Source organism: Agelaius phoeniceus, chromosome 19 (assembly GCF_051311805.1).
Source record: "Agelaius phoeniceus isolate bAgePho1 chromosome 19, bAgePho1.hap1, whole genome shotgun sequence".
Lineage (NCBI taxonomy): Eukaryota > Metazoa > Chordata > Aves > Passeriformes > Icteridae > Agelaius > Agelaius phoeniceus.
In genome coordinates this window covers 941,114-1,081,857 of record NC_135283.1, presented here as the reverse complement: position 1 = coordinate 1,081,857, position 140,744 = coordinate 941,114, and the positions used below count along the sequence as shown (strand labels likewise).

General features: G+C 52.1%; 3 protein-coding genes across 8 annotated transcripts; 1 reads left to right on the top strand and 2 right to left on the bottom strand.

The window, feature by feature from the left end:
* Positions 1-12,713: 12,713 nt before the first annotated feature.
* Positions 12,714-13,652, bottom strand: RNF222 (ring finger protein 222). Its single transcript, XM_054645370.2, has 2 exons — positions 13,372-13,652; positions 12,714-13,212 (listed from the first exon to the last, which is right to left on the bottom strand). The coding sequence occupies exons 1-2, from the start codon at positions 13,636-13,638 to the stop codon at positions 12,820-12,822; spliced, it is 660 nt and encodes a 219-aa protein (XP_054501345.2). The 5' UTR covers positions 13,639-13,652; the 3' UTR covers positions 12,714-12,819.
* Positions 13,653-21,860: 8,208 nt separating this feature from the next.
* On the top strand, positions 21,861-48,489 carry NDEL1 (nudE neurodevelopment protein 1 like 1). 3 transcript variants are annotated; one of them, XM_054644985.2, is made up of 9 exons: positions 21,861-22,017; positions 32,864-32,961; positions 34,328-34,481; positions 36,049-36,197; positions 37,622-37,758; positions 39,767-39,940; positions 40,631-40,722; positions 42,631-42,782; positions 47,073-48,489. In XM_054644985.2, exons 2-9 carry the CDS (start codon positions 32,876-32,878, stop codon positions 47,158-47,160), a joined length of 1,032 nt encoding a protein of 343 aa, XP_054500960.1. In that variant the 5' UTR covers positions 21,861-22,017; positions 32,864-32,875; the 3' UTR covers positions 47,161-48,489. The 3 variants fall into 3 exon arrangements, with proteins under 3 accessions (XP_054500960.1, XP_054500962.1, XP_054500959.1); XM_054644987.2 differs by lacking the exon at positions 21,861-22,017 and adding an exon at positions 27,185-27,207; XM_054644984.2 differs by lacking the exon at positions 21,861-22,017 and adding an exon at positions 27,883-28,007.
* A 967-nt stretch (positions 48,490-49,456) lies between these two features.
* MYH10 (myosin heavy chain 10) lies at positions 49,457-140,229 on the bottom strand. 4 transcript variants are annotated; one of them, XM_077188324.1, is made up of 43 exons: positions 140,121-140,229; positions 137,188-137,565; positions 125,624-125,780; positions 109,824-109,851; positions 98,258-98,360; positions 93,825-93,854; positions 90,217-90,309; positions 87,616-87,679; positions 85,570-85,668; positions 84,175-84,318; positions 83,768-83,863; positions 79,712-79,830; positions 78,827-78,979; positions 78,252-78,425; positions 76,805-76,978; positions 75,945-76,059; positions 74,845-74,907; positions 72,346-72,539; positions 71,421-71,542; positions 70,975-71,044; positions 70,717-70,877; positions 70,059-70,167; positions 69,842-69,973; positions 68,958-69,164; positions 67,865-68,002; positions 67,288-67,411; positions 64,482-64,653; positions 63,530-63,742; positions 63,285-63,429; positions 62,100-62,306; positions 60,324-60,428; positions 59,201-59,353; positions 58,650-58,898; positions 57,923-58,135; positions 56,836-57,048; positions 55,712-55,873; positions 54,968-55,096; positions 54,203-54,291; positions 53,782-53,905; positions 53,118-53,326; positions 52,174-52,282; positions 51,406-51,578; positions 49,457-50,963 (listed from the first exon to the last, which is right to left on the bottom strand). In XM_077188324.1, exons 2-43 carry the CDS (start codon positions 137,530-137,532, stop codon positions 50,819-50,821), a joined length of 6,024 nt encoding a protein of 2,007 aa, XP_077044439.1. In that variant the 5' UTR covers positions 137,533-137,565; positions 140,121-140,229; the 3' UTR covers positions 49,457-50,818. The 4 variants fall into 4 exon arrangements, with proteins under 4 accessions (XP_077044439.1, XP_077044440.1, XP_054501065.1 ...); XM_077188325.1 differs by lacking the exon at positions 93,825-93,854; XM_054645090.2 differs by lacking the exon at positions 74,845-74,907 and having other exon boundaries at positions 140,121-140,228.
* Between the last annotated feature and the right edge of the window lie 515 nt (positions 140,230-140,744).

The window sequence follows — 140,744 nt, the reverse complement described above, 5'->3', positions numbered from 1 at the left end:
GCTTTGTGCTCCAGGGGGACAAGGAGCACGAGCCACCCCTCACACCCTGGGGACAAGGGGCACAAGATACCCCTGGCCACACACCCTGGGGACAAGGATACACAAGCCACACACCTTGGGGACAAGGAGCACCAGCCATCCTGGCCACATACCTTGGGAACAAGGAACATGAGATACCCCTGGCCACACACCCTGGGGGACAAGGAGCATGAACCACCCTGGTCACACACCCTGGGGACAAGGGACACGAGATGCCCCTGGCCACACACCCTGGGGACAAGGGGCATGAGATACCCCTGGCCACACACCTTGGGGACAAGGATACACAAGCCACACACCCTTGGGGACAAGGAACATGAGCCAGCCTTGGCCTCACACCCTGAGGGACAAGGAGCACGAGCCACCCCTCGCTTTACACCCTGGGGACAAGGAACATGAGATACACCTGGCCACACACCCTGGGGACAAGGATACACAAGGTACCCCTGGCCACACACCCTTGGGGACAAGGGGCATGAGATACCCCTGGCCACACACCCTGGGGACAAGGATACACAAGCCACACACCCTTGGGGACAAGGAGCAGGAGCCAGCCCTGGCCACACACCCTGGGCAAACAGGGAGGGCCAGAAGGAAAATCCAGGCTGTGCCTGAGCACCAGAACCTCAGTGTGAGGTGTGAGGAGCACAGCCAGCTGCTCCTGTGTGCCCCCATCACACCCTGAGTGCTGCCAGGAGGCCTTTCCCACCAGGGAATGTCACCAGCAGTGCAACTCCAAGTGAAAGCTGTGTCACCAAGGCCCTGCTGTGACGTGCTGCAGGAGCCCGGTGACAAATGCTGAGCACACAGAAATGGGTACAAGGTACCAGGCCTGAACATTGGCTCTGAGATTAAGCCTTGTTAATCTCAGCCTTGGCTGGAACATGCCTGGCTGGTTTGGCTGCCACCCAAGGGGCAGAAAGGTCAGGTCCTGCCTGGTCCTGCAGCATGGGGAGCACAGAGCATCAGCACAGCCTGGGAACCTCAGAGGGCTCTGTTTGAGCATCAGAACGGCCTGGGAACATCAGAGGGCTCTGTCTGAGCATCAGCACAGCCTGGGAACCTCAGAGGGCTCTGTTTGAGCATCAGCACAAACTGGGAACCTCAGAGGGCTCTGTTTGAGCATCAGCACAGCCTGGGAACCTCAGAGGGCTCTGTTTGAGCATCAGCACAGCCTGGGAACCTCAGAGGGCTCTGTTTGAGCATCAGCACAGCCTGGGAACCTCAGAGGGCTCTGTTTGAGCATCAGCACAGCCTGGGAACCTCAGAGGGCTCTGTTTGAGCATCAGCACAGCCTGGGAACCTCAGAGGGCTCTGTTTGAGCATCAGCACAGCCTGGGAACCTCAGAGGGCTCTGTTTGAGCATCAGAACGGCCTGGGAACCTCAGGGGGCTCTGTTTGAGCATCAGCACAGCCTGGGAACCTCAGGGGGCTCTGTTTGAGCATCAGAACGGCCTGGGAACCTCAGGGGGCTCTGTTTGAGCATCAGCACAGCCTGGGAACCTCAGAGGGCTCTGTTTGAGCATCAGCACAGCCTGGGAACCTCAGGGGGCTCCCCTTGGGCTGAGCTGGGAGCAGCAGCACCAAAGCTTGGGGGAGCTGGAGATGTGTGAGTGATGGACAGCACTGCAGGGATGGTGTCCTCCTTCCTGCCAGCACCCCAGGGATGTTCTCCTGTGAAATCAGGGAAATCAGGGAAATCAGAGAAATCAATCAGTGAAACAAGGGAAATCAGTGAAAGCGGTGAAATCAGGGAAATCAGAGAAATCAGGGAAATCAGTGAAACAAGGGAAATAAGGGAAATCAGTGAAATAAGGAGCAGCCCCACAGTGCTTGGAGTTGCTGGTGGCAAAGGAGGTGACAGCAGGAGGATGCCCCAGCCAGAGCCAGCTGTGCCCCCACAGCCAAGGAGGATGGGTGTGAGCAGAGATTGAGGCAGAGAGGAGGCAGAGATGGGGACACATCCCCACTGCCACCAGGGTGGGTGTCAGAGCACACCCTCACCATCAGCATCTGAGCCAGGCCAGTGCCAGGCAGGGACAGCTCCAGTGCCACATCCCAGCTGTGACCCACAACAGGGACAGTTCCAGTGCCATGGCCCAGCTGTGACCCACAACAGGGACAGTTCCAGTGCCATGGCCCAGCTGTGACCCACACAGGGACAGTTCCAGTGCCATGGCCCAGCTGTGACCCACACAGGGACAGTTCCAGTGCCACATCCCAGCTGTGACCCACAACAGGGACAGCTCCAGTGCCACATCCCAGCTGTGACCCACACAGGGACAGTTCCAGTGCCATGGCCCAGCTGTGACCCACAACAGGGACAGTTCCAGTGCCACATCCCAGCTGTGACCCACACAGGGACAGTTCCAGTGCCACAGCCCAGCTGTGACCCACAACAGGGACAGTTCCAGTGCCACATCCCAGCTGTGACCCACACAGGGACAGTTCCAGTGCTGTGTCCCAGCTGTGACCCACAACAGGGACAGTTCCAGTGCTGTGTCCCAGCTGTGACCCACACAGGGACAGTTCCAGTGCTGTGTCCCAGCTGTGACCCACACAGGGACAGTTCCAGTGCCACATCCCAGCTGTGACCCACAACAGGGACAGTTCCAGTGCTGTGTCCCAGCTGTGACCCACAACAGGGACAGTTCCAGTGCCACATCCCAGCTGTGACCCACAACAGGGACAGTTCCAGTGCCATGGCCCAGCTGTGACCCACAACAGGGACAGTTCCAGTGCCACATCCCAGCTGTGACCCACAACAGGGACAGTTCCAGTGCCACATCCCAGCTGTGACCCACACAGGGACAGTTCCAGTGCCACATCCCAGCTGTGACCCACAACAGGGACAGTTCCAGTGCCATGGCCCAGCTGTGACCCACAACAGGGACAGTTCCAGTGCCATGGCCCAGCTGTGACCCACAACAGGGACAGTTCCAGTGCCACATCCCAGCTGTGACCCACAACAGGGACAGTTCCAGTGCTGTGTCCCAGCTGTGACCCACAACAGGGACAGTTCCAGTGCCACATCCCAGCTGTGACCCACAACAGGGACAGTTCCAGTGCCATGGCCCAGCTGTGACCCACAACAGGGACAGTTCCAGTGCCACATCCCAGCTGTGACCCACAACAGGGACAGTTCCAGTGCCACATCCCAGCTGTGACCCACACAGGGACAGTTCCAGTGCCACGGCCCAGCTGTGACCCACAACAGGGACAGTTCCAGTGCCACATCCCAGCTGTGACCCACAACAGGGACAGTTCCAGTGCTGTGTCCCAGCTGTGACCCACAACAGGGACAGTTCCAGTGCCACATCCCAGCTGTGACCCACACAGGGACAGTTCCAGTGCCACATCCCAGCTGTGACCCACACAGGGACAGTTCCAGTGCCATGGCCCAGCTGTGACCCACAACAGGGACAGCTCCAGTGCCACATCCCAGCTGTGACCCACAACAGGGACAGTTCCAGTGCCACATCCCAGCTGTGACCCACACAGGGACAGCTCCAGTGCCACATCCCAGCTGTGACCCACAACAGGGACAGTTCCAGTGCCACATCCCAGCTGTGACCCACAACAGGGACAGTTCCAGTGCCACAGCCCAGCTGTGACCCACAACAGGGACAGCTCCAGTGCTGTGTCCCAGCTGTGACCCACACAGGGACAGCTCCAGTGCCACATCCCAGCTGTGACCCACAACAGGGACAGTTCCAATGCCACATCCCAGCTGTGCCCCACAACAGGGACAGTTCCAATGCCACATCCCAGCTGTGACCCACACAGGGACAGTTCCAGTGCTGTGTCCCAGCTGTGACCCACAACAGGGACAGTTCCAGTGCTGTGTCCCAGCTGTGACCCACAACAGGGACAGTTCCAGTGCCACATCCCAGCTGTGACCCACACAGGGACAGTTCCAGTGCCACATCCCAGCTGTGACCCACAACAGGGACAGTTCCAGTGCCACATCCCAGCTGTGACCCACACAGGGACAGTTCCAGTGCTGTGTCCCAGCTGTGACCCACAACAGGGACAGTTCCAATGCCATGGCCCAGCTGTGACCCACAACAGGGACAGTTCCAGTGCCACATCCCAGCTGTGACCCACACAGGGACAGTTCCAGTGCTGTGTCCCAGCTGTGACCCACAACAGGGACAGTTCCAATGCCACATCCCAGCTGTGACCCACACAGGGACAGTTCCAGTGCCACATCCCAGCTGTGACCCACACAGGGACAGTTCCAGTGCTGTGTCCCAGCTGTGACCCACACAGGGACAGTTCCAATGCCACATCCCAGCTGTGACCCACACAGGGACAGTTCCAATGCCACATCCCAGCTGTGACCCACAACAGGGACAGTTCCAGTGCCATGGCCCAGCTGTGACCCACAACAGGGACAGTTCCAGTGCCACATCCCAGCTGTGACCCACACAGGGACAGCTCCAGTGCTGTGTCCCAGCTGTGACCCACAACAGGGACAGTTCCAGTGCCACATCCCAGCTGTGACACACACAGGGACAGTTCCAGTGCCACATCCCAGCTGTGACCCACAACAGGGACAGTTCCAGTGCCACATCCCAGCTGTGACCCACACAGGGACAGTTCCAGTGCCATGGCCCAGCTGTGACCCACAACAGGGACAGTTCCAGTGCCATGGCCCAGCTGTGACCCACAACAGGGACATTACCTTAAACAGTCCCCTAGAAAGGCTCCCACAGCCAGTGAGATTCTTTCTATAATTTTCTTATTTTTCCCTTGGTTTCCCCTCTTGCTGGCAGTGCCCATGGGGCTCAGAGCCAGGTTTTGCTGGGGTGGGGCTGCCCTGTGGCTGTCCCTGTTCCACAGCCCAGGATGCCCAGCCAGGAGCTCAGCTTTGCCCCCAGCAGCTCCCAGGGTGTTTTTCCACCCTGTGCCCTTGGCACTGGGTCCTTCAGCCATTTCCTTGATGTGCCTGGGGATAAGAACCCGGGACAAGCCTCAGTGGGATCCTGCAGCTGCACAGGAGGAAGGGCAGCAGGAGCCCACACCCTCCTTTATTTGCTCAGGGGTTTTTGATTGCTGGTGCAGCCTGTAAATCCCAGCTCAGGGCTCTGTCACCATCCCAGCTCTGTCCCCTGCTGTGACAAAGGGACAGGCAGGACCTGGTTATCGCCAGCTGGGGTCTGTGTACAAACCATGAACAGGACAGGACTGCTGGGAACGTGCCTTGAGCTGTTGGATTTTCCAGCATCAGCCTCATTCCATGGCTATGACAATGGGAAGATGCCAGCAGCTCACATCCCAGGCAGCAGACACAGAACTCAATGTCACAACTCACTTGATGAGTTTTGTGACCATTCACACAAAGCAAAAGCACATTGACAGTAGTTCCATCCAACCACTGTAAGCACAGGTACCTTTGGTTAAACAATGCTTGCTTATTTCAAATACAATCCCTGCTTGTGAGCCTTCAAACACAATGCACAGAGCTCCATTACTGAGCTTAGAACTCCCTAATATCTCACTGGATAAACTTTTCTGCAGCTGAGGGAGTTATTCTAGACAAATGTTAATACACAGACCATTGTTCTATTTGTCCTTTTCTACTTTTTACATGATTTGTCTGCTGCCCAATCTCATGGCTGCTGCTGAGCTCCAATCCCAGTTCTGCTGTCTCTGAGGCTGCCTTTTGCAGCTTTCCCAACCCCTCTGATTTATGGATTCCCACTCTGGTGGCTTCAGCATCCCTCATGCACAGGCAGGAGCAACCAGCCAGGCCCAGAGGAAAAAAGGGAAAACCTCTCATCTGTGTGTGTGCCCATGTGAGATTCCTGCTGCCCCTGTCCCACCCAGCACCCCCAGGGCAGCAGCTCTGATGGTCCCCAGTGCCCTTCCCTCCCCAGGGACACAGCCCCTTCCCTCCCCTGCTGTCCCAGGTGCCTGAGGCTGGGGCAGAGCCCCCTCCTGACAGCCCCAGGGGTGGGTGAGCCCCCCATGCTCCCTGTCCCCCTGTGTGGGCAGCACTGAGAGCACTGGCCCGGCCCCAGGGCGATATTGACTCAAGGGCTTCTCTTCCCCTCTGGGTTTTTGTGGTTTTGGGCTGTTGGCTGCAGCCTGGGGGCTGTTCCAGATCCTTGGGCTTGGCACAGCCCCGTGGCCCTGGCACAGAGCCCGGGTGGGCACTGGGAACCAGCAGCTCCCTCTGCTCCCTGACCAGTCCGTGCCCCCCAGTCACAGCAGTGGCACCCAAAGCCCTGCAGCGCTTCCTGTGCTGATGCTGCAGCCCCAAAATGCTGGGGGGGGGCTCCAGGAGTCCCCTCCTGTGGCCTGGACCTGCTCTCAGCTCTCTGGGCTCCTTCCCCCTCTGCCCCTGCTGGGGATCCCCCCCTGGGCACCAGGACAGGCACCAGGGGCAGCACCAGCAGTGCCAGGGTTTGCCCATGGGTCTGGAACTTCCAGGGAGGGAAAATGGTCCTGTTGGGCCCAAATGTCACCAGCCTCACTCACAGCTGGGGCTGGGCTGGTCCTGAGTATCCCTGGGCATCCCTTGGCACCCCAGAGCCTGCTGGGGCCTGGCTGGGCTCTGTCTGCTGGGACAGGGAGCCCTGAGTCCCAGAAGTTTGATTCCACACCTCTTTATCGAGGAGAACTTCAATTTCTTAGCTATTGCCAGGGTGTTTTAAAAGCATTCACATCTCTCCTCACTCTGTGTATAGGGAGAGAGGAAAGGACAGCAGAGGATGCCAGGAGGGAGCAGAGGAAGAGGAGCAGCCCCACACAAGGACTCTGCTGTGCCACTCTGGCACAGCCAGCACAGAAGGAGCTGTGTCACTCTGCTGGGCTGGGGACACTGGCACAGCCACTCAGGACAGAGCCTGAGGGATGGACAGAGCCTGAGGGATGGACATTGTCTGAAAGATGGACACAGTCTGAAAGATGGACATTCTCTGGAGGATGGACACCCCCTGAGGGATGAACAGACCCTGGAGGATGGACACTGGACAGCCCCTGAGGGATGGACACTCTCTGAAGGATGGACATTGTCTGAAAGATGAACACCCCCTGGAGGATGGACATTTCCCAAAGGATGGACACCCCCTGAGGGATGGACACCCCCTGAGGGATGAACAGACCCTGGAGGATGGACAGACCCTGGAGGATGGACACCCCCTGAGGATGATCAGCCCTTCTGCCCCCTCTCCCATCAGCCTGCACTCACCCCCTGCCCGCTGCTGGCCCGGCCTGGTGGCAGCAGAGCCTCTTTCCCTGTCCTGAGCAGGGTCACAGAGCCACAGGGATGGGCTGACAGCTCTGCCACCCTTCCTGCAGGGCTGGCATGGCCCAGCAGGGCTCCCAGCTGCACACACGGCCCCAGTGCCAGGCTGGGACCTGCTCTGGGCGGTGATGGGAGAGCCAGACAGCAAAACCAGCGGGACAGAGGATTCCCTGAGCAAAATGCAGCTCTGGAGGGGCCAGGTCTGCTCACCCAGGGTCCCAGGCACCCTCCAAGGGAACACTCAGAGACCTCAGTGCTGAGAGCTGCTGGAGCTGAGCAGAGCTGCCAGGCCAGGAGAGCATTCAGAGCCTCAGCTGCCAGCCCAGGGGTGGCTCAGCACGGGAATGCCCCATGGCCTCTCCCTTTATTTGAATAAAGCCAAAAAGGACTCCTCTGTCTCCTTTTTGCACATAAACCTCTGATGTTTGTGGATTGATTTTCCTAACTTGGGCAAACAGGGCTGCCCCTGCTGCCCCCAGAGCTGCCTTTGCCCAGGGGGTTCAGAGGGACCCCCCTGACCTGGCAGGGGACCCCAAACCCCTCCTGCTGCCCCCTCAGCCGCCGTGGGGTGGGGGACGAGCAGGATCTGCACATCCTGGAGGAACAGGTTCTGCCAGCCCCTCCTGTGTGTCCCCCACCCCGAGCAGGGGGTGCCCGGTCCCAGCCCCGGCCCCGGCTGGTTCCAGCCCAGCCCAGGCACAGGGATGGGCTCCAAGCTGGGATTTAACCCTTCCCAGCCCTGGCTGAGGGGCACAGCTCAGCTTTGTCCCCTGCCAACAGTCACAGGGACAGAAATCAGCCCCTCACCAGGGGACAGCTCCAGCCCCACCCCTGTACCCGTAATCCCTCATTTTGGGATGCCCAGCACAGACCAGCCCATCCCCATCCCATCCCCATCCCATCCCATCCCATCCAATCCATCCCATCCCATCCCATTCCCATCCCCATCCCATCCCATCCCATCCCCATCCCATCCCCATCCCATCCCATCCATCCCATCCCATCCCATCCCATCCCATCCCCATTCCCATCCCCATCCCCATCCCATCCCATCCCATCCCATCCCCATCCCATCCCATCCCATCCCATCCCATCCCCATCCCATCCCATCCCATCCATCCCATCCCATCCCATCCCATCCCATCCCCATTCCCATCCCATCCCATTCCCATCCCATTCCATGCCCATCCCATCCCCATCCCTTCCCCATCCCATCCCATCCCATCCCATCCCATCCCCATCCCATCCCATCCCATCCCATCCCATCCCCATCCCATCCCATCCCCATCCCCATCCCATCCCATCCCATCCCCATCCCCATCCCATCCCCATCCCATCCCATCCCATCCCATCCCCATCCCCATCCCATCCCCATCCCATCCCATCCCATCCCATCCCATCCCCATCCCCATCCCATCCCATCCCATCCCATCCCCATCCCCATCCCATCCCCATCCCATCCCCATCCCATCCCATCCCATCCCATCCCCATCCCATCCCATTCCCATCCCATCCCATCCCCAGCTGACTCTGCAGGGCAGAGCAGGAGCTCACAGGAGTTCAATAATTGATCAATAATAGTTCAATAATTGATGTCCAGGCCTGGCTGATGGATCTGGGGCTCTCTGGGGCTGCTCCCTAATGGAGCTGCAGCCCTGCCTGCCCAGCGAGCACTCCTGGGCTGCTCAATTCCCACTCCTGCCATCAAAGTGCCACCTCCTGCTGCTAATGATGCATGACACAGCCTTGGCTGGGGCTGGGAGCTGCTGCCACCCTGCAGAGCTGGGCTGGGGCAGGCCAGGGCAGTGGCACACGCTGGCACCTGCCAGGAGGGTGATGGAGCAGCCACAGCCCAGCTGGGACCAGCCCGGGAGGAGCAGGGCACAGCTGGGGCACAGCTGGGGCTAAATAGAGCCCAGCTGTGGGCAGAGGGGGCCAGGAGGTGGCAGGGGACACCTGGGGATGTCCCAGCCCCAGCCCAGGGTGCAGGCTGTGCTCTCTGCCTGCAGGGAGTGTCCCTGGCCCTGCAGCCGGTGCCATGAGCTGGGATCTGCGTGCACAGCCCTGGCTCCCTCCCCACAGCCCCATTAGGCAATAATCGATGATAATTGACAGGCAATCATTGCCCTAATGGGCTCTGCGGGTCACCTGGCCATGCACACACTGCTGGTGGCCTTGGGTGACCCCTGGCTGCTGTGCCCAGCCTGGACACTGGGCAGGGCCAGGGCTCCAGTGTCACCTGTGAGACAGGGGTGGCACAGCCAGGGGCAGGGCTTGGCCAGCTCAGCACCGAGGGGACATTTGGGGTGCAGCAGCAGTGACACAGGGGCACAGGGGGGCAGCCAGGGCAGCCAGGATGTGGCCAGGAAGCTGCAGCAGCTCCAGGTGACACGCCAGGCAGAGCTGGGTGTGGGGAGCCTGGGCCAGGGCTGCACAGGAGCAGGGATCAGGCAGATGTGAGGATGAAATGTTCCCCTGGCAGGGTGGGCAGCCCTGGCACAGGTGCCCAGAGCAGCTGGGGCTGCCCCTGGATCCCTGGCAGTGCCCCAGGCCAGGTTGGAGCACCTGGGACAGTGGGAGGTGTCCCAGGGGTGGCACTGGGTGGGTTTCAGGGTCCCTGGGTCCCAGGGCCTGGCTCTGCTCCAGCAGCACTGCAGCAGGGCAGCCTTTGCAGCTGCACAGGAGCATCTGGAGCAGCTCCCCACATCCAGGAGGACTCCAAACAGCAGGGACATCCCTGGGGAGCACTGGGACACAAGGCCTGGGCTGGGGACAGCGAGGACATGGGGACAGCGAGGATGTGGGGACAGTGAGGACATGGGGACAGCGAGGACATGGGGACAGTGAGGACGTGGGGACAGCGAGGACATGGGGACAGTGAGGATATGGGGACAGTGAGGACATGGGAACAACAAGGACATGGAGACAGCAAGGATGTGGGGACAGCAAGGACGTGAGGACAGTGAGGACATGGGGACAGAGAGAACACAGGGGCATGAGGACACAGGGACAGTGAGAACACAGGGACATGAGGACACAGGGACAGTGGCCCTGGGCACCAGGCAGCACTGTCAGCTCAGGAGCTGCCAGGGGCACAGGAGGTGCCACCCCTGCATGTCTGGCCCAGCATTTCCCGGGATGTCCCCAGCTCCTGTCCCTGCCCGCCACCCCTGGCCAAGCAGTGCCACCCTGTGGCAAACACCCTCCTGTCCTCCCTGGGTGTCCCCTGTGCCTGGCACAGCACCAGACACCCCCAGCCCCTCCCAGTGCCCCACTGCAGCTCTCCCCATCCCCGCTGCCCTCCCAAACATCTCCAGGGCTCTGTGCCATCAGGGAGTGCCCTGTGCCACCCTGTGCCACCTCCCACACGGGGGCTGCTGCCCTGGCACCTGCACTGATTGCCCAGACACGATTAATGACAGGGTTTGTGTTAAATAACGAGGCAGGCACACGTCAGGACCAGGTCACCATTTCTTATGAAACAGCATTTCCATCATTTCCATTCCAGCGCGGTGTCTCAGGCACTGCTCCCACGGGGCCGGGGCCAGGGCACCCCAGGTTTGGGTGGGGACACTGGGACAGGGCTGGGGCAGTGCAGGAACCTCCTGGGGAGCAGGGGGCCAGCAGGGCAGTGTCCCCAGCTGTGACCCCAGGGCTGGCAGGGGACGCCATCAGCTCCCCTGCCCCACAGTGCTCTCCCACCCCAGCCCCTCCTTGTCCTGATTCGTTACCCTGAAAGCCCTGTCTGGTCCCAAAGACATCCTGCTGGCACTGCTGGCACTGCTGGCACTGCTGGCACTGCTGGCACTGCTGGCACTGCTGGCTGTGGTTGTCACTCCCTCAGGAGCATGGGAACCCTGGGCCAGCCCTGTGCCCTGCTGCCACCTCCCGTGGGGGACAGGCAGGGACGTCCTGCTCACGTTGGGGGGACAGTGAGGGATGTCTTGCTCACTTTGGGATGTCCTGCTCGCATTGGGGTGACAGTGAGGGACAGTCTGCTCACTTTGGGGTGACAGTGAGGGAATCATGCTCCCATTGCGGGGACAGTGAGGGAATCCTGCTCACATTGGGGGGAGAGTGAGGGACATCCTGCTCACTTTGGGGGATAGTGAGGGACATCCTGCTCCCATTGGGGGGACAGTGAGGGACATCCCGCTCACATTGAGGTGACAGTGAGGAAATCCTGCCCACCCTGGGGTGCCCATGAAGTCACCCACATTCCCGGGTGACAGAGTGAGAGCAGCACCCACGGGGCCAGGGACTGGGTCAGGAGGACAAAGGTGACGAAGGCGCAGACTGGGCTGGGGACAAGTGCCATGAGTGGCCCCAGCCCCAGCAGGGGTGTCCAGCAATGCCCTTCTCCCTCCCCTGAGAGCAGCCTCAGAGCTTCCCAAACGCAGCTGTGCCCCCCTGCTGCCCTCCCTGGGCTGGGGGCTGGCACTGGGGTCCCCTCAGGTGGCACCAGTCCCAAAGAGGGCAAAGCCAGGAGGATTTTGGGGCTGAGCAGTGCCCAGCCTGTCTGGCACGGGTGAAAATGAGCCCCTGGCTGTCAGACCTCAGGAGTGGGGTACAGGGACAAGGAAATGTCACTGTGCCACGGGGCTCTAGCAAGGAGAGCAGGGTGAGACCCCAAATCTGCCCCCTTGTGATGGCCAGAACTTGGGCTTGCCCCCAGCCCCTGTCCCTGGTGCCCCTGGCAGGAGGGGAGCTGTGCCAACGGGAGTATGGGCACACCCTGGGGAGCTCAGAGAGAGAGGGCACGGCTGGCACTGCCTGTGGGGCCAGCTGGGCCCCCCTCCCAGCCCATGGCCCTGCAGGGAGGCTGAGAGGGGAAGGGGAGCCCAGCAGGGCCAGCATTGCCCTCTCCATCCTCTGGTTTCACTGCCCTCATGCCCAGCAGCTGCAGGCTCTGGTTTCTCCATCCCATGGTGTTCCTTTCTCCAGGAGCTTTCAGAGAGGGGCTCCATCCCAGGCTTTCTCCAGGAGCTTTCAGCGAGGGGCTCCATCCTGGGCTTTCTCCAGGAGCTTTCAGAGAGGGGCTCCATCCCACGGTGTTCCTTCCTCCAGGAGCTTTCAGTGAGGGGCTCCACCCCAGGCTTTCTCCAGGAGCTTTCAGAGAGGGGCTCCATCCTGGGCTTTATCCAGGAGCTTTCAGTGAGGGGCTCCATCCTGAGCTTTCTCCAGGAGCTTTCAGCGAGGTGCTCCATCCCACGGTGTTCCTTTCTCCAGGAGGTTTCAGAGAGGGGCTCCATCCTGGGATCTCTCCAGGAGCTTTCAGAGAGGGGCTCCATCCCACGGTGCTCCTTCCTCCAGGAGTTTTCAGAGAGGGGCTCCATCCTGGGCCTTCTCCAGGAAGTTTCAGAGAGGGGCTCCATCCCACGGCGTTCCTTCCTCCAGGAGCTTTCAGAGAGGGGCTCCATCCCACGGTGTTCCTTTATCCAGGAGCTTTCAGAGAGGGGCTGTGTCTCGGCTCCATCTCGGCTGTGTCCCCGCACCAGTGACACTGCCCCGGTGTCCCGGCCGTGCTACAAGTCCCTCCTGACCAGCAGCAGCCAGGGCAGCACGGCGGCCAGCATGGCCACGGTCAGCACCAGCATCACGGCCAGGGCCATGGGGGACTGGCAGCACTGCAGCCCCAGCGCCAGGCTGGACGAGCCCGAGCCCGAGCCCGAGCCCGAGCCTGCGCTGGCCGCGTCCCCCCCGGAGCTGCCGGGCAGCCCCGAGGCGCAGCGCTGGGCGGCCAGCAGGGGCATGCCGTGATCGCTGATGACAAAGATGTGAGCCTCCCGTGCCAGCCCCGCTCCGGGGGCAACCCGCCCCAGGCTCTGCTCCGGCAGCACGAAGTGGCTGGGGACCACCAGCGTGTTGGGGGGCTCGCTCTTGGCCAGCTGGGACAGGGAGGATGGGGACAGGGACACCTCCAGGGTGTTGGGGGGCTCACTCTTGGCCAGCTGTGCCAGGGACACCTCCAGCGTGTGGCTGGGCTCGCTCCTGGCCAGCTGTGCCAGGGAGGATGGGGACAGGGGCACCTCCAGGGTGTTGGTGGCCTCGCTCCTGGCCAGCTGTGCCAGGGGCACCTGCAGCACGCGGGGGTCGGTGGCCCTGGGCAGCCACAGAACCTTCTTCCTGCTGAGGAAGGTGACGAAGCGGCACACGGGGCACACGATGCTGCTCTGGACGTGCCCGCCCAGCTTGGCCGACAGCAGGCACTTCACCAGGCAGTCGTGGCAGAAGGTGTGGCCGCAGCTGAGCCGGCGGTGCGTGGCCTCCAGGGGCTGGAACCGCTCGTAGCACACGGGGCACTCGGCCGGGGCAGCCTCATTGCTGGGGAGGGGCTCGGACATCCCTGCTGTGCTGGCCGAGGAGGGGCACAAGGGGTTAATCAGGCTCAGGTGGCAGCGATCAGCACTGTCCATGTCTTCAGCTCTGCTCCTCCCTGCCCTCCAGGCACTGCCCACCCTGCCAGGGCACAATTCACAATTCCCAATCTCCCATCCAGCCTTGCCAGGGCACAATTCCTCATTCCCAAGATCCCATCCAGCCCTGCCAGGGAACAATTCCCAATTCCCAAGATCACACCCAGCCCTGCCCCGGGTCAGTCTGAAGCCATTCCCTGGGTCCTGTCTCCAGCCCTTGGCAATTCCTCATGGGGTGGGATGGGTGCCCACCATGGCCTGGCCCCTCTCAGGTGGGATGGGTGCCCACCATGGCCTGGGATGTGTGCCCACCATGGCCTGGCCACTCTCAGCACGGTTCAGCCCCTGGGCAGGGATGGAGGGAGGATCCCAGCCCCAGAGCCCTGCAGGGCAAAAATCCCTGGCTGAGCCCCTGCACAGAGCCCTGCCTGCTGAATGCCTGGGGCAGAAATTGCAGACATAGACTGTGCCACTCCAGACTCACACTGTGCCATCCCAGACTCACACTGTGTCACCTGTGCCTCTGTGCTCAGCTGCTGGGAGCTGGGAATTCCCATCCCAGGCTGGAACCTGCCAAGGACAGGGAGCTGCTCCCATCCCAGAGACCTCCAAGGGGCCTGGGGATGCCTGGAGCAGCCAGACTGGTGGAGCAGGGAGGTGACACGGCCAGGGAGGTGACACGGCCAGGGCAGGCAGCAGACACACACACCGGGCTCCTTCCAGGCTGCTGGGGGATGGCCCAGGCTGGTGGCCAGGCCATGGTGGTGGCCAGGCCATGGTGGCCAGGCCATGGTGGTGACCAGGCCGTGCTGGTGGCCAGGCCATGGTGGCCAGGCTGTGCTCGTGGCCAGGCCATGCTGGTGACCAGGCCATGGTGGTGACCAGGCCATGGTGGTGACCAGGCCGTGCTGGTGACCAGGCCATGCTGGTGACCAGGCCATGGTGGTGACCAGGCCATGGTGGCCAGGCCATGGTGGTCAGGCTGTGCTCGTGGCCAGGCCATGGTGGTGACCAGGCCATGGTGGTGACCAGGCCATGGTGGCCAGGCCATGGTGGTGGCCAGGCTGTGCTGGTGACCAGGCCGTGCTGGTGGCCAGGCCATGGTGGTGACCAGGCCATGGTGGTGGCCAGGCTGTGCTCGTGGCCAGGCCATGGTGGTGGCCAGGCCATGGTGGTGGCCAGGCCACGGTGGCCAGGCCATGGGCACGCTCAGGCTGGAGCTGGGTGCAGCCAGCCTGTGCCAGGGTTAGTCAGAGAGGAGGGAGGCAGAGCCAGCCCAGCCCAGCCCAGCCCCAGAGCAGTGTGGGGCGTTGCCATGGGGTTGAAGCCCTGCCCTGACTCTCCCCGGGCACAAAGGGAGAGGGCACAGAGGAGAAGGGAGAGGGGACAGCTCCCTCAGCCCTCAGAGCAGCTCAGGGGCCTGACCTTCCTCAAGCTGCAGGTGTTTCCAGCCCTGGTGGCATTTCCAGCCCCCGCCCAGGCCGCTCCCCTGTTCTCACACCCGGCTGTGCCATGGCCACCCTCCCAGCCGGTCTGGGGTTCTGCCAGCCCTGGCCAGGCTGCCCTGCTCCTGCAGGGCTGTCACCCACGGCCACAGGGACAGCAGGACCCCCCCCTCCTGGCACGGAACAGAGCCAGGCTCCTGCCCTGGCTCAGGAGGGATCTGGGACGGCTGCTCCCCTCCCTCCCTCCCTCACCCCGTGCCCCTAAATCCCCCCCTTACCTGCTGTGGGGCCCCAGGGCAGCGGCCCCTCCATGCACGGCTGTGCCCAGGCACGGGGCTGGCCCGGGACAGCTCCGGGACACCTTGGGGACACCCCTGGGACACCGGGTGCCGGCTGCGTCTGAGGAGGGCGCGTTGTGCAAAGGCTGGAGCGGGGACAGGGCAGGGACGAGCTGGGACAGGGAGGGACAAGCAGGGACAGGGAGGGACAAGCAGGGGCAGCTCCCGCGGAGTGAATGCGGAGGAACCCGTTCGCCTTTAAAGGGCTCCGCTGGCCCGCTTGGCCCGGGAGTGGGCGAGGAGCCGGCGTCAGGCGCGGGGGCAGGGACAGGGACAGGGACAGGGACATGGACAGGAGGCACGGTCCTGCCATCCCCGTGTGATGCTGCGGGGACGGGGACAGGGACAGGGACAGGGACAGGACAGGAGGCACGGTCCTGCCGTTCCCGTGTGATGCTGCGGGGTCAGGGACAGGGACAGGGACAGGGACAGGAGGCACGGTCCTGCCGTCCCCGTGTGATGCTGCGGGGACAGGGACAGGGACAGGGACAGGGACAGGGACAGGGACAGGAGGCACGGTCCTGCCGTCCCCGTGTGATGCTGCGGGGACGGCGACAGGGACAGGGACAGGGACAGGGACAGGACAGGAGGCACGGTCCTGCCGTCCCCGTGTGATGCTGTGGGGACAGGGACAGGGACAGGGACAGGACAGGAGGCACGGTCCTGCCGTTCCCGTGTGATGCTGCGGGGTCAGGGACAGGGACAGGGACAGGGACAGGAGGCACGGTCCTGCCGTCCCCGTGTGATGCTGCGGGGACAGGGACAGGGACAGGGACAGGGACAGGGACAGGAGGCACGGTTCTGCCGTCCCCGTGTGATGCTGTGGGGACAGGGACAGGGACAGGGACAGGACAGGAGGCATGGTCCTGCCGTCCCCGTGTGATGCTGTGGGGACAGGGACAGGGACAGGGACAGGACAGGAGGCACGGTTCTGCCGTCCCCGTGTGATGCTGCGGGGTCAGGAACAGGGACAAGGACAGGGACAGGGACAGGGACAGGGACAGGACAGGAGGCACGGTCCTGCCGTCCCCGTGTGATGCTGCGGGGTCAGCCCAAGGAATCCGGCACTGAAGGGGTGCCGGGAGCCTCTGGGGCTGCAGCGCGGGCTGAGCTGCACATCCTGCACATCCTGCACATCCTGCAGCGGCTCCTGCACCGGGGCTGGGCTCTCACCCCGCTGCCCATCCCTCACCCTGCCCTCATCCATCTCCCCCCACGCTTGCTTTGCTTGAATTAGAGCGGGAAAATCATCGTTTTCTTTCTTTCTGCAGTGTCCATTCTGCTCCTCAGGCACCTGGCAGGATGGACCCCATCACGAGGAGACCACTTGAGCCAAGGCAGGCTAAAATGCACAAGGGCAGCTCCTCGTTCGGGCTCTCCTCGCTGGTTTCTGCGGTGCCCAGGAGATGGTGCTCTCGGCTGTGCTTTGGCACCAGGAGCGCACGCCGGCAGCACCGAGGGCAGGCCGGGGTGCCAGGGTGAGGGGGGACAGTGCCCACCAGCCGGGAGCTGCCCCTTCCCCCCGGGAGCAGGGGATCTGCTCTTCCCCTGCCATTCCATGGGGTGAATGCTTGTCCCACACAAGGAACAGCTGGGAGTGACCCCAACCCTGTGACCCCAACCCTGTGTCCCCAAACCCTCTGACCCCAACCCTGTGACCCCAACCCTGTGACATCAAACCTGTGACCCCAACCCTGTGACCCCAAACCCTGTGACCCCAACCCTGTGACACCAAACCTGTGACCCCAAACGCTGTGACCCCAAACACTGTGACACCAAACCCTGTGACCTCAAACACTGTGACCCCAAACCTGTGACCCCAACCCTGTGACCCCAACCCTGTGACCCCAAACCTGTGACCTCAAACACTGTGACCCCAACACTGTGACCCCAAACCTGTGACCCCAAACCCTGTGACCCCAAACCTGTGACCCCAACCCTGTGACCCCAACCCTGTGACCCCAACACTGTGACCCCAACCCTGTGACACCAAACCTGTGACCCCAACCCTGTGACCCCAACCCTGTGACCCCAAACCCTGTGACCTCAAACCCCGTGACCTTAAACCTGTGACCCCAACCCTGTGACACCAAACCTGTGACCCCAACCCTGTGACCCCAACCCTGTGACCCCAAACCTGTGACCCCAACCCTGTGACACCAAACCTGTGACCCCAAACCTGTGACCCCAAACCCTGTGACCCCAAACCCTGTGACCCCAAACCCTGTGACCTTAAACCCTGTGACCTTAAACCTGTGACCCCAAACCTGTGACCCCAAACCTGTGACACCAAACCTGTGACCTCAAACACTGTGACCCCAAACCCTCTGACCCCAACCCTGTGACACCAAACCTGTGACCCCAACTCTGTGACCTCAAACCCTGTAACCTAAACCCTGTGCCCCCAAATCCTTCTCTGGTCTCTGCTCCCCCACCAGAGGCTGCAGAGGGACCGGGGTGGTGGCACAGCCCTGCCCTGGCCCTGCCTCCCTGCTGGTGCCACCAAACCCCCGGGAATGACCCCGAGCCTTATTCTGACACCAAATGGGGGGGATTTGATCCATCCCCCTCGTGCAGAGCCACTCAGCCCCCGCTCCCGTGCCTGGGAGAGCAGCTCCAGGGGCTCCTTCACCACTTACTGCCCCCCAAAGGTGCTGTGTTCCCCCCCCAAAGGTGCTGTGTTTCCCCCCAAAGGTGTTGCGTTCCCTCCCCAAAGGTGCTGTGTTCCCTGTTCCCCCCCCAAAGGTGTTGTTTTCTCTCCCCAAAGGTGCTGTGTTCCCTCCCCAAAGGTGTTGTGTTCCCTCCCCAAAGGTGTTGTTTCCCCCCCCAAAGCTGCTGTGTTCCCTCCCCAAAGGTGCTGTGTTCCCTCCCCAAAGGTGCTGTGTTCCCCCCCAAAGGTGTTGTTTTCCCTCCCCAAAGGTGTTGTTTTCCCCCCCAAAGGTGTTGTTTTCCCTCCCCAAAGGTGTTGTTTTCCCCCACCACCACGGGCTGTGGCGAGGGTATCAGATTTACTCACCCCCCGCTCATTCCCCACCCGTTTTGCTGCAGTCCGTGTGTCTGTCCGGCCGCCCCGGGAGGGTTCGGGGGTCAGCAGGAGCCGCTTTGTGCTGTCGCTAATGCTGAGTGACTGCTCCTTTGTGCTGCCGCGTGGGAACAGCCCCGCGCACAATGCGGGACAGCGGGGCCGCCCCGCCGCAAACACCCCCCGAAACCGCGCTTAACCAGGCGGGCACCCCTGGGAAAAACAGCCCCCAGCGCCCGGCCTTTGTCACCAACCGGCTGGGAAAGGTGGCTTTGGTGGCACTGCTGGCATCCCTGCCTGCTGCCGGGAGAGGAGGCACCGGGAGCACAGCGTGGGGTTAAAGGATCAGAGGAGAGGAGAGAAGAGAAAAGAGAAGAGAAGAGAAGAGAAGAGAAGAGAAGAGAAGAGAAGAGAAGAGAAGAGAAGAGAAGAGAAGAGAAGAGAAGAGAAGAGAAGAGAAGAGAAGAGAAGAGAAGAGAAGAGAAGAGAGAAGAGAGAAGAGAGAAGAGAGAAGAGAGAAAAGAGAGAAGAGAGAAGAGAGAAGAGAGAAGAGAGAAGAGAGAAGAGAGAAGAGAGAAGAGAGAAGAGAGAAGAGAGAAGAGAGAAGAGAGAAGAGAGAAGAGAAGAGAAGAGAAGAGAAGAGAAGAGAAGAGAAGAGAAGAGAAGAGAAGAGAAGAGAAACCAGGGCTGTGCTGCTCCGTGGGTCGGGGGCAGGTTAATTCCTTGGGGAATTAATTTAGGATTGAATGGACGCAGCCTTGGCTGTTCTGTAAAGGAGAGCCCCTCGTTCTCAGAGCTCATTTCCAGCTGCCTCCCAAGCCAGGATTTGTGTTCTGATTGCAGATCCAGCATGGGGCATGATCCAGCAGAGCGAGGCACCCCAAACCTCCTGGTGTGGGGCAGCACTGACCCCTTGTTCCCACGGACAAACAGCCAGGGGTGCAGACAGATGTGCAGACAGAGCCCTCTGACCCCCAGAGCTCCCCAGTGCAACCTCAGCTTGGCTCATTCCCCCTCAGGGACACTTCTGTCCCCTCAGAGGGGCTGCTCTGCCATTAAAGAGTGAGGAAAAGGCTGCACCAGGACCATGTGGGACACTCCATGCAGGACATTTCCTGCTGCCTTCTGCAGTGCTCAGGATCCTGGGAAAGGAGATATTCTCCCAGATGGGCCTCCAGATTCTGCACAGCCACCTCCATGTCCCTCCCTGCCCTCCAGAGAGGGTGACAGCGAGCCAAGGGCACGGTCAGAGGGAGGGAGAAGGTGACAGCTGGGTGGGTTGGTCCAGGCTGTGGCAGCACCAGCATCATCTGGGAGCAGAGGGCACAGGGAAGGTGTCCTGGGAACAAGGCTGGGAGCAGAGGGCACAGGGAGGGTGTCCTGGGAACAAGGCTGGGAGCAGAGGACACAGGGAAGGTGTCCTGGGAACAAGGCTGGGAGCAGAGAGCACAGGGAAGGTGTCCTGGGAACAAGGCTGGGAGCAGAGGGCACAGGGAAGGTGTCCTGGGAACAAGGCTGGGAGCAGAGGGCACAGGGAAGGTGTCCTGGGAACAAGGCTGTGCTCCCAGCAGGGATGAGGTGGCTCAAGGGCGGTTTGTCACCAAGGGAGGTTTGTCACTGCTCCCAGGACGCTGTGGCTTGCCCTGCCTCTGATTCAGGTGTCTCGGGGCCGTGCAGTGCTGCACGTCCTGCCCGCTGCTCTGACGTGGCTCAGCAGCATCTGTGGCCTTGTGCAGCACCCAGGTGACACCGGGTGACCCAGAAAGGCCCGTGCAGGGCTCAGGGGACGGCAAGGCTGGCTGGACACCCGGCTGGGGACAGGTGTGTGCCCTTCATCCTCGGGCTGTCTGCAGCAATCCATGGGAAATGCAGCACGGATAACCCCATGCACGGATGGGTGGGAGGTGGTTCTGGGGACAGAGGTGGCCGTGGTGGCATTGCGCCCAGCGGCTGTCCCAGGTGCGGTACACCTGTCCCAGGTGTCCTTCTGCCGAGGGAAGCACAGGGGCATCCCGGCTGCCCCGCCCGCCGCTAATGACAGCCCGCACGCTAATTACAGGGCAGGAAATGAAACACGAAGCCAGCCGGAGTATCGGGGCAGTGCCGGGGAGCTGCGGGGCACGGCCCGCCCGGGAGCCCTGCGGAGGAACCCGAGCAGCCCGGGGACTGCGGGGACAGCGGTGGGGCAGCCCCCGGAGGGACACGCTGTGCCCAGAAAACGGGAAGGAGGAAGGCACGATGGACAGGGACGGCCGTGGAGGCTGTCAGCTCTCCTGGGCTCAGCTCGGGGCCAGCGGGGGAGCTGGGGAAGCTCCAAAAACCTCAGAGTTCCCTGCTCCGGGGACAGACTCCGCGTGCGGGGGGTGAGGCAGCGGGCGCGGGGTGCGGAGGAAGGAGGAGGAGCTGCCCCTGCCCGCCCCAGAGATCCCCGGAGGGAGGGAGGTCCTGGGATCGCGAGGGATGGATGCCCTGAACCCCGAGGGATGGATGTGCTGAACCCCGAGGGATGGATGTCCTGAACCCCGAGGGATGGATGTCCTGAACCCCGAGGGATGGATGTGCTGAACCCCGCGGGAAGGATGTCCTGAACCCCGAGGGATGGATGTGCTGAACCCCGAGGGATGGATGTCCTGAACCCCGAGGGATGGATGTCCTGAGCCCCGAGGGATGGATGTCCTGAACCCCGAGGGATGGATGTGCTGAACACTGAGGGATGGATGTCCTGAGCCCCGAGGGGTGGATGTGCTGAACCCCGAGGGATGGATGTCCTGAACCCCGAGGGATGGATGTCCTGAGCCCCGAGGGGTGGATGTCCTGAACCCCGAGGGATGGATGTCCTGAACCCCGAAGGATGGATGTGCTGAACACTGAGGGATGGATGTGCTGAACCCCGAGGCAAGGACGATGTCCATGCCCGTGCCTGGGTGAGCCCCTGCGGGGTCACCGGAGCAGAGCGGCGGAGGACGGGCAGGGGGCAGCTCGCGAAGGCCGCAAAGGGAGGAGAGCGGGACCGCCTCATCCCGGGAACTGTCGGTGGGACGGGGGCGAGCGGGGCGGGGCAGGGCGGATCCTCTCGCCGTGCTTGACGGGGGCAGGGGGCGAACGGGACGAGAACCAGCGGCGGCACCGGCACCGGGGGCGGGCACCGGGGAGCGACACCGGGGAGCGACACCGGGGACCGGCACCGGGGGCTGGCCCTAGGGAGCGACACCGGGGACCGGCGCGGGGAATGGCACCAGGGGCCGCCACCGGGAACCGGCACCGGGGAGCGACACAGGGGAGCGACACCGGAAGCGACACCGGAAGCGGCACCGGGAACCGGCACCGGGGAGCGGCACCGCCCAGGCCACGCCCCCGCCACCCCGGCCCCGCCCCTCATGTGACGACAGCGCCCCCGCCCCCGCCGGCTCTTGCATCACGCGCCGGCCTCGCCCCCCAGTCCCCGGATGAGGCGGCCCCGGCGGGCGCGCGCGGCGGCGGCTGTGACAGGGGATGCGCTCCGGTGAGCGGCGGGGCCGGGCCCGGCCCGGGGCTCCCCGGGCGGCCCCAGCGAGCGGGGCCCGGCGCGGCGGGCGGGGGGCGCGGGGCGGGCGGGGAGGGGGCCGGGGGTGCTGCGGGCCCCGCTCCGCGCCGCGATTGGCTGGAAATTGACAACGGGGCAGGGCCCGCCCTCGGGCCGCGCCATTGGCTGCGGGCGCGGCGGCGCCGCCTCCCATTGGCCGCGGGCGGTGTCAGTCACGGCGCGGCCCCGCTCGGCCGCCGCCCTGGCCGGTCCCCGGTCCCTCCGCCGGGAGCGGCGCCGGCCCGGCCGCGCCGGGGCTCGGGGCTCGGAGCTGCCCCGGGCCCTGCCCGCCGGGGCTCGGAGCTGTCCCGGGCCCTGCCCGCCGCTCGGCCGGCCTCGGCGCCCCGCCTGGGCGTTTTCCCGTCACCGGCAGCGAGCTGGACGCGTGGTTTGCGTCTATTCTCGTAAAATCCCCGATCGATCATGTGCCCAGGGCGCAGCGTCTTTTTCAGGAAGAAATTCCTCCCGGAATTGGTGCTGGGATGCTGGAGGGGAAGGGAGGAGGTGATGGAGTCATCCCCGCGGGGGTGCTGAGGACAGGCCGGGGGAGCTCAGTGCCGCCTGGCTGACATGGGTGTTTGTCCGTCGTTCCGTCCGTCATTCCGCCAGGGTTTCTCTGCGGGGTTGGTATCCTCCCCGAGAGCCCCGTGTGCTGTGCCTGAACGTGCCCTCCCGGGTGATGAGCGTGACCCGAATTGCAGCAGACGGGCTGGAAGGATGCGCTGGGAGGAGAGCAGCGACATCCCCGAGCCAGCCCTGCTCTCCCAGCGGCACAGAGCCGAGCTATCCCAGCGGCACAGAGCCCCGTGCTCCCACCGGCACAGAGCCCTGCTCTCCCACTCACATCCCTGTCCTTCCTGAGGGATGCTGAGCTCTGCTCCCACCGGCACATCCCTGTCCTGCTGTCCCTGGCACGTCCCTGTCCTTCCCAGGGATCAGATCTCTGTTCTCCCCCTGGCACATCCCTGTCCTTCCCCGGGATCAGATCTCTGTTCTCCCCCTGGCACATCCCTGTCCTTCCCCGGGATCAGATCTCTGTTCTCCCCCTGGCACATCCCTGTCCTTCCCAGGGATCAGATCTTTGTTCCCCCGGCACATCCCTGTCCTTCCCGGGGAGCAGAGCTGAGCCATCCCCCTGGCACATCCCTGTCCCCAGGGGGAGCAGAGCAGGGCTGAGCTCTCCCACCCACAGCCAGCTCTGCGCTGGGAGTGACTCAGGGCTTCTCTCTTCCCCCTGCCTTGACTTGCTCACAAGTGCAGGGGTTTGGCTGCCTGTGGCATTTGTTGCCTGAGAGGTGGTTAAATACTAGAAACTGCTGTAGAAGATAATACTGGATACTTCAGATACTTTTCTTTCTTCCTTTACATTTTTTTCCAATCCCCCCTCAATAAACAATGCCTTGTTGAGGAAGGAACTGTTCCTGCTGAGGGCTGGTGGCCTTTCCAAGGTCAGTGTTTTGTTAGAGATATCAGTAACTCTAAGAGGAAGAAGCTGTCCCATGGCAGAAAAGAGTCTGGGAAGATTTTAGGTATTTTGGAAGGGGCTGCCCAGGAAGGTGGTGGTTCATGGAGCTCCTGGATGTGGCACTCGCTGCTCTGGTCTGGCTGACAAGGTGGTGATTAGTCAGAGGTTGACTTGATGATCTCAGAGGTCTTTTCCAACCTCAATGATTCTGTGCTTCTATATTTCTTTATTGAAATGTCAGTTTGGTGTGTTTGCAGTGTGGCTGCACAGACAGGCTGGGTGATGGTGCCAGTTAACTGTGGCTGCACAGGATGTGGCAGAGTGGGTAAAGAGTGTGGGTCTGGGATTAATAGTGTTAGATCTGCTCTGGAGGAGATCCCCTGTCCTGTTTCCTGGCTGGGCTGTGCATTTCTGTACTGTTGTAGCTGTGGAGTCAGAGTCCTGGTGAGAAGGTTTAATAATTTAATTAAACTTGTCATTGGGAGTCCCAGAAGTGAAGGAAGAGGCAGTGTTTGAGTCAGTGTTTGTCAGCCTTCCTCCCTCTTCAGGGGAAAGCCCTCCCTTTTTCCCCCTGACTCTTTAGAGTTTGCCGATACGTAAGATAATTCCACATTTGGTGGAGAAGGACAGAGAAGAGAAAGGAAAATAAGAAAGTGGAGAGAAAGCACGAGACTGATGATGTCTGTGACCTTGGTGTCACAGGGAATCTTGTCTCTGCTGCTGGCAGCAGGCTGCCAAGAAGTACAGGAACAAAGCACAGTTAATGCCCTCAGCCCATTACATTGGTTTTTTTGAGGTGCCAGGAAAGTCAGACTGCAGAAAGGAAATGGTATTTTTGCAGCCCTTGATGTTTGTGACACCACAAACATCATCAAGATAAACTGGGGAGTGTGTTCACAAGCTGCCTGCCCTGCTGGGCTGCCCTGACCCCAGGCAAAGCCAGACCCATCACAGCAGATTTTTCATGATGTGCTCGTGTCCCTCCAGGGCTCTTCTGTCCCCATGGCTCAGTGGAAGGTTGTGCTGGTTCCTTCTCCTGATCAACACAGGGTTTGGGGGGATACTTTTAATATTCTGTTTAATATTCTGTTTATTATTCTGTTCAGAGTCCCTCTCTGCTGGGGGCTGCTCTGGGATCCATTCTGGGGGGTATTTTTCAAATCCATTTTACCCCCCAGCACCGGTAGAACTTCAGAGCTGTAAAAGCAACAGAATTCATTTTGGCAGAAATCCTGCTGAGTGTTTTTCCCTTGGAATTTCTGCTGGTCACTGTGTGGTGTCCAGAACCATGTCACCCTCTGGCCACTGCCTTCCAAGGAGGTGTTGTCATTGTGGTTTGGATTGCTGGGGTAGCAGGGAGGCCCAGGGGACCTGGAGCTGTCCCTGGTGCAGGCTGTGTGTGCCACAGCCTCCCAGTAAAGCCATTGCTGCTGCCTGGGATGATGCCCTGGTGTTCCTCAGGGCCTGAACTGAAAGCAGCAGAGCAGTGAGGGTGGAGGTGGCTGGGTGGGCTCAGAGGGCTCCAGGTGCCAGCTGCCAGCCTGCTGTGGGTGAGTGTCAGGGTCTCTCACTGCTCACAGTGACCCCAAGAATGTTAAAAGTCTCTTTTCCCAGCCTGGCACTTGAAGAAGGAGTCAGGGCTCTTCATTTCTCAGTCTCAAGGTTGTTTATTGTTTCTTATCTATAAAATTCTTTCTCCTGCCCTGCCCAGGCCCATGCAGGAGGACAGACAGAGGCACTGTGCCTGCCCCTGGGCAGTGTTATGTCTTTATTCTAAAAACTACCTGTACAATATTTACAATTACTTCCCAATACCCATCACCTATGTTAGACAGTGAGCTTCTACTCTAAACCAATCCAAAAGTGCCACCATCACAGCAGAAGATGGAGGCCAAGAAGAAGAAGGAGAAAGGCTGGACATGCCCAGATCCCTCCATCTTGCCCCCCTGAACCCCCATTCTAAAAACCCCAAAATCTACTTTTCCACCCTGTGATAAATTCACTATCATTCTATTTAATTTGTCATGGCTTGCAGATCTTCATCCAAGGTTGGTAATTTGCTGCATGGGTCATAATCAAACCCCCAGGTGTTCTGGGCTCCGTGCCAGGGTCTCTGAGCCCCCTGGCAGGGTCCTGGCCATCCTGGACAGCCACAGGGATGTGCTGGGTCCTGACAGGTGAGGGTCAGAGCAGCTCCTGCTGCCCACCACACCTCACCAGCCTGCCCAGGAGGGAGCAGAGGCTGGGGCAGGGACAAGCAAATCCCTTTCACAAGGCTGAATTTCCTTCTCAGTTTGCTGTTTGCTCCTGTCTGTGTGGATTCATCCCTCTGGAGTTCCTGGGTACAGAGCTGGGAGCAAATTGTCCCCGTGCTCAGGCCAGGGTGTTCTGGGACAGGGACATCTCCAGGAGCCTTTCCTTCACCTCTGCAGGTACTGGGCCTGCAGCAGCAGCACCAAACTCTCCTTTTTTAGTCACTTCAGTGAGGTTACTTGGGAAGGAGCAGAGGTCAAATGTCTGAAACTTCCTGTGTTTGTGAAAGCAATAAATGTTTTTAAATAGAAAATTCTGATACTTTTGGTATTTGTAGGTTGATTTCTGAGAAGAGGCTCTTTGCATCAGTGCCTTTCTTCTGGTTTCAAGGCCTCTAACCCAGTGCTGGCTCACTCTTCAAGGGTTTTCCTGTGACTGGATATCAAATATTCACCAGACAGATGAGTCCTGGCCATGTGGTGCAGAGCAGACATGTTATATTTGATTAATGAGGCTTGTTGAGATAACAAGGCTCTGCTGTGTGGTGCTTGCTTTATCTTAAAGGCTTTTCTGAATTTGGCACCAAGTTCTGCAGGTAGGGTTGGTTATCTCCTGCCTCCTGTGCTGCCCAAATTGGAAATGCAGGATTTATTATTGCAGCAGAGCGAGGAGCGTTGTGCTGACGCTGTGCTCGCTGACTTTCTTCTCTTGCTGACAGCTCCCGTGCTGCTGTTGTAAGAGGGAAGGAGGCATTTGTTGTGGTTCACTCGAGAACATTCAGTTCAGAAATAGAACTGCAGGGGAAGGTTCACTTCCCAGAGGTTCAGTTTCATCCCAGCCGGGGATGCAGGCACACATCCAGGCACGGATGGAAATCCGCCGGCTCCTGTTCCAGCAGGGGCAGAACAAGCCCAAATTGATTGGTGAAATCTGATCTGTGCCTTCTGCTTGTTTGTTTTCCATCCTGGAATAAGACAGTGCACGTTTGCCCTGAGTTTTGGCTGAAGGGCTCTGGTTACCTTGCTGTGAGTCTTGGTTGGGTTTGTGGGGAGGAAGTTGAGAACTTCAGGAGCTGGAGGTTACCTGTTGGTCCTCATGGTTTGAGAAGGTGAAGAATGATGCAAACGAGATTTCTCCTGCTTTTCTGCCCATGAATCAGCAAAAAGGAGGGAGAGGAAGGAGAGCTGGCTGTGGACAGTCCTTGCTGCTGTGTGCATGGCAGCTCTGGATGGTGCCAGCCCTCGGTGACAGCGTCATTGCCTCGGAGAGGGGGGACTGGCAGCCAGCAGGCACTTGGACACTCTGTGATAGCCAGGGTGGGTTGTTATCTCCAGAGCTGAAGGCCACATGTGAGCTTGGCAGAACTTCTTGATCAAGTCCTGTTTGAGCTGGTTGCTTGTTCAATTCCAAAGGTCGGTGGACATTTGTGATGCCTTGAAGGGAGGGGGGATCAGCCAAGCGTGGCTGGGGGACTTCAGCCCTGTGGTTGGTCCTGTTTGAGTGGCCTTGCTTTGCTCCTGCCTAAATTTTCATGTTTGGCGTCTGAAAATCTTGGGCAAAGGGGGTTGCGAGGAAGAAAGCAGAGAAATATGAAGAAAAACAACCTGTTCATTTGTTCAAGATCAAATAATATTCATTCTCTTTATAGGGCAGTATTTATTTGATGATCTCAGAGGTCTTTTCCGACCTCAATGATTCTGTGCTTCTATATTTCTTTATTTAAATGTCAGTTTGGTGTGTTTGCAGTGTGGCTGCACAGACAGGCTGGGTGATGGTGCCAGTTAACTGTGGCTGCACAGGATGTGGCAGAGTGGGTAAAGAGTGTGGGTCTGGGATTATAATAGTGGTATATCTGCTCTGGAGGAGATCCCCTGTCCTGTTTCCTGGCTGGGCTGTGCATTTCTGTACTGTTGTAGATGTGGAGGGTTTAAATGGGAGGGTGTGAGGCAATTAAAAGCAGGAAGAATTCATTCTGCAGCCGCTTGGGATGCTGCAGGTACATCCGGGGTGAATTGCAGTGCTCAAAGTCATCCCTGCCGTGACGTGCGAGGGACTGGGTGACTTTGAGAGCAGGGAGGAGTGGATTCCCCTCTGCGGGAAGGGGTGGGTCCCAGCTGAGAGTCGTGTTGGATTTCAGGCTGAGTGTTTTGGTCTTGGATTTCACCCCAAGCTTGGCTGCAGTCACATGGAGAGCCTGGGGAGCTTGCTTAAGGTACTGTGTTACACTTCAAGCTGTGTTTGTGCTTTCATGCCTTAGCTGGAAGGTGGCTCCAGAGACGTTTGAATGCAAGATTGCTTAAATTACTTGGAAAATCCTGTCTGCATCTTAGTTTGGGTATTTTTGGTGCATTCTTGAGCCTCTGGCTCTCGTGATATCTGCAGGATACTGCTCCTCTCATTTTAAGGATGCTTTCGAGGTGGGAAAACAGATTTGTCCTGGACAAACACCTCTGGGTTTAGCCAAGTTCTTAACCTCCAGACTGTGTTTTTTTAGACCCATTGCAGCGGGGAGAAGTTCTTTCCTTTTCTCCGTGGAGAGTTGCTGGGTCCTGCTGACTTTGTCGGGGGGGTTTGAGAGGAGCCCCCATGGTTTGAAGGTAGTTCTTGTCTGGGAGCAGCTTTGGAGCTGGAGCTGTGCCCACGGAGCTGTGTCTTCCCAGGGCACTGTGTGAATGCTAAGCTGTGTTGGAATGAATTTGAGGGGGCAGCAGCATAAGCCTGCTCTCATTTTCCCTGGAAGACGCTGCTGCATTGTCTTGTCTGCTCCCTGAAAGCCTCAGTGTTGTTTGTCAAAGGCTGGATTCTGCAAGTGCCACGTATGCAAAGAAGCCTTGAATAGGAAGGACTGGCCGTGCTGGTTCTCAGCTCCTGACAGAATTCCCAGGGCCAGGACAACAGGCAGCGGGCTGAGGCAAAGCAGTTTTTGTTAAACTCTTGGTATTCCGTGGGCATCCGCTCTCCCACACATGGGATCTGTGGAGCTGTCTGGCTGTGCTCTGATAACTCCTGGGATTTGCTCTCTGCTTGCACAATCCATCTTTTTGTGGATGCTGCTGAGGGAATGGGCAGAGGTTGGCAGAGTGAAGGATTTTCCCATGGCCACCACGTGTGTGCTGGGAGCAGGTCTGGAAGCGTCAGCATCCCCCAGCTCCCAGGTTGGTATTTTGGCTGTGAGGCACCGTGTTTGCAGGGTGGCTGTGTGCTTTAATCCCTTTGTCCTGCCCCTCATGGGAATACAAAAAGCAGGATAAAATAGAAATAAAATAGTAAAGAATATGAAAAGCAGGATAAAATAGAAATAAAATAATAAAGAACACAAAAAGCAGGATAAAATAGAAATAAAATAATAAAGAATATGAAAATCGGGATAAAATAGAAATAAAATAATAAAGGACACGAAAAGCGGGATAAAATAGAAATAAAATAATAAAGAGCATGAAAAGCGGGATAAAATAGAAATAAAATAATAAAGAGCACAAAAAGCGGGATAAAATAGAAATAAAATAATAAAGAATACGAAAAGCGGGATAAAATAGAAATAAAATAATAAAGAATACGAAAAGCGGGATAAAATAGAAATAAAATAATAAAGAACACGAAAAGCGGGATAAAATAGAAATAAAATAATAAAGAACACGAAAAGCGGGATAAAATAGAAATAAAATAATAAAGAACACGAAAAGCGGGATAAAATAGAAATAAAATAATAAAGAACACGAAAAGCGGGATAAAATAGAAATAAAATAATAAAGAATACGAAAAGCGGGATAAAATAGAAATAAAATAATAAAGAACACGAAAAGCGGGATAAAATAGAAATAAAATAATAAAGAACACGAAAAGCGGGATAAAATAGAAATAAAATAATAAAGAATATGAAAAGCGGGATAAAATAGAAATAAAATAATAAAGAACACGAAAAGTGGGATAAAATAGAAATAAAATAATAAAGAACATGAAAAGCGGGATAAAACAGAAATAAAATAATAAAGAACACAAAAAGCGGGATAAAATAGAAATAATAAAGAAGACAAAAAGCAGGATGTGGGTGCTGGAGCTCAGCAGTGCACGCTGGCATTGGCACCTGCAGCAGGGATTCATGCAGAGCAGTCAGCAGATCCCAAATCCCTGCTGGTGGCATTAGGGGTGGTGAGACACGGAGCAGGGGCAGTCAGGAGCCACCCCCCCCTCCCCAAGGAGGATGAGAGAGCTGGGGAAGATCTGGCAGGGTTGGGAAGGGAGAATTCCTGCCCGGAATTCCTGAGGCAGCGCTGGGCTCAATCTCCTCCCTCCAGTGTGTGGAAGGAGAAGGTGCTGGACAAGGAGTGGGGGGCAGACACCTCCTGTCCTTGGGAGCCCCAGGCAGCCCCTCCTGGTCTTGCTGTGCCTGCAGGGATCCCTCTGATGCTGATTTCCAAGGGTGTGCCCCATGTGAGCAGACGGGAAGGAGTCTTGTGCCTTATCTCAGCTACTTCTAGGAAATGATGTAAGACACTTCCTTGCACAAGCTTTTTTCTAGCCACATCCTGAATTTCACTGACAGCCTGCTTGGCTGCTCACCTTTTGAGCCCAGCTCCTCCTGAGCTGTGGGAGCTGAGCCCGTGTTGTGCTTTACCTGGTTTATTCTGCGGTGAATGTGCTCCCTGCTGCTCTGAGCCCCTCTGGCTTAGAGCCGGTCAGGGAAATGTGGAGGGGTTTGTGAAAGGGTTGGATCAGTGTTGACAAATGCTAGGGACAGCAGCCAGCAGTGACCTGTCCTGGCAGTGGGAACCTCTGCCCAGGAGCTGCTGGGCACCCCTGAGCTGTGCCAGGAGCTGCTGGGCACCCCTGAGCTGTGCCAGGTGTCTGCTCCCACTGCCCAGGCAGTGCTGGGCACCCCTGAGCTGTGCCAGGTGTCTGCTCCCACTGCCCAGGAGCTGCTGGGCACCCCTGAGCTGTGCCAGGAGCTGCTGGGCACCCCTGAGCTATGCCAGGTGTCTGCTCCCACTGCCCAGGCAATGCTGGGCACCCCTGAGCTGTGCCAGGAGCTGCTGGGCACCCCTGAGCTGTGCCAGGTGTCTGCTCTGTGCTCCCACCGTGGAACTGCAGCAGTTGGGGCAGGAATACTGAACTCCACATCCACAGCTTCTGCACAGGGCTCGGGATCTGTCCCTGTGGAGTGACTGAGCTGCCTTGGTAACGGCTGATGCAAGCGCTCCCAAAGAAAATCCAGTCTGAAATTTGTGATGGGAATGGCTCCACAGGTACTTCTCATTTCCTCAGTGCAGGAGGGGAAACCCCATCCCTTCTCCTGAGCCATGACATGTTTGCTTGTGCAGCAAAGCTGTGCAGTTAAATAAACCCAGTGTGAGGCTGGAGGTGGTTTTGAGGTGCTTGGCACTCTGTGGATCAGTTTGCTCTTGGCTGGTGGCAGCTGCAGGCTCAGCTGGAGAGCCAGTGTGCCACTTCTACCTGGCTGTGCTTGGCCTGGCTGCCCTCTGATGAAAGCAGGGGATTGTTCTGGCCCACTTTGAGGCGTCAGAAATGTGGGTCACTGAGATACAGAGCACATTAGTGTGACTATTTTAGCCTGAGGGGACAGGCTTGGCTGGGAAGCGATGGCTGTTAGAGTCAGGACTTTTAGGTCAGCTCTCCTGATCAATGGAATTGGTGCAGGCGTTGTTCACAGCCTCTGCCTGCAGCTTGGCTTCACCCCGTTCTTTTTCAGGGTGGTGAGGATTTGAGGCTTGGCTTTTTGAGGAGAAAAAAATGAAAAAATGCCCTAAAGAGCTGTGGGATTGCTTGGGGAGGGCTCAGCAATGGTGCATCTCCTGGCTGGGGTCCGAGCATTCTCCTGGTCCTGCTCTGCATTTTACCTCCTCCATCACCCCTGAGACCTGGTGTGTGCTGAGGCCTCTGATGTGTCCCCTAGACCATAGAAAACCATAAAAACCCCACCAAAGGTATGTTGGGGTGTGTTTCCTGTGCTGGCTGATAGCCTGGGGAGATCCAGGAAAGCAGGATCCTCATGGAGAGGGGACCTCCAGTGCCTTGGTGTGGGAGACTTCTCTGAACACTCCTCTGTGACATGACCATGTCATTTCTGGGACAGGCTGATCTTCCTTGGGGCTGGCTGAGGCAGCAGGACCACGTGGATAATTCCTGTTACCTGCACGTGACACAAGTGGAAATCAGCCAGGACTTGCTGCAGGAGGAATAAGTTGAGTTTTGATGTGCACACAGAGCTGTTTGTGCTTACCTCCCTTGGACTGCTCATCCTCCTTCCCTGCTCACCTTGCAGCTCTAAAAGCAGCCTCAGTGCAGTCACTGTGTGGTGGCAGGAGGCAAAATCTCTTCAGAACATTTAATGGAGTGAAGTGGAAAGTGATAGAGCTGTAAATTTGAGTGTGTGAGCAGCTGTGGGCCTGAGAGGGCTTGTGGTGTGGGAATGTTTCATCACTCAGGGTCACTAATTGTGGTGATGTTCACAGGGGTTTTAGGATGAGGGAAGAGATGAGGATCTGACTCCATGTTTCACAAGGCTGATTTATTATTTTATGATATATATTATATTAAAACTATACTAAAAGAATAGAAGAAAGGATTTCATCAGAAGGCTGGCTAAGAATAGAAAAAGAAATGATACCAAAGGCTTGTGACTGAGACAGTTTGGACAGCTGGACTGTGATTTGGCCATTAATTAGAAACAACCACATGAGACCAATCCCAGATGTACTTGTTGTATTTTATAGCAGCAGATAACCATTGGTTACATGTTGGCTTTGAGGTCTCTCAGCTTCTCAGGAGAAAAAATCCTAAGGAAAGGATTTTCCATAAAAGATGTCTGTGACATCGTGGCAGCTACAAAATACCACCAGACCTCCTGCTCTCATTCCAGGCTGCTCCAGGAGCCCTTGCAGAGGCTGGCAAAGTCCTGGGGCTCCCTGGGGCAGCTCTGAGTGCTGGGTGAGCCCTGGCAGGCACTCCTGGCACCTGGCTCTGGGTGCCAGTCCTGGTGCCTGGAAAGCCCAGGACTGAGCAGAGGTTTTGGGTTTGAACTGAGTGTATCCCTGTGTTTGTGTCCTGCAGGTCGTGTTGATCATGGACAGTGAAGAAATCCCTACTTTTTCGAGTCCAAAGGAGGAAACTGCCTATTGGAAAGAGCTTTCCTTGAAGTACAAGCAAAGGTATTGTGGATTTGCAAGCTGAATGTGGTTCTTAATGACCAGGATTTGGATCTTAATGATGGCTGTTAAATCTGTTCCTCTGCAAGGCCACACCAAGATGGTTATTAGATACTTCAGAGAAAACCTGTGAGAAGAGAATTCTCTGGAAAGGATTTCCAGCTTTAAAATTTCCATCTCTGTGGGAGCTGAGTGTTTCTTGCCCAGTGTCACCATGCCAAGAACTGCAGGCTATGTTTTGAGCATGTTTGAGCAAGAGCAGAGCCTTTTCATGATCATGTGCACCTTGGTGTAATTAAAGTGCTGCCTTGAGTGGGATCCTGATGTTTTATCACAAGAAGGCGCCTTTAGGCTTGCCTTGTATCGTTCCAGCTCCCTCAAGCTTCTTGTAGTGGAGTTACTGGTATGAAAGGTGCCTGATTTGATGTCTGCTGCATTTTATCCAAGTGTTCCATACTCCTGGTCCTGCCTGTGCCCGTGGTTTGCATCATTTCCAGGGCTTTGGCACCCAAAGTGCCAGGAGAAGCTGCAGCTGCTCTCTGGGGGGTGGGCTGAGGTTTATTTGGAGTTAAATCCCTCTCAAACCCAAAGAGCCCAAGCTCCAAGTGGGGTTTCTTGTTTGGTTTGGGGTTTTTTGGGAGGGACACGTTGGGAATGTGGAGGGGCCTGTCCGTGTGGAGAGCCCTGAGCTGTTCTTGTGGGTCAGGAATTCCATCTGAGGCACCACTGGATGTGGGTCAGGAATTCCATCTGAGGCACCACTGGATGTGTTGTTGCCCAAAGCCTCGGTGGTTTCCTCTGCTGCTTGCTCAGGGCTCAGCTATTACGTGTGCTAAAGATGCAAATTTAATAAGCCAAGTATGTGGGGTGGCTACTTCTGGTATTTAATAACTCACAGTGGAATGAGGTAGGCATGTCCTGCCTTCCTGACTCTGCATGATTTTTACTAACTTGAATTTTCCAGCTGGTGCAGAGATGCAGAAACTGTTGTTCTCTCTTCAGCTGCTGACCAAAATCTGGTTAAATGTTTGCTTAATTCATTGTCTGTTCCATGAAGTCTGCCAGCAGTGAAAGCTAATGGAGCACAAAGTGCTTCTCAGGCTCCCTTGAATCCTGTAAATAGCTTTGATTCCACACAGGCATTCCAGGTGGCTGCTGGGTTTGATGTAAGAGAATTAATTTCCCTCAATCGCTTAGCTTAATGCAATTTCTCTATTTTCCCGTTTTTCTTTTTCCCCTTAGAGGCCTGTGGATGACACTTGAGTGCTTTAAAACTCGTGGTTTTCAGCTTTTCCTTTGAGAAGAGCTGCAGTTTTGTTGTAGCTTGGGAGATGCTGGCTCTCCCACTGATGCAGTGCTCTCCTTGCAGCTTCCAGGAGGCTCGTGAAGAGCTGGCTGAGTTCCAGGAGGGAAGCAGGGAATTAGAAGCTGAGTTAGAGGCACAGCTCGTGCAAGCTGAGCAGAGGAACAGAGACTTGCAAGCAGATAACCAAAGACTGAAATATGAAGTGGAAACATTAAAGGTAGGTTTGCTCTGTGGTTGTGCTGCTTTTCCTCTCAGCTCATCTTGGAGCTCTTCTTGGATTGTCTGGGCTGCTTTTGGGCACTGAATATCCAAATGAAAAAGGAGTTGTCTGGTTAAGATCCACACTGAAGCATGGCATGTACCCCAAATAAGGCCAGGGACATTTCTGGCAGAATTTTTCTCGTTCACGTCACGAAACTTGGTCCTGGAGTTTGTGCTGCTTTGAATTCCCCAGGCTGTGCCAAGGAGGAGCTTTATTTGTTCCACAGGGAGCAGCAGCATAGCAACAGGGCACAGCACAGGGGCTTGGTCAGGCCTTTCCTTGCACACCAGTCTTGGTGCCCTCAGGGCCTCCCTGGTTTCATGAGACCCCAAAGAAAGCAGAAATGGGGTGATTTGTGCCCATTTTCAGGGAGCCTCCACGTCCATTCACAGCCTTACCTGTGGAGCCAGGAATTGCTGAAGGACCTGCATGTGCACAGGGGGGCTCTCAGTTGATGCCTCTGTGCTAACACGTTCTTGCCTCCTTGAAATCTTGAAAAAGCATCCTTTTGGGCAGTCTTGGCTCATTTAGTGAAGGCAGAGGTTAGAAATTCACTCAGTGGAAGGAGGGTTTAAGGGATTGCCTGGTGTCTCCAGTCCCAGCTGTACTTGCAGTGTCAGGCTGTGTTCTAGGAGCTCAGGAGTTTCTCCGTTGGCTCTCAGAGGGTTTTTGGCAGTGAATTCCTCACAGAGGATGAGTCTGTGGGCCTGGAGGCTTTGTGACAGATCTCAGTGGCCCATTTTTGACAATGGACACATCAGAAGAATTTCTGCAGTGGGGGTGGTGCTGGCAGGGCAGGGGCACAGAGGGGAGCCTGGCAGGGCACAGAGGGGAGGCTGGCAGGGCACAGAGGGCACACAGAGGAGCCTGGCAGGGCACAGAGGGCACACAGAGGAGAGGCTGGCAGGGCACACAGGGGAGGCTGGCAGGGCACAGAGGGCACACAGAGGAGCCTGGCAGGGCACAGAGGGGAGGCTGGCAGGGCACACAGGGGAGGCTGGCAGAGCACAGAGGGCACACACAGGGGAGCCTGGCAGGGCACAGAGGGCACACACAGGGGAGGCTGGCAGGGCACAGAGGGCACACAGAGGAGAGGCTGGCAGGGCACAGAGGGCACACAGAGGAGAGGCTGGCAGGGCACAGAGGGCACACACAGGGGAGGCTGGCAGGGCACACAGGGCACACACAGGGGAGGCTGGCAGGGCACACAGGGCACACAGAGGAGAGGCTGGCAGGGCACTTGGATTTCTCGCTGCCCTCCTGGAGCAGCTGTCAGGTCAGTGCAGGCTGAGGGGAGCAGATGCAGGGCTGCAGCCCCAAGAGGCAGCTGTGCCATTCTGCACTGGGGCCAGCTCTGAGGCTCACAGCCTGCTCCCTTTCCCTCTCCAGTTTCTGCTCTGAATTACCAGTACTCCCAAACCAGCATTCTGCACACAGAGTGACTCTTTTTTTGTCCCCTTTTCGTGCTGATGGCTTGGCCAGTGCCAGCAGCTGATGTTTATCTCCCTGCCCTTTGTTTCAGGAGAAACTGGAGCACCAGTATGCCCAGAGTTACAAGCAGGTGTCGTTGTTGGAGGATGACCTGAGCCAGACCAGGGCCATCAAAGACCAGCTGCACAAATATGTGAGGGAGCTGGAGCAGGCCAACGATGACCTGGAACGTGCCAAGAGGTGAAGGCTGCAAACCCCCTCTTCCCTTCAAGTTTGCACCACAAAGATCTTTTCTTTGCTACTCAGCTCGAGCATTTCATTGCTCCTTAAAGGGAAAACAACAAAAAAACCCCAAACACCCTCAAGATTTTGGATTCCTTGAGCAGTGCAGTTGCCCCTCAGCAGCAGCTGGTTCCTGCAGCAGGAGGGGCAGAACCAGTGCCCAGAGCCAGCCAGGCCCCTGCACTGCCCCTGGTATTTGTGGTGCTGCTGCCTCAGAGCCCCTTTGAAGTCAGAGTCTCCTGCTTTCCATAGTCCTGTTCAATCAGCCAGGCCAGAGCAGTGTCCTGGTGCCTTCAGAGCAGCTGGAGGGAGCAGCCCTGCCCTTCCCAAGTGCTGGAATGAGCAGGCTGCTGCTGGCAACACCCGGTTTGGGAGGAGGTCATGCTTCCCTTCTGCTGAGTGGGAATGCTGCCATGGATTCAGGGAGAGCAGCAATGAGCCTCTGGCCATCTGGAGAAAAGGTCTGAGAGCTGAGCCCTGTTTGCACAAGGCTCTTTAAGCTCATGACTGACTTTTGGCACTGGTTTTGGGAGGAATTGTGTCTGAGGTAATGTCCCAGTGCTCTGCTGCCCACCTGGCTGGGCTGTGCCTGTGCAGAGCCCTGAGAGCACAGCCCCACCTGAGCTGGGCTGGGGCAATGTTCCTCACCCAGGGTCACCAGATGTTGAATCTGCAGGCAACCATGACATGGGAAGAGATGAGAATCTCAACTTCATGTTTCAGAAGGCTGAAATATTATATTATATTATATTATATTATATTATATTATATTATATTATATTATATTTATTATATTATATTATATTTATTATATCGATATATTAAAACTAAACTAAAAGAATAGGTGAAAGGATTTCATCAGAAGACTTGAAAGGAATAGAAAGGAATGGAATGAATAATAAATTCTTGTGACTGCTCACAGCCTCGACACTGGTGGCTGTCATTGGTCATCAAGTAAAAGCAATTTCACATGCTGGGTGAAAAATTCTCCAAATCACATTCCAAAGCAGCAAAAGATGGAGAAGCTGAAGCTTCCCAGCCTCTCAGGAGAAAAGATCCTAATGAAAGGATGTTTCATAAAATATGTCTGTGACACTGGAGCACTGATTAATGCTCAGCTTTGGAACATGGCTGGGGGAGAAAGGAGCTCTGGGCTGGCTCCTTCCCACATCCTTGGTACCTCTCTGAGAGCCAGATGCTATCGTGTTCTTCTCATCCTTTTCTCCTGCTCCTTTGATGACTCCTTTCTCAGAAGCATTTGCATGGCTTTCAGATGCTTCCCTTGAACACAGCCCTGCTAACATTTTCCTTCTGTTATGCTTCTGAATAAGCTTTTATGCTGGCTGAGCTGAAGAACCTAATATTCTGGATTTTGTTTCTAGGGCAACAATAGTTTCATTGGAGGACTTTGAACAAAGGCTGAACCAAGCTATTGAGAGAAATGCATTTTTAGAAAGTGAACTGGATGACAAGGAGTCATTGCTGGTCTCTGTGCAGAGATTAAAGGATGAAGCAAGAGGTATGGCTGGTCTGGTTGGTTCTGGCTCCTGGTGCAGGGCTGGGTTGCTAAAGAGATGTGCAGCAAGCAGAGCTCATGTTTCTAGAAAGCCTCACATGATGAGACTTGAACTGCATGCTTCAGGTTTTACTGACAGTGTGTTCTTTGTACGTCCAGTGTAGCCAAAAAGGAAAATATCCTCATTTAGGGCAGAATTAATAATTGGTGAATTCAGGATTTTTAACACAAAAATACTCTGTTCCACAGACATAAGAGAATTGAGGAAGCTGCTTCAGAAGTTCCTCTTGCTGTGGGTTTACAGGAAGGGAGAGCACAGGAAATGACAGGGAAACACAGGATAAATGATCAAGTAACTCTTAAAAGAAGTCTCCTATGTTCCTTCTAAGCAAATTGCCTTGAATATATTATTTAAGATGTTCTGGTAAAGGCTGTGCTCAGACCTGTGGGAGATGTTTGGGATGGTGTCCTGGGATAAGAGCAGGAATTGGGGATTCCCCAGTGGATTTCACATTGAGGATGCTGGGGAAGCATTTTTACTGGTGCTGTAAACTGATTTCTCTAACAGTGGAGGTTTCTGCTCATAAGCCAGCCAATGATGGCTTTAGAGGTTGGTGGTTTGCAGCTTTGTTCCCTAAATGAAGCTTTCTAAAATATTTCCTCATTTAAGGCCTGGAGCTGCCTGACAACAGGCTGGGATTTTTGGTTGCTGTTCTCCTTTTGAACCTTTTTGAAGCAAATCCGTGCCCTGGAAATCAGGAGCTTTATTGGAAGCACAGGGATTTTGAAATAAATGTGAAGAAAGAAATTTTCTGAGGAACTGTATGGATTGTAATGTGAGATTAGGGCAATAAAACTGGAAAAATCAGCAAAACCCAGGAGACTGTTTTCTAGAACACTGGAACAATCAGCAAAACAGACATCTTGTTTCTTAGATGAGTCATTTGGACATTTTTAGCATTTTGAGTTATTCCCCCTGGCAGCAAGCAGGAACAGTAGCCTCTAAAAGAACTGGTTCTGTCCAACTCCAGTGTGACATTTCTGACTGAACAGCCTCAGGTCCTTTTCTGGGAGCCCAGACAGATCCTCACTTCAGCTCTGCTGTTTTACCTAAAATCAGCTCTAAGTATTTGTTACAGCCTAAAAGCTGTGATGTGCAGGTGATTTTGCTTTTGTACCAGATTGAGGCAAGGAATAGGAGATGTGTGAAAATGAAGCAGCTCTGCCCAAAAAGGAACAACTCACTTGGAATGTTTGTTTGCATCTTTCTGAGGATTTGAGAGATCCATTGCTGGGCTGTGCTGGGTGTCCCTGGTGGCAAAAAGCTGTGGAAAGGGAGGGGATAAGCTGCAGTCTGGGGAGGAGGTGAGAGTAAAGCCAGGCTTTTCTAAGGCCCAGTCTTTTCCCTGGCCTTTGGACTGCTCTGTTACTTGTCAGGGCATCAAGAAATTGGATGCAACCCTTGGATTATTAACTGGGAGGAGAATGTAGGGAATGGGAAGCACAGGAACAGGTCACTGCTCTGTTCTCCCAAGCTGGGCTTGAGCAGGAGCTGGGCTCAGCAGCAGCAGCAGCAGCAGCTCCTCTTTGTGTCCAGCTGCACTTTTGGGAACGTGGAGCTCACACTGCAAAGGGGGAGAAATCCTGATGTAAATCAGCTGCCCCCATGCCAGGGACAGGAGCTGTGTGGGGCAGGCAGGGCTGTTTGCTCTGGGATGATGGGGAGGCACAACGGGACAATGGAGTGGGATGATGGGGTGGGATAATGAGGTGGGATAATGGGGTGGGATAATGGGGTGGGATGATGGGATGGGACAATGGGATGGGACAATGGGACAGGGCTGCTCTGAGGGGTGTCCCCACTCCTGGAGGAAGCAGCAGCAGGCACTAACCCAGGATTGGTGGGAATTTGCTGCTGCTGCCCCTCCCAAACGAACAGCGAGAGTGTTTGTGAGAGAATCAATCACTGATGTGGGATTTTGCGGGGTTTTTTCCTTCTCTCGACCCTCAGACCTGCGGCAGGAGCTGGCTGTGAGGGAAAGGCAGCAGGAGGTGACACGGAAATCAGCACCCAGCTCCCCCACTCTGGACTGTGAGAAGATGGACTCAGCTGTCCAGGCCTCTCTCTCCTTGCCAGCCACACCTGTTGGAAAAGGATCAGAAAATAGTTTTCCCTCCCCAAAAGGTAGCATGCATAGCAATGGGGTCTGCCCTTAAGGAACCAGAGGTGGGTGGGGTGTGGGTCTCACACCCTCGCAGGTGTGTGTTTGATCCCAGGGCAGCAGCAGTGCATTTCAGGAGTAAATAGCCTGGCAGAGGACAGGGAAGCTTGGGCACTGCCTCTGGGGGCAGGCAGGGTTTGCACCCTGCACTGGGGCCCTGCAGACATTTGGGAATGCAGGGGAGTGCAGGGACTGATAATTCTGCTCCATGTGCAGCAGCAGTGGTGGGTGAGCAGGCTCAGGAATGTGGAGTCTCTGTCACCACAGTGACTTCTCAGGGGTCCTGTTTCCTGTGTGGGGCAGTGGGATCCCAACCCCTTTCCCATCTGGAGGCTCTGGGCAGTCCCAGGGATTAACAGTGGGTGTTTCAGAGGCAGCTCTGGCTGCTGGGATGGATTGCAGTCAGTAGCCTTGCAGATGGAGAGGGCATGAACTCTGCTGGGGGGGCTGATGGCAGCCAGGGCAGGAATTAAGCCTTATCATCCTCACTGCCTGGTGATCCTGCAGTTACTGTGGGTAATTGTATGAAATGTCTGCAGCAAGACTGTAGATATGTTTGGGGTTTGTTTTTAATGTAGAAGCTGATTTATTTAAATTTTTGAAAAGCCTGGGCTGTGGAGGAGTGAAGTAATGAGAGGTGTCTGTGTTTGCAGCTATACCAAATGGGTTTGGAACCAGCCCACTCACTCCTTCAGCTCGAATATCTGCACTCAACATCGTGGGAGATCTGCTACGCAAAGTGGGGGTGAGTGCTGAGCTCTGCCTCTGCCTGGGGCTCCTGTCCCTGTGCTCCCTCACAGCACAGCCTGGGCCCTGCTGGGTACCTCTGGAGCAGCCAACTCATCCATTCACTGCTTAGGAGTTGGCAATGCTTTATTTTTTAAAATTATTTCGATTTTTAAAGCCTGATCCTATGGTTCTGAATCCAGTTTGGAGTGACAAAATTCATATTTGGAATAAAAAAATTTTCAAGTGCTGGGTTAGACACTGCCAGCTTGTTCTTACCTTAACTGGGCCTGCAGCTTCCTCTGCCTGGGCTGCAGAGCTGGAGCTCAGGCCCTGGGTGAGCAGGAGCTGGGATCTCCCTGCCAGGGTGGGACAGCTCCTCTCCCATGGAGATCTGCCACAGACACTGAAAGAAAAACCAGCCTGGAAACCTTTGGTAAGAAAGCGAGAAAATAAATGAGGAGAAAGCCAAATGCTCCCATCTGTGCCTGGTGGGGAAGTGAAATGCATGAGCCTTTAAAGGGATTACACTGTCAGCAGAGAAGAACTGCTCTAAACATCTGCTGCAGTGCTGCTCGGGAGCCAGGCTCTCCCCCTGGAAGCAGAAATCACTTTTGAGCTGCCAGGAGCTGCTCTGAGCTGTGGAGCTCAGGGCAGCTGTGGCTGGCTCTGCCCTGTGCCCTGGAGCCAGGCTGGGCTGCAGACAGCTCACACGGTTGTTTCAGCAGGCTTGGACATGAAAAACGCCCTGGCAGCTCCCCTGGGAGCTCAGGGCTGGTTTGAAAGGGCAGCAGGACAGCTGGGGTTAGCAGTGACACGTTTCACAGGGGATCATTGTGAGCAAGAGTCTGCCGGGGATTTGGGGAGCTTAGTGCCAATCCCTGTGATTACTCTGCCAGGACAGGAAATGCCAAATAAGCAAACTGCTCTCCCAGCCTGCCTGAGCCATGCTGGGACAGGGCTCTGGAGCACTCTGGGGCTGCTCACTCATTTGGGGCTGTGCCCCATCCCAGGCTTTGCACTCCTGTCTCTGCAGGAGCTTTCCCCTCTGCTTCCCTGCCTGCAGCTGAGACAGGGCTCAGGTCCCTGCCTGTGGCCAGGGGACAATCTGTGACACCCAGAGTTAGGTTAAATAAACTTCCAGGCATTCCTAGGAGTGTGCACAGGGCTCACTCACCTGTGCAGAGCAGCAGCAAACCCCACATTTGGGGAGATGGATTTCAGGCCCCAGTGCAGGAATTTGCAATGTTCTGAAGGCTGTAATGAGTGAGGGCTGTGTGTTACACCACGTGGATCTGCAGGATAAGGTTCAGCCTCTGATGGGGGCAGAAAGGGCAGGTGATGCTCTGGACTAAAGGACAGATTCAGGATGTTGCTCCTCCTTCCAGGAGTCACTGGCACTTTACATGGGGGGTGAAAAAAACCTCACCAGGCCTGTTTGGAAGGGTGGTAGTGAAACTTTACAAATTGACTTTATTTTGCAAGCCAAGATTAAGAAAGACATTCCAGGAGGCATTGTCCTGGTGAAAAAAAAAACCAAATTTCCATGTGCCCAGTCCCTCTCAAAGCTTGAGGATTCTGCTTTAGACTCTCAGTGCTCTGATCAGCTCGAGGCAGCTGCTGAGGCAAGAAGTTTGGGTAACTTCTGCTAGGATTTGGCTTCCTTATCTTGGGTAATTATTTCAGAGTTCATCTGTTCTCAAATCTGAGCCCTCGCGGAGCTGAGTAATGTCTGGCAGTCTGCATCAGCATCTGTGTGTTTCCTTTGTGGTGGGGTGACGAGGAAATGACAGCTTTGTTCCCATTTTATTGCCAAGGGTGATCACACCGGAGTCCTGATCGTGGCAGCCTGGGGCTCATGAGCAGCAAAAGGCTCCCTCTTCGTGGTGTCACTTCTTTAACACTGTTCTTTCCTCCCCTTTCACAGGCCTTAGAATCCAAATTAGCTGCTTGCAGGAACTTTGCAAAGGACCAGGCATCACGGAAATCCTACATTTCAGGGAACGTCAGCAGCGCCGTGCTGAGCAGCAACGGCACCAAGTACCCACACCCAGGGCACACGTCCTTCTTTGACAAGGGGTGAGTGAGTCAGGCCCTGCTGTGCCCTCAGGGAGCCCTCTGGGGCCCTGCTCATGGCCCCTGCTCAGCCCCCACAGCTCTGCTCTAGGGGGAGCAGCTCGTGGAGCGAGGGCTGCAGGGATTTCTGCGAAGCGGGGAGAAAAGCAGGTGTGGGGTGGCAGTGCCAGTCCTGCCCCATCTCCTGGTGCCTGTGCCAACCCCAGGCTGTGGGGAATGGACCCTCTGAGGGCATCTGCCCCATCTCCTGGTGCCTGTGCCACCCCAGGCAGTGAGCAATGAGTGCCAATGAGCCCTGTGAGGGCATCTGCCCCATCTCCTGGTGCCTGTACCAACCCCAGGCACTGAGCAATGAGTGCCAATGAGCCCTGTGAGGGAATCTGCCCCATCTCCTGGTGCCTGTGCCACCCCAGGCACTGAGCAATGAGTGCCAGTGAGCCCTGTGAGGGTGTCTCAGGGGCAGAGGAGGGGGTGCCCAAGCTGCAGGCCTGCTCTGGGGAGGGGCACAAGCACAGCTGGAGATTCCCCCCAGAGCTGAGGGCAGGCAGGGACGTTCCCTGGAAGGAGGGAGGGAGTCCTGGTGCTCACACCCCCTCCAGGAGGGGAGGATGAACCATTGGTGCTGGAGTTTGGCTCCTCCTGGCTGTGGGCCAGCCTCGGAGCTGGGATTGCTGGCCTGGGAAGCAGGGCTCGGTGTGTGCCGTGCTCAGAGCTCCCTCTGGGATGCTGGCAGTGCTGCTGCAGGAGGGAGTCCCCAGTTCCTCACTGCTCAGGGCAACAGAGGTGGAAAGCATGGAGTTCTCCAGTGGTGCTGAGGGCAAACAGCCTCCATGCTCCCTGCATGTTAAACCTCAGTGCAGTTCAGTGCTGGTACTCAGCACTTCCTCAATCCTGCGTTTATTTTAGAGAATGAAACCCGCTGGCTCCAACGTGGAAGTGCCAGAGCAGCCAGCTGAGCTCCCCACATCCCTCCTCAGTGGGGCTGGGAGGGGAGCAGGGCCTGGGAGCTTCTGCAGCACTGCAGGGGTTTGGAAAGGAAGGATTGAGAGCCTTGAACTCCGGTGCAGATCGGCCTCTGGGGCTGTGTGTGCTGCAGGGCTGGGCTGTGCCTCCCCAGCAGTGCCCCTGCAGGGAGCAGGAGGTGCAGGGCAGGGCTTCTGGCAGCTCTGGCAGGCAGCAGGGCTGTGCTGAGGTGTGCTGGGACAATAAGCTGAGTCTCTCTGCCGTGGGGGTCACTTTTAATCGTGCAGATTGTCATCAGGCTGCTTGGCAGGGCTGGGGAAGCCTGGAGGGAAATGCTGAGGGTGGGAGTGGACAGGACCAGGGCTGAGGTGTTCATGTGCTTATCTGTGAGTGGCCAGAGGTGCTGCACAGCCCCCCTGTCCTGTCCTTGTCCCCTCAGCCCCTGGGCTCTCCCAGGCTGTCCCCTGAGCCACTCTGGGCCCAGCAGGGGCTGGCAGTGCCCGTGCTGAGCTCCAGGGCTGCTGGAAAGCCTGGCTGGGCCCTGGCAGCTGCACTGGGGGAGCAGCCCTGACCCAGGTGTGAGTGTGACCCTGCTCCAGGTGTGAGTGTAACCCTGCTCCAGGTGTGAGTGTGACCCTGACCAGGTGTGAGTGTGACCCTGACCAGGTGTGACCCTGCTCCAGGTGTGAGTGTGACCCTGACCAGGTGTGAGTGTAACCCTGCCCCAGCTGTGAGTGTGACCCTGCTCCAGGTGTGAGTGTAACCCTGCTCCAGGTGTGAGTGTAACTCTGACCCAGGTGTAACCCTGACCCAGGTGTAACCCTGCTCCAGCTGTGAGTGCTCCAGCTGTGAGTGCTCCAGCTGTGAGTGCTCCAGCTGTGAGTGCATCCCTGCTCCAGCTGTGAGTGCAGCCCTGCCCACTCTGCAGTCACTGCCCCAGGAGCAGCTGGTGCTGGGTTGGGCACAGGTAACTCAGCCACACCATTACAGCTCTGTTTGCTTTCCTCCTCTGCTATTTCATTGAAATATTTGAGGTGCCTCCAGCTCTTGTCAAGGCCCTGCTTTAGGGGAGGCCTGGAGCACAGCAGGGCTTGCCCCAGAGCTTGGCTGCAGACCTGGGGGACTCAGGGCTACCTGCTTGTTAAAAACTCAGCAGTGTCTGGTGTAAGATCAGTTTCCTGCAGATTTGTCCCTTCAGGAGCATGCAGGTTCTGTCCAGATGCCAGGAAATGGCAGAACAGCACCTGAGGATGGTCCTCAGGGTGAATACTTGTATTTAGCTGTTGCAATTATTGTTAATTGGTTGTTAATGTCAGTCCAGTTTTGTCCAGGAAACAGAACTGCTCTGGGCTCTGCAGGCCCTGGACAGCCAGCCTGAGGTGCTTGTTCCCCTCCTGCAGCCCTGCCTGCCCCTGTGCTCACAGCTGATGCTCACTCTTGGCTGGTTTTGTGAATCCCTCGGGCTTTGTTTTAAGGAAGGAGCTGAAGTTCAGTGTGAGAAGTGCCTGTGCTCACAGCCAGCAGTCAGAGGTGCCTGCACTGGTACCCCCAGCCCTGACCAGAACACCAGGCTGGGAAATGTGGGTTTTCCCAGTCCCTGACCCATTGAGAGGTTTCCTGGGAGAGGGGAGCTGTGTGTGTGCTGTGCTGCCCCTGCAGAGCAGCCTCACTGTGCAGAGCTCACTCAGCAGAGCTTTGCTGAGCCTTGCTTGGGCGCCTCTGCTTGGCCCCAGCTGCTGTGTGCTCAGCAATGTCATTTTTGTGTGCATAAACTGTCCCTTTCTCTCCACTAGGCGTGAGAAGGTCATGTTCCCCACCTTGGTCATGGGTAAATGAATTCATTTGCACTGATTGGCTGCATGTGGTGTAACCTGGGGCTTGGGGCAGGGCTGGGCCTCTGCTAACTGCACGAGGGAGTTGGTAGTGCCACACTAATGGGCCCTGATCAGAGCCTGAGTGCAATTGCTCTTTCTCCTGACTTGAAGTAAACCTCTCTGCTGCTGTGACCTGTTGCAAACATAAGCCTGAGTGCTGCTTGCTTGGTTTAATTCTGTTTAATACTTTCAATAAGTGCATGTTTCTGATGGCACTGGTCACAGCAGGGGCGCAGGGCAAGCGTGGTTTATGGATGGAGCTCACGTGGAAGGTTTGGGATTTTCCTTCAGCATTTTGTGGCTCTTGACCTGCTGATGTGCAGTGGTGTGGCTGTGGCTGGCAGGAAAGCAAACAAGGGCCCAGGGCGATGGCCAGGGCGGGAGCAGGGAGGGGACAGTGTGGCTGGGGACAGCAGCAGTGTCCCTGCTCAGTGGCACTGTCCCTGCCCAGCACAGTGGGGCAGCTGCAGGTGCCCAGGTGTGCTTTGGCAGCTCCATTTCCCCTCAGGCCAGGCTGGTCAGCTCCAGGAAAATCTTCCAGCCAGGATTTGTTGGATACTGAGAGCTGAGGAGCCTTGGGCATGAGGTGCTAAGTACAAAATACAGCTTGAGATGCAGATTAATGAGTCCAAATTAGTAATCAGGGCAGAGAGGGGTTGGACATGGACACCAAGCCCATGGCACTGCAGGGACAGGCAGCCAGAGACACAAACATCCCTGAGGAACCAGTGCAGGGCCAGGAGCTCCCAGGAGATGTGGAGAAGCTGCTGGACCCCCAGGCTGCTGTCCCACACCCTGGGGAGGCAGGAGCTGCACAGCTCCAGGGGGATGCTGGGGCAGGGAGCCTCTGCAGCCTGGGGTGCAGCACTGGGAGCCTCCTCTGCAGCCCAGTGGGGATGGAGGGGCACAGAGCCAGCTTTGCTGGGCTGGGACACTGCTGGCAGTGTGAGAGTGTGAGTGAGAGTGTGTGTGTGTGTGTGTGTGAGTGTGTGTGTGAGACTCTGTGTGTGTGTGTGTGTGTGAGTGTCCCCTCCCGGGCACAGGGACATGGGGCTGGGACACTGCTGATTGTGTTTATGTGTGTTTATGTGTGTGTGTGTGTGTGTGTGTGTGTGTGAGTGTCCCCTTCTGTCCACAGGGACACATGTGCCCTGGCTCTGGGCACAGGGACACGGCTCTAACACGGTGTGCCAGGCCAGGGACAGGTGGGGCTGCCCTGAGGGCTGCCCTGACCCTGCCCAGCCCCTGGTGAGCCCAGCAGGCTCAGGCTCTGTGGCCACTCGTCCCTGGCACAGTCACCTCAGCCAGGCCGTGCCAGCTCCAGCGCTGGCACGGGCACCAGGCCGGGCCCATCCTGCCCTGCTGGCAGGGATGGAGGAGGGAAGGAGGGAGGAGCAGGGTCCCTGCGGGCCTGTCCTGGCTGCTGCTCCCCTAACGGGCTGTCTCTTGTCCCCAGGGCCGTGAATGGCTTTGACCAAGGGCCCCCCGGCCTGGGGGGCTCCCGCCCGTCCTCGGCGCCGGGAATGCTCCCCCTGAGCGTATGAGCCCCCGGGGCTTGGACTTGGATGCTTTTCTCAGCCCACCTCGAGAAGAACTGCTCCTGATTCCTCCCCATTGCCACCCCATTGCTGGAACATGGCCCTGAGAGGAGAGCCCGAGCCCTCCATGTCCTGTCAATACAGTTTGTTTTCTGCTCTCGCTGTAGTGGACGTTCTGTGCCCCGGCCCCACCAGCTGCCACCTCTGCTGTGCTTGGGGACACCGAGTCCTGCTGTGCTTGGGGACACCGAGTCCTGCTCTGTCTGGGGGCCAGGCCCAGCTCGCCCCCTTGGCTTTCCCTCTCCTCTCACTTAGGTCTGACAGAGCCTTGTCCCCTCCTCTGCCAGGCTCCCCTGCCCTGTGCCCTGCCAGGCCCTGCAGCTGCTGCTCTCAGACCTCGTGGAAGTGCCCTGGGGTGCCAGTGGTGGCCCTGGGCCCGTTGGCACTCGGGATCAGCCCCAGGCGCTGTCTCAGGAGCAGCTGCACCCGGGGCAGTCAGAGCAGGGCTGGGTGAGCAGCTCCAGCCTGGCCAGGCCGGCTCCATGCCCAGGCTCTGTGCTCATCCCAGCCCTCCCTCCAGCTGGGCCTGGCACGGCTGGGCTGTTCTCCCTGGAGCAGGGGGGGCAGTGCCAGGGGCTGTGCCCTCAGGAGTGCCCAGGGCTGCCCCACAGCTGCCTGGCCCTGCTGGCCTCCGTCCCTCACCCATGGGAGTTTAGGGAGCTGCTGTTCCCCTGGCCCCAGGAGCCCCTGCCATCACCCCGTGCTGTAGGACTGGACTGTGCAGCCTCACCTGCGGGCTGCTCTGACGCTTTGGGGCCACTGAACCTTGTGGGTCTTTCAGGCAACACATTTGTGTGGTTTCTCTGTCCATGTGCCTCAGAGTCAGTGGATTTTTATTCTGATCCAGCAAATGGAGCCAGGGTTGGAGCTGAGGGTTCAGCAGTCGTCGGTCAGGGGCTCTGCAGCTCCCAGGTGGTTGAGTTACAGATGCTGAGAAAAAAAACCCCACTGGCCCAGCAGTGGAGGTGGGATTGTCCCTTTGCCATTAGGGTTTGTATGGTCCTTCCTTCCTGTGCATCCTCTGCTGCATTTGACTGTTTACATTTGTTTTATTGTACATAGATTTGTAAACATAATACCTTTGCCTGAGGTCTTTGTACATAACTTGGGCTTTGTAGCTTTATTTATTCAGCCTCTCTCTGGCATGTTTCCATAGGATGTACCGTTCCACCCTGGTGCCACTGACATGATGTGGTTTCAAAAGAATGAAAACAAATGAGAGTAATCTTCCAAAAATAAAGTTCTTTTAATGTGGAATCAGTGGATTTTGCAGAACCAGCGGCTGTGGCTCTTACTTTGTCCAGCAGGGTTCTCTGCCAGCCCTGGGGAGGGGGGGCAGCGTTCAGGCAGTGCCACATAATCCCACACCCCTTCCCTTGGGATTGGTGCCCAGTTTGGGCACTGCTGGGGCCATCCCAGCCTCTGCTGCTGGGTACGTGCTGGAAGCCTCCAGCTGAGCCTTCCGGGGGATTTTTACTTCCTTAGAGCAGCTGGAAGGAGTTTCCTGTGCACAGGAGCCGGGCTGGGGCCCTTCCCAGGCTGCTCCATCCCTCCCTTCCCGGGCTGCTCCATCCCTCCCTTCCCGGGCTGCTACATCCCCTCCCAGGCTGCTCCATCCTTTCCAAGGTTGCTCCATCCCTTCCCCTTCCCGGTTTTCTCCATCCCACTGTCCATCCCCGGGGCTGTGCCCCTGTCCTGGGGGCCCTGCCCTACCCCGGGCTGCCCATCCCATTCCTCTGGAGCTCCTGCCAGAGCCTCAGCCCCAGCCCAGCGGGGTCACCCTCCCCATGGCCACCCCCTCTCCCTCCTCCCCTCCCATCCGTCCCACCCTGGTCCCAGACCCAGCCAAAACCTCCCACCCTGGCCTCCAGCTCCTGCAGCTCCCAGGCCTTTCCTGCCCAGCTCCAAGGCAGGTTCTGCACCCCAAGACCCCAAAATATGGGATGTAACTGCTCAGGAGCAGGCAGGAGCCCAGAGCCTGTGCCACAGCTCAGAGTTTGTTTGTGCTCCAGCTGGGCCCTGCCAGTGGCATTCAAAGGCAAAGGCTCAGCTCGGACCAAGCCCTTGATGCTGTATTTAGGTCAAAATAAAAGGAAAAAAAAAAAAAAAACAACAAAAAAAAAGCAAGCAAACAAAAGAGGAAGAAGGGAAAAGGCAGCTTCCAGTCATATCTCGTTTATTAAGGTCTATGCCAGCCTCGGGAGAGCTCTTCCAGTAAGTAAACAGAGCAGGCGGCCGCATCTATAATGAATAAATTTATTGTCTTACAAAAATCATTGTCTAGAAATATGGGTATACAAGAAAACAAGATATTTGCAGTCAGACGCCTGGTGGTCAACAGCCAGTTTGATTAAAAATATCCAAACACACACAACAAAACCTTTGCGACAGATGTTAAAGCTTTTAACCAAAAAGGGAAATCCATGGGTTTTGAGCATGTGGCAGAAGAAGTTTCCTAGTTAACACTGATTCATTGTCACTAATATCAATAATACCACTTGGACTAGAGAGGTACATGATATGAAGCACAGTCAAAATTAATACATTAAATCATTGTTATATAGGCAAATTATATATGTAACGTTGTCTTAGTACTGTAGTGTCTAAGGCACTTTCTGTAATGTCAGTTTTCAGCTATTTAAACAAAAAGAACGCTAACTACTCACTGTAATACTGCTCAAAATAAAAAAAAACAACAACAAAACAACAACAAAAAAAAAAAAAAAAAAAGGATTCACATCCACTGGCATGTTAACTGTAGGCAGGCAACATCCATCCATCCAGGGCGGGAGCCCCGGCCCCACAGGACCCGGGGCCTCCCAGGGCCTGGCTCGGCCTCACATTAATAAATTAGTTGTGCCTGTGCTGTGTGTTTATTTCCCACTGGTGTTCACATTGTCCCAGCCCGGGCGGCTGCGGGGCTCTGGGCTGTGCGGGGACGGGACCCACCTCGGTGTGCCTGGACTGCATGGACACGAACGGATGGAGCTGAGAACACTTCAAATGGGATTGCAGGATAAAAACGGACACTACTCACTCATCCCTACACTTCCCTCTAACACTTCCCAAGGCCGTTTTTCACAGTTCACTCAGGGGTCGTGTGCGGATCACAACAATTGGGAGAAAAGAAAGAAACGGGAGCGGTTTGGTCTTCACTGATCCGAGAGGCTGCGGCCAGCCCGGAGCCTGAAGGATGCTGCTGGACACAAGGCATGCACAGCCACGGCAAGGGGTCTGTCCTGGCCCCCCACCCGCTGGGAATGACGCTTCTGGATTGATAAAAAAAAGTTTCATCCTTCACATGATGCTTTATAAAATGGCTTTACAATGAGTATCTGGAAAAGAGATGCACTGAACAGAGACGATCCCGGTTGTTTACTATATATAAAAAAAGCAGTTGTACCTATATCTGAAGCAGGGTACAGTGTGGTGAGGCTGGAGAGCCTTAAGACATGGTTGACCTATGATAAGGAACCTTGTAGCACATGCCGAGGGTCGTAAGGCAGCTTTCCGGCCACAAGGCAGTTCCGAGGGCAGGGCAGGGCGCTCCTGCGGGGCGCTCCTGCGGGGCTGGAAAGGTCTCTGCATGCAGGCGGGGCCGGGGCTACTCGGCGGGGGCTGGCGGAGCCTCGTTCACGTCGCTGCCTTTGCTCTCGGCGTCGTCGTCCGACAGCTCCAGCGAGGCGCCCTCGATGTGCAGCTGCCGCCGGCCCGAGCGGCTCGAGGAGAAGGTGATGGGTCCCCCCCTCCTGCGAACGGAGAGCAGCGCTGGGAGAGGCTCCTGCAGCGCCCGGGCCCGCCCAGGAGCACGGCAGGGGCTGGGCTGGGCTGGGGGCATCTCAAAGCTCAGCCCATCCCACCCCTGCCAAGGCAGGGACACCTTCCCCTGTCCCAGGGACACCTCCCACTGTCCCAGGCCGCTCCAGGTTCTGTCCAGCCTGGCCTTGGGCAGTGCCAGGGATGCAGGGGCAGCCCCAGCTGCTCTGGGCACCCTGTGCCAGGGAAGGACTCCTTCCCGATATCCCATCCATCCCTGCAGCTGTCAGGAGTATCCCCATGGAATATCCTTGTTCTCATCGCCAGGCTCCCATTTGAGCCATCCCCTAACCCCAGCAGCTCCCCAGCTGGATGTGCCCCGGGGTCTCTGTGGGCTCAGGTCAATCCCAGTCCCAGGGTTCCAGGGGCACTGACCTTAGCCTGTTTTTGAGGGTGCTGACCTCCCTGCTCAGCCCCTCGTTGGCCTCCGTGGCATCGTCCAGCTCGCGCTGCAGCTTGCGCCGCGAGGCGTTGGCGCGCGTGGCCTCCTCCTCTGCCTCCTCCAGCTGCCGCTTCAGCTGCTTCATCCTGGCATTGGCCTTCTCCATCTGCAACCAAACCAGCACTCGGGGTCACCCCGGAGCTGCAGCCGGACTGGGGATGGAGCACAGGCCTCACTGGGGATGGAGCACAGCCCTCACTGGGGATGGAGCACAGCCCTGACTGGGGATGCAGCACAGCCCTCACTGGGGATGGAGCACAGCCCTCACTGGGGATGGAGCACAGCCCTCACTGGGGATGCAGCACAGCCCTCACTGGGGATGGAGCACAGCCCTCACTGGGGATGCAGCACAGCCCTCACTGGGGACGCAGCACAGCCCTCACTGGGGATCCAGCACAGCCCTCACTGGGGATGGAGCACAGCCCTGACTGGGGATGGAGCACAGCCCTGACTGGGGATGGAGCACAGCCCTCACTGGGGATGCAGCACAGCCCTCACTGGGGATGCAGCACAGCCTCGTGCAGGCTCCATCCTGGACCCTGGAACACCACAGAGCCTGGGAGAGCCCGTCCCAGCAGAGCTCACACACACACACACACACACTCCCTGCTGGTTTAATCACTCCTCTAATTCCCTGTCCATTAGAGTTCCTCTTCACCAGCCCTTCCCACCCCAGGAGGTTTCACTGAGCCCCCACCCACCTGCTCCTTGTACTGGTCCGCGTGGCGCCGCTCGTCCTCCACCTGCATGAACACCTCCTTCAGCTTCTTCTCCGTGCGCCTCACCAGCTTGTTGGCAGCTGCCCTTTCCCTGCAACAGCCCAAAACCAGCGCTGGTGCCACTGCCCAAGGGCTGGGAGCACCTGATCTGCCCCCCTAAAGTGTAACTGGTACAGAGCTCTGAACATGCCAGACACAGCAATGCAACTGCTGCATGTGCTGAGGCTGGCTGGGATGCAGGGATGAAGGGATGCAGGGATGCAGGAATGTAGGGATGCAAGGATGAAGGGATACAGGGATGCAAGGATGAAAGGATGCAGGGATACAAGGATAGAGGGATAAAGGGATGCAGCTCTCAGAGCACAAAGCCTTAGCCCTGGGGCAATGTGAGCATGGCACAAAGAGGACTCAGAGGGTGCCTTCACAAGGAGATTGGACAGAGCAGCTTTAAAGTTGCTGTTTAAGCACTAACACAATCCTGCTGCAGAGCCCAGAGCACAGAAAGGACAGAGGTGGTGGTAGGACAAGCCCCACCTGCAAACGGGGAGGAACCAGCTAAAGAAGTGAATTTTAAGAATAGGATTGCAAAGATAGATGGATAATTCACTGCAGAAGGACTTCTGGAGAGCACAGGATGTCCCACATAAGCTGTTCCTCTAACCAAGCACCCAGGGAACATTTCACCTTGTCCCAGGAAACTCCTGCAGCTCCTTGTGGCTCTGGGACATCAACACCTTACAGAGTTCATGCAGCTGGCAGGAAGCAAATCCATTCGGGAACTCCCAGCCCCAGTTACTCTACAGCTGCCTTGTTAAAGTTTATCCCCTGAACAGGAGTCTCCAGACATTACACCCAAGGCCCTTCAGAAACATCCATGGAACTTCAGCCATTCAACCCACACAGGCAACCAGGTCTTTTCCCCTTACTTGGCTTCCTGCTCGAGCTGTTCTTCAAGCTGTGCAATCTTGGCTTCTAGAGTAGAAATTGTTGCCTTGAATTTGGACTTGACAGAGCCCTCCAGCTCCTGCAGCTTGGCCTTGAGCTCCTTGTTCTGCCTCTCCAGCTGCTGCCGCGCGTTCTCGCTCTTCTGGGCCGCGCTGCGCTCGCCGGCCAGCTCCGAGTTGAGCGTGTCCACCTGCAGGGAGGTGCCACAGACACATTCTCTGAAAATCCTTCCCTTAAGATTTTGTCTCCTGAGAAGCCGAGAGGCCTCAAAACCAAAATGTACCCAATGGTTATCTGCTGCTGTGGAATGCAACAGGTGCATCTGGGATTGGGCTCATGTGGTTGTTTCTAATTAATGGCCAATCACAGCCCAGCTGGCTCAGACTCTCTGTCCGAGACACAAGCTTTTGTTTTCTTTCTTTCCTTTTTCTATTCTTAGCCAGCCTTCTGATGAAATCCTTTCTTCTACTCTTTTAGTATAGTTTTAATATAATATATATCACAAAACAATAAATCAGCCTTGTGAAACATGGAGTCAGATCCTCATCTCTTCCCTCATCCTACAACCCCTGTGAACACGGTCACAGGGAGGGCCAGGGGTCACTCTGTGCACGTCACAGCCAGCAGCAGCTGCCCTGGGCTCACCTGCAGCGTGGTCTTTCGGAAGCGCTCGTTGAGCAGCTCCATGTTGCTCTGCTCCTCCTCCAGCTCCTCCTCCAGCTGGGCAATCCGAGCCTCCAGCCGCCGCTTCTCGTCCAGCAGGGCTGACCTGCACAGGGGAAGGGGTCAGGGGTGTCCAGAGCCAGCAGAGCTCCTGGAGAGGTCACTTAGCATCAGGGCATCTCCTGAGCTGGAAGGGACCCACAGGGATCCAGCTCCTGTCCCTGCACAGACGCCCCAACGCTCCCACCCTGGCAGCACAAACGCTCCTGGAGCTCTGGCAGCCTCGGGGCCGTTCTCTGGGGAGCCTGGGCAGTGCCCGGCACCCTCTGGGGGAGGGACCTTTCCCTGAGCTCCATCCTGGCCCAGCTCAGGCCCTTCCCTGCCCCAGCCCAGCCTGACTCACTTCCCAGAGGCGCTGTTGGCGATCTCGTCCGCCAGCTCGTCGCGCTCCTGCTCCGCGTGCCGCCGCGCGCGCTCCGACGCCGCAAACTCCTGCCGGGGGGAAAGAGTCAGGGCAGCCCCAGGAGCCCCCCAGCCTCTGGGACACAGCCTCCAACAGCCCCTGGGAGATGCTGTGACCTGGGATATCCCCGGGGTTTGATGGATGAGGCAGCAGGACTCGTCAGGTGGATGCTCCCTCACTGCCCTGCGACTGCAGGGCACTTACTTCTCCCTGCCCCTGAAATGTTCCCCACCCAAAGCAAAGGGAAAAAAATCTGTGAAGATCAGTAACTCCCAAACCCTCAGCAACAGGAGAAACCACTGTGCCCCATGCTCTCATAGACACAGTCAGTGTAAAGTAGGTGCTAAATTAAGCAAATGTTTTAGGTTCTCACAGAGTTCTCAGCATGAAGACAAGAAGAGAATAAAAATTAAAAAGCTTCAGCACAACAGCACACACAGCACTGAACCTCAGATTATACATCTGCTTTAAGTGGGAGAAACACTCAGGCATTTCTTAAGGACAATGAAATGCTCTGCAAGTGCCACGCTGAGGTCTGAAGGCCACCCAAGTCCACCTGGAGAAGCTCCAGGCAGTGCCAGGTTATCTGTGACGGCTCCAAGGGAAGTGTGGTGAGTCTGGGCAACTGCTGCAAGCCTTGCCCTGCAGCTGAAGCAGACAGGAGAGGCACAGGGACAAGAAAAATCTCTTGGATTTCCACCTCACCTCTTGGAGCTGGAGTATTTCTGCTTCAAGACTTTTGAGCTTCTTCTCACTCTCTTTGGACTGGGCAAAGATCTCATCCCTGGATGCTCGGGCCTCCTCCAGCTCCCGCTGGTAGTCCTTCATCTGAGCCTGCAGGTGGAGAGCAGGGTGAGGCACAGCCAGGCTGCACCAGGACAATCACAAGATCCATTCCAGCTCTGGGCATTTCAGCCTCTAAGAGATAAGGCTGTTCTCCCAAAGTGGCTTCATTCCACTGAAAGGCATTTCCAGTTCTTCTGTATTCTAAAATTTCATTCTCTCATCTTTCCACCCCTCAATGCCTGGTCAGAAATGTCACATTCCAAGACTTCAAGCAGTCCACTGAATTATAGAGTGGAATCTTAGAATGACCTGAGCTGGAAGGGCCCTTAATTATCATCAAGTGCCACCCTTGCCATGGCAGGGACACCTTCCAGTAGCTCAGGTTGCTCCAAGCCCTGTCCAGCCTGGCCTTGGGCACTGCCAGGGATGTGGAAGGTGGTTTTGTGGCAGGGGAGTGTGGAACAAGATTAGCTTCAGGGTCTTTTCCAACCCAAACCATCCTGTGATTCTATAAAGGGATGAGTTTTGCCTAGAGGATAAATCCAGGTTGGGCACTCTCAGACCCATCAGTGGAGTCTGATTCTCCTCCTGGCCTCAGCTGCAGCTGCACTGAATGGCAGCAGCCCCTGGGCAGCCCCCAGCTCCCTGAGCAGCTGTGCCTACCTGGAGCTTCCTGAGCTGTTTGATGGCTTCATCCCGAGCCTTGTTTGCAGCCTCAATCTGCCCCTCCAGGTCCTTCAGGTCCATCTCCAGTTTCTTCTTGGCTGCCACGGCCAGGGCGCGCTGCTTGCGCTCGTCCTCCAGCTCTGCCTCCAGCTCCCGCACCTGGCACGGGGACAGCGCCAGCATCAGCACCAGACAGGGCCAGGCTGGCACCCTGGGCACCCAGGGGAGGGCACAGGGCAAGGCAGGTCCCCAATGGATCAGAGATCTGTGCACTGAGCACAAGGGAAATCCCAGGAAGGGACCCAGCTTCTGGAGCGGTTCCATCTCAGCCTCCTGCCCACCCCTGCCATCCACCCCAGGGATGGCTCCAGGGCAGATGGAGCTAACTCTGATGGAAAATAAGAAATAGAATCACCTCATTGTCCCCAGACAACAACGAAGCCATTCCCTTTGAACAGCCTGTTACTGGCACTTATACACCAACAACTTCTCTTCCCAAAATAAAACCAAACAAGAGTGTGTGAGCAGCCAGGCACCACGGGCTGAGCCAAACCTATGCAAAAGCAAACTGAGCCAGAAATGCCACAGGTGCCACAGGTTACCAGCATGAAACAATATTCTGTTCTGAAGCAAATCTCCCTCCCAGTGCAAGGGCAGGAGCTCTTGTCCAGTTCAGATAACAGCAACTTTGTCCCCTAAAGGCATTTCTTGAGGCTCTTCTGATTTCTGTGTTCCCAGAATTCTCAAGTCTGGAAACTTGGAAGCTCTGCCATGATTTGCATTTAGGAAACTGTTAAAAATCTATCTCAGCATCCGTGGATTTGTTCCTGGACATCAAATAGGATGGGCTTGAAAATGCAGCTGAGGTATCCCTGTCCTGGGAACACACTCAGGCAGCAACAACCAAACTCCTGGAGTGGCTTTGGAGGCCACCAGCACCACCTGAGCCTGCCTGGGGACAGTGGGCACTTTATGGTTTGTAAAAATGCTGTGGTTTGGGGTTTCCACTGGATGGAGTCTTTAAGCAAAGGGGTTTATTTTTCTGGAAGCACAGAGGCCCAGAATTGTGCTCAAAGCCCTTCCTCCCCTCCTGCCTACAACACAGAGTAAAACACACGTACTTGTTTCACCAGCATCCTCTTCTTCTCCTCGTTCTGCTCATCTCTGGCTTGCAGATCTCTGTCAAACTGGGCCTTCATGGCCTGCATGTTCACCTCCAGACGGAGCTTGGCATCTTCTGTGGCCTGCAGTTCATCCTCCAGCTCCTCCAGCTGAGTCCTCATCTCCTCCACCTGCTGCTCCAGGGTTCTCTTGGACTTCTCCAGCTCGTGGACCTGCAGCACAAACTCAGCTCAGAGCTCCCCCAGCAGCAGCTCAGAGCAGGGAGGGCAGGGGCTGCCCCTGGGCCCTTTGCCTCAGCTGGGAGCAGAGGGGAGGACACTGAGGGGGCACAGCTCTGCTCTGCCTTTGGTCCAACATGTCCTGCAACTCAGCTTGACCAAAGGCAACAGAAATCCCCATTATCCCACACAATAAATACACCCAGCAACGCAAAAATGGGGAGTGGCTGCCCTGATCTGTCACAGCTGCCACACAAAACCAGCTCTGGCTGATGGCAGTTCCAGCCCACTGACCCAAAAGTACAAAACTGGTATCTGGGGTCTCCATGAGGGTGAGAATGCAGCTTTTGAAGATGTTTACAATTATGTGGGCATTAATTCCTCCTGCATTCTGGGTGAGCTGCAGAAAGCTCTGCTCTGGTGCACAGCCATGGAGCCATGATACTTTATGAAAACTCCTTTTGCCAGGATTTTTCCTCCTGAGAAGCTGAGAGGCCTCAGGAACAAAATGTAACCAATGGTTATCTGCTGCTGTGGAATGCAACAGGTGCATCTGGGCTCATGTGGTTGTTTCTAATTAATGGCCAATCACAGCCCAGCTGGCTCAGACTCTCTGGTCAGTCACAAGATTTTATTATCATTCTTTTCCTTTCCTTTCAAGCCTTCTGATGAAATCCTTTCTTCTATTCTTTTAGTATAGTTGTAATATAATGTATATATCATAAAATAATAAATCAGCCTTGTGAAACATGGAGTCAAGACTCTCCCCTCTTCCTTTGTCCTGGGACCCCTGTGAACAGCAGCACACAGCCCCTTCTCCAGCAGGGAGATTTCCCTGCTATTCCACAGCCTGTGGAGCCATACTCACATTTTTGCCCACATCATCTTTGGAGCTCATCAAGTCTTCCATATCTGCACGCAGCTGCTTGTTCTGCCTCTCAAATTCCTCCTTGGCTTCCAGGGCCTCCTCCAGGGCCCTGGCCAGGGACAGGGCCTTGGTTTCCTTCTCCCTGGCCTCTGCCTCAGCACGGTCCCGCTCCTCTGCATACCTGGCAGAAATGTTCTTTTCTTCTGCCAGCATCTGGACATGAGAAACAATGAATCCATCTCCTGAGCTCCACAGCCAGGTCCTCCCTGCCCCAGGTGTTTTACCCAGGAAGAGGTTCATGCCCTGAGTTTAACTGGCCCTCAGGAGCTGAGATCAAAGTGCCAGTAAGGGAACAGCTACAGCTGCTCTGGGATGAGAGGAGGAAAGCAAGCCACTCATCAAGACTCCAGTTTCATACCATTCCCATCTATCAGATCCTTTTTTAGTCTACCTTGAGGGATTGCAATAAAACTCTAAAGGTTTTGTTCCAGCCTAATTCTCTTTTCCTACATGAAGAGCTGATCACTTGCTCTAGCAAGCCTCAGGGATGGCATTTGGCTCACAGAACTGGGGGTGACAGGCTGCTCCTAGCAAAGGCCAGCTGCTCACAGATTTACCAATAACCAAGCACAGCAGCCAGGCCCTCCTTCCCACAGGGCTCAGCAGCAATAACGAGGTGCCATTGAAAAACCCTGAAAGCCAGGCAGGTGGCAGGAGGCTGCAGTACCTGATCAAACTTCTTCTGCTTCTTCTCCAGGTTGGAGACGATCTGGCGCTGGTGGTCCAGGTCCACCATGAGGTCATCCAGCTCCTGCTGCAGGCGGTTCTTGGTCTTCTCCAGCTTGTCATAGGCCAGAGCCTTCTCCTCCAGGCGCTGGCTCAGGGACTCCATGTCCTTCAGCAGCTTCTTCTTGGTCTCCTCCAGCCCCTCAATGGTTCCCAAGTCATCATCCACCTTCTTCTTGGCCTCGGCCAACTGGAATTCAACAAGAGCGAGTGGAGTCCCTCAGAGCATCCCCAGAGGGAGCACAGGGGCAGAGTGCAGCAGCAGGAGCAGCTCCTGCAAGCTAAGGGAACACAAACCTGGCAGTTCCCAGGCTCTCAGAGGCCCCAGCCCTGCCCATCACAGGTCAGGGCACACAGAATAATTACTGCAGTGGGAACCTGGCTCCAAAATCTGCTCCAGCACCGTGGAAGTGCCAGGATGTGTCCCCCAAAGCTCTGGGACACAGCTTGGGACAGCTCCTCACACAGGGGCTGCCACTCCCAGCAGCCTACCTGGGCCTGCAGGGCCAGCATCTGCTTCTCCAGGTTCTTCCTGGCCTCCTCCTCCTCCTCCTGCTGCTCCTGCAGGTTGTTCTTCTCCTCCTCCAGCTGCCTGATCCTGCTGCTGAGGTTGAGCTTCTGGCGGGTCTCCTCCTGGAGCAGCTCCTGGGACACAGCAGGGGCAGGGCTGAGTGTGCTCCCAAACCCCCACAGGGGGACCCCCAGGTTTAGCTTCCCTCAGATTTGGGGACAGGGACATGCTTTATGAAGGCATCTGTTGTTTGGGTTCTCAAAAGGCCACTGACCATTCATTTTGGGCACACTTAAACCTTCACAAAGCAGATTTCTGGTCAGGGAACCCCTGCCAGAGTCTGTTCCAGAAATTAGGGGATGATACTTTCCCATCTTTCAAGGGACTAGCCCAGAAGTCACCTCCAAAATGTATTTTTTCTTTTTTCAGATAAGCACAGAGCACCTATTAAAAACCACCTGGGAAGAACATGGAGCAATGAATCCTGCAATGGCAGCATGCTTCCAGGTTTTCTGCATTGTTTAAATATAAAGGTCACCTTAAAGGTGGCAACTTCTGTCATAACAAAGTAATGGAAGGGGTAACCCACATCCTGCTCCCTAGAAACCCCTCCAGTTGTGGTTAACATTATCCAGTTAAGTGGCCACCATTAGAATTTAATACAGGCAAGGTAAAATATATTGAAGTGATGAATATCTGCAGAAAGCTGCATTTTCTTAATTAAGAACCAAAACATGACAGTTTGAACTTGAGCTGTAAGAATTTGAAGCTGTCAGCAGAAGACTGTTGTTCCTCATATATCCCAAGGATATGGACATTAAATTCTGCCTGGAAAGGGTTTTTTATTTGATTCTTATCTCCCTCAGAGACAAAGACATAAACCAGAACCACCAACTCTCAGGAAGTGAAGCTCAGATAATGAAAACTTGGTTCCCCACGTGGCTGAGCCATCCCAATCCATCCCATTTCCCTGGGCTGAACAGGAAATTCAGCTTCTGCCCAGGGGACTTCCCAAAGCATGAATGAAAATGTGTTTTCTGTCAGCAGCAGCACCTCCCTGAGGAGCAGAGCTCCACGGCCAGCCCAGCTCTGCTGCACACACACCTGTGTATCCTGGAGCTGGGATTCCAGGCTGGCTGCATCCTTGGCAAACTTGATCCCTTTCTTCTCTGCCTCCTCCAGCAGACTGGAGACATTGTCCAGCTCATTCTGCAAGGCAAGCAGCACAGAGGTGAGGGCTCAGCCCAAACCCCACTGGGAGCACAGCACAGAACCCCAGCAAACTCCAGGCACAGAGCCCAACAGAGGGAGGCACAAAGCTCAAACCACTGAGGTCTGGCCACAGAAAAGGAAACTGAATGTCAGTCCTGAAGTGCAGTACCAAAACCAGAGCCAGGCTATTGAGCTCTGATATTCAGCACTTTGCTCTGAGCCCTGCATTCACACTTTCATGCCATTTTTAATTCCAGGACCAGATATTTCATGCAAGCATTAATTCAGGGATCATCAGGGTGGCAGCTGGGTCTGAAGCATCACTGCAAGAGAAAAGGGCACTGCCAGGTGCCAGCTTGTTATTTTGGGCTTTCATATACCCTGAGAGACAGCCTGAAAGCTTCCCCCAGAGAGCTGGGCCATTCCCTGCTCCCCTGCATTTACCTGAAGCCCTCATTGCTGGGCTCAGAGTCAGCCATGGCTGCATTTTGCCTCTTTGCTCCATTTCCCACAAGAATGGGGCTGTGCTTGCACCCCCTCCCTGCCAGGCTCCCAGCCTGGAGCACCAAACCCGAGGCCAACACCAAGTTTTGGTCATCCCTATGGAAAAGCTGAGCCCAAGCTGCTCAGTTCCCAGCCAAGGCAAACCCTCCAAGGCCACTGCAACTCTCACACAGCCCAGGATTGATGTCACACAGCTCAGAAATGATGTCACACAGCCCAGGACTGATGTCACACAGACCAGGACTGATGTCACACAGACCAGGATTGATGTCACACTGCCCAGGATTGATGTCACACAGACCAGGACTGATGTCACACAGACCAGGACTGATGTGTCACTGCCCAGGATTGATGTCACACAGCTCAGGACTGATGTCACACTGTTCAGGACTGATGTCACACAGACCAGGACTGATGTCACATAGTTCAGGACTGATGTCACATAGACCAGGATTGATGTCACACAGCCCAGTATTGATGTCACACAGCCCAGGACTGATGTCACACAGACCAGGACTGATGTCACACAGACCAGGACTGATGTCACACAGTTCAGGACTGATGTCACACAGCCCAGGATTGATGTCACACAGCTCAGAAATGATGTCACACAGACCAGGACTGATGTCACACAGCTCAGGACTGATGTCACACAGCTCAGGACTGATGTCACACTGTTCAGGACTGATGTCACACAGCCCAGGATTGATGTCACATAGACCAGGACTGATGTCACACTGCCCAGGACTGATGTCACACTGCCCAGGACTGATGTCACACAGTTCAGGACTGATGTCACACAGACCAGGACTGATGTCACATAGACCAGGACTGATGTCACACAGCTCAGGACTGATGTCACACTGTTCAGGACTGATGTCACACTGCCCAGGACTGATGTCACACAGTTCAGGACTGATGTCACACTGCCCAGGACTGATGTCACATAGACCAGGACTGATGTCACATAGACCAGGAACTGATGTCACACAGCTCAGAAATGATGTCACACAGTTCAGGACCGATGTCACACAGTTTAGGACTGATGTCAGAGCAGCCCTTTGAGGCCTCCCAGGTCCCTGAGAGCCCTTGCTGAGTTCACCTCCCACACCAGGCCACTTCTGCACATGGTTTTCCAGGATTTTAGCATTTCCAGAGCCTTACCTGCAGCTTATTTGCCTTCTCAGCCAGCTCCACCCTGAGCCTCTCCCCTTCTGACACCTTTGCAGTCAGCTCCTGCACCTGAGCATCGAGCTTCTTCCTCTTGTGCTCAGACTCTGCCTTGACCTGCTGCAGCACCTTCACCTCACAGGCCAGCTCCTTGTTGTCAGACTCCAAGCCTTGCTTGTTCTTTTCAAGGTTTGCTTTGAACTGGGGAAGACAAAAGGGCAGAAGTTCAGCTCTGTGGTGCAGGTGACTGTTTCCAGCTACAGATGATTGTGCAGATCTGTTTTCCAATGCTGTGGAACATTCTGGGTGCCAACAAGGCTGGGGAGCCCAGGTTGCTCTGCCCCAGGTGAGGGTGAGGAGCAGCAGGGCAGGACTGGGATGGCAGCCCTGGAAATGACTGTTTTGGTAGCACTGCAAGGAGGAAGGAATGTGCCCATTAACAGCTCAGCATGGCTCATCTCACAGAAATAAAGGGAAGATATGAACCAAGGCTGCCCTGATTTGAGTGGGCAGAGCAGCCTGGAAGTGCAGAACAAAGCAATTCTCAGCACTGCACTGACATTTGTCAGAAGCCTTTCCCAAAGCAATCCCTGGCACCAGGGATGTTTAGGTGTCATTTCTGCCACATCCCCAGAGCTGACACCATCTTGTCACAGGAGCTTTGTTTCAGATTGCAGGGTATTTTTCCATCTTTTCATGCTCTTATTGAAAGTATTTATTGAATAAGGAGCAGAAGACATGCAGAAGATTTTCAGGTGAATAAAGCTGGTGAAAATCATAGTTTAACTGCTACATTTGTCACTTAATTTAGAATACTAAGGAAGCTTGTGCAGTATTCACAGTACATGAAAACATCACCACAGGATAGGAACTGCCCACACACACAATTGTGAATGACCCCAGGTGTAATTTCAAAAACCAGACACTTCTTTTTTTTGGAATAATTCTCCTTCTGAACAAGACCAGGAGCTGTGATCCACCTGTGCCTCCTGCTGCTGGTCACACAGCCCTGAGGACATTGTCAAACCAACATGAGAAATCTCAGCAGCTGGGGTGGATTTTTAGAGGCCAGCTGAGCTCTGTGGCGATGGAAAGCTCAGCTCAGGTCTCCTGGAAGGAACCATGCTGCCCGTGGTAATTGTAACAACCCCTGAAGCACAAAGCTCCTTTTCCTCTCACCCTTTTGGCCTGTTCAAGCTGCTCAGAGAGCTCCTCCAGGGCAGTGGCATGCCTCTGCCTGATCTCCTGGATCTGGGCTTCGTGGTTTTTGGTTTCCTCCTCAATTGCTTTCTTCAGTTCAGCCACCTCCTGCTCTCTCTTTGTCCTGGAGGAAGCACAAAGGGTCACCCAAGAATCAGCATTTCAGCTTTTATAAATCACAGCTGAATTTCAGTGCTGCTTTCTTACACAGACCATGACCCTACCTCAGCTCTTGCTGTGCTGCAGTGGTGTCCAAAGTATCTTCCAGTTCAGTTTTCAAGGCCTCCAGCTCTTCACTCAGATCCCTTTTCTGCTTTTCTGCCTTGTTCCTCGACGCCTTCTCAGACTCCAGATCCTCCTGGAGCTCTGCAATCTGAGCCTGCAGCTCCCTGATCACCTTCAGGGCATTGTTCTTCTGCACTGCCTCCTCATCCCCCCTGTCAAACAGGCACCACACTTACTGGGGCTGCACCTCCTCAGACCCTCCTGCTTAAATGAGCTACAAACACAGCTGAACTCTGCCACTGGAACAAAATAAATATCAACATTTATAGAATGGCTGGCTTGGAGGCTTTAAACATCTCAGACTCCCACCCTTCATGGGCTGGGACACCTTCCACCACCCCAGGTTGCTCCAAGCCCTGTCCAGCCTGGACACCTGCAGGGATGGATGAAAGGTACCACAAATGAAACCAAGGTGCACCACCAGGATTGTCAAGCTTTAGTTTACAGTCAGATATTCCAATTTTGTAGATCTCAACACTGCCCCAGAAATGTTCCATCTGTAGAATTTTCTCTTCCTGCAAAATTATACTTAAAAACTCCAGGTGGTGTTCAGCACAACATGGGACTGCAGGAGTATCACACAAACCCAGATAAAGTCTGTGCTGCCCAGTACTTTGTTTATACCCACTGAGAAATACACATTTTTCCCTTCTGAGGCCGAATTTGGGAGATTAAAAAAGCTTCCAGAGCCCAAACACTGTTACACCACATGAAATTTCTCCTTTGCACAGGTTTGCAGAGCCAAGATGCTGAGGGATCCCTGACTCTCTGTACATTTTCCATTTCTGTGCTCAGCACAGGGCTCCAGGGCTGGCTGCTGTTGCAGGATCCCAGCCCTGACTGTGGCCAGGGGAAATTCACTTTGTGGGAGCAGCTTTGGCCCACTCTGACCTGGCCACAGCAGCCTGCAGCTCCTCCTCCTTCTTGGCCAGCTGGATCTTCAGCTCCTCAATCTGCGCTTGCAGCTCAGCTATTTGGTCCTGCAGGTCTGTAGTTTCCCCATCCAGTTTTCTTTTAGCTTTTTCCAGCTCCTGGCGGGTCTTCTCCTCCTTTTTCAGGCGTTCTAAAGGAAGCACAGAGTTAAATTCCTGTGGAATTGTCCCTCTTGTCACCCTCAGGGACTCTGGGGTGGCAGGAAGGGTGGGAAGTTTAATTTGTTCTGCCTCAGTTCTTTCTCCAGCCTGCAGAAAAATGAAAGAGCAAAGGAGAACTGCATGACTTAGTCAGAAAGTCAGGGAAAGTCTCTGACAACTGTGAATAGTTTGAGATGAGGCAACAGAAACATCTTGGTAGAAAATAAGGAGTGGGATCTGACAGAGCAGCTTGAGCTGTTAGGCCAGATAATCCCAGACATCAGCACCCAAAAAAGAAGATAAACTGTGGGCTGGAACAATTGCATGGCTTTGGGAGGGCCAGGCCAGACTCTAGAAATCTGCTGGAAAATGGCATAGCTTAAAGTAAACTGGAATAAACCATTTTACAAGAGTCTGTGCAGTTTAATCACACCCCATCAGTGTTTAGCAAAACCCTGCAGCCCTGAGAGCTCCCTCCCTCCCAGGGATTCATGGAGCAGCTGGGGCAGTCAGCCCTGAGGAGCATTTTGGGACAGGCACCCCCAGCAGGGCACAGCAACCTCAGCTGTCACTGAAAAATCCCTTTCCCATTTTCTGAAAAATCCCTTTGCGGGATTTCTTCCCCTGGGAAGCTGAGAAGAGAAAAATGTAAATAATAATTATCTGATTGCTTCTCCTGTGTTTGGCTGCTTTGGAATGTGGTCTGGACATTGTTTACCAACAGGTGCACGTTTGATTGGTTTCCTGGGAATTGTTTTTACCTAATGACCAATCACAGTCCAGCTGTGTCAGATTCTGAAGAGTCAGTCATGAGTTTTTATTATTCATTCTTGTTCAGCCTTCTGATGTATCCTTTCTCTCATTTTAGTATAGTTTTAGTACAGCATTAATATTATAGTATTATATTGTATTATATATTATATATATTATATTATTTTATATTATATTATTTTATATTATATTATTTTATATTATATTATATTTATATTATATTTATATTATATTATATTATATTATATTATATTATATTATATTATATTATATTATATTATATTATATTATATTATATTATATTCACAGCCTCAGCCCAGTTCTAAGGGCATCAATGGCACAAATGTACAATTCTGAGGGACAGCAGGAGCTCATTCCCTTGTTCAATCCCTTGTGGCTCCTCAGTGCAGATTCCCCTCACACCCTTCCCAAAGCTCCTTCTGGACAGGATGGAAAGGGAGCCCTGCTCAGGAACCACCTCAGGGCCACCCTGGGCTGTTTGGGGTTTTGCAGACAACCTGAGGTAACTCTGCAGTTTTCTCCAAGCAGTTTCACATTCCCAAAGATTTGTGCTTTCCCCTCTGTTTTTACATAAAGTTCCTGGTGAGTGACACTGACAGCAGTGTCACAAGACTCAATTTTGTAATTGAGAGAGTTCCCAGCAAAATGAATTAATTTTTTTTCCCCAAATATCAGTGCCTAGCAGTGCCAAGACTCTAGCAGAGAGACATTAATGGCTTCTTGAGTCATCTCCAAGAGTAAATATCATTTTACTCTGCTTTCCTAGCCAAGAAATTGCATGCCTTAAATATAAGCTTTAATTTCCCCTTCTAAGGCCATCAGTCTTGGACTGGCTCTGTAACCAAACACATCTGTCAAGTTCCTAGTCCTGATTTAAGCACAGAGCTACTCCAGCATTATTTTCCAGTGAGTAAAGCTTACTTAGACCCACCTTTAAGTCTCTGGATTTCCTGTCAAACCACCACAAACAGTTAAAGACAAGGCTCATCAATCCCTGCTCCCCCTGTCAGCTCAACACCTGCCTGCACAGATAAGGTAAAGCTCTGACCTCCTTCCAGAAGCACATCAGCCTCAAAATATGCACCAAGACAGGCCCCAACACTCCAAGTGCAAGAACCATTCCCAAATTAGGGCTCAGAGAACAACTTTCTCTGTTATTTTGCAACTTTGACTTGGCAGCTCATTAATGTTGTGCAGTATCTATAGTAATTAAAATAAAACAGCACAAAATCAAGAAGGGTTGCATATGGGGCAGGTTTAACTTGTGACAACACTGGCAAAACAACCAGGAATAAATGGCTAAAGGAATGGAACCATTTTAGGTGGAATCATGGAATGGTTTGGGTCGTAGGAGACCTTAAAGCTCAGATCATTCCTTGGGCAGGACACCTTCCACCAGAGCAGGCTGCTCAATAAAATAAAACACTGTAAAATAAAATATATCTCTAAATATAATGAAGATAAATATTAAGAAAAGCAAAACAATTGAGATTTGCTTATTGAAACACAACCCTGGAAGCCTAAAGAGTGCCTGCTGCCATTCCTGCAGGAACACACTGCTCTGGTGTGAGAGGGAAGTGGGAGAAGCTTCCAGGAGCCAGGATGTTTTCCCTTGGTGCTAATGGACACAGGCAAGAGCAGGAATTCCTGTGTGTCTACAAAGGACATGGATTCTCAAAGCTGAAACCCTGACGAGTTGAGCAGGAGAGAGACTGAGCAGGCAGGGACACAGATTTCCCCCAGGAGCAGCAGCTGTGGCTCTGCCCAGCTCAGGGGAGCAGACCCTGCCCAGGGGATCCATCCCCCCTGGCTGCCCCCAGGCCATTCCAGACCTTCCAAATCAGTGATCATCATCTCCTGCTTGTTCTTCAGCTTGGCCAAGTTTTTGGCTTTTTCTTCTTCTTCAGCCAGCTGAGAAGAGCACTCAGCAATCCTATCCTCCATCAGCTTCTTTTCCTGGGGAGGAGAGAGGGGAGGGAAAATAACTTCAAAATAAATTCAACACAGCTTCCACAGTCCCTGAGCAGTGCAAATAAAGGAATGTACAGAACCCACAGAGGCTGTCAGACAGCACAAGATTCTATTACACATTTTATTTCTACCACAGATTTTATTTCAAGTGATTGTCAGTATCAAGGACCAACTGGAACTGTTTGGAACCATGAACACTTATTTTCCAAGAGAGACCTGAAATTCAGCACACCTGGCTTTAGGACAGCACTGGAAATCTGTTTGCAGAGAACAATGGCAGCTACAAACCATTTTTCCAGCTCTAAGATTTGGGAGAGTCATGAAACTGGGAAGAGTGCATGACAAACTCCCTCTGGAATGCCAGCCCAAGCTCATCCCCAGTGTCTCACACCCAAAGGTGCCCAGACCCTGTGCCAGCAGCTCCTCCACTGCTCCCACCTTCAGAAATTTGGAATTTTGGTCCTCCAACAGCAGGATCTCCTCCTCCATCTTCTTGATCTTTGCTTCAGCTGTCACTTTTTCAAGCTGCAGCTTCTGCCGAGCTCCCTCCTCCTCATCGAGCTGCTCCTCCAGGTCCTGGAACAGAGACAGCTGCATCTGAGCATTTTCCAGGTTATCCAGGTGGTAACTTGGGTTTTGTTAACTTAGTGACAAAGATGGGTTACTTTGAAAAGCCTCTTGCCCTAACACACAGCAAACCCACATTTGCTTTGCTAGATTCATTTACAGGATCAATGATCTGGTGAGGAATGAAGGGCCATGGGATGCACATGGAATTTTTGATGCTCTGGATTCCAGCTTTGGGTGAAATGTGCTCTCTAGGGAAAACAAACTCACTGCCACAGGCTTCACCTTCCTAATTCCAACTATAAAATAAAAAATCTGTAATTAATGACAGCCAATCAGACCAGGCTGATTGGTCAGAGGCTTCCCAGCACACTGCACCTGAATGGGGCTCCTGGTGGAAAACCACCAGGATCTGAGAAGAGATTCCACAGGAAACAACCCTCCTTATTTCAGTATCACAGCTGAGCCAGTCCACTTATTGACACAAAGAGCTAAAAAGCAATAATGCCCTGTGCTCCTGAGGGTTTAAACATGATTCATTTAAATATGATTAATACACATTTTTAAATTGCATCAAAAGCTGTGAGAAGTGGAGTTTATTCCCTCTTCAACTACTTTTAATATTTTTAAAGGCAGGTAAGTTCTCAGCTACTCCCTTTTTCAGGGCCACCATCATTTAAAAGAAAGCATCTAAATAATCTGATTTTCAAAAGCACCTCAATCAAGTAAGCTGGAGGAAATGACATTGTCTTAGTGAAGTCAAAGGAGTCATTTCCTTCATGATGTTCCCTGGATTTCAGTCCAAAAGGAACATTTCTCTCACAAGTGACACCATGAGAAGAGAAGAGAGAAGAGAGAAGAGAAATCATTTTATTCCACTCAGGAGCCAAATTCCTCTGTCCTGCAGAGAAGCTGAGGGAGCTTCCCCATCCCACTTCCCACCTCCAGTCACTGAGAGCCATACCTGGATATGGCCCTGCATCTTCTTCTTCTCATTCTGCAATATTTGGTTTCTTTCCTCCTCCTCCTCAACCCTGGACTCCAGATCATGGAGAATTTCTTCCAACTCTTGCTTTTTGGCAGCCAGGCGAGCCCTCATCTCCTCAGCCTCTGCAAAGAGCTCTGTCTCAGCCTGGAGCTGCTCTGCAAGGATGTTCTTCTCCTCCAGCACCTGCAAATACAAAAGGCAGTGAAGCTTTAAAAACGACACTTCAGAGACTCTGGTCAGAGATTACTTCAAGGCCATGCTGTGCTCCAGTTCCTGCCTCCCCTGTCCACATCCCAAACCCAGAGGCTTTAGGAGCAGCCCAGAGGACCCCAGCTCAGAATCCAGCAGCATTTCCTGCAGAGTGGCAGGGCAGTGCCATGGGCTGATCCTGGCACTTCTGGCCAGTCCCAGGCCCCAGCCCTGAGGATGCCACTTGTCACTGGAATGGAGGCACTGCCTGCCAGCCCTGGGGTGCCCCCACCCACTGAGGTGCATCCATCAGCTCCTTGTCTCTCCAGGTGACACTGGAACTGCTCCTCCTTTATTCACCAAATTTCTGCCAGCACAGAAAAACACCAAAGATCTGCAGAGCTGCCCCAAGTGTTTGCCCACAGCCTGCCCAGCCCAGGCACAGAATGACTCTGCCACTGAATTTCTCCTGTAAACCAGGGAAGGCCACAAAATCAGGTTTTGTTTTGGTAAGATGTTTCTGCATCCCTATTCCACATTCCAGGGCTGCATCTTCCCATTCCACACTCCAGCAGAGTGGGAATCAGCTCACCTGACCCTCTTAGGCTCCCCCACATGGGACACAGCACAATCCCTGTCCTGCATACCAAAAGCTGATCTTGGACACAAACCTGTTGATGTTTCCTTTCCATTTCCTCGAGCTCTGCCTCCACTTTTGTCTGTTTTTCTTTCACCTTCATCAGCTCCTCGTCCTTGGCTTGAAGCTCTTCTTCCTGACGAGTGACCTGCAGAAGAGGCTTCACCTGCACAGGGGGGAAATGAAGATGTGAGAGCCTGCACTCAGCTATTTACAGGTGAATCAAACAGAAAGGACAGAACAGAAGGAACCTTGGTGAAGACTCTCCACCACTGCCAGTGCCTCAGCTTCAGATATGCAGCACAATTCCTCTGCAGGATTTTCAATGCACTCAGCTGCTGCTGCTTCTTTGCAAAGGCCCTGAATACAGCAAAAAGTTAAAAAAATAAATGTGTTAAATACAGCTGACCATCATTTAATTTTCAGGTCACCCAACCCTACAACACTTACAGACCATAAATAGGCTTATTTATAAGTTTCAGTAACTACACTGAATTTATGAGTTCTTGCTCCTATAGAGTCAGAGCAAGAGCTGCATTCACCATTTCCAATAATTAAAAATGCTGTTTGCTCTTACTCTCAACTTTTTTCTTAAAAGGACAAAATCAGGATGGATTAGCTACTTTAATTTTTCAAAAGCAGCTTTCCAACAAACTTCCAGGAACCTCCAGTGGGACAGGAGGAGAGAAAATGAATTTGCAGCCACTGTAAAGGGCTGTGTGTGCCACAAAGGGAAGAGCAGAGAAAGGAGATATTGTTAAGGAATGAAGGTGCAAATTCTCCCCAGGCAAAAATCCTCTTAATACCCAGGATACAATTACAGTTCCTCAGGCAACACACTCAGAAAATCTCTCCTGAAATTCAAGTTGTAATGCACAGCTCCCCATCAGAGGGGCAGAGTACACTCACTTCCTGGCCAGGTATCCCCTGCACACTGCCTGGAAGAAGATGATGATGTCTGTGATCTTCAGGTCCCTCTCTTCCTCCAGGTGTGCCAGGACTCCAGCTCGGAAGAAGATCTTGCTCTGTCCAATTCTGTACAAGTTGGGGTCCAGCTCCAAGGCTCTGATCTGAACAGACAGGCAAGGGTGCTGTTGTTACACCAAGAAAAGGACAATTATGGGGAATTTTCCAATGTTTAGACAATATTTAGCAATGAACACTTACCATACGCTCACAGGCTTGCTTACCATCCATGAAACCTTTGGGAATTGCATTGGGAGTGAGGATCTCATACCTGGAAGGCAAATGAAAAAACACCTTTACACTCAGCAATGAACAGTGTGATTTAGAGTATAAATTAAGTGATTTATAGTATAAACTTAGTGATTTATAGCATAAACTACAGTGACCAAGTGCACAGTTAGGGAATTCCTCCAGGAAGCTTTTCCAGCAGCCAATTTTGGATTGTTTCCCTTCCCTACTGCCTTCAGAATAAACTGCAGTAGGTAAACACTTGAAATTCAAGGCCTCACAACCAGGTTTTGATTCCCAGGTTTTGATTCCCTTTGAGCTGTGCTGGGAGAGAAGGGAGGAATGTGGGGTCTCTAATTATTTAATAAGGAACTCAAAAGGCTCCTAAGAACAGAAAAGGCTGCTGCTGCTGCTGTTACCTCTGCCTGAATTCCTGGAACACGATCCTGTTAGGGAATCCCTGCCGACAAATCCTTATTCCTTCCAAAACCCCATTGCAGCGGAGCTGATCTAGAACCAGGTGTGGGTCCAGTTTTCCAGCCTGGAGAAAACAAAACACGGATTATTTTAACTGGTCTAAGTGGCAAACTGTACTTTCAGTTTTCCAGCCTGGACAAAATAAAACACAGATTCTTTTAATTGGTATTAAATTAATTATTAAATTAGTTATAAAATTAATTTATATTATTAAATTATAAATGAAATAAATTATAAATTAAATAAATTAAATTAAATCAATTCAACAAATTATAAATTAAAATATATTATTAAATTAATTGTTACAGTGGCAAACTGTACATTCAGTTTTCTAGCCTGGACAAAATAAAACACAGATTCTTTTAATTGGCATTAAATTAATTACTAAATTAGTTATAAAATTAATTTATATTATTAAAGTATAAATGAAATAAATTAAATTATAAATTAAATAAATTAAATAAAGTAAAAAATTAAATTATATTATTAAATTAATTGTTACAGTGGCAAACTACTTTCCGTTTTCTAGCCTGGACAAAATAAAACACGGATTCTTTTACTTGGCATTAAATTAATTATTAAATTAGTTATAAAATTGATTTATATTATTAAATTATAAATTAAATAAATTATAAAGTAAAAAATTAAATTCTATTATTAAATTAATTATTACAGTGGCAAAGTGCACTTTCAGTTGCTGAGGCCAGAAGGCAGCTGGTGAGTCAGGGGACAGGCAGGGAGCTCTGAGCAGACATTGCCCGGTGTGTGTGACAGCCCTGAGTGGAGCGGGAAGGCCTGGGCAGGACTCAGGGCTCAGGGCAGGTGGGAACAGGAGAAGCAGGCAGCAGCAGTGGCCTGCAGCCCTACCCTCTTCTCGTGGTTGGGGATGATGCAGCGCACGAAGTTGGGGTTGGTGTTGCGCAGCGTGGCCATCAGCTTGGTCAGGGACTCCTTGTAGAGCTGGCCCACGGTGCGGAACATGCCCTTCTTGGTCTTGTAGGCTGAGCCAAAGGCCGTCTCCGTGATGCCCGTCACCTGGTCCAGCCCCACGATGCGATCCACTGCGGGGGACAAGAGGCAAGGGCTGAGCGGGGTGGCCCCGGTGGCCCTGGTGGCACGGGAGCAGCAGCAGAAGCCGGGGACAGCGCTGGCGGGCGAGGCAGCGCAGCGGGACCGCGACACAAGCTCGGGGACCAACAGCCACAGACTCATCCAGCACACGAGTGCAGCTTCAGGAGGTACAGGCTGGAACATCCAGCTCTTTGCCTGCAGTTCTACATGACCAGGAGAGCTGCTTTCTGTGGTTAAATCCCTCATAGAGAGGCAAATGCCAGCTCACGGGCAGCTCTCTATCCGAGTCCTTACACTGCACAGTGCTCATGGGTTCAACATTTGGAATTACACAGCTGTGCATGAAAAGTCACTTAGGACAATGAGATAGCTTAAACCTGAGTTTAGTTCATCTTTCAACAGAAATTTCCAGAAGAGTTGGAAATAGTGTTATTTCAGTGACAAGAGGGGAAAAAGTATCTGCCAGACTTGTGCTCAGCTGCTGTTTGGGAGAGTTCTTCCCATTTCTTAAATACACCTGCAAAGATCTCCCTGCCCAAAAGACAAGTTTCCAACCAGGAAAACTCCCCACCAAAGCACTTCCAAGCTGCCTTTACTAAAGCTTCACAATAGAGATTTGTATTTGATTTTTTGGAACATTTTGGGTAAGGATCTCGAGGGTTTGTTTTTCAGAAGCACAATTAGAAATGTGAGTGCCATTATTAAAACCTTGAAGGTGATTCCACGTGCATGTCAAGGGTTGTTAAACAGTTCACTAAAAGATACACAGGTGGTTTAACACCTCAGTAATTACAGTTGGTGCTTCTCAGGACTGAGCAAATCCCAGCATTTGTGGGTTCTCCATGAAATCCAAGCTGGGCAGCCAGAAACAAGAATATATTTGTAGGCTACAGCTTCACTTTTGTCACATTATCTTCAAATTCATTCAAACCAAAGCAGAGGGAATTGTGCTTTGCTATCAGGATTATCTGACAAGTAAGGGACACTATTTAACTTCTTCCCAATATTCAACTGGTCAAAGGTCTATTTAAAAAAAAGGAAAATTAAAAGCAGAGAAATACAGGGCAGCAAATTTGAATAATCAGTTTTAAGTCTTGTCTGTAGAGCAGAGCCTGTATCCTCCACAGGTTTTGAACACAAGAATTAAACTTATTAAAGCTGGAGAAGTAAGTCACTGATAAGGTGTTTATAAGGTCAAATCCCAAATATTTGTTTTGAAGCAGAATTCAGTCCCAAATCAGACATGGGACAGAGACTACAGGAGTCAGTTTTATAGGGGATGAAATGATTGTCAATATTAGGAACCTGCAGCCACCAGGACCCACTAAAGACTGCAACCACTCAGCTTAATTTCACCTTGTACTTCCCACAATTTGGCACACAGATCTGATCCTGCCCAGTTTTGTGCTGCTCCCCTCTAGGAGGGTGATTTACATTTCAAACAGGATGACTGGAGTTAAATGTGAGCTCTGCCTATCGGTTAAAGCATGAACTGCATGACTGGGCCACCACCCCTGGCTGGAGCCCCTGGATCAAAGCTCTGCAGGAATTCCTTTAGGAACAGCCCTGGTTTCCTCAGGGATGGGATCTATCAGGAGTGGTGAGAGATAAACCCAAAATCTGAGGGCACAACCTTCACATCCATGTGTTTCTAAACTTGGGGAGAGGAATCCAAGAAGGATGAGGAAGTTGAACTGAATATCTAAACTGTCTTCAAAAACATTCCAAGTGCATTTATTGATTTCTCAATACCCCTAAAAACATCTGCAGCTTATATAAATATTACAATTAATAGGCTTTTAAATAAAAGGACAATTCCAACAAGGCTGGAAGAAGTTTATTCCACTTTCTACCCCCACTAAAACTGCAGCACTCATCCTGATACTTCAAAACATTCTTGAGCTCTCCTCCCAAAAGGACACAGCCACGTCCTAAAACATCCCAGAGTTTTGTCAATGTTGGACTGCAGAAAGAAGCTTGATAGTGTTCCAAAGCTTTTGCATTCTCTCAAATGCTTGCAGCTACCAGAATTGTCACTTTTAGAGGCAATTCTACATCTCCTCATGGAACCAGGAAGCAACAAACCTTTTCATCTGCAATGCAAAACTGGAGATGCTTTGTGTGTGTGCAGCAGCAGCTGGACAGGAATGCACTGGGGGCCCCAGGGGGGCTGGGGGGGTTTTACCTAAATTCAGCATGAAATGAGAAGTTCATGCAAGCCTACGAGCAAAAATGGTTCTCCTGGAGGTACAACAGCCCTGCCTTTAGTAGGCCTAGTGTTTTATATCCATTCACCTGGTGGCTCATGAAGACCAGAAATATTGTCATAGAAACAGGCTCTCTGAATATTCTGAATCTCTAAGGCAGAGAAACAGCAGAAACACAAAGACAGAAGAGCAGATACACAAGACACTTGAGTTAGTAAAAACAACAGGTTCATCAATTGCAAACACACTTCACTGTGCCACAACATATCCCATGCACATTTCAATGGTCTGTGGGAACAGGGTGTGAGGATTTGGACCAAAACACAATTGTGCTCTGTGTGTGTCCTCCAAGGGAAAGGGGCAGATCCCCAACCAAAAAAGTTCTTTACAGATTCATTAAAGCTGCTCTCTGTGGCTGCCCAAAGAGGGAAACTCAGCATTAACCTCCAGCACCACCTAAATCACAAGCTTCATTTCCTCCTCAAGCAGCAAACCGCAGGGTTTATACCCTGTGACATGTGAATACACACTAACCAGCAGACTGTGATGTTAAAAAGCAGAATAGAAAAGTCCCTGCTAAGTATTTATGTGGCTGTTTCTGCTTTTGGAGTCATTTGGTGCAAGTACTGATGAATACTTCCAGGTGATGGGCAGGTAACCTGGCTGAGCAGCAGTGTGCAGCTAAAACAGGATTTGATTTTAATCTCAGCCCTTCTACAGCTGCTATTGCAATGAATTTGAGGAGATGTGGGTTTCCAGAGTACCACCCACCACTGCACAGGAAATAACTGTGCTGGTGCTCACAGACACAGTGTTTACAATGCTTTACCAACAGCAAGAACCAGCCCAGCTGTTCACACTCAGGGCTCCACTGCAGCAAGCCCCAACCAAGGGTTCTGGACAAGATTCCACATGAAATTGGACACAGAGAAACAAGTAATAAGTGAGTATCAGTTCCAGTAATGAACATGAGAAGCAGCTACTCAGAAATGGTAACATGTGCAAGGGACCAGAGGTGCAACTCATCTTCCTTGGTGGACTTTGGGCACTAAGTAAGAGAGAAAATGCTGTAGGGATTTACAATGGAGAAGTGGAGGGTGAGGAAGGAACAGGCATTAAAAAACCACCCCAAACAACTCATCCAGGCAAGGTGAAATCACCAACAATCTGTGCTCAGAGCTCTCTTACCATCCTTCCAAAGCTCAGCCACGAATTTGTCGGAGGACTGGTGCAGGAGCGTGGCCACGTTGTCGTTCAGGGGGTCCATGTTCTTCATCAGCCACTCATCTGCCTTGTAGTCCACCTGCAGGGCAGCCAAGGGCTCAGGCTCAGAGCAAAACCAGCTCCAGGTGTCCATTGCTCAGCATCAAACACCAGAGGTGCTTCCCTCTCACTGCCCAAGCTCAGGAGCACCAAGGCTGGCAAAGCCCTCCAGGCTCAGATCCAGCCCTGCCTGCTGCTCACATTTGCTGGCTGAGCCTCCTTAGGACAGCTCAAAGTTTGTCATGCTTTTGGAAGAGTAAATGGGGGTTTTCTTTAAAATTCAGCAATCTGACTGCTCTCTTACTGACAGCTGGGTGGGTGTTTATTTGCTGCCCAGTTTATTGCCAAAATAAGTTTCATTTATGAGGATGCAAAACCAGCTCTAGGATAGTCACCAATTACTTTATCTAAATTACTGGAGAGTAAATTAAGGATGTGCTGCAGCATGATTTTTTAAAATTTCTCTACAGTATTTACATTTAAACACTTGGTCCTATACAGAAAACAAAGTTCTTATCTTTAAAGGGCCAAATCTGTGGTTTCCAAATAAACCCCAGCTCAGCAGCTAAAAAATCATTGATACCAACCTGGGCTTCATCACAACCCAGGGAGCCCTAAAATTCCCTTATTCCCTACAGAGATTCCCTAAAATCTCTGTAGACCAGCATGGTTCTGCTCCAACCAAGGCAGAAGTCGTCTGTTTTTGCATCCAGGGTTGGGAAGGAAAGCAGAGAACTTTACCCAAACCAACCTTTCCAAACTAGAATTTAATGTTGAGCCCTTACCTTCCCTGCATAGTGAATAATGCAGAAGTCTGCTTTGTCCTTCAGTTGCCTTGGCTTTTGGAATTTGGAATGAGTTCCTTGCTCTTGGACCAATTTCTCCACAAATGTCTTGTCAGTAGCTTTAGGGAACCAGCATTCTTCATCCAGCAATGCCAACACACCAGGAGGATTTGCCTGAAAAGCAGTTTGAGAGTGTGCTCATGTTTTATATATGTATATATATAATTTTTTTTTTTTCAAAGTTTAATATTTCCAGTGCACCACTGAACATCACAGTAAGGGTAGTCCCAAATGTTCCAAGCCTAATTTCAGTAAAACAAGCTGTGGGGGAGTCCAGGTCAAGAAGGATGTCACAGCTGATTCAAACAAACTCATTCCAATACCCATGGGGACACCACTGAGCTGGTCCATGCTGACCAGAGCCTTGCTTTGTCAGGATTTATACTTAAAAGGTTCTGAGGGAATGCAAAGTTCACCCCTTTGGTGAGAGATGTTTCAATGTACCTGGCATCACACTTACAGAACAGCTGGGAGGGTACTGAGGTTTGATTTGAAGTTAATAAATAACTTGAGGTGTTTTAGGGTATTCACCTAAACATGTGCACACTGAGGGCAGCCACGCTTGTCCCCTGAGGCCTTTTGGAGGAGATTTTACCTTCCAAGGAGGCAGAACTTTCTCAGTTCCACACACCAAGTGCAGACCTTTGATAACTGAAACTAGATTTCTCTTTTCCCATAGGGAAACAGGAATGCAGCTTTTCTGCTGGTCAGGATGCACAGCAGCAGCACTGGGAGCTCCCCTGCACCCCAGGATACACAGAAATGGGCAGGAGAGTACCTGCACTGGCCCAGGTTTCATTTAAAAGGTTCTGACATGGACAGAACAAACTTTCTGGAGTCTCTGTTCTCCCCATCCGCTCCTGCTGCTCCTCAGCTTCCATGGATTGAGCAGCCAGAGGAGGATGTTAAAAACCACAGTGACTAAAACCACTTCTAAGATCCTGTTTTCCTATTTGCAAGGCAATTTTCTGAGGGGAAACTCTACTCTTCATGAAGTTTCAGGAATTTTGTTATTGATTTCCAATGAAGGAAATCTACCAGAAGTCTTGGGAAAACTTTCTACCCGAGTCCCAAAGCTCCTACACCACAATGGCACAGTTTAATGACACTGACAGAATTAATGACTTCATTAGTACCAGGGAAAAAGGTATAAAAATAGCAGCTTCATATCTTGAGCTCAGTGTTTTGCACTGACATAAGGGCAAAATCCCCTCTGGATAAATCCTTTTATTAACAATACACGGTATTTTAGATTTGAACTTCAGCATTCCTGTTAATTCCCTCTTAATGACAGCTCCACAAAGAAATGTCTCATTTGCAGGCAGCAAAAGACACAGTCAGCACTCCAAGCTCTTCTCCTCAGAGCATTATTCATGTGCAAACTTACAGGTCTTTCAATTAAGTCAATGCAAGGCTGCAGATCCAGGCCAAAATCGATGAAGTTCCACTCGATGCCCTCTCGCTGATATTCCTCTTGCTCCAGGATAAACATGGTGTGGTTGAACAACTGCTGCAGCTTCTCGTTGGTGTAGTTAATGCAGAGCTGCTCAAAGGAGTTCAGCTGCAAAACAACAGCAGTGTTCAAGAATGAGTCAGTGACAAGACACCACAGATCTGGGAGGCAAAAATTTGACTTTATAAGGAAATTCTCCAAAACTTCGCCGAGTTCGAACGTAACGCAAAGAAAACTGGAAAGCAATTCTACCAATCTCCAGGACATAAATTATAGTAGGAACAATTAAATTATAGTAGGAACAATTAAATTATAGTAAGAACAACTATCACACATAAAGAAGGATTAAATATTAAATTATGATTTTCTGGCACTGTAACTTTGGGCTGTCAAAGCCTTTGTACACCTAAACAAATCCCTCGTGTAACCTCAGACCAGCTGCCTCTGCAGCTGTCCTGACCCCACAGAAACAGGAAAAGGAAACCCTGAGCAGGGACATCTCCCTGTACCTCAAAGATCTCGAAGCCAGCAATGTCCAGGATGCCAATGAAGGAGGCTCCCTGGCGTTTGGTCCTGTCCAGGGCTTTGTTGATGCGGTGCACAAGCCAGCGGAACAGGCGCTCGTAGGTGGCCTTTGCCAAGGCTTCCACTGCAAAGTCCGCCTGCAAACCCAAACAGGAACATTTATTTACCCTGGAAAAGCCATCAAAAGGACACAGACGTGGATGTTATCACAAATAACTTGGTGAAGGAAGAAGCTGGATGGAGTTAATACCAGTGAGGAATGAAAACAAGCAGTAGGAACAGTTGGGAGTTTGATCAATGTTAAGAAAAATTTCTTTCTAAACTGTTCCATAAAAACAAAAGGTCTCCAAGTATTTGATAATGTCACAACATGAAAGGATGAAACCAGGAGAAAATCAAGGAAATGGAAAGGTTTCTTCTGTTCTACAAATGATTTTTACCATATAAGAACATTTCACAAAGACAGTAAAGCTTTAACAGAGCAGCAAATGCTGAAAGCCACTTGTCTTTGTTAGGAGCTAATGAGGACAAGGCAGCTTCCCTCAGCCTTTAAAGGTCTTTAAAGCACCTTTTAAAGCTCACCTGTTCTTTGGTTTGAGCTTTCTGGGCCTTTCAGAGCTCACCTGTTCTTTGGTCTGGGCTTTGTGGGCCTTTCAGAGCTCACCTGTTCTTTGGTCTGGGCTTTGTGGACCTTTCAGAGCTCACCTGTTCTTTGGTCTGGGCTTTGTGGACCTTTCAGAGCTCACGTGTTCTTTGGTCTGGGCTTTGTGGGCCTTTCAGAGCTCACCTGTTCTTTGGTCTGAGCTTTGTGGACCTTTCAGAGCTCACCTGTTCTTTGGTCTGGGCTTTGTGGACCTTTCAGAGCTCACCTGTTCTTTGGTCTGGGCTTTCTGCACGTAGTCCCGGCCCACCTTGATGCGGGGGGTGAGGATGGCGCGGGTGAACTCCATGACGTTCATTCCCAGCAGGTGGCAGAGCTTCTGTGCGACTGCGAGGGACACACGGACACGGGGACAGAGGGACACGGGGACAGAGGGACAAAGGGAGCACTGAGACACCAGGAGCTGCCATCTCAGGAGCAGCACAGGTGCCCAGGTCAATGCCCAGGGTCAGTGCCCAGGGTCAGTGCCCAGGTCAGTGCCAGTCTCGGGGGCTGTGTCCCCAAGGCTGGCAGAGCTCTCCACAGGGACACAGCTGGATGTGCCTGGGGAGCAGGGAAAGGCTGGAATTCATCAGGAGCCAGCTCAGTAACAGCTCATTTAGCTGCTCTGAAAGGGAACACATCCCTTTTCTGATGCCCAGGAAAAAAGGACAGCATGGGGACATCACACATCAAATCCACCATCCTAAAGGTGCCTGAAAACCCGGCTCAGGGCAGGCAGCTGTGCCAGCCCAAAGCAGGGCTGTGCCACCTTGCCAGGGAGCTGAGCACTCCCCAGGACAGGCTGGCACAGTGGGAGGGGTCCCTTCTGGAATGGGATAACCTTTAACCCAAACCAGCCTGGGATTCCAATACTTCACACAGAACAGCAGCACAGGCAGCAGTGCACTCCAACAGCAGGAGCCTCCTGGTGTCATTTCATTATTTAAATGTGCATTACCCACACCAGCCCTACAGGCTCCTGCTGCATCAGTCCCTCCCCTGAACACGAGGCCCAGGAGCTCGGGTGGCTGTGATTCCACACTTCTAAAAATGACAGTGACACTGAGGGTATTTTTAGATCCAGGGAAGTGTTGCCCTTTAGCAGGAAGCTCTCCACACCACCCAGTAAGAACTTGGCCCCTTATCTTTATCATCTGATAGCTTCTTTTACTGTCAAAATGAAAATAAAAAGCTGGATTTTTTCAAATAGCATTGGAAAACAGATGTTCATACTAATATAGGAGAGTTTCTGCTGCATTATTTTTTTCTTTAGTATTAAGAAAACTATTATTGCTCTTTAATGTTGAGATTCTCTGTCTGGCCATATGTTCACTGGAAGGGTTCATGACCTGACACACAAGCAGTGAGATCAGGGGAGTGTCACAAACTGAGCACTCCTTCACTTGAGCCACAAACAGGAGCATTTCTGGGCTCTGAGCAAACAAATCTGCACCAGCACATCAGATAAAACTCACAACCTCAGGGGCCAAGCAGGAAGTGCTCTCAGGATTGTTAAAATAAACAAATAAAACAAGGACTTGAAAATATTAAGTAGCATGGGGATGCTGTAAAGGATATTGCAGTGCAAGGAAGGAGGGTCCCAGAGCACCCCAAATACCACACTCAGCTCCTTGCATAACCCAGGGACATGGAGTTTATTGTCCCAGCCTTTCCAGTCAGTCATAAACTGTGCTTCAGGTGAGAATGATCCAAATAAACCACAGCAGGTGAGATCCCAGCCAATGATCCCAAAAAACCACAGCAAGTGAGATCCCAGCCACTGATCCCGATAAACCACAGCAGGGGTGATCCCAGCCAATGATCCCAATAAACCACAGCAGGTGAGAATGATCCCAATAAACCACAGCAGGAGTGATCCCAGCCAATGATCCCAATAAACCACAGCAGGAGTGATCCCAGCCAATGATCCCAATAAACCACAGCAGGTGAGAATGATCCCGATAAACCACAGCAGGTGAGATCCCAGCCAATGATCCCAATAAACCACAGCAGGTGAGAATGATCCCAATAAACCACAGCAGGGGTGATCCCAGCCAATTATCCCAATAAACCACAGCAGGTGAGATCCCAGCCAATGATCCCAATAAACCACAGCAGGAGTGATCCCAGCCAATGATCCCAATAAACCACAGCAGGAGTGATCCCAGCCAATGATCCCAATAAACCACAGCAGGGATGATCCTAGCCAATGATCCCAATAAACCACAGCAGGAGTGATCCCAGCCAATGATCCCAATAAACCACAGCAGGGGTGATCCCAGCCAATGATCCCAATAAACCACAGCAGGTGAGATCCCAGCCAATGATCCCAATAAACCACAGCAGGATTGATCCCAGCCAATGATCCCAATAAACCACAGCAGGTGAGAACGATCCAAATAAACCACAGTAGGAGTGATCCCAGCCAATAATCCCAATTAACCACAGCAGGAGTGATTCCAGCCAATGATCCCAATAAACCACAGCAGGTGAGATCCCAGCCAATGATCCAGAGCAGGTAGTAGAAGAGACCTCAAGTATCACCAGTTCACCCCCTGCCACAGGCAGGGCACCTCCTTGTTTGTTTGTAACGAGAAAGGACAATTGAAAAGGTGGGACTGGAGAAAACCCTGATGTCCTGAGCCATGTTTTATTACTGCTGGGGTTTGGACAGAAAGTTCTGAATTAATTACAAAGCCAAGATACTGAGGAGCTCCTATCAGAGGTGAACATGAACTTTATGAGGTTGCTCTGAACTTCTGCCCTCCCAGCTGCAAGGTCCCTTCCCAGCCTGGTGAGCATGAATTGACTCTCCAAGCCCAGCTCCTCCATCCTCCTGAGCCACAAAGGCTCTGTGGCTGCTCTGACAGCTGTACTTGAGCCCAGGATTTGTTTATCTACATTCACCATCTCCAGGGGAGAATTTGGTTCCCAGGTTCTTTGAATGGGTTCCCATCTCAGTGCCCACACAAACTCCTCCCACCCACACAGGCAGTGCCTGGCTGTGTCACACCCAGGCTCTGAGCAAGGGGAGTCCCTGTAGGGACACTCTGATTTCTGCAGAGGATGCAGGGTAACCCTCACAATGGGATGTGACAAGAAAAGAGAGATCAGTTACCCTCAATTCCTCCAGCAAGATGCAATAACTTAGACCATATACCAAATTCTTAAATATAAGAGAGCAGAATATGCTTTGTGATCTGAGCTTTTCATCCTTTTGGCTTTAGAGGTCAGAATTTTGGATCCAGTACTATAAATACCTAGGAGTATCAATGTATTTATAGCCAGTGTTGTAATTCAGAATTGATGTCTAAAAACCAATGGTAATGCAACTACAGACAGCCAAGAAGCATCTGTCTTTCCACCCTACACCTTCCACAAGGCCCATGACCTGGGTGGGTTCTCTAAACCAGGAAAAGCCCAAAAAATTAACCCCACACCCATCTTTTCTCCCCATTGCAACACAAAGTGCCAAAAGCCAGGGCAGTAACTACTGACCTCTAACCTGGGCAGCACCACTGCCCTCAGAAAGGACAATTTTGGGCTTTGCAAGTGAGCCAGGAGCTCAGGAATTTGGGGCAGTTACAGAATGAGACCAGACAAGAAGCTGAGCTCAGCAGCTCCTGGGAATGGGGGTTCCCCTGCCCCTCCAGTGATGCCAGCTCTCCAAAATGCCTCTCTTGAGAACATTTCAAAGGCTGGCACTGCAGCCTGCAATAAAAACCTCAAATGTGCCTCTCAGCAGCTTGTTGGGTTTTTTTGGGGGTGGGGGAAGAAATGTATCCTTCCCAAAGCTGATTGCATTGCAGGCACTGATAAATTCAGTGTCAGCCACACTGCCAGGACACTCCAGAAGTGAGCCTGCTCTAAATGCAGCATTCCTGTCCTCAGCCACTGCACCAGGGAAGTTGTGCTTGGCTCCAGGGCTCTTATCATTGGCAACAAAACTGCTCTCAGCAACCAAAGCAAACAAACTGATTTAAGCATGAACTTCTTGCTAGGGCTTAAATCTTTGGAGAGAGCAATAAACAAGATTACAACCAAAATACTTGTTCCAAGCTTAGCAGCAATGCAAACAGCATCAATTCCCCTGATGGACATTTGCATTTGTCTGCAGCAGGAGATGGAAAGGGAGAGGTTTAGGAATTGTTTGTTGGTGCCATCAGCCCAGGCCCCTCCCAAGGATGCTCAGCACTGCTCTGTGCTTGCCAAGATTGCCCTGGACAGGGCAGGCAGAGAGCTCAGCACAAGCCCAAGGACACCCCCAGACATGGGAACTCACCAGTGTTCTCTGGCATGGAGGCCTGGTCTGTGTTCCTCTCCTTCTTGAAGGAAATGTTTCCAAACTGCAGCACTGAGGACACCACTTTCAGCATGGCTGTGATAACAAGAGACATTGCATCAGTTCCATGGCACAGGGCTCAGCTGAACACACTTTCCTCCTGTTTCTTGTGTCACTCTCCTTCCAGATTGCAAGGAGAAAGAAGTTCAGGGAGGAAATAGAGTTTGTACTGTGCTTTTTGGGCAAATGGCTTGAATTCAACTCCAGTTGGAGTCAAGCAAACATTTTCTTCAGGCTGTCAGAGACACTGAAGCAACATTAAACTTGGTGACACTAAATTAGCAGAGTGTGTGTGTGAGAGAGAGAGGGAAAAGGACCCTGGAAATTCCAGAGGCTCCATAACTTACACAGGATCTCATCGTGTGAGAAGCCCATGATATGCATGGCTTCCATTGTCTCCTGGAAGTTGTCCTTGTCTTGTTGCCCAGGGATGGGGATGTAGCCATTAGATAAAAATCTGTAATTGTTAAATCCCTCGAGCAGCAGGTCAGCTGTGTTGGGGGAAGAGGAGGAGACAGAAAAATAAGCTCAGCAATGCTGTTCACACCCACCCGTGCTCTGTTCTCACTCAATTCCCCAGCTCTGCTTTAGGAAACCAGTCCCTCAGAAATGGCTACAAGCCAGGAGAGCAGCTTCTGAAACCCTAAAAATACCCTAAAAATACAAGTCCACCTCCCAAGCTGAGGCCAGACTGAGACTCTCCCTGCAGCAACCTCCACAAGCTCTCCAATGCATTACACCAGCCCCAGAACATTAACCAGATCCATCTCAAATCCTCATCTGGAATATCCTGAAAGGAAACCTCTACTGAAAGCTACCAGACCCAGGCAGAAATGGAGCTGGGGATTGATGATCCCATCAAGGATGTGAGCACCACCTTATCTCCTACAGGAGGAGTGGACCAGTTCTCTGAAGTCTGTATCTTTATGAGCTCCAGTTATCACAGCCCACCAGGAATTCCCAAGGAGGGAAAAAATCCCCAAACAGAGCTGAGATAACCACCCCAGCACTGCCATGGCTTGAAGACAGCCCAGGGTTTCACTGGGTTTGGGTTAAATTTCTCTGCAGGCTGGAGGAGATGGGACTGCTTGTTTCCATCTGGGAACTCTGCACTCCAGTCCAGGGATTCCCAAACTGGGCTTTGGCAGGGAGGAGTCACTGCCTTGGGATGGCAGAGTGGCTCCCCAGCACGTCTGATAAAACCCAGTGTCACAGACATATTTTCTGAAACATCCTTTCATTAGGATCTTTTCTCCTGAGAAGCTGGGAAGCTTCAGCTTCTCCATCTTTTGCTGCTTTGGAATGTGATTTGGAGAATTGCTCACCCAGCATGTGAATTGTTTTTACTTGATGACCAATGACAGCCACCTGTGCTGAGGCTGTGAGCAGTCACAAGAATTTATTATCATTCTTTTCCTTTCTTTTCCTTTCAAGCCTTCTGATGAAATCTTTTCTTCTATTCTTTTAGTACACTTTTAATATATCATTTTCTTTTAATATAATATATATCATAAAATAATAAATCAGCCTTCTGAAACATGGAGTCAGGATTCTCATCTCTTCCCTCATCCTGGGACCCCTGTGAACACCAGCACACCCCAGCAGTGACTGCAGGGCAAAGCTACCCAGCCTCTCCCCTAAAGCTCACCACTCACAACCACAGAACCACTCAAACCCACCCTGTACCCCTGAAACAACCAATGCAGCACCCAGTGGGTGTCAGATGGACATTCCCAGCTTACATTTGAGGTGTTCTCCTGCTCCAGCCAGGAGCTGGTAGAAGATGTGGAACGTGCGCTCGTCCTTGGCCTGACGCACGGCTCGAGACTTCTCCAGCAGGTCTGGGGTCACCTGGAGTCAAGGGCCACCTGCAATCCCTGCTTCAAAACCTACTGAGAACCCCAAAGCAGGCCAGGGAACCAGCCTGAGACCAAAGAGAATTACAGGAGCGATGCCCAGAGCAGCGGGGGCTGCCCCTGGATCCCTGGCAGTGCCCAGGGACAGGCTGGACACTGGGGCTGGGAGCACCTGGGACAGTGAGAGGTGTCCCTATAGCAGTGAGAGGTGTCCCTGGGACAGTGAGAGGTGTCCCTATAGCAGTGAGAGGTGTCCCTGGGACAGGGGGAGGTGTCCCTGGGGCAGTGAGAGGTGACCCTATAGCAGTGAGAGGTGTCCCTGGGGCAGGAGGAGGTGACCCTGGGGCAGTGGAAGTATCCCTGGGACAGGGGGAGGTGTCCCTGAGGCAGTGGGAGGTGTCCCTGGTTCAGTGGGAGGTGTCCCTGCCATGGCAGGATGGGCACTGAGGTCCCTTCCACCCCAAACCAGGCTGGCATTCTGTGACTGGACCAGGTCCAACATGGACTTTAGTGACTGAGTAAGAGATTTCCAGCTGGTAGAAACCCACTGTTCATCCCAGCCAACTCCTGACATTTCTACACCCCCATCCCTGCTTCCCCTGCTCCTTGCAACCACCACTGTCTGCCATGGCCCAGCTGCACTTTTGGTGAGGGGGAGCTCCCTCCTTCTCCATCATCACTTCCATTGAGGTCCTAGCTGAACTCCTAATCCCAAAAAGCAGCAGCTGCTGAACTCACAAGTCCTTTACTATCCCAAGTGCATTTGCCATTCCCTTCAAGCATTGCCTTTTTCCATAACAATCCACACTGCCTTTCAACAGCTCCCAGATTCAATTCCTGCAGCAGGTAGTGCCTGATTAGCTGCCATGAGCTGTAATCTTATTTCATTTTTTTATTTCTTGATATCCCGTATTGTAAAGCAAATGTAGGACAGGGATTTGAAATGGCAAGGATGGGTTCCTGTGATGAAGAAGAAATTCCCCAAGAGTTAAATCCTCCTGTTTTCACAAAGCTCTGGGCAAAACAATTCATCTGGACTTTCCTAAAGGCTGCCTTCATTCCTGTGCTGTGGTGAATGAAAAAAACCCACTTATCATTGCAGCATATTTTGAATAACTATAGATCTTTCCCAGCCTTATTGGGAAATCACATTTTCTGACAATTCCAAACACTTAAATGTTCAGATCAAGCAGTTTCAAAACACAGGAACCAAATGGAAACTTAACTACAGCATTGTTTATGATCAATATTCACTTAATGTTGTTTAGCAAGACTCCCAGCTCCATCCTTTTATGACCACTCCACTGCTATTCTCCCAGAAAACTCAAAATTACACAATGCATTTTTAACACAGAGAAAACAACTGCAGGGAAGGGCTTTCAGTGCCAGTGTTTTGACTTGGTTTTCCACTCATAAACAAGAACAACTCTTAGAGCTAAAACTGAACTCGCTTTGGTATTAATTACAATTAATCAAGCATAGTAGGAGTCCTTGTGTCACTGAACCTTCATGGCAGCCAGAAGAGCTGGGCTCTGTCCTGGATCAGGAGCTGCTCTCCAGGCAGGGGCTGCTCCTGGCACCACACAGAGGCTCAGCTCCCCCTCAGGAAGGCACTGGGGATTTTCAGAAATGTTCCCAGCACAAGCACATTTCACATGGTTTCCCTTTCTAACACAGCCTGGCTTGAAGGCCAGCCTGAAAACCCTGCAGGTTCCAGGGGGTGGGATTTGGGAGTTTAGGATTTCTGAGCACACAGAAGCTGCTGAATCTGTGATATTTGAGCAGTTATTTTGAAACAAAGGGAGAGATGGATGCTGTCAAAGGAATGTCCAAGTGTGGCAACCTCTCACTGCATTCCAATGAATTCTAGGGTTAAAAGCAAAACAAAGCAGGGCAGCTGCATTTTGCAAGATGTGGCAGGAAAAAGGATACAGGTCTCAATGTTGGCCCCAACAATGTAACCAGTGACATCAAAGTTAATCCTGATGAATTTGCCCTGCAAAGGAAAGAAGACTTTTTCATAATTACTTTTTTTTTAAATGAAGACAATGCTGTCCATACCAGAGATAACCCAAATGCACTCGTGGCTCAAGGATTTCCCAGGTTCAGAGGGAACCTTTCCCCTTCCATGGGCTCACTCCAAGGGAGCACACAAACACACTCCAGGGATGGGGGAGCTCCTAGGGCAGATTTATCTGTAGTATTATTTATTTGTAGTATTATTTATTTGTATTTATTTGTGATCCAAACCCCTCTGAAGGTGAGGCTCCATTTTCCCTGAGCACACACCCTGAGGTGGGGGGCAATGATGGGATTCCTTCCAGGTGTGCACATTTCTGGGGCATTTTCTGGTGCCTGAAGGGGCCCCAGCTCCTCAACCTCCGGTGCTGCCTGGCCCAAAGGATTTCTCCCTCCTTTCCCAAAAGGCCTCCACGGCCCCTCTAAGGGCTCAATTCTGTTGACACCACCACAGCACTGAGGCCAGGGCTTTGGAAAAGCCATATCAGAGGGAAGCATTCAGTGCTGCCACATCCATCCAGCAAGGCCAATACAAACCAGAGATGGATCCCCTGGAACACAAGAGAACTACCTTTGGGAGAAGAAAAAAGGGGGGAAGATAAAATCCATTGGCCACTGGGCTTCTCTGAGTCCTGCCTGGGTTACCAGGAGCAGGGCAAGGCTGAAGCACCTCTCACTCCATGGCAGGACAGAGATTTTTAAATCAGGTTGGAAAATGGCTGTTAAAGATGATTTTTTTCTGCATGAGATGAGACCATCTGCAATGAATTATCCTGGTTCCTTTATGAAAACAGAGCTGGAGCCATCAGAGTGATTATGTTCATGATGGAAATGCAGAGCTCAAAATAACACAAACCAGATGCTAACATCTTTTAGGAGAAGAAGTATTCTCATTAAATTAGTACAGCCTCTGATGGATTCAAGATAGGTAACAAAGTGGAATCACTGCGCAGTGAAACCTGTTGATGTTATAAATCCTGTACCCAGCTTCTATAAGCATCAGGAAACATTATAAATAACAGGGCTGGAAAATTACAAAAGCTGAATTTCCACAGAACTGTGCTCTCCCTTCTCAGCTGAAGGGGCTGATGGATTTAGTCATACAGTTTTCCAGAGTTCTTATCATGGAGTTGAGTTCATGCATTATAAATCCAAGCAACTGTTGAAATGTCAAAGGCAGACAAGAAATCTTTCATTTGTTCTGTAAATTGTAGTGCTGTTCTTGCAAGCAAAATGATTTAATACCTCCTGAGCACTTTTGAAGTTGTACTAAAAACATCTTCCCCCTGAAATAAGAGATGGCTTTTTTGGTTTTTTTTTTCCTTCAAAGGAGAGGAAGTTCTAAGAAGTGGTAAAAAGCTATTTATTCATCCTGAGTTCCACCACAATTTTTAAAACAATGGAACCCATCAGAAGTGGTTATCAGCCACCAAAACACTGTGAACAGCAGGCAGGGACCCAACAAAAACAAGGAGCAGCTACAGCAGTGCCTGCCACCTGGGCTAGGTCACACAGCGGCCTTTTGACCTTCCTGCAGTACATCAGGACGTTGAGATGGGGTTTTATGTGTGCTTTTGCAGAAACTCAGGATGTTCTCTCCAAGCCAAGCACTGGATAAAGTCACAGCTCTGCACAGGAAGGCTGCAGGCCTTGCCAGTCCCATGGGGTGCCCAGGCCTTGGCACCTGCCAGCAAGCCAGCAGCATCTGTGCACACAGGCCCAGCCCAGCTCTGTTTGATAGACTGTGAGCTGCTGTCAGCCCAGGGGTGGCTGGAGTCAGAATGAAATCACTGTGCCAAGAGCCAGTGAGGAGGTGCCTTCAGTGAGCCCAAAAAGCAGAAGGCATTGTAGGAGAACCTGGACTCATGGAGGAAGGGGAGAGAGAAATCTCCTGATACAACCAGAGAACACCTGGCACAGGGGATTCCTGCAGCAGCAGCAGCAGCAGCAGGGATCAGGGCAAAGGCTCTGCAAGGATCAGGGCACAGCTCTGAGATCAGGGCAGAGCTCTGGGATCAGGGCACAGCTCTGGGATCGGGGTAAAGGCTCTGGGATCGGGGCACAGCTCTGGGATCAGGGTACAGGCTCTGGGATCAGGGCACAGCCCTGGGATCAGGGCAGAGCTCTGGGATCGGGGTAAAGGCTCTGGGATCGGGGCACAGCTCTGGGATCAGGGTACAGGCTCTGGGATCAGGGCAAAGGCTCTGGGATCAGGGCACAGCTCTGGGATCAGGGCACAGGCTCTGGGATCAGGGCACAGGCTCTGGGATCAGGGCACAGGCTCTGCAGGGATCAGGGCACAGGCTCTGCAGGGATCAGGGCACAGGCTCTGCAGGGATCAGGGCACAGCTCTGGGATCAGGGCACAGGCTCTGGGATCAGGGCACAGGCTCTGCAGGGATCAGGGCACAGGCTCTGCAGGGATCAGGTGCCCAGGCTCTGGGGTCAGGAGGCTCTGCTGGGATCAGGAGGCTCTGCTGGGATCAGGAGGCTCTGCTGGGATCAGGGCACTCACAAAGCGGGAGGAGTTGTCGTTCTTCACGGTCTTGGCGTTGCCAAAGGACTCCAGGATGGGGTTGGCCTGCAGCAGCTGCCTCTCCAGCTCCCCCTGCAAACCACAGAGACACAAACACAACGCATTTATCCAGGGCCCAGGTGCTCTGCCTCTCCTGCAGTCACCTCCCCTGGTGTGGCAGTGCCACCACCTCCACAGGGGCATCCTCATCCTCCCCTCACTCCCAAACCTGCAGCTGCCTCCATCCAGGGGTGAACGTGGCTGGATTTTGGGTGGTGTTTGTTTATCAAAACACACACAGAGACACACACAGACAGAGCAGGGACCAGACAGGACGTGATGGATGTTGAAAGTCACTGAATATGGGAAAGAAAATTCACATTTAGGGCTAATGAAATCAGGCACAGACCTTTGAGTGCTTAACAGCTTTAAGGTTTTAGGTTTAAACTTCGTGCTGGCAATACAGCTATCTCAGAACACCTATTTCCAAACTCAGAAATACTTATTTTCAAACCTACTTTCAGGTGAGTGAAACTCCCCTTCAGTCAGCCAGACTGAAACTCATCTCATTGCATCACCTCTGACCTGGCCACACCAGAGCTGAGCAACACCAATTACAAACACTGCTTTCCAATTGCTCAATCCAGCCAGCATTGCTCAGGCTGCTTAATGCATTTGTTAAATGCTTCTGTCAGCTCTGGCCAATGAGTTTAGAATTTGAGGTACTTATCTCAAGGAAATTGCACAACAGCTTTTACAAGTTCTGTCCATGAGGAGGGCTGGTAACAAAAAAAGTCTGTGCTGCTTCCAAGAGCCCAGGAGGCACAAATGTACACAGGAAAATATATTGTCTTCTTGCTCTGAAGGATGGTGTGGGGGAAAAAAAAAAAATAAGTGAAGCTGTCTGGAATGTAGTCTCCAATCTGACATCTGTGTTCATGAACCTGCTTTTTCCAATTATTTATAGTCTTGGTGAATAAAGGCCCAGACCAAGCATCAAAGAACAGGAAGCATTAAGTCTCTTAAGGCTTCCACACAGGGTCAATTCTTAGACAGGAATTTTTAAAATTCACTACTTAACACCTAAAAGATTTGATTTGTATATTGAAATATATTTCAAGCTCTCCTGGAAATAAATGGCTGCACCTTCTTTTATGTGACCTCAAGTTATCTGCTCAGAAGTTGCTTACTTCCAAATGTGCTCCCTTTGGGATGACACATTCCCTAAATGCTGGGGTGGGTAAAGAAGGAATAAATACAGAGGGAATAAATGTGAGTCCCAGCCCAGAGCAGAGCCAGCAGTGCCATGGCAGGGCTGCCAAGGTGACAGCCTAAAAGCACTTTTAAACTGACAAAAAACTGCAACTGGAGAGAAACTGGATGCCTGTTACAGCCACTCTGTGCTGTTGTATTCTCCAAATTCCCAAGGAAAAGCCTCAGAGCCTGGAATGCTCCCACATGCCCTCCCCTCTCCCAGCTGCTGTGGGCACACCAAGATCCAGGGCACCATTCCCTCAGCACTGCTCCTCTCCTGGGACAAACCCCAGCGTGCCCAGCCAGGCAGGGAGTGTGGCACAGCTGGCATGTCCAAATTCTGCAAGCTTTTGGAAAAGAAATGCCCTGAGTGCCCGGTGGGTGCTGCATGGCATGGCTGTGTGCCACCAGCGCTGGGAGGGCACAGCAGGCTGGAACAAACCTGGGATAGACCTGGGACAAACCTGGGACAAACCTGGGATAAACCTGGGACAAACCTGGGACAAAGCAGCAGAGGATGTGGATAAACACATTTAGCCATTAAATAAATGCTCTGGCTGCTCCTTGCTGCCATCACCCTGAGGGGCTGAGGGTGAACACCACGGGAACCAGCAGAGCCCAGTGCTGCACACACAGGCCTGTCCCAGCCCTCACGGGGCAAAAGGCTCCTGATCTGGGGCTTTCCCCTCTCCAGGCACTGCTTTCAGCCAAAGCCAGCCCTCTCTGGGAGGGCTCAGGGTTTCACACAGACACTGAACTCCAGCCTGGCCTCGGGGCACAGCCCCTGCACAGCATCTCCCCAGAACTCCTTGGAAAAAGCAGAATGGGAGCTGTGGGAGAAGTGAGGGCATGCAATGGCTCATGCAGCACCACGGACACAAGGCCAGGGACTGTCTCAGCTCCAGAGAAAGCAGCAGCAGCCCAGGGTCTGGCTCTGGGGAGGCCTGGGGCAGGCAGGGAAGCTCCATGCTACTCACATACAGCAGGGATCCACTCTGCACTTCCAAGTGACATTGAAACACAGATGGTAATGATTCCATGCCTTATGCAGCATCAACAGCCTGGGATTAGCATTTTCCACAGCCACAGTTCAAATGTTCACCAACAAAAGTCTCATGTCCACCCTGGCACCCAGCTCCAAGCAAGAGGAGGCCTCAACCAAACACCACTCTGTCTATTTTTGGACTTGACAAAGATTTGAGTGAAAACCCTTGGAAGTGACTGATGTGTGCAAGGAGGGAGGATTCAGTTGCTCCCTGGGAACGTCTGCAGCTCCTGAACAGGAGAGCACAGCCCCACAGCTGGGTGTGACTGCACCACACACTCCCAGGGCACCACAGCTGCCCAGGCACTGCTCTCTGACCCCAACAGATCTCACCTGAAGGTTCCTTTACTATCTCCCTTTGCACTGGAGTTACACTGCACTCATCAGCTCCAGAGAAATGCAAGGGGGGACTCACCCAGCTGAATTAACCCTTCAGTTTCCATGGCTGGTCACACCCTGGGGAGCTGGGACAAAGCTTTGCTTTATTTAAAAGCTCACAGGCATCACTTACCAGCTCAGGTCAGAGCGGGGCATTTCTCCTGTGGCAGCAATTGTTTATCCCTCCCCACAGTCCTGCCCTCAGCCTCCACCTGAGCCTCCTCCAGCTGAGCTCTACCTGGAGCCCTGCAATTCCTTCTCTCCCCAGAAACTGGGATCAGACAGAGCAGGGGATCAGGAGCGTGGCATGGGCAGGGATGTGCCCAGCACATGGGCAGGGATGTGCCCAGCACTCTGCCAGCCTGGGCACTGACAGCAGCTGGAGCTCAAGGGAGCAAACTTCACTCAGATCCCACTCTGCTCACACCACCTGCCCTCGAAAGTCTGGGGAAATCCTTCGTTTCTCAAGGCTTTTGGTTATGCCAGGCCTTTCACACTTGAGATCAAAGTCTTCACTGGTGATTTGCAAAGCTATAAAAGGATTCAGACAAAGCACTTAATCAAAAGAATTTGGTAGCTTCCATTAATCAAATCTTTTATTTAGTGCTTTGTTTAATATTTAAAAAGTGTTCTGCGCTCTCTCAGCAGCACACTACCCAGTATACACAAAGTAATTTGGAGAGAGGGCAAACCTTTCATTTCAGGGCTCGAAAGTGTTAAAATCCTTTGTAATTAAAGTGGTTAAAATCCTTTGCAATGCTGAGAAACCCATGAGCTGCTCACTCTCTCCTCTCTCTAAGCCAGTTAAGTATTTCCAAAATTCTCTGCTAGCTGTGTGTTCCTTCAAGGTTTCCCACATTATCAGCACAAAGAGAAGAATATACATCAGTTCTCCTACATAACTTGAAAAGCATTAAAAAAAACCACTTGCCTGGTGTTTGACGGGTTTGGGAGATTCAGGCTGTTCATTGCAAACAAACAAATGATAAGTTAGCAAGCAGGCATTCCAGCTGCATGTCACATCCCACATTAGCACTGTCAGCACCTTTAACCACACTCACTTCACAGAGAGTTCCACAGAGAGTTCCACAGACACTGCCCAGATTTCAGAGCAGGGTTACTGGCACGTGCTGCACCCCGTGTCTGTGCAAGGGTTAATGAAAGCCAGCATAGCACAGGGCCCTTGAGAGCCAGGGAGAGGCAGGAGCTGCCTGTTTGGGCACTGCTTCCAAAATTAACCCAGCCTGAGTCCCTCTGTGGCCAGCCCTGGGCACTGGGGGGTGGCTGGGCTCAGAGGTGATCACTGGCACCAGGGTATTCTCTGAAAAATCCTCTGTGCCCAGGACTTTCTCCTGGGAGGCTGAGAGGCCTCAGAAAAGAACAAAACCAATAATTATCTGATTGTTTGGCAATGGGGTCTGGAGGTTGTTTACCAACAGGTGCAGCTGTGATTGGTTCCATGTGAATTGTTTTTAATTAATGACCAATCACCACCAGCTGTGTCAGACTTTGAGGAGTCAGTCACAAACTTTCATTGGCATTCTTGTTCAGCCTTCTGATGTTTCCTTTCTATACAGTTTAGTATAGTTTTAGTATAGCATTCTTGAATATAACATATCACAAAATAATAAATCAGCCTTCTGAGCACACGGAGTCAGATTCTCATCCCCACCTTGTCCTGGGGACCTCACAGCACCACAATCACTGTCCTTGAGCACTCCCAGAGGGGTGGAACAGCTCAAGGGGAGCCACACAAAGCAGTCAGGGGGCTGGATTTGCACTGCAAGTATTTCAAAATGCAAACCCACCCTCGAGACAAGACCTTTGCTTCTTTCTTTCAAGCAGCACCACGAGCAGCAGCACAACCCTGCACTGGACACTTGGCCAGCAAGAAGGACAGAGGGAACATGAAGGTAACAAAGTAAAACAAAAACCCTTCAAAATTCAAATCTGCACAGCTTCAGAAGAAATCTTCAATTCCATTCTCTCTTCCTTGGCTCAGCCTGGGAGTTTAATAATCTTAAGCTTCATATCTGAGAGCCTGAGGCAAAGTATTGTGGAGAAACACACACAACGTGAGATTTTATAGCAGCCAAATGTACTCCCTCTGTCTGTGACTCTTATTTTATATCAGTGCAGGATGATATGGACAGAGGCCTGTCAGGCAGCTGGCAGAGGTCTGGCTTGCTCAGGTGGGTGAAGTGAATTTTCAAATTGCCAAGGAGAGACCCACCCCTCCTGCAATCATGGGGCAGGACAGGAACACCTCAGGATTCAGAGAAGTTTCATTTGTTTGTATTTACAAAAGATGAATTGCACTCCTGGGTGTCCATTCTTGCCCTACCAGAGACACCACTGAGCACCACCAGGCACAGATTGAACTTCTCTGTGTTTAAATGAGGGCAGTTGAAGCCCACTTGGGAAACCCAGGGGAGCTTTAGCCTGAGTTAGCCTGCCTGAGGTCCTGTCCTTCAAAAACTAATTCTGTTTCTTTAGAAATTAATAAAACAAATTAAGCAATTTAGCATTTCAGCTACCAAGGCAAAGGCAGCCACTGAAAGCAATCATGAATCTGAAAGTACCAGCAATGAGTTCTGAAGTCTAAAATAGCACCAACATGAGAGCTGGGTTTAGTGAAAACAGAGGCAGTTTGGGCTGAGAACACTTTGGGGAAAGCTTAAAGCCCCTTCCAGGGCCTAAAGGGGCTGGGGAGGGACTGGGGACAAGGCATGGAGGGACAGGACACAGGGAATGGCTTCAGTGACAGAGGGCAGGGCTGGATGGGAGATTGGGAATTGGGAATTGTGAAGGTTGAAGGTTGCCCAGAGCAGCTGGGGCTGCCCCTGGATCCCTGGCAGTGCCCAAGGCCAGGCTGGACAGGGAAGGTGTCCCTGGGGCAGGGGAAGGTGTCCCTGGGACATGGAAGGTGTCCCTGCCATGGCACGGGTGGCACTGGATAATCTTTAGCATCCCCTCCAACCCAACCCATTCTGGGATTCTGTGATCTGCACTCCATGTAAAGGTTTCCCCTGATGGAGATGGACACCCTGCCCTACCTCCAGCCCTCAGAGCAGCTCCTGCTCCAGCCCTGCCCAGCAGCTCTCCCTCCCCAGCCTCCATTCCCACTTCTAGGGCTGCTGCAGCCTCAGCTGGCCCTGCCAAACCCCACAGGTACTGAGGTTCCTCTGCCACCTCTCCTCCTCCCCACACTTTGAGTGCAGTGCCCAGGACACCACCTTGGATCAGCCAGGCAGTGAGATTCCCACACTCACAACCCAGGAATCCTGACTGAAATTCAGGCTGTAACTCACTCCAGTCTGTGTCACTGACCCCATTCCCAAACCTGTGTGCTCAGGGCTGTGCAGGACTCTGTCAGCCCTAAGGAAAGAGGGGTTTGGGGGCAGAAAAGCCTCCTGGAGAAGCAGCTGGGTGGCAGCCATTGGGCAGAGCTCTCAGAAAAGCTGAACATGTCCCTCCATCCCAGCTGGAGCAGGCACCTGGTGAGCCCCTGTGTGCTCTGAGGTGTCACTGGGGCTCCTCTGCTTTGCTCTCTTTTTACAGCACTAGGTCAGACAAATCACACTTAACCCTAGGCTCAGCATGCCAATTGCTTTGTTTAAAAAAGTAATCAATGAGGCATTCAAAGAGGCTCAGAAACACACATGGCACTGATAACCATCTGCAACAGGATGGCTGCAGACAGACTGCAGGCCATGGATTGATTTAACAAGCCTATTTAGCATCTTCTTGTGCACAGGGCAATGCACAGGTTGCACACACTGTGGATCACCACCAGCCCTCTACAGCTTTCTAATGAATATGCAAATAGGCTAAATTAGGGCTGCTTCTGTTCCCCATTCCCACCCTTCCTACCTTCCCTGTGGCACCTGTGAGGGTTGGACATTCTTTGTTGCCAATATATGAACACAAAGTAATGGCTGCACAACCAGGGAGACTCATCTGTATTTTCAAAATTAGTTTGGTGACAAACACTCTGCATTTTTCATGGACACATGGCAAATCCAGTGCCCACTGTGGTACTGCACTGAATAAAGGGCACAGTCCCAGATTTTTATTCAGGACACTCCCTGTTCTTTTTGTTCACATCCCAGCTTTCCCCTTTCTTTCCTGTGCCTTCACAGGCTCCCTGAGAAGTTGCATCATCTCCATCCCTCAAGATTTTGAAAACTCAGCTTTTGTGGGGATTGGGCAATGCAATCTCACTTTGAAGGGAGGCACATTTTAAAAGGACAAGAGGCTTCCAGAAGTGTCTGAGGTGTTCCAAGCTGTCACCAGTATATTTAGAAATACTTGGTGCAAGCCCTGCACAATTCCCTTCTCTCCAAAAGCCTGCTGGCAATTTTGCTTCTGTAGAAATTGAAAAAACAATTTTTTGGGTTTGTCCAGGGCTGCACAGTGGCAAAGCCAAGAACATGCACAACTGCAAACCTCCCAGAAAATCCCTCGTGCTGGATGATGTCCCAGAGTCACCACATGAGTGCAAGTGACACTCCAAGGATGCTCCAGTGGGAATGGGGTGCTGGGCAAAGGCTGGGCTGATCTCAGAGGTCTTGGCTGTAATTCTGTAAGCCTCCAACTCTGTAATTCCATAAATTAATGCACTTTGAAGGTTCCAGCCACCACAGACACCAGGATTACTACTGGAAAACCATTTGTGCAAAGCTCAATTAAAACTTCACTGCAAACGTATCCAAGTACCCCTAACAATGAATATTCAAACCTATTCCTGGATTTTAAAAGCAAAGAATCACTCAAAATTCACTCCAAATGTTGAAGCCTGGCAGGAAATCTGAAGAAAGTTCTACATAAACCAGAGCTGGTTTCAAGCTACCAAAAAAGCCAATATTCTCTATATAAAAGTATATACTCACTTGTTTATAGTGTAATAAAATCTGAGCTTTTAATTAGATGCTGGCTCCTAGATATAGCAACTCTAGAGCAGTTTTTAAGCTGGATGATTTTTCCTATCTACAAGTTAATTTCTGAAAGCACAGAAAGCTTGTTCACAAATATAATACCAAAAACTGCATCTACTGGGAACTAAATTCAGTTAGAATTGCCTGGGTTTATTGAATCTTTTTGGAAAATGGGGTTTATTGCATCAGAAAGCTTTGCTTTTATTTGTATAAAGCCTTTAATTTCAAAACAGAAATTATACAGCTGACATGGACTAGAAATTTTGATGTAACTGCTCATTTCAGCCACTGCTAAAGAGAAAATAATGGTTGAGACAAAATTACACAGATCATATTACAGTTTAATAAAAAAAAGTAATTTTTTCAAATGCAAAGATGGTAATTTTCAAAAAGAGCAACCAAGAAATGAGAAAATACCCCAACTTACAGGAATATTATGGTCCTTTCTTCCTTTATGGGAGGAAGCAACATGAGCAAGGTACTGAATGACCTTCTTGGTGTTCTCCGTCTTCCCAGCACCAGATTCACCTCTGCAAAACAGGGCAGACATTTCCTTCAAAATCCACCTTCAGCAGCAGGAATCCTTTGTTTACAGCCCCTCACCCGTCCCATGGGTGGCTCTGGCTGTGCACAGAGCAAAAGCCAAAGGCAGGGATGCTGCAGGGAACCACAGGGTGTTTGTTTAAAATCCCTCCTTCAGCATCTCCTGAGCTCGAAGGTGCTGATACAAGGTGTGACATCAGTTTGATTAAGAGCTTTTGGCTTTGTGCCTGAAGCCCTTGGACACAAAACACTTGTGCCCTGCCTGGATCACTGCAGACAGAGTTTTTCAGGGTGCAGATACATTTTTATTTTTAAATTGTGAGATATATACACACACACACTTTTACACTTAGCACCATTTTAATACCCCAGAGTTTGGTTATGGAATTGCCAAGTTAAGGGAAACACTCAGCAGCTTTAGGAGCCAGAAGTAGAGTGCAGTAAAACACACCTTAAACAAGAGATTCTTTTCTTTCCACTGCTCACTTCAGAGTCTCTGCTAGGTTAAAAATATATTTAAGGTCACAGGGCTACATGAAAGCATGAAGAAATGAGTTTATCAGTGCAGAGTTCACAGATCAATAAAGATAGCAAATGCACATTTCATTCTTAAGCCAGAGGGGATTTAAAGCAGAGCATGTTTAGACAGAATTTATGGAGAGTTTACAGGAGATATTCAAAGCAGGAAATGTGACCAGGTTCATGTCCCTGCAATCACAAGTGAGGTTACTGCAGCTCTAAAAATGCCAGTTTGGAGTTTTTCCCCCTAACCTAGGTCTGATCTTCAGACAAACACAGGCCCAGAGGGATTCAGGGCTGCCTTAGGCAGGGCTCAAGCAGTGCAAGGCACTGCAGGAAGATTTCCAGGGAGACAGAGACTGCCCTGAGCAGCTCTGAAGTGTGGGAAGCTAAAAAGGGATTTATGATGGGGATTTGCATGGAAAGAGTGGAAGCACTCCTGCCATTCAACAGTTGTTCAAAAATTAACAGTTTGGAAGCCAGCTCCTTTGTGAGAATGACAAGCACACATTTTCCCTGCCCACTTATTTCTCCTCTAAGCTACTTATAATGGAAATGTTCATTTAGCAGGGGAATTTAGGCACATTCTTGTGCAGCCTTTTTCATCATACACCCCAGTTTCTAGCTAATCTGCACTTGCTTAGGGATTCAGCACCTCCAGAGCTGCACTTGTTGATCAGATAAGAGCTGAGGAGCATCCCTGTCCTCACCCTGCGAGAGCACCTGGGATCTTAATTCTGCAGATACAGGAGGGATATTGACACTGGCCCAGATTTTCAAGACTCAAACACTCTCATTGCTCCTCACCTTCCAAAACTCTAAAATCCCAGAAACCCCACGGGGAATGGCCCTAAGAGAGGGGACCCTCAGCTGAAGGATGGCAGCATGGAGCAGGAACCCTCATTCACTGCAGCTCCTGGGACTCCTCACAGGAGCTCCAGGTGGAACAGCTTCTGTTTGACCTGAGAGAGCAGCAGCAAGCCCAGGTTTGGCAGGAAAACCCAGGCAGAATGGCCCTGCAGATGGGCTGTGGGACAGTGCAGAGCCCCAGGGCCCCAGCTCTGGCCTCAGCTCCAGAGGGGGAACCCAGCCAAGGGTCCCTGGATCACTGATGGCATCTGCTCCTGGCTAAAACCTCACCAAGGATCCCTGGATCACTGATGGCATCTGCTCCTGCCTAAACCCAGCCAAGGCTCCCTGGATCACTGATGGCATCAGCTCCTGGCTAAAACCCAATCAAGGGTCCCTGGATCACTGATGGCATCTGCTCCTGGCCAAAACCATTCCAAGGGTCCCTGGATCACTGATGGCATCAGCTCCTGGCTAAAACCCAATCAAGGATCCCTGGATCACTGATGGCATCTGCTCCTGGCTAAACCCAACCAAGGGTCCCTGGATCACTGATGGCATCTGCTCCTGGCCAAAACCTCACCAAAGGTCCCTGGATCACTGATGGCATCAGCTCCTGGCTAAAACCCAATCAAGGATCCCTGGATTATTGATGGCATCAGCTCCTGGCCAAAACCCATCCAAGGGTCCCTGGATTATTGATGGCATCAGCTCCTGGCTAAAACCTCACCAAGGATCCCTGGATCACTGATGGCATCAGCTCCTGGCCAAAACCATTCCAAGGGTCCCTGGATCACTGATGGCATCAGCTCCTGGCCAAAACCATTCCAAGGGTCCCTGGATCACTGATGGCATCAGCTCCTGGCCAAAACCATTCCAAGGGTCCCTGGATCACTGATTGCATCTGCTCCTGGCTAAACCCAGCCAAGGGTCCCTGGATCACTGATGGCATCAGCTCCTGGCTAAAACCCAATCAAGGATGCCTGGATTATTGATGGCATCTGCTCCTGGCTAAAACCCAATCAAGGATCCCTGGATTATTGATGGCATCTGCTCCTGGCTAAAACCTCACCAAGGATCCCTGGATTATTGATGGCATCAGCTCCTGGCTAAAACCCAATCAAGGATCCCTGGATCACTGATGGCATCTGCTCCTGGCTAAAACCCATCCAAGGGTCCCTGGATCACTGATGGCATCAGCTCCTGGCTAAAACCTCACCAAGGGTCCCTGGATTATTGATGGCATCTGCTCCTGGCCAAAACCTCACCAAGGATCCCTGGATCACTGATGGCATCAGCTCCTGGCTAAAACCCATCCAAGGGTCCCTGGATCACTGATGGCATCAGCTCCTGGCTAAAACCCAATCAAGGATCCCTGGATCACTGATGGCATCTGCTCCTGGCCAAAACCCATCCATGGCTCCCTGGATCACTGATGGCATCAGCTCCTGGCTAAACCCAACCAAGGATCCCTGGATCACTGATGGCATCTGCTCCTTGGAAACAGCTTCATCAGTAAGGCTAAAACCACTTGGGTTCCATTCTTCCTCACAATCAGAAAACAGCAGAGAATGTGAAGCTAAGAGAGCTCTGCCCTCCATTCCCCAAAGCTTGCAGGGAGACAGGGGAGTTCCCTGCAGACTTGTTGGCTGGGCTGGCTTTGCTCAGTGCCTGGAAAAGCCTGGAAGGTGCTACCTGAAAATCTGGTTGCAAAGGAGATTACTCTGAGAATTGGCTAATGGATAACTGGGTTTCCTTTTTGCCAAGATACCATCACCATGAAACCCTGAAACTGGGTGCACTTTGGGACAAGTGGACAGGTGGAACAACACCCTGTGACTTAATGAAAAATCCCATTTCCACCCAGCCCAGAGTCCCCACAAACAAGGCAAATGTGAATGCTGATAAGCAGAAAAAAAGCCCCAAACCATCAGGTGCCAATTCTTGCTTCTCAAGTCTTTATTTCTCATTTCCCTTTCACTGCAGTGTTTATATTAACATAATTCATGACCATGAGCAATAATAAAAGCAGCTTTGCCTGTTTCTGGATGTGTATTAAAAAATGCTAATGCTAAAACCATTCCAGCAGGTAAGAGAAGTAAGAAGCACAGCAAAATATACATTTACATTTTAAAACAATTCAATTTGTTCTTATTGTCAGCAGAGCTTGGGAATGCACTATTAGCTGTGCCTGTAAAGCTAGAGAAATAATCTTTTCTGTCAAATCACAAGAAGAAAGTTTATTACATTTTAGAGGAGGAAAATCTCCTGTAACACATGCAGTGCAGAGAGGCTGCTACAATAAATACAGCTCAGATGTCAGCTCTGGAAAAGGGCAGCACAGGGCTGGAGGAGTCAGCACAAGCACAGGAAAGGCAGCAGCTTGAAACACATTCCTTGTGTTAAAAACCCTCTAAATCTATCAGAGGGGTATTTTAGAGAGAGTCTTTGTGCAAGAGCTCATTGAAAAGCAGCACCAGAGGATGTTATCATCCCAGTCCTGCTCTCCCTGGAGCTTACAGGAATGCCAAATATTTCCTGCAGCATCGTGGCAAATAGCTCTGCTGCCACATACTATGAAAGAATTAGAAGATTTAGGATAAAGTCCTTTGCATTTACAGGAATAATGACATCTGCATACTTTGCTTCTTTCCCAGGAGTGCAAACACACGGATTACAAAAATAAATTAAAATCTTCTACCTCTATCAACCTGCCCAAAAAAGGTAAAGTCTGAGTAACACCATGTCCAGTATTTATGGAATGGGGATGGAAGCACAAAGCTAAAGCTTGACTTTTTCTAAACCTTGTTTTAATACAACTCAATCTGTTGCCATAAATTAAACAACTAAAGCCCTGGGCCGAGAAGCAGCCTCACCTCAGTCAGTGGCAGCTCTGCTAAATGATTTCACCTCCTTCATTCCAGGCTGGCAGAATCACAAACTCAGCCCCAGCCATGGGCCATGCCAAACTGAGCTCCCAAGGAGCAAACCCTCCTTGGCTCCAGCTGGCAGCATAAGGTTATTCCATCCTCCAACTGAGGGATCTCTCCCTTGGAAGCCACCTTCAGGGACAGGTCAAACAAAGCCTGCCAGTGGCTGGGGAATTCATGCAGGATCCCATGTCCAAGAGCTCTTCCCTGGAGCAGCAGAGCTCCTGCTTTGAAGCAGCTTCATGCACATTTAAAAGAGGAAAAGTTTAGCCAGCATGAGCACTTGAAAGTTGAACATGGTTTTGAATTCACTGCATGTAAAGCTGGAGTGTCATTTTCAGCAAAGCCCAGAACTCTCCAGGCAAATTCATCCCAGCTCCAATTTGCTTAGGAAAATGCAGGCACTGACTCAACCAGCTGCAGCTCTTTCCCTGGGCAGCCTGAGCCCAAACCTTGCACAAGAAGCATTTCCACCACTGGATGGGCTCTCACTGAGAACAGGCAGGTCCCAGAGGGGAGGACCCACAGCAAAGAGCAGGGATGGAGCTGCTCCTCCCAGGAACAGCTCCCACTGGCAGGTGTTATCCCAGGAACAGGTCAGTGCCTCTTCCTAGGGTCTGGTCCAGGAGGAAACACCATTTCTGAAGGAAAGAGCAGTGGAGCAGCTGCTTTCCTTACTGCCAGGCAGGTCTGAAGCATTCCCACACCTTGTGACAGTGACAGCACCCAGCATGGCAGGGCCACCACCCCTCCCTGGGCTGGGAAATGCCTTGTGGGCTGAAGGGAAATCACAGGAGGTTCAAGCTGTTTGCTGAAGGCCACTGGCCCCTCTCCAGCTGCCTTCCCAGAGAGCCATGAACTCCATCCCACAAGGTGCCATGAGCAGCACAGGGACACAAACCCACACACCCAAAGAAAGCCTTGCAGTCCCAAGTGCCACAAGCAGCACAGGGACACAGAGCCACAAACCCAAAGAAAGCTTTGCAGTCCCAAGTGCCATGAGCAGCACAGCACACAGGGACAGAAACCCAAAGAAAGCCTTGCAGCTCCAAGTGCCATGAGCAGCACAGGACACAGGGACACAAACCCAAAGAAAGCTTTGCAATCCCAAGTGCCATGAGCAGCACAGGACACAGGGACACAGAGCCACAAACCCAAAGAAAGCCTTGCAGCTCCAAGTGCCACGAGCAGCACAGCACACAGGGACACAAACCCACAAACCCAAAGAAAGCCTTGCAGACCCAAGTGCCATGAGCAGCACAGCACACAGGGACACAAATCCATAGAAAGCTTTGCAGCTCCAAGTGCCATGAGCAGCACAGCACACAGGGACACAAATCCAAAGAAAGCCTTGCAGCTCCAAGTGCCACGAGCAGCACAGCACACAGGGACACAAACCCACACACCCAAAGAAAGCCCTGCAGTCCAAGGCAGGCTGTGCTTTATCTCCCTGCCTGGGCACAGTCTCCAGACTAACAATATTCCTGAAGATGTGGAATGTGTTAGCATGGCCAGATGCAGTTGGAGATCATCTCTGTGATTTAAATTCCTGAAAAAGTAACCCAAACAAAGTCAGGATTTTATATTTTGGATGGCTGGGTCACTCAAACCCTTCCTCTGGCCCAGGAATTTCAGTCAGGACAAGCCCTGGGAGGAGAAGGTGATGTGGCAGCACTGGGTCCTCCTGTGAAGAAGTGGCACCTGGGCAAGGTCCCAGCACACAGAACCCACCCTGCTGCTGCTCACAGCCAGCAACACCTCCTGCCGTGGAAGCAGCCACTCACAGAAGGCCCCAAACCATGGAAATATGGAAATATGCACTTAAATTGTTTGGAGGAGAAAGTAACTGCCTATGTAAGAGCCCCAACAATGGCCTTTTGTCCTCATGACAACAGCAGTGGCAAAGAACAGAGGAGACACTTATTCTCAGGCACAACTGAGCACATCATCTGCCAGTTACAAATTAACAGATATTTACAGACAAAGCCTGTAATTAAAAGGTGCCTTAATCACCTGCCTTATTTTCTGAGAGAGGTATAACTGATAGTTTGGAGAACAGTCATTAATTGGCTTTACTATTGACGTGGCTGCTCTGGAGCTGCTTCCCTTCCCTCCTGATGCTCCCCATCCTCTCCACAGCACTTGCCATGGGAATGCTCCCAGCTGGAGCCCAGCCAGGGGTTGTATACAGAAATGTTTGGTATTTGCTGCTGCTGGCCTTTAATAAGCAGCCTCTATTCCCTGCACAGCCCATCACTCCCACGGAAGGCAGCTCAGATTAGATATCCTTGTAGGGCTGCAAGCATCTGCTGGACACCTCTTTATCAGGCCAGGCCCAGCTCTGGGAATGCCAGAGCTCTGTGCTAAGAGTCTCCAGAACACACTGCTGTGTTTGAAAGTGCAGTGCAGCACATTTTCAGAGCTGACTTTCTTCAGTGCTTCCCAAATTCCCAATTACCACAACACAAATTTCTTCATCCTGGTCATCATCAGCCTGGCATGCTCAGTGAGCAGAGAAACACCAAAACTTCACAAAACAGCAGCTGCAGCTTCTCCAAGGGAAAAATATAAAAAACCCCCAACACCCTGAGAAGCTCTTCAGCCCAGCTTCACATCCCACAGAAAGAGGAAAATGTGCAGGAAGGTCTGGGAATGCTGCAGTGTTGGCATCACATCTCTGCACAAACCACTGATGGATGCTGAGTCAACACAGGCTGAAAGCCACTGCTTCTAGACACAAATATATCACTTATATGATATATATATGTCACTTCTAAGCTAGAAGGAATGTGAAGTTTCTGGAATTACACATATTTCCCTTTCTTTTCAGTAAACTAAGAATTTACAGAGAGAAGGTCCAACATAAACTCTCATTTGCAGTCCCATCAAGGGGGAAGGATGAGATGGGAGTTGGTTGAGTCCAGCTCCCCAGAAAAGTGCTGGTGGTGAGGGCTGCTCGTTTGCTTTTCATTGCAAAGCTGGATGAACCAAACTCCAGAGCAGAGGAGAGCTCCAGCAGCCTTCCTCACCATCTGCTAGTGGTTAGCAGGCCAAGATTAAACCATCCAGCCTCAAAGCTAAAAAGAAATTCTCACCATTGCTGTTTGTTCAGCTCCTCCCATCTCCTCTCCAGCCAGGCAATAATCTGGCTCTCACCCATGGATTGTCCAGTGGGTCTGGGAGCTGTAGCTGTTCCTGTCTCTAAAAACCCAAATTAGGGTTTTTCAGTTGGTGAAAGGCCAAAGGGCACAGAAGAAATCCCATCCCTGCTCCTGAGGAAATCAGGGGGATGCCATGGAGCAGCAGAGGCTGCTGGATATGGTTCACTCTGAGAAAAGCCCATCCATAATAAGAATTTCATCAAGAAGCTCCTTCTACAGCTTTTGTCCCTGGCCTCAGCAGTCCCCAGCTCACACAAGCAGATGGGGAAGGGGAGAAGAACAGAACTGAAGACCAGAGTGTGCAAAGGCTCCCAAGGTCAGTACAAAGGGATCAGACACTCACTAGGCCAGAACCCAAGGAAGGCATCAGGAAAACTGCAGAGACAATCTGTGAAGAACAAGAACCCAAGGGATTGTCACAGCAGCAGCCCTAAACCCTGGAATTCCCCCAAAAGCAGCCCCCCTGGCTGTCAAGGAGAAAAGGGGCTGGATCCAGAGACCTGCTAAAGTGTCCTTCAAATAGCATTGCTGGAGAAGGGACTGCCCCTCCTCTAAAGGCCATGGAAGGTAAAAACCCAGGAAATTTCACCAACAGAGGCAGGGAGGACAGGGGAAGGTAAAAAACCAGGAAATTTTACCAACAGAGGCAGGGAGGAGAGGGGAAGGTAAAAAAAACAGGAAACTTCACCAACAGAGGCAGGGAGGAGAGGGAAAGGTAAAAAACCAGGAAACTTCACCAACAGGCAGGGGTGGGAGGTGAAGGAGCAAAGCAAGGGGAGAGGTGAAGGTGCAAAGCAGGGCAGAATTGAAGGTGCAGAGCAGGGGCAGAATTGAAGGTGCAAAGCAGGGGCAGAACTGAAGGTGCAAAGCAGGGGCAGAACTGAAGGTGCAAAGCAGGGGCAGCATTGAAGGTGCAAAGCAGGGGCAGCATTGAAGGTGCAGAGCAGGGGCAGAACTGAAGGTGCAAAGCAGGGGCAGAATTGAAGGTGCAAAGCAGGGGCAGCATTGAAGGTGCAGAGCAGGGGCAGAATTGAAGGTGCAAAGCAGAGGCAGAACTGAAGGTGCAGAGCAGGGGGAGAGGTGAAGGTGCAAAGCAGGGGCAGAATTGAAGGTGCAGAGCAGGGGGAGAGGTGAAGGTGCAAAGCAAGGGGAGAATTGAAGGTGCAAAGCAGGGGCAGAACTGAAGGTGCAGAGCAGGGGCAGAATTGAAGGTGCAAAGCAGAGGCAGCATTGAAGGTGCAAAGCAGGGGCAGAACTGAAGGTGCAAAGCAGGGGCAGCATTGAAGGTGCAAAGCAGGGGCAGAACTGAAGGTGCAAAGCAGGGGCAGAATTGAAGGTGCAAAGCAGGGGTAAAACTGAAGGTGCAAAGCAGGGACAGAACTGAAGGTGCAAAGCAAGGGGCAGAATTGAAGGTGCAAAGCAGGGGCAGCATTGAAGGTGCAAAGCAGGGGCAGAACTGAAGGTGCAGAGCAGGGGCAGAATTGAAGGTGCAAAGCAGGGGCAGAACTGAAGGTGCAAAGCAGGCAGACCCTCAGCAAGCCGTGGCACAGCTCTGTCCCAGACAATTGCTGCCCAGCAGCTGGAGACAGGGCAATGACAGGCACACCACAACTGCCCACTCAGCTCAGGGCACCGCTCACAAGGTGGTTTTTCACCATTAGCTACCCTGAACCACTCCTACAGGAGAAATGAGAAATTATTCTGAGGGCTCCCAGCCTTAGTAAACAGCAGGGTCAATCAGGTGATCCAGGTCCTGAGACAGCAAGTTTGGGATGAGAAGATGACTCTTATGAAGTGCCACAGGAGTTTCTGAAAGCACCTCCGGGGTGGTGAGCACTCTGCTTGCACTTTATTTACTGCTGCCTTAGTCCAGGACCTGCAAAACCAGTGCCATGAAGGGGAACACACAATTTAAATTTACCTCATCACCAGGAGCAGCAATGAAGGGCAGTCCTGCACCCTTTGCCACTCCTGATACAACCAGGGGATCTCTTCCCACCCAAGGGAGCTCCCCACGGCCCTGCCCCACTCCCAAGGAGGATTTAATCCCCCAGAATCCCAGTTTGTAATGCAGACCTACAAAAGAATTAGGCTCTCCCAAGAGGTGGCATTCTCCCAAGGTCTGGCTGTGAGGATGTGTGTCCCTCCTCATCCTCATCACCTGAGCTCCAGCTGCTCTGCAAGGCAGAGCCAAGCCCAGCCAAGGGGGAACCCAGCACAAGGTGCACAAACTCCACACTCTGTACCTGACACAAACAGGGATCAATTGTCCACTCAGTGCAGGTGGATCAAAAGCTCACAGGGACCTTAGAGGGGAGGTAATGACAAAGTTGAAGGCAGGAGAGCTTAGAGGCTCCCCAATTTGTACATGATCAGATTGGACATTCACCAAATCCTGCAGCACTGCCATTCCAACCCTGTGGGCTTGGCTGACCATGCAAAAGAGAGGAAAGTTCATGGGCAGACACAGAACGTGAAGCTACTTCAAAACATTCACCTGGGGCAAGCACACACTGCCAAGGCATCCACAAACACAGGGAACAAAGCCTTTCTCCTCACCCTGGGATCCCACCCCTGCTCTGAGGGCTGCTTTGTGCACAGAGTCCTGCTAGGAGCAGGAACCACAGGCCTAGCCAAGCCTGAGTTAACCAGATCAGCCTTTATCTGAGGCACACAACTCTTTCTGCTCCTGTGTCCTCAGGCCCTGGGACTCCTGCATTCATGGTATCCATGGCTGGAAAAGGCAAGGCTTCAAAGGATCCAGCCTCAGTCTTGTACAGACTCTGGGAGTCAAGGGAGCACAAGATGGAGATGTGAACCCCTGATGCCAGGAAGGGAACTGAGGCCAGGCCTGCCTGCAGCAGCCAGTGTCCCAGGAGTGCTCCAGGCAGCAGGGTCCCCCCAGAGCACACCCCCAGCACCAGGGCACCTGATGGAGCACAAGATGGAGATTTGAATCCCCTATGTCAGCAAGGGAGCTGAGGCCAGGCCTGCTTGCAGGCAGTGCTCCAGGCAGCAGGGTCCCCCCAGAGCACATCCCCAACACCAGGGCACCTGATGGAGCACAAGATGGAGATCTGAATCCCTGATGTCAGGAAGGGAGCTGAGGCCAGGCCTGCTTGCAGCAGCCAGTGTCCCAGGGAGTGCTCCAGGCAGCAGGGTCCCCCCAGAGCACACCCCCAGCACCAGGGCACCAAGCACTGGAGCTGCCCCTGTGCCTCAGACCCTGCATTTGCTGTGTCCCACCCTGCAGACAGAGCCACAGGGAGGTTCCCAGCCCAGACCTGACCCCCAGGCTGGCACAGGGAGTGCTGGCCCAGGGCAGCAGCACTCTGAGCTGAGCTGGGGCCGGGCCAGCCTGGCTCCCTGAGCCCAGGGAATCCTTATCTCCCTGCTGACACTCCCTGCAGCAGCACAGGAAGCTGCAGGAACACACAGTCCATGGGGGAGAGGGCAGGAAGCTGCTCACCCCTGCCAGCTGCACTGCGGGCACTGAGAGCCTCACACCCCCCTTGTGCTCTGCCCTCCCAAGCAGGGAAACCTCAGCCACAGCCACAGGATTGCCCAGGTGAAATGGGAGCCTTGGTGACCCCTCCTCAGAGATCCCTGGAGGCACACCCAGAGCTGAGCTGCTGCTGCTGCTGCTCAGGGTCTCCAGACCCATTTTGGGTCTTGTCTTCCCCAGACCTTTCCCCCCGAGCAGTCACAGCACAGCAGGGCAGAGATGAACTTCTTAAAGCTTCTGGGTTGGGTGCAGAGCTCCTCACTGACGTTTTTAAATCACATTTCTTAAGCAGAACATGCCTAGGAAACTCAATAACATGGATTACAGTATTAAAAGACTATATTCCCATATTAAATATCACTTCATGCTCCATCTTTTCCCACTGCCTGTCAAGACTGAAGACCAATCTTTGCCTCCCACAGCTGTATCAAAGCCCCTCTCACAACACAGATCCCCCAAAGTGCCAAATCAAAAAGGATCACTCACGTGCAGAGAATTGATTGGTCCTCACGGTCTGCAAAACAAGAACAAACATGGTTATAGGGCTTTGCTTACACTGCTCTGTAAGCTGAAAAACAGCTCCTTTTAATTGAGCATTTCTAACATTCATCTTTTCAGTTTAACAATTCGAAGGACACTCTGAAGCAATTTTAATAATGTCCCCATTTCACATGCACACACCCCTCAAACAACAGCTTGGAAGCTCCTCAAAGTCCTGACATTTCAGATAATTGGTTAAATTTAATCATCATCCACAACAAGGCTTTTAACTATATTTTCAGATGAAGTGGCCCTAACCCTTCTTATTCCGAATGCAGTAAGAATGAAACCCTTACATGAGGAGAAAAGCAGTTTCAGGCACACAACACTGACCAGCACACACTTGGAAAGAGCACTGCCATCTCCAGCAAACAAGTGCTTTCCTCCCCAGCATTTTGTTCTCTTTTTTAAATGAACATGCAGGCCTGAAGAGCTCCCACAATTCAGCTTATTCATGAAAGCCTTGTCTAAAGGACACCCAGGGAAAGCAAAATGCTGCAGCACTTGCTCAGCACTTTGTGCTGCACTCACGACCTTTGGGAGGAACTCCTGAAGGTCAGGTGCAGCCTGCAAGGGCTATTTCATCATGCCAAGAGCTTCACAGAGTGTATTTCAGCACCATATTAAAAACTCTATCATCAAAACATGGGAATACACCTGCAGCAAGAGAACATTTCAGCTGAAGCCTTTCAGAGCAGGCAGGTGCCAGCACAGGCTGAGCCACAGATGCCACCCCTGGCAAGTTCCAGACTGCATTAACACCAAGGATGACAAAAAATGGAGCTGCTTTCTGACTGAAAAATGCTAAAAACATGCAGGCAGCTGTACTTGGAGCCTGTTGTTCAGAAATACCAAGGACCAGGGGTGCTGGCCTGGCCTCTGTGCAGAGCAGCTGCACTGGCTGTGCCTCACCAGGTGAAGCCTGCAGCTGTGGCTGTGTCCTGCAAGCAGCTGAGAGCTCCAAACATCCCTCCTAAGGGTAGCAAACGGCAGAATGAGTGCAGGACAACTGAGCAATGTTAGTTCAGATTATTGAAAGTGGGAGAGAAAAACTCCAAGTGTTGGAGACCCTCCTGACAAGGCTGCAGGGATGCTCCTGGATCATTCCCTACAGCTGCAAGACCAAAGAAAGGAATGGGAAGCCTGGGACTGCAGGAAATGAAAGATGAGAGGGGACAAAAGCAGTGGGAGTATGACAAGAGAAACATTAGTGAAACATTTATTTATGTTCTTCTGGGTTGGGTATCGGGCAGCAGGTCCTGCAAGACCCGTCCAAAAGAAGTTTCTGGTGGCAGGAGCAGGGCAGGGCTCAGGTGCAGCTGGGGTCCTGCAGAGCCAGGAGTGCAGCTCTGAGCCTGGGCTGCTCCCAGGGCAGTGACTCTGTGTCACAGACATCTTTCATGAAAAATCCTTTCTTAGGGTTTTTCCTTGTGAGAAGCTGCAGTTTCAGCAACCAAAGTAAACAATGGTTATCTGCTGCTGTGGAATGCAACAGGTAGACCTGGGATTGGTCTCCTGGGCATGTTTGGATTTCCTGACCACTCATGGCAGAGCTGGCTCTTGCTCTGTCTGAGACACAGATCTTTGTTATTCATTCTTGTCTATTCTTAGCTTAGCTAGCTTCTGAAGAAACCTTTTCCTTTCTATTGCTTTTTAGTATAGTCTTAATGTAACATATATCATAAAATAATAAATCAAGCCTTCTGATCATGGAGTCAACACTCTCGTCTCTTCTTCATCCTGAAAACCCTTGTGACCATGGTCACAACTCTGCAGCAGCTCTGGCCAGCAGGGCTCAAGGTGACCAGGACAGCACAGACCATTTGTTCTTGCAGGAGAAACAACTGAATGAAAGCCAGGCTGGGACTGTGAATGGAGCTGAAAGTCAGAACTTCTTAGCTTCAGTATTTACTGAGGCATTTCTTTAAAGTGACAGGTTGATTTTCCCCTTCCTTACTTCCCAGAAATAACTTCACCCTAATTTTGGCACTGTAGCTGGGCCATTACCTCAAAAAACACAACCCCCTCTAAACCAGACCTCTTCAGTTTAGCACTTCAAAAACTTAACACAGCTAGATTTGCCTTGAAGTTTAACTTATTTAAGGACAGTGTGAGTTTGTCAATGCTTTGTGTCGTGACATTTGTTACCTGTGCATTCACCATGCAACGCCACTGTGCCACAACACCCAAGGCATACTATAAATGAATCACCTTACCCAACTCAATTTAAAGAAAATCTACAAGCCCAGAAAGTTGCATTTGTTTGCCAGAAGCTCCAGCAAGCGCAGAGAGCAGTGTGTGCCTGCAGCCCTGATCTCAGGGCTCTCCCCAGAGCAGGGCCAGCACAGGAGCCCTGCCCAGAGCAGCTCCCAGGCACCCAGGCTCGCCCTGCCTGGCTCAGCTCCAGCCACCCTGCACCACACTGATATTTAAAGCACTGCAGATGCCCAGATCCCCCCCACCAACTGACTGGGGATGAATGGGAGGAGGCATCTGGAGCTTCCCTGAGTGAAGTGCCCAGCCAGAAAAGCATTTTTGGAATTATCACTCATTCACAGACCTAGGAAAACAATTCCACATGTGCCTTACCTGCTTTGGGCTTTAACCTCTCTCTGATTGCAATTCTTACCAAACAGTGGCTTTTATACAGACACTGACTGTCTCACAATCCCTTCTTTAATGAAACAAGTGTGCCAGGGTGAAAAGTTAAAATCTGCTTTCCCAGCTCAGGCTGGAGGGAAAGCAATGGGCCAGCACACATGCACCCAGCAGGACAGCAGGCAGAGGAAAATGGGTCTGATTTGCAGGTTATCATTGGTCCTTCCTCAAACCCAAGCACAGAATTCCTGTGGATCATCCACTCTGGCACAGCCTTTCCTTTCCCTGGCCAGAGCAGTGATCAAATGCCACCCCCTTTGCTGGAGCTGACATTTAGAAACTCCTGCTTTTTTGGGAGGTGGAGGAGGCAAGTTCTTTGGCATTTCTCAAACAGGAGAAATCAAAACCATTGGCTTTCTAAAAGGAGCCCTGTGCAGGGAGCGGAGAGAGGGCTCCTGTTTATTTGTGGGTGGTGTTTCATGCCCAGGTGCCACTCAGCCCAGCCCAGGAAAAGCTCCCTGGCTCCTGTTTGTTGTGGATGCAGCTCCAAGGAGCTGCTGTGTGTGTGCCCTGTGCTCTAGGTGAACAGGCTCAGATATCAATCTACCCAAGGTCATTTAAAAACTGCATTCCTGACAAGGTCTGTGAAAACAGGGCAGTGCCTGGGGGACAGGGACCTTCCCAGCAGCACAGATTTGCTGCTGCCAGAGCTCTGCCAGGCCTGCTCCATGAATGCCACATGACAAGGAGAGCACACGGGTGTCCCCAGCCTGCCACTCCTCAACTCCAAGCTCCCAGTTATTGTCTTGTTCCTATTTTCCTGCTGGGCTGATAAACACGGGAAGAGATCTGGTTACAGAGATGAAGCATGCCTTTATAATTTGTGCTTGCCTTTAAAATGTTGCCTGGTTACTCCCTAAACTATCATCAAACACTTAGCACTGTGACAGTGACTCCCAACAAACACCCCTGCCCAGAGCCAGCAGCAAGAGTGACAGGCACAAGTTGGTTTGCTGGGCACCTACCAGGCCAAACGTGCCCTGACACACTGCTGGGCACCACGAGAGTTATTCTGCATTATCATCTCTGGTTATCCCACATTTCACCTCCATGGCAGCTCATCCTCCTCAGTGCTCTGACCTACCAGGCCAAATGTGCTCTGACACACTCCTGAGCACCAGGAGAGTTATTCTGCATTATCATCTCTGCTTATTCTGCATTTCACCTCCATGGCAGCTCACTCCCTCCTCAGTGCTTGGGATCTACCAGGCCAAACGTGCCCTGACACACTCCTGGGCACCAGGAGAGTTATTCTGCATTATCATCTCTGCTTACCCCACATTTCACCTCCATGGCAGCTCAGTCCCTCCTCAGTGCAGCTTTGCAGCTTCCCAAAGCCAGGGCAGGAATACATCGGCAGGAATAAATAGATAAATAAAGCCAGCCTGCAGGAATAAACCAGCACTGTGTCCCCAGTGACCCATCCAACACTCCAGGGAACTCTGCAGGGAGCAGGACGCTTGCTAATAACACAAAAATGATATTTCGAGTTTTAACACCTAAATTTCACCAAGTTTAAAGTTTTAAAGAAGCTGAACCTGCACATGCCAAGGCACCTGATGTGACACACCCAGCAGTGCTGGGCAGTGTCACTGTCACCCTCCTTGGCAGGGCTCAGGTGACTGCAGGATGGAAACACCACAGGTGTCTCCAAGAAAGGTGAGCAGGCTCATTGCACGATCCTTCCAGCAGCTGAAATTCTCTGGGACGCTCCAGGAGAAGCCATCTCTCTTGGTGCACCCTCAGGCTGCATTTCTTTTCTTTCTTCTTGCCTTGTCATCACCAGCTCATTCATATCTTGGTGGGGTTTTACATCCAACCCTTATTGCTTCGAAACTGTCAAACAATGGATTCACAGAAATTCTCATTCTTTGTCCTAAAAGGTGTAACATGAATTGATACCAATTCAGATGCAGCCCACTCCTCGTGGGTATCCAGTGGCTGTAAGTCCTAGAATAACAATATTTACCAGCTGTGCTCCATCAGTGCTCAGACACTTTTCTCTCAGAGCACTGAACCTGCTCAGCCATCACTCCATGGGCAATTTCATCTACCCTGTCCCAAAGGCCACTCCACAGGCAGGGCTGCCCTCAATCCCTCAGCAGCTGCCAGCCCTGTGCTCACCTGGTGCTCCCCACAGAGCCTGGCACAGCACAGACACACCAGAGCCTCCTGCACTTCCCCTGCTGCCTGACAACTGCCAGCTGCAGCTTTAGCAAACAGCATTTCCCTCCTGCCCCTACTGCAGGGCATCTCCAGGGCTGGGTCCATCAAACACCCCCTCACTGTGGGGTGGAGCATTGATGGAAACACTCCAGGTGTCCCTGCTGTTTGGGAAGGTAAAATAACAGCAGCTTTTATCAAAAAGGAAAATAAAAGGCTTTTCCTGGGCTGGGCTGAGTGGCACCTGAGCATGGAACACCACCCACAAATAAACAGGAGCCCTCTCTCTGCTCCCTGCACAGGGCTCTTTGCAGAAAGCCAATGGTTTTGATTTCTCCTGTTTGAGAAATGCCAAAGAACTTGCCTCCTCCACCTCCCAAAAAAGCAGGAATTTTCTTTACGTCAGCTCCAGCAAAGGGGGTGGCATTTGATCACTGCTCTGGCCAGGGAAAGGAAAGGCTGTGCCAGAGTGGATGATCCACAGGAATTCTGTGCTTGGGTTTGAGGAAGGACCAATGATAATCTGCAAATCAGAACCATTTTCCTCTGCCTGCTGTCCTGCTGGGTGCATGTGTGGCTCTGTCCCTTCCTGAGATAAATGACAAGAGCCACGCTCCAGGTCTGGGCAGGCTGAGCACATGAGGTTAATAATGAGCAGGGACACATAGCAGAGGTCACCCAAAGCCCAGCCCTGGCTCACCCTGCACTTGTTCCAGTGACCCACAGCACCCAAACAGGGATTGTTTGCCTGTCCCAGCACAGGAGGTGGCCACACTGGTTATTCCCTCACCCAGCACAGCCCAGCCTGGGGGGACTGGGCCCAGCTGGGAACTGAGACTGGTTTAGAAATCACAAATCACGAGAGAGGCATTTGCAACATTAGCTCGAAATTCCCCAAATTCCTGAGGAGAAAAGTGTGACGTGCTCAGCCTGGCAGCCAGGGCTGAGTCAGCAGAGAGGACAAAACAAACAGGACTCTGTCCTGCCCACTGCAGCATTCCCCACCACTGCAGCCACAACTGGCACTTGCTTTAACTTTTTAGCCCTAATTAAGCCGGAAAAACCTCAAATATGGTTTAGTTTTCACTGTCAGTCTCTCGCTCCCTTTATTAATGATCATTAATGAAGCTTTAGCAGAATTAATTCAGAAATTACAGCAGAGCTGCTGTGTTTGTGAGCAGCAGTTCATGGGTAACGTGCTGCTCACCCCACAAATCCCAGCGGGTCTGGGGAGATTGATGTGCTGTAATTGAGGAGATGAGCACAGCACACAAGGCAGCTTCAGTCTGGAGGAAGCTCCCTGGGCTGGGTGGGTGCTCCTGATGCCCACAGTGCCCAGCCCTGGCCCAGCTCAGTGCCCTGGGGCTCACAGGGGGTTTCAGCAGCTCACTGTCACTAGGGGCAGTGACAATGCACAGGGAAAAGCTGCCCTGACACCCACAGAGCCACCAGCACAGAGGGGAGCAGATCCTGCCTCCCTCCAGCCCTTCATGCACCTGAGGGGCTCTCCCAGGAGAAATGAAAATCCACACAGGCCATCCCCATACTTACATTTCAGCCCTTTTTTGCATTCTGCTTAGCACTGACCCAAGATTAGTAGGAGCTGGCAAGCCAGAGGCTGGACAGGGTTTATTTGGGCTGCAGAGCCTCAGCACAGCAGTGGCTTCCATTCTCCATCAGCCCTGCTTAAGTTGTTCTACTTCCCACATAGAATAATTCTGTTTAGACAAAGATTACACTGTCCACTGAGACAATGACTCAAGGAGGCCCTTTAGCTTTAAGATCTGCCATGTAAGCTCACTCATTTAACTTTTGCTCTTCTCCTTTCCAAACAAACAACCAAGCACCAACCACTCAACAAACGGGGCTGGCAACTCTCACTGCAGCGACCTCCTTGCCAAGCTGCTGGATCCTGCCTGAACTGCACAGCCTGGAGGGACAGCAAGTGTGACAGCAAGTGTGACAGCAGGGCCATGCCACACACAGGGCACAGATCACCCCCAAAGCAAGGCCAGGCACAGACACTCATGGCAGCCACCAAACCCTCCTGCAGTTTCCTGATCCATGTATTCCTGATCCATGTATTCCTCACCCAGCCCAGACACTCATGGCAGCCACCAAACCCTCCTGCAGTTTCCTGTCCATGTATTCCTGCAGTTTCCTGATCCATGTGTTCCTCTCCATGTGTCCCTGCAGGTTCCTGATCCATGTACTCCTGTTCATACATTCCTGATCCATGTACTCCTGCAGTTTCCTGATCCATGTGTTTCTGCAGTTTCCTGATCCATGTACTCCTGTTCATATATTCCTGCAGTTTCCTGATCCATGTACTCCTGTCCATGTATTCCTGCAGTTTCCTGATCCATGTGTTTCTGCAGTTTCCTGATCCATGTGTTCCTCTCCATGTGTCCCTGCAGTTTCCTGATCCATGTACCCCTGCAGTTTCCTGATCCATGCACTCCTGTCCATGTGTTCCTGCAGTTTCCTGATCCATGTACTCCTCTCCACGTGTCCCTGCAGTTTCCTGATCCATGTGTTCCTCTCCATGTGTTCCTCATCCAGGCTTTAAGCCCCCATTACATCCTGAGGCACAGACTATCAGAGTTTAGCTATGGTGTTAAAAAGTTTGCTTCTTTTTGCTGTTTTGGACATGTTATCTGCAAATTTCAAGCAATGACTCTGTTCCTGCATAGGAAGAGATGGGTGGAGGAGGCTCCCTATCCCCTGTGCCACTTCAGATTCAGACTTCTGTTACATCTGACCTGAATTGTCATTTCCTTACTGAAGTTTTGTTCATTCTGCTTGTTCTTTCAGTGTCTCCTGTTCCATTTCCTCTCTGCCCAAAGCAGGGCTGTACAAAGTGCACATTAAATCACAGAAAGGTTTGGGTTGGAAGGAACTTTAGAGATCCTCCAGCTCCACCCCTGCCACGGCAGGGACACCTTCCACTGTCTCAGGCTGCCCCCAGCCCTGTCCAGCCTGGCCTTGGGCACTGCCAGCCCCAGCTGCTCTGGGCACCCTGTGCCAGGGCCTCCCCACCCTCCCAGGGAACAATCCCTTCCTAATCTCTAATTTAAACTCCTGCTTTGGCAGTTTACATCCATTCCCCCATGTCACTCCATCCTTTGTCCCTCTCCAGCTCTCCTGGAGCCCCTTGAGGCACTGGAAGGGGCTCTGAGGCCTCCCCAGAGCTTTTTCTTCTCCAGGCTGAATAACTCCAGTCCTAGAGCATCATCCTGGAGCTTCCCCTGGCCTGGCTCCAGCAGCTCCAGGTCCTGCCTGAGCTGGAGGCAGCTCTGCAGGTGGGTTCTCACCTGTGTTTGTGCTTGGCATGTACTTCAAGTCTGTATATTCTAAAAGTATTACATTATTATAGATTGATTGTATGCATTATGACAATAGAAAGAAAATGTTTCTTAGATGGATCCCTTTTCCACTCACTCCTCACACTCTCTACCTGATTTACAACCACTGCTGCATTTAAATGTCCCCAGACCCCTCATCCTTTCAGCTCCTGCTGAAGCAGCAGCAGCTCCAGCATTACCAAGGGAATTCATCTTTCCCAAGATGTTTATGCACAAAAAGCACAGAGGAATGCAGGTTCCAGGCTTTGCAACTCCCAAACCATTAAAGCACAAAACAATGGGCAAGATTGACCAATCTTTAACCACTTCTCTGCCCATATGAGGGCCTCTCCTCACACTGCTTACAGCCCCCTTGGTTAGGATTGTTATCAAACTCCTCTTGCAAAGCTGATCATGAGCACAGGGGTCCCCAGGTTCTGAGCAGGACCCTCAGAGATGGCTCCAGCAGCTCCCATCTGGCTGCTCTGCTGCCAAATGTTTTTTGTGCAGCACAGTCCATCAGCTATTCCACCTCTGAGATTAAGGATTTGGTTTTGCAGATTTTCTATTTTCAGCATTTTCCATTTACTAACCCTTCAGAGAATTATTTCCTGCTATTTTCCTCAAATTTTCCACAAGAAATTCCCTGAGCAACTTCACAGCAGACACACATCAAGAGGTAGACACCTATTTTTTCCTGCTTTTTCTTCTGCATTTTCCTTCTCCACACCATCTGATGGCTTTGAAAAAGCCCAAGAACAGGGTGAATTTGAATGGCCAAGGGTGATCAGAAAGCCATGAGCTTTTATTCACCTTCTTCTCTGAAACAGATGCACAACACCTTGCAAGCCTGAGTCCTTGAGGAAGGCTCCAAAGCCTGCCAGGAACACCTGAGACATCACACCTGGACAAGTGAGAGGAGATGCACCAAGACAGAAACTGGCAATTGAGCTGCTGATGTGGGGCTGGGGTCCTGGACAAGGAGCAGGACGAGGAGCAGGACAAGGAGCAGGACAACAGGACAAGGGGGTCCCAGACAAGGAGGAGGACAAGGAGCAGGACAAGGGGGTCCCAGACAAGGAGCAGGCCAAGGAGCAGGCCAAGGAGCAGGCCAAGGAGCAGGCCAAGGAGCAGGCCAAGGAGCAGGCCAAGGAGCAGGCCAAGGAGCAGGCCAAGGAGCAGGCCAAGGAGCAGGCCAAGGAGCAGGCCAAGGAGCAGGACAAGGAGCAGGACAAGGAGCAGGACAAGGAGCAGGACAAGGAGGTCCCAGACAAGGAGCAGGCCAAGGAGCAGGCCAAGGGGGTCCCGGACAAGGAGCAGGACAGAGCAGCCCTCACCTCTCCCCACCGGCCAAGGGATAAACCCTGCTCTGCTGTTTCCTTGCCAAAAACCAACAAGTTTAAGAGGAAGGGGGAGGAAAAAGGAGCTGCAGCAAGCGCTGGCAGTGGCAGTTGTGGCATAGCTGCACTCCCAGCTCAGCAGCCCAGGAATGCAGGCAGGGCTGACAAACCCCAGCTTTGTGCCCAGCACGGCTCTCACGCTGCTCCCGAGATTAGAGCACATTGGAGGTTTTGTTACATCAAGGCATTGCTGCTTGTGCCTGTCATCCCAGGCTTGGACCAAGCAGGAGCAAATTATCCATTTCACAACTACCTAGAAATAAAAGGAGTTTAATTGAAAGGAAAGCTTCGGTGCAGGAGCAGGTGCTGACTGAGTGATCACACAAAATGATTCATCTCATGAATGATTTCCCAAGTTGGGTGCACTTAGCCTTGAATTCCTGTCTCTAGGCACAGTCACAATTCAATTATAAGGCCAGCTTGCATAGCAAGTTTTAAAATTAAAGTCATCTCTGCTTGCTCAAAATATCAACCAAAAAAGCCCATGGAGGTGGCTCATCTACTGCAGCACTGCACTTCAGAGGGGGAAGAAAACCCAGGAAACCAAAAATTCCTTATGTAACAATTGTCACCCTTGTGACATTTGTAAATACAACAAAGTTACTGAAATTACATAAAAAAGATGTCAACTTCCAAGCAATTAAGCCTTCAGAGAGAGCTGTGCACTGAAAGTGTCATCATTCCTAATTAAGTGCCCAGCCTTGAGCTGAACAATAAACAGGGATCCAGTCACATTTTGACACAGAGAAGGACAAAGGTCAGCAGAGCACTAAAACTCTTCCAACAATAACAAAAAAGGTTCAAAATGCAGTTTCTAGAACCAGATTGTGTAAGCTCAGTGGGTACCTGCTACTGGTGCCAGTCACAGCTGGCCAAGCAAGGTGCAATGATTTCCATCCTGACAGCTCCCAGCCCCTGAATCCCACAGGTTTGATACCAACAGCCAGAACACAAAGGTGAGGGGAAGGAGATGAAATATTGCAAACCAAGTTCAGCTGACAGAAGTATTTATCATTTTGCTCCAAATGCAAAAATAATGAGGCAGGAGACTTCCAGCATGATGGATTTCAGTTTTTTCTACTTTGCCTCTTGCTTCAGGAATCTCCCTGCACTCAGCCAGGCATGTGACACCCCTGGAGGTGTACAAGCAATCTGGATGTTAATGGCATTGTCACCTGAGTATTTATATTCCACACCTGCCTGAGTGGACCAAGTGAAAGCCCAGAATTCTCAATGTAACCATAAAGGGACCTGTAAATCCTTCACATGACATTTACCAAGCAGCCAGTTCTGCTGGGATCATCATCCTGCACTCTGTAACTCCTTAAAAGGCCTTGGGGACCCTTTTGGGAAGTCAAGATGTAATGAAAATACCAAGAACATTAATGGCACATTTATCAGGTTCCATCTGCTCCTCACAACAGAGAACATCAACCATCACTCCCAACTTTTCCAGTCTCAGAGCAATTTTTCCCCTCTTCCATTTGAAGATTTAATAGACCTTTAAAAGAAAAAAAAGTCTTATTTTAGTTTCAGTTCTTTTCTTCCATAGCTGGGGGTGGATATGCCCCCAAGGGAGGACTTAAATCAAGATTTACTACAAATATAGCTCAAGAAGATGTTTTGGAGAGAGAAGCATTGCACCTGTAGGCAGTTCTGGCTTCTCCAACCCCAAGTGTTGCCTTCCCCTCTGAGGCAGTTTCCGATAAACCTTCTCTGCAACAGGATTAAAGGCAGGCCTAAAATATCAGTGCTAATTTGGTGCTCATCAAGATGTCCTCAGGGAAACAGGATAAAAAGGAGAGACTAAGCATAATTATACAAGAGTAATATTGACAGGCAAGCTGGGCTTTAGCAACAAAAAGTCAGTAAGTTTTCCTTAGTTTTTCCTCCGAAGCACTTGTAGGTCACTGAATAAAGAGGCACAATAAAACAAAGCCACACTTCCTCCAGAAATCCAGTGGGAAAACTGGAAGGGAAGAGGGAAGAGAGAAAGTCAGCTGTGGAAAAAGCACTAGAGGAAAATTTGTGAGTGCTGCTTTTGCACCATCAAATCTCCCTTGCTGGTAAAATATTGTCACAGCCCTACCAGCCCTAGAAAATTCATTTTCTCAAAGAAAATCCTGCTCTGTGGCAAATTTTCACAGCCCATCACTTTGAGCAGGACTGAGGAACACTAGCAAGGCTTGCAAATTGTATAACCAAGCAGAATTAAGGCCAACATTGTCCCAGGGATGAGGACAGCCACTCCTTATGACCATGTCAGCAGTGCTGTGTGGGGCCAGCCCAGCCCCACCCCACAGCTGGGCTCTGCTCCAGCCCATCACCCCTGGCCATGGGTACTCCCTGCTTCACCTCCTCCTCAGGGAAATGAAGGGAAAGTGCAGCAGAAATCCACCAAACCACCTGTGAAGTAACACCCTACTACCACAGCACTTTGAAAAATAATTACTGGGGGAAAGAGAGGGGAAATCCAGTCTGGAAAGCTGAATTGCAGGTTATTATCTGCTGCGGTCAGGCCCTGGGTAATGAGGCTTTTCCTGAAGAGAAACCCTGACTGGCATAACTAGAATGCAGCCCAGGTCCTGCCTGTCTCCAACAGGAGCTCCTTCAGCTCCATCTGGAATGGCACTGCTGCAGCAAGGGCAGCACTCAGCAGACCCTGCACTCCTGAGTTTGCTTCTCCCTGCAGAACCTGCCCCAGTCCCTGCTCCCTCTCAGCTGCCCCATTCATCAGGAACACCCAGCCATGGAGAGCAATCCTGCACCTCCATGGAACCCTTCTGTGTGCCTGGGGCATCCATCCCCTCCAACCTGGGCTCTCAGACCCATGCTGCGTGTCCCAGCTCTCCCCCAGCCCCTGCCCTCTGTCCTTGACATTTCCAGCCCATTCCTCCCTCCCCAGAGGGCACAGGCAGGGCTGGCCTGGGCAGACAGGGGGGCAGGAGGGCCCCCCAAATAGGAAATTCTTCAGGGGGTGAAGGACAGAGTGGGGTTTGATGGCTGGCAGGCAGCAATGCTTCCACACAGACTCTTCCACCACAGCACACATGGAGAACTGCAGGGATTCCTCTGTGTCCCCAGCTCAGGAAAACTCAGAGTGTTCCAGCAATGTTTAAAACAAGGAATAACTATGGAGATGCACATACACCAGTTCTGCTGACCAGAAAACCCTTTGCTTTCATAATCTTAAATAAAAAACAAGGAATAACTATGGAGATGCACATACACCAGTTCTGCTGACCAGAAAACCCTTTGCTTTCATAATCTTAAATAAAAATCTCCATTTTCTTATTTAAGCACAAATATTAAACACACAAAACCTCAGCAAAGCAGAAACTGGAAGCTGAGCTGTGACTCTCCATGCTCTGAATTAGAGGCATGAAAGCACTGAGAACCTGAGTAACACTTTACTCACTGTGCCCAATTCTCAGCACAGTAAAATTGTGGTTTCAGGAATCAGCTTGCTCAGAGTCACAGCTCAGGTCCAGGTGTCCTGTTAATCACAGTAAACAGCTCACAAACACCTGGAAATGAGTAGTTTGTGATTAGCTGCAAGGAAAATAAACATGATTATACTGCACAAAATACCACTGAACAGGCCAGGAAAATCCAGCCAACCACTTTCATTAATCTAGATTAGTGGCCAGGATATTTCTATTAGGGAAGGTCATATTCTCCAAAGGAATTGCATTCCTTTGGTTTCAATTTCAGGTTTGAATCCTAATAATTAAACTTCAGACGTCAAACACTGAAACACAGCAGCCATTCCTATCAAAAGGAACCTGTGGATATGCTGCAGCAGTATGACTTCAATAATCCTGGAGAATCTCCTCTCTCTGGCACCCCAGCTACGTGCACAGAACAGCCAGGAACTGCACAGCAACACTTTTACAAGCATGTGTCAGTAACTTATCAGCAACAGCAGCCTGGCCAAGGATTCTGCTGCACACAAATGCTTGCAGACACCTCTGATGATTAATCTGAAGAGTTTTGATTAGCCCAGCTAATGGTTACAGACATACTTCTACCAGGCAAAACTTCCTGACACATATTTTCTGTTTCACTGAAGACTGAGCGCTGACTAAAACACAAGGCAGAGTTAGAAGAAATGAGAGACATTTTGCACATTGTGTTCAATACTTGATAGGGAAAACCCATCCTCACCAAGCCCTGGGCACACTCAGTAGCTGACCTTGCGTTGCCACTGATAACCAGAAACAAACTGAATAATGTGCTACTGTTAAGACAAATATTATTTGGTGCTCTAATGACTACAAAACCTTGCTTGTTGTAACTGCAAGTTTTATTTACACGGAGACAAAGTTCCCTGAGTGTCTCTCTGGAAGCACAGAGGCAGCAGGGGCAGGGGCAGAGCCCCCCACTCCACCTGGCACAAACACTCACTGCTCCCCTCACCAGCACTCATGCCTGGGCTGGAGCTTTTATTTATCCCTGCAATGCAGCTGTGCAGACAGATCATCAATGGGAAACTCACCAACTCCTGCAGATGCTGCCTAAAACAAACAGGGAGTGGCTCCATACAGGTGAAGGGCACTAGAAACACAGATTTAGTTACCCTTAAACAAGTTATTCCCTAAATAATGGATCCCATTGCATGGGTTTCATCTACTCTTAGTCCAAGCTATGCCTTCATTAGTTCAGATGAGAACTCAGGCTATCAAAGCAAGCACAGAGAGATTCAATCCAAAATATAAACCTCCATGCATCAGAAGGAAAGAAAAGAGGACTGTAACCAAACATACATCACCATGTGCATTTTTTTTTAATTCCACCTTCCAAAAATAGTAACATTTGTGCATGTAGCAAGATCTCCAGAGATACAAATGAGTTCCAGCAGGGTATGTGAGCAAATATATGGAGCAGCCGGAGTGTGGTGACTGCTGACATTGACTTACTTTATTAGAGGACATTTGGCTCAAGGACATTTCAGTGCATTCATGAGACCATTTCAAGAAGTGCTTTCAGACTGGGAAGCATTTAATCACAATCCACTTGAGACTGCTGCAATAAACTCCTTAAAATAAATCTTAAGGTTTGCCCTGCCATTATTCCACATGCACTTATTAGGGGTGCTCTGATCTGAGCTGTTAGAGGCTGTTGCTCTGGTCGAGAAGTCAGAGTTTCTTTCACAAAAACACACGAAAACAGAGGCCAGGCATCCACTGGGAAGCAGAACAACTCCTGGTGGCCCCAATTTGCTGCTCTCCCCCTGCCTGTCCCTGCATCACCTCTCTGCTGGCACAGCCCTGCTGAGGTGAAAGGACACTCAGCAACCTGCAGTTGATTATTAAGCAGCCCTGAAGACAAAGTCACAATTCAAGAAACAAAGACTTGTGTGATGTATTTAAAGAGCCTAAAAAACCAGAAGTTAACATTTAAATGGTTTAACCTGGCAGCAGAAGCAGCTTTCCCTCAGTTTGGCTGAAGTAGGTCCAACAGCTCTTCCCCTCCTTCCAGCCCAAACTCAGCCACAGCACAGCACACAGCAAGGTGTGCAGGGCTGGCTCCTGGTTACACACACACCATGCTGCTGTCCCCACACCTCCAGCAGCCCCCTAAATACGAATCAGTACTGGAATGAGCTGTGCTCCCAAAATCCCGTGGCAGAAATGCAACTGTGCGAGTTGAACAGCACAGGCTCGTTTCTGTCACATCAGATTCGGTTTTCATGTTTGTCCAGCACAGCCTTAAAGCCAAAATTCAAACCATGAGCCCTCCATGAACTCACTCTATTCTGCTACAAGACACACATCAGTTAGGAGAAAAAGAAATTCCTCCAGGTTCAATATTTCCCTGACCCCTTTTTGAACTCAAACCCCCATTGTTCCATTGTCACCTCGGATTATTTGGCAGCTGCCAAACACCAACACTTTTACAGCACTGCCTTTTCAACCCCACTCTTTCACTCCTCCTTCATCCAGAGCCAGTGCACAACATCTCTGGCCGTGCAACTTGGCTCTTTTTTCTGGGGAACAAAGTATTTCTGACCCAACTCCCAGAGCAGCAATGGTCAGAGCAGCACGGCTGTGCTGGTGCATCTCAGCGAGTTACCAACCTGGTTCTCTCCCCTCTTTAAAACCCTGATTGCACATGGCAAACCCCAGCTGTGGGGACACTGAGGAGTGGCCAGGCAGTGTCCAACCCCTTTGCTCCTTACCTTGCAGCATGCACCTGTAGGCAGACTCGGAGATGGCATAAATGTGCGGTGGCATCTCGTGGCGCTTCTTCCCTCTGTACATCTCAATAATGTTCTCTGAATAAATGGGGAGGTTCTTGTAAGGATTTATGACTACACAGAACAGCCCTGAATAGGTCTGGGAAAAGAAGAAAATAACAAACATTTCTGTTAGTAAACAGTATTGAAATAAAGTCATAAAGAACAGAAAGGCTTTTCACAGGTTCTAGAATATTTATCTTAACACAAAATTGAGGTGCTTTTTGTAGAGCAACTCAAAGTACATGCTACATTCAAATTATTGGTTTCTAGCTCTCTTAAAAGGCTCTTTAATTACCTGCATAAAAAGTAATTTAAAGATAATAAGGCTAGGTAAATTTGAAGAGGAGTATCTGATCTCTTTCCCACAGACATTTAAATCTCTCTTCCGTTTGCCAAGTTCCAGCTCTATGGACACCTTTTGATGTTCACCTCCTTCAGTAAAATGTGCATTCCAAGTTAGTTTCACTTTGAAGGAACTGATCATATCCATAGCTCTGGTAAATAATCAAGATGAGGGAAGAGCCTCTGTCAAAGCACCATCATTTCTGCTTTGCTGTCCTGTCTCATAACTGTCCATCCTTCCTGCCACCAGCCCTTTGCATCCCACAGAGGGCTCATTCCCTCCCCTGTCCCAGCCCTGCAGGTGTTTCACACCCTCCCTGCAGAGCTGACACTGCACAGAAGTGGACAAGCAGAGTATGAAGGAACCAGCACAAATTGGACATTGCTGATTTCACTGGGACATTTCTGATCAGCCAAAATGCCCCAAGTTATTCCTGCAGTTATTCCTGAGGAATCATGACAGAACAGCCCTGGCAGAAGGAGCCCAGGCAGCCACTGACACTGGGTTAGGAGGAAGCCAGAGGAGCCTGGCCTGGCTCAGGATCAGAGGCTCTGACACTGCTCCCTGCACACAGCACAGCTCCCCCCTTCCTGGGTATTCCCTGCCCAAGGAATCTGCTGGGCCCCAGCCCTTCCAGCAGCAACCAAACCTGACTGCTCTGAAGAAAGCAAAATATCCAACCTCTCCATTCACTGACTGCTCTGAAGAAAGCAAAATATCCAATCTGTCCATTCACTGACTGCTCTGAAGAAAGCAAAATATCCAATCTGTCCATTCACTGACTGCTCTGAAGAAAGCAAAATATCCAATCTCTCCATTCACTGACTGCTCTGAAGAAAGCAGAATATCCGATCTATCCATTCACTGCTGTCTCCTCACATGCTCAGTTCCTTTTGGTCACTACTGAAATTCCCATATTTACCAGCTCAGGAAGGGAGTAAGAGAGACCAGGTTTGGCAGAAATAGGAAATGCCCTCCTGAATGCCAGGAAAACCACATTTCTTACCTCTGCAGGTTGAGAGGAGAAAAGGGATGGGGAGCACAAACAGAAAGCTTTAACAGCTGTTGAGAGCCCAGAGTACTGAGCAGGTCACTCAGGATATAACACTTGTCCACTTCAAAAAGCATTTCTGCTGCATTGGTATGAACACAGCAGCTGATAGTCCCAATCTGCCTCTTTTTTCTTTTGTAAGTATAAAAGATTTGATCTGGAGGAAAAGGTGCCCCCCTGTCCTTTCTACACCTCCAGCAGCTTCTGGCAAGACAGGCAGAAGGTGTTCTCTGAACTGAGTCCAGGAGCACCATCAGCAAAGAAAAAGAACTTGGTTTTCAGCCAGGTGTGCTGACATGGGGACATCTTATGTCCTTGCAGGAAAATACTCCCTCTGCTTTGGTCAGATCTGCTGGATGATAACTGCAGGGCCTTACCACCCCAACAAGGTATTTATTTCTCAAGAGAAAGGAAACACATCTTATCAGGGCAACCGAGCCAAGCATAAAGAACAACTTATCAGTCATTAACTCAACATAACATGGGGCTCTTGGCAGGTGGGCAGCTCCTCCCCAGCTCCTTTCCTACCACTGTCCCTCCTGACTGACCTGGAGAGTGCTGCAGACAAATGGCACCCAGAGCTGGCTGGAAACTGCAGCACCTCCCTGCCCAAACCCATTCCTGGTGAAGGGAGGGAAGGCAGGACAGGTATTTTAACAGCTTCTACAGCCATGCAAGGAGCCAATTAACTGCTCAGCACAGGCACCCCTTCCCAGCACCCAGCTGAGGTCACCCACATCCCTCTGCCACCACCAGCAGTGACACTGAGGCTCTGAGAACTGCCACGAGCCTGGCTCCAGCCCAGCCTTCCAGTGAGGGCAACCAGAAGCAGGAAGATGTCAGCACAGAAGCCCAGCTCAGAGCCAGGGAGCAGCACCTCCCCTGTGCTCCTCCAGGGCAGGCACAGCTCAGGAGGGAGCTGGTCACTGCTGAGAGCTGGGAGAGGAGCTCCCAGGGCCAGAGTCCACCCCAGAGCTGTCCCAGCACAGCCCTGAGCAGTGCAAAGCACCACAGGGTGCTGGGGCCAGCAGGGCTCTGCCCTCCAGGAGGGGTCTGGAGGCTCACCCTGCTCTGCCTCTCACCCACTGAGCCTCAGAGTTTGGCCATTTCCCTGCTGGGCTGCTGCTCCTCATCCTCACAGATTGGCCATTTCCCTCTTGAGCTGCTGCTCCTCATCCTCACAGATTGGCCATTTCCCTCTTGAGCTGCTGCTCCTCATCCTCACAGATTGGCCATTCCCCTCCTGGGCTGCTCCTCATCCTCACAGATTGGCCATTCCCTGCTGGGCTGCTGCTCCTCATCCTCACAGTTGGGCCATTTCCCTCCTGGGCTGCTCCTCCTCCTCATCCTCACAGATTGGCCATTTCCCTCTTGAGCTGCTGCTCCTCATCCTCACAGATTGGCCATTCCCCTGCAGGGCTGCTGCTCCTCATCCTCACAGATTGGCCATTTCCCTGCTGGGCTGCTGCTCCTCATCCTCACAGATTGGCCATTCCCCTGCTGGGCTGGTGCTCTTCATCCTCACAGATTGGCCATTCCCCTGCTGGGCTGCTGCTCCTCATCCTCACAGATTGGCCATTCCCTGCTGGGCTGCTGCTCCTCATCCTCACAGATTGGCCATTTCCCTGCAGGGCTGCTGCTCCTCATCCTCACAGATTGGCCATTTCCCTCCTGAGCTGCTCCTCCTCATCCTCACAGATTGGCCATTTCCCTCTTGGACTGCTCCTCCTCATCCTCACAGATTGGCCATTTCCCTCCTGGGCTGCTCCTCATCCTCACAGATTGGCCATTTCCCTCTTGGGCTGCTCTTCCTCATCCTCACAGACTGGCCATTGCCCTCTTGGGCTGCTGCTCCTCACCTGAGCCAGGACAGAGCTCCCAAGGCAGGGGCTGGCTGAGCTCTCAGGGAATTATTGCAAACCCACCTCCACTGGTGACCCCTTCCCAACACAACACCTCAACTTCTCTGCAGGTTCATCCAGAACTCTGACTTTGTTTTGGCATTTTATGTTCCCAAAGGAAAGCTCTTGTGTTTCCCCAGAATCACTGCCCTTGCCCAGACATAAATAAATTGATCTGGTAAATAATTTACCAAAAAAAAAAAAATCTTAAGTGCTGGGATAAAACAGTTCTTTGAAGATTATCCTTCTCTCCTCCCTCCAGTTGCTTTGGCATCTTCAGTTCATTTCCCCAGCACAGACATGGAGTAAATGTTACTATTTTAGCTACATCAAGAATTAATAACCTAGGAAAACAAACTTAACAAACCTCTATTGATAACACCTAACCTGTCCAGCTATCTCCTGAAGCAGCAGTTGATGGACCTGGAAGGAATGGAATAAGCAAAGCCCAACATAACCAAACCAGAGAAGGCCAACAAATACCTGGGCAACTGAAAAGGGTTAATTGAAGAAGCTCTGTATTGAACAGGCCCAAATTAGGAGTTATGAAGCACAAAATTCTACATTTTGCTAGTGCTGGGGTTCATTTATTTGAAACTTAATCTAAAGGAGCCGTTTTTATCCCAGACCATTCCCTCTGTGCCATGGCAGCTCTTTGCATGCAGCACCCTGAACTCCAACACCCTGATTTCCTGAATGTGTTACCACTTAATTCTCCTGCTGTTTCCCTGCAGAATTCCAAAATGAGACCTTTCCCAAACCAGCACCACCCTGCACAGCCTTCATTTATTCACAGGAAGATGGAACTGAATTTTCCCAATTTCCTGACTGTCATCTACTGCAGCAAGCAATATATGAACATATTGGTGGGCTGGCTTCATGGCTTGGCAGGCACAGAAACACAGAAAGGATGCTTTTAATGAGCCAAATTTAATTGGGAGGGAGCAAATGGTACCAAAATCTTCCACAGCTGTTTTATAACTGCAAGTCTCACAGTGAATCACCGTGCCTAAAAAAGCAGGAAAGGCCTTTGTGCATGGAAACCAAACACATGAAAAGGAGACACTGCTTAAAACCCCCCAAAAAAGCTTCCTGGTGAGCAGCCCCAGGAGGAATTATCAGGAATACACACACATCTGTTTAACAAATGGACACCCACTGAATGAACTCTATGCTGTGGACTCTGATGGAATTGTCAGGTGGGAATGAGAGCTGGGATCAGCTGGTGAGCTCCAGTACAGCCCAGGCTGGATGGAGAACCTGCAGCCTTCATTCAATTTTCAGCTGACAGAGGTGGATGAGCACATTAAGAATTGAAAGGCAAGCAAAGATGCTGATTCACCTTGAGCTGATGGATCAGCTGTTGGAACACATTCCTGTTCCTGCCTCAGGAACACACAGCACCAAGCCAGCACAGGACAGCCTGGAATGCACTCTGCAGGCAGGGCTCCAGACACAAGCACTAAAGGAGAGCTCTGACTGAGAGCTGGGTTATACAAGCTCCCCTCCAGGACACTAAATGTGCAGTTTGAAGGTTTCCAGATGCTTCCAGCCTGTATCCAGTAGTTCATCACGCAGTGATTTGGGTTCTGGTAAGCTGTGCCGACCTGCAGAGCTCAGGATCCTGGCACTGGCCTGTTTCAAACCCCACTCCATCCCTGCAGCCTGGCAAACAGGGGGAGTTATTCCCAGGTGGAAGCAGCTCTCCTCTGCCAGGCCATGCAGAGGCCTCCTCAAAGCAGCACTGAGGGACACCAGCACCATGCAGGCACAGCTGGGCACTGTAACCACCAGTGTGGTGATCCAACAATCACCCCAAACACGGGCTCAACATCTATCTGCAGCTCTTCAAATACAGAAAGTGACAGACCCACTCTATCACTACATAAACCATTAAGTAAGTAAGCATTTAGACAGCTCTCATTATCAGCTGAAACAGAAAGCAGCCATTCCCAGCCCAGCACTGCATGCCTTAAGCACTGTCCCATAACTAAAGGAGTGGAGCTCACTCTCCAGTTGATAAATTGTCCCAACAGAGCATTTTCTTTGCCTGGTTTTCACCTCCTGAGGTTACAGACTCACACTCCAAGCTGAGTTCCCTGAGCTAGACATGGTTTTCTCACACCTTCTCACCTTTTCTCCCTGAAATTACCCAAGCCAAGGCTTAAAGAAGGGCAGGGACTCCCCAGCCCCAAAGGGGATGAAGGTGAGGCTGTGCCCCGGGGTGGGCACAGCACTGCAATCAAAGGGTGCTCAACAAGGGCAAGGATCAGCCTGGGAAGATCAGGTCAGAGAGCCTGGGGATCACAGCCTCAGGTTTACTGAGGGCAGCCCAGCAGGAGAGTGGGAAAGGGAAGGAACCCAACACAGCCAGCAGGCAGGAATGGAAAAGCTCAGCCCACACCATGGATAATTCATCTGTGGATGTTGTGCACAGCTGGGGCTGAGCACAGGCTCAGCAGGGCAGAGTTTCCACACTCACAGCCTCAGGTGATGTGTCCAGAGAGAACCCCCAGCCCTGCCCTGCCCTGCCAGCTCCTCCTCTCACACAGACACACTCAGGGTCACAGCCTGGCCTCAAACTGCCCCTGCAACTGCTCAGAGCTAAAACATGAGCTCAGCTTGCAGCAGGGCCACAGGGGAATTCAAATCCTCCCAGCAGGCTCCTGGAGAGCTCATGTCAGAGCCTGAGTGCCCCACAGGCAGCCCTGAGCAGCTCTGGCCCAGGCTCAGGGCTGCAGGGGTGTCCTGGGCACAGTGCAGCCACCTGAGCACCTGCGCAGGAGAGAGCAGAGCAAACTGCTGCTCCTTTTTACACCTTAACCCACCCTACCTACAGAAACACAGCTTGGCAAGAACAAGCCCTTTTCATACCTCTGCTTACCTGATTCACTTCCTCAGGCACTTGTAACCCTGCACACAGCTCCCTCAACTTGATCACATTTATGAGTCTTCCAAAAATCAGAATCAACATAAAAAAAAGGTTCTTGTGCCAAAGCAGCTCCACCAATGAACCCCAGCACCTCTTCTGCCACGTGCTGGGTTATCAGATCCAGTGACTGACTTGTGGTAGGGAAAAGAATTAAGTAACAAACTCCATTTCTTGCAGGTTTCTTTTAATACCAATCTTTGCCACTCAGCAACGTGAAACATTCCCAACTGGACCAGCAGGAAAATTAAAGCAATTAGCACACAGGTGCTTATATAATAGCAGAGATTGTTCTAGGTTACACTCAGGCCTCACAGGAGGCAGCAGCTTAACAGAAGGAACAGCTTAAAGAGAGCTCCTCCAGTGCAGGGCTGTAAGAGCTGCCACCCACAGCAGGCTCTGGAGCTGGGGACTGTGCCACAGCTCCCATTCCTTCCCTCTGCTACTCCAATAAAACAGAAAGTACATTCAGAAGTGAAATAACAGGGCTGCAGACCCATTACAGAGGTAACAGTTGCAATTATCAACAAACACCTGCTGCAGTGCTTTACTTGCACAACACTGAGCACGTTTTCTACTTCACTGGTGCAAAGACAGCCCAGCAGCCCTGTGCCAGGAGAGCAGAACCAGCAGGAGGCTTCCAGGAACTCAAAGCCTCACACAAACAGCTCCCAACGCTTTTTCAAAAGTCTTGGCTTTAAAAAAAACCACGGGGGAGTGAGCAGGGAAGATAATGCACAGTTCACTGGAGCTTGGGGGACTCTGAAGCTGAATCTAAGCCTTTCCCCAGGCTTTGCTGTCCTTCCTCAAGAACAGCAAAACTCCAACCTGACTCACCCCACAGCACACACACCGTGGGTACCTGAGCCCCCCAGGGCTCCCCAATCCCCCAGCAGTCAGCAGGGACCATCTGGACACTGGCATGGAGCCACACGTGTGAGAAATTCTGTTATTTCAACCCTTCTGGCTGAACGGGGCAGGAAGCAGATAAGGAGAAGCTGCAATGATCTCTGGGGGTATCACAAAGCCACACAAGCACCTGGGGGCAAGGGCTTATCCAGGAAAGCTGGGCCTACCACAGATGTGGCAGCAGCAATGGTCTTAAAATAAATCACTGTAAAGCACATGGAATTTGGGATACCTTGGGTTTTACTGCAGCTTAATTACACCCTGTGTTTGAGTGAGCAATTCCTTCATCCCATCCCACTGCAGTGGGAACTTCTGAGTGCACAAGCCAGACTTGTGGCCCTGCCAGAGCATCAGAAAAGGCAAATTCAGACTCCAAATTCCTGACCCACCGAGTGGGAAATGTGCATTTACCCCAGGCTGCTCCACGTTCACCTGCACTCACCAGTCAGACCATTAACACCCAGGTGCTGGAGTCCCTGCAAAATCAGAGCCTTGTGGCAAACCTGCACAGCCATGAGAGACCCACTGGCTTTGACAGGATATTTCTGTCCACAAGAAGTACATAAGGTCATTTTTCTAAATTTAAAATACATTTTTCAAAGTGGGATTAAAGAGTCTTTCTTGCCATCAAAAGAGTTTTAAATTGCTGGGTAAAACATCACCTAATGTCTATCACAGCTTGTGCCAAAGAATTAAGTGTGGTCCTGAAATTGCAGCATGCAGGGCTGAGGGACCCTCACCCTCCACCCTTCCAGTGGATTGCATTTCTCCATTTCATTCTCTGACTCAAAGGCTTCTTCCCCCATGAAATCTTATTCTGCACACTCAACCTGAGCAGAAACCAAGCTCTAGGGCTGCTCTCTAGAAGCCTCCACAGTGGCATTTTACATGCAGGCCTTATAAGAATAAAGGTGCTTCCTCAGCCAGGGTGCAGACCTCAGTGAGCCAAAACCTCTGACCAGAACTGCTCCTTTCTTAAAGCAACACCCCCAGAAAGTCACCTGGAGCTCAGTTCATGGGATAAGGATATTCAGGAAGCCCCATAAAACCAGTCTGAGCAAAATCATCTTTATTCCCAATGTTCAGAGGGCCTCCCAGGCCTGTGGGTATTCCTCCTGGGTGCCCTCCCAGTGAGCCAGCTCCTGATCTGCAGCTGAGGGATGTCACTAATGCAGCCTGAAGCCGGGATTAAAGCTGGGCAGCCCCAGCAGCTCAGTTTTGAGCTGGAGAATCAACGTCCACAAGCATTTACAGGAAGCAAAACCCACTCCAGCAGGATATGAAGATCAATTTAGAGCATTAGTGACTCAAATGATAGGTAAGAAACATTGATATCCCTCAAAAAGCACAGGATTTGGGGAAGTTCAGCCACGAAACACAAGGAAAGTGAAAACTCCAAGCAAAGGTAGAACAATGAAAAAACAGCTGAACTACCTGCTGTAGGTGGCTGCACCTTCACAGAACCAGCACTAAAACTCCAAATAAACCTTGTGGCAACCCATGCAACAGATGATGGTAAAGTGGAGCAAGCAATTCAAGTTATTTCATCTCCAAATCAAACTGGGATCACCATAACTGCCACTCCAGCCACCTTTCCCAGCATCCTTGTACAAGTCCTGCTCCTTTCCAGGTGCTGCCATGAGCAGAGCCAGAGGGACAGGACCAAGCAGCCCCACCACAGACAAGCCCTGACCTTCCATGTTCTCCACCCTGTTCACCTCCCCCAGCTCAGCAGTGGTGCTCAGAGCCTGAGATCAGCACGCTTGGCAGGCAGCAGAGATGCTGCAAGTTCCAGAAACTGCTGGCCACCCCTACTTGGATGTTACATGAAACTCTTGGAGGGAGCATCAGTGCCCAGGTCACCGTGGGCCTTAGTCAGCCTCCTGTTCCTGGACACAGATCACAGCCAGATGACTGCAGCCACCCAAAGCTCGCTCCTTTCCTTTCTAGGGACTGGAAGCAAACGTGTGTCCAGTCTACTTCACTCCACATTCCTGCATCTTTCACTTCCTAGAAAGGCAACACTCCACGCTGCCTGTTGGGAAATTCCAGGAGACCCGATCAGATTCACCACCTGCAGCTCAACTGCTTGAGACCAACACCAAAATACACAATTTTCATTTGGTTATTATGGGAGTACAATCTGGAAATCCAACCAGAGCTTTAACCAGCTCCTGTCAGCACGGCCAAAGCAGCAGAACTCACTTGAGCTCAGCTCAGCTGGGCTCTTTCCCTTACACCAGGCAAACAGGAATGTGGGCAATGGCTCTGGGCTGTGCCAGCAGCAGCAGTGCCACCTTCATGAAGTTCAGGGGTGCCCCACAGAACCCCAACAGCTCGAGCTCCTGCAGTGTCCCCCTGGCTGTGAACCCCTGCAGCATCCAGTCCTCCACACACCCCACAGGGCCCTTCTGCACACCTTCACCAAGTCAGCCAGCTTTCATTCCAGCCCAGGAGCCAATTCTTACAGCTGCACTGAACCAGGGCTCTTGGGCAGAGCAGCATCCCCCAGCAGTGTCCCTGTAACTCAGCAAAGCCTGGAGCTTTCTCAGCCCAACCAAGCTCTCCCAGCTTGGGCGAGGAGATCACCAACTCCACATGCACTGACCCCAGGCCTGGCAGAGCATCACCCAGCCCAGGGACAAGCTCCAGCCTGCCCCAGCAGAGCAGGATGAACCCTTTGGGATGGGAACAAGGTCAGGCACCTGCAGGACCTCAAAACTCCACATGCACTGACCCCAGGCCTGGCAGAGCATCACCCAAGGAACAAGCTCCAGTGTGCCCCAGCAGAGCAGGATGAGCTCTTTGGGAAGGGAACAAGGTCAGGCACCTGCAGGACCTCAAAACTCCACATGCACTGACCCCAGGCCTGGCAGAGCATCACCCAGCCCAGGAACAAGCTCCAGTGTGCCCCAGCAGAGCAGGATGAACCCTTTGGGATGGGAACAAGGTCAGGCACCTGCAGGGCCTCACCAACTCCACTTGCATGAGCAGCCAGGCTCCCACAAAGGGGGACTGTCACACCCACAGTGGCACCCTGTGCCCTGTGTGCCAGCACCCCACAAACACCTGGGCCTGCCTTAGCAGGCCCTGCACTAGAGCTTGCTGTGACATTCAAGGCCTGCAGCTTTTTAACCTCCATCATGAAATAGGGCTATAATAATTGTAATGAATTTTCTAACAGCCATAATTAGGATTGATACACAGACTGGAAACTTTTGACCTATCAACCTGTTTACTTTTTGTTTTCAATCCATTAATTATGCAATTAGTTTCCTTCTGCAGGAATCATTCCAGAAGTATTTTTCACCCAGCTCTGCTATGAGCACCTTGGTGTAAGGCCTTGGAGGAGGAAGCTGACAAAGACACACAAATACAAAAAACCGCTTTGTAGTTGTACATAATTTTTAATAAGTCCAAATACTATCAAGGGTCAAGCTAAAAATGTACCCCCTAATCCCCAGATGGAGGGGAAAATGAGCCAACTATCAGGACTAAATAAAGTGGATTTAAGCTTTAAGTGTTTATAAAAAGTGAAGCAAGCATTTAAGCAGATGTTCCAGTGTCTTTTGAGACAGAAAGTCTCCTGGTAGCTGTTCCTGACTCCCTGACCCAACAAGTCCCTGTGCAGCCAGCCTGCCAAGAGAGCAGGAGCTGCTCCTGACTGCAGGCACAGACCTGGGACAGAGCCCAAGGGAGGAGCAGGGTCAGACACAGCACCAAGGGCGCTGTGATTCCCAGCTCCAGAGCAAGATGCTGATAAGCCAGATGTTCAATCAGTGCTTCAAAACCACTGGAAAAAAACAAGCTTTATCTTATTGGTTTATTTTAAGCACTTGAACACATCCCTTCCTGGCCACTAGGCTGATATTCAGTTCCAAAAAGACATTTTGCACTCCCAGTACTCCCAAACTTCATATTTTAAATACCAGCAGAGCCTCTTATTGCCATTTTTAACATGCAGCAAGTTAAAACAAGAGATGTGCTCATTCACATGAGCAGTTAACCTCAGCAATCCAGCAAAGTGAGCGTTTGTCACCTCCCTCAGCACAAGGAAGCCACTTGCCACTGCTCAGTGGATCAGTTCAGCACGAGGCAAGTGCTCCAAGGAGCAGCACAGCAGAGGCCCCCCAGCTGCCATGGCACACTCTGTGGCTGAAAGATGCTCACAGAAGTGCAGTATTTGTTTTATGACAGCGCTCTTGACCTGTACACAGCACAGAAAAAGACTTTGGACTCATGCAAATGCTGGGGATACAAAGTATTTAGGCTGTCAAAATCAAAGCCAAGACCCACTCTGACAGCAGCAATGGCAATCAGGTAAGGTCAGCTGAATTAGCACCCAGAATGGATCCCATAATTGCTACTTACATAGATGAGCCCAGAGTAATAGCGATCCTTTAAATTATGCAATACAGAGGCTTCATTTAAACAGGTTAATTCTGCCATGTCTTCCACTTTGGAGAACTTGGGAGGATTCATCTTCTGAACATCATCTTTGTTGACGAGCGCCTTCTTCCCGTTCTCCGCCAGTTCAACCAACACCTCGTCCCCCTTCTCCTCCTTGATGCTGGCTGCCTCGAAGCCATGGCGCTCCGAGGGGATCCACACCAGCTTCTTGGCAGTCCAGTCAGCCTGGGTGGCAGGGTTGTAGATGACAGCCCTGTCCACGAAGAGGTAGCGCTCCGGATCCTCCTGGCCCGACCTCTGCGCCATCCCGGCACGAGAAGGGCTCTGCTCCCAGTCACCCTGCAGGCACAGAGGGAGAAGCAAGGAGCACGTTACACACAGCCTCACGAGCCCGTGATGCAGCACCAGCTCCTGCTCCAGCACCGGCTCCTGCTCCAGCACCGGCTCCTGCCCTGGGAGAAGCAGCACCAGGCATCGCTGCCAGCCTGGAGGAGCCGCTGCACAACCAACACGCTGCTCACACACCTGAGCCACACAAAAGCTCAGTCACCTGTCAAGAGCCACCCAAACCCAGGGCAGACAAAGCTCAGTCACCTGTCAAGTGCCACCCAAACCCAGGGCAGACAAAGCTCAGTCACCTGTCAAGTGCCACCCAAACCCAGGGCAGGGCAGCCAGCAGGGATCCAGCTGTGCAGCAGCAAGGGAGAGCCATCACAGCAAGAGCTGTGGGCAGGAAGAAACACACACCTGTGTGCTGGGCTTAGATAAGGAATGAGAGCAAATAGAGCAGGAGCTTGGCACTAAACTCAGCGGTGATGGAACAGTGAAAAACAAAAATACAGAGATAGATACAAACCCATAAATCTGCTCAGTGGATTCTGCTGCAAAAACCAAAAGGCGGCAAGGATGAGTTTTAAAAATGTGGATTTTCAGCTACAGAAAAGAACTTGGGACACTTGGGGTTTCTGCAAGCCATCCAGGCAGCTAAACCTTGCTCATATTCTCCCTGAAAAGCTTTGCATTTCCACAGCCTGCTCCCGTTCTCAGTCCTGAGTGCTGACATCACCATATTCCAAAAAATGTCTCCAGATCTCAAGTTTACCTCCAGGCTCAAAACACTGCAAGGAATGATGCTGGATTTTCCAACAGCTCCACGGGTAATTTGAAGCAGAGAGAAAAGCCACTGACTGACAAGAGCCCCTGCACACTCATTTTACCTGGCTGCCTCTACCCAAGAGAGGCCCCTGCCACCACAGCCAGGATTCCTGGAGCTGCCAGATCCAGCTGCAACTGCCCACAGGGCACCAAGGAAAAGCCCGACCCCTGGTCCTCAGGACTTGAAACGCCTTGGTTTGTAACACACACCACCTTCCCTGCTGAAGAACCCCAAGAACATTGGCTACGGAATCCTTTCCCAGCAGGTAACCCAAAGGCCAGCTTGGGAACAAAGCCAGGGAGGTTCCCAAACTGCATTTGTCACCTTTCCCACTATGGCACGCGCCCTGATGGAAGTTCTGCAACCCAACCCTCCCGAGAAGAACGTGTAATTAAACAGGATAATCGCGTCTCCAGCTAAGGCAGAGAGATTTGTTACATTGTCCAACTTTAGTGCGAAGCAAGCCTGAAGTCACTGAACCCTTCAGAGGTGTGAGGAGCAGATCCCTTAGCACAGATGGCTTAATTCAAATCAAGAGATGATGACTCAACATTTAAAGTATTTTAGAAGAGCCTCTCAGAGAAAATTTCCATGAACAAAGATGGAATCGTCGAGGGCACACCTCTAAGCGATAGCTGGACTCCTCCGCCAGGAAATTGACGGTTTAGTCAACGAATGCCAATGAATGCCCCATTTGGCTGGAGAAAGCGACAGATGAAATAGAGGAGCTTCGAAAGCCGCGGGAGGAAGGTGACTGTCCCCACCGTGCCAGGCTCCAGCCCAAGGTCTAACAAAGCCCTAGAACGGCAGTGCCACCCCGGCGTGCCAATGGCCCTCGGTGTCAGGTGAGACACAGCCCGAGGCAGCCAGCACTCCGCTTCTACACACCAAGGGGCACCGGAACCTGAAGGTCAAATAAAGCTCATACAACGACATGAACCATCATTGCACCCAAGGGAATTAAAGGGTGAAGACGGAGATGAATGCATTCATAGAGGAGGGCACGCACCGGTCACACACCAGCGGTGTGAGTGACTGGAGAGCAGCTCTGAGCTAAACCCAAACCTCGGGGAGCACAAACACCTTCAGGGTCATTCTCCCAGCCGGGCTCCCAGCCCCACAAAGCCCAGCACAAAAGACCCTCCGCAGAAGCAAGGCAAGCTGCAGCTCACCCTAGCCAGGGCTGCTCCGCTAACAATGGCATTCAAATGAAACACACAAATGAGCACATTTATCATGCAGGAATCCAGCACTCCCAACAGACGACGTGCGAATAAAGGCAAAAAAAAAAAAAAAATCCAAAGAAAAACCTCAGACACGTTGTGAACAAAAGGGGGGCGGGGGGCGCGGCGGGGCAGGGCCGGCGGGGCAGCCCCGGGCCCGAGCAGCGCCCCGGGGCCGCGGCCGCGCTGCCGCTCGCCGGGCCCGAAGGACAAAGAGGCGGCCGCGGCTCGGCCCAGCGGCGCCCGCAGCGGCCGCGGCCCCGCGCCCCCCGCCCGGGGCCCGCGGGGAAGGCAGAAAATGGCCGAAAACGGCCGGGAACGGCCCCCTCCTCTCGCGGCCGGGGCCGGCACCGGCAGCGGGGGGGAGGGCGGCGCGGGCGGGCGGGCGGGCGGCCCAACAAGGGGGTCTTTGTGTGCCGGGCCCGCCGCCCCCGCCACACCCCCGCCGCGGGCGGGCCCCGCCGAGCCGCCCCCCTCCCGGTGCCGCGGCCCCGCCGCTGGCCCCGCCGGCTCACCTGTGCAGCGCCGGCCGCCGCCCGCCCGCCGCCCGCCGGCTTCGCCGCGCCCGCTCCGCCCCGCGCCCGCCGCGCTCCTTTAGCGCCGCGCCGGCCCCGCCGCCCCCCGCCGCACCGCCCGCCCCCGCCGCCGCGCGCCGCGCGTCCATTGGTCCGCAGCCGCGTCCGTCAGCGGCTTCGCGCGCTCCCATTGGCCCGTGCCGCGGCCGTTCTCCGGCCACAGCCATAGCAACCTCCGCACGCCGTGGGCCGGCCCGCCCCCGCGCCGCGCCCCGCCCCTTCGGCGCCCATTGGCTCTCGTCACCCCGCAGCGCCGCACTGATTGGGCAGCTGCCACGCCCGTCACGGCGGGCCCCGCCCCGCGCTGCAGCACGGCCGGCGGGGGCGCGTCCCCGGTGCTGCGGCGAGCGGCGGGAGCGCGCCTCCCCCGCACCCGCCCGCGCGCCCCCGCCGCCCGTCCATGTCCGCGTCCCAGTCACCGCCACCGCCAGTGCGGCCGGGATCGGAGCCGGGCTGTGCAGAGCCCCGGCCCGCTCCCCACGCGGCCCGTCCCGCAGAGCCGGCCGCAGCCCTCGGTGACCGCCCCCGGGTCACTCCCGGACGGTCGCAGACACGCCGTGTGCC

Bases quoted from the DNA above. Each gene is read 5' to 3' on its own strand.
- MYH10 (XM_077188324.1), bottom strand. From the start codon at position 137,532: ATGGCGCAGAGGTCGGGCCAGGAGGATCCGGAGCGCTACCTCTTCGTG. The intron at 60,429-62,099 runs GTAAGGCTCTGG...CTTGCCTTGCAG, and splicing joins AGAAGGCAAATAAGCTGCAG to AATGAGCTGGACAATGTCTC. The intron at 55,097-55,711 runs GTAGGCACAGCT...CTCCACCTGCAG, and splicing joins AACAGCTCAGGAAGCTCCAG to GCTCAGATGAAGGACTACCA.
- RNF222 (XM_054645370.2), bottom strand. From the start codon at position 13,638: ATGTCCGAGCCCCTCCCCAGCAATGAGGCTGCCCCGGCCGAGTGCCCC. The intron at 13,213-13,371 runs GTGCCCCTGGCA...AACACCCTGGAG, and splicing joins CCGACCCCCGCGTGCTGCAG to GTGTCCCTGTCCCCATCCTC.
- NDEL1 (XM_054644984.2), top strand. From the start codon at position 27,981: ATGGAGAGCCTGGGGAGCTTGCTTAAG. The intron at 36,198-37,621 runs GTGAAGGCTGCA...TTTTGTTTCTAG, and splicing joins GACCTGGAACGTGCCAAGAG to GGCAACAATAGTTTCATTGG. The intron at 39,941-40,630 runs GTAGCATGCATA...CTGTGTTTGCAG, and splicing joins TAGTTTTCCCTCCCCAAAAG to CTATACCAAATGGGTTTGGA.